The sequence below is a fragment of the Cibotium barometz genome, chromosome 32 (genome assembly GCF_041138505.1).
Source record: "Cibotium barometz isolate CiBa-2024 chromosome 32, ASM4113850v1, whole genome shotgun sequence".
Lineage (NCBI taxonomy): Eukaryota > Viridiplantae > Streptophyta > Polypodiopsida > Cyatheales > Cibotiaceae > Cibotium > Cibotium barometz.
In genome coordinates, this window is record NC_141077.1 from 46,715,156 (window position 1) to 46,859,334 (window position 144,179).

Here is a 144,179-nt window from a genome sequence, read left to right on the forward strand (position 1 = left end):
TGAAAAATATAATAAATAATTAAATAAAGTTCTAATAATTAATCAAAATATTAGAGTATTTAATTACAAGGTTTCCCCTTGGAAAGTTTAAATTGGTATGCACATTGATTTAATTAGTTAGACTAAGGGTAATTCTTCTAAGGTTTGGTTTGGCCAAAACCACGGTGGACTGGGTTGGTAGGTGGTGGCTTATCTACCCATGGTATTTTGTTGATGGTTTATGGTAGGTGTTTTATGCAAAACAAGAGTAGTGCACCTTCTATTAGTTCAATTTAGATAAAGTGAACTAATAGTTATCTACCCATGGTATTTTATTGATGGTTTATTGTAAGTGGTTTATGCAAAACAAGAATAGTGCACCTTCTATTATTTCACTTTAGATAAAGCACATGCATGTGTTGTCCAGTGCCTAGCCTACCCGCACACTTAGCACGATGCCCAAGGAGAGGCCACGAGGAGTCTAGCAAGGGGATTAAGAAGAGTTGTTGGGATTAAATACAAGATCTTTATACTGTGCAAATTCTAGAGAATAACTAGCATAAAGCTGATTTTGGGAGTTTTGGAAAGATAAAGATAATTTGGGTTTTCATGGGACACATTTAGGACGTCATTGCTCCCTACGAATTGGGGGGGAGGGGGAGAGATTTTTAAGGGTCCAAGAGATCTTTATATTCCATTTGCTTGAAAGTGGATACATTGAAGACAATGTGTGGAATTTGGTGTGGAGATTATCATGTGTGCAAATGTGAGCACACATAATGCTGCATGGATAATTAAGGAACATTGACCCCAATAAACCCGTGCCTTCCTATGCTGCATGGATAATTAAGGAACATTGACCCCAATAAACCCGTGCCTTCCTATTTGCATGCCTATTTGCATGATAGAGAATCCTAAGAAGACTGAATACAAGGTATCTTTGTGGAATAAAGCACTCGGGGCTCCCCTTATGGCCAGGGTTTCACTTAAGGCTCATGGTGGTGGAAGAATACTCTAGAATCTTGACTCAAGAAAGAGAAATCGGATGTGCATTAACTCAAAGGAGGGTACCATACAAATGTACTTGGGAAGATCTATGACTAGTTAGATGCTCGTTAGATGGGTTCATAGGTCCTTTGGATCGGATGATCTAGGAGGGAAATATAGACTCTTTGAGGATCCCTGAATAGAGTGCTTGTTTATTTTTTAAAGTGATGTGTTTGTGGAGCATGTCAATCAATAATTATGAAGTTATATGGTTAGCTTTCATTCATGCATAATAAATTGGTTGTGTGGAGTCTATTATTGGACCCCATTGCGATGGTCTATTGCAACAAGTCTCTAGCTTGTAGAAGAATGTCATTTTATGGAGTTAAGATGGGCCCCCATCGTAGTGGGGTCGCGTCTCATTTCCAACTTTTGTAGAAGCATGTCACTTTGCACAGTTGAGATGGGACCCCATTGCGGTGGTAGTTTCTAGTATGTGATTGTGGTATGTATATGGTTTTTGTGGAAGTCCTAGTTGCATCTCTCTGCAGATAAGGTGAAACTTAGATTTTGCGGGATCACGAGACAGGTTACCATTATGGTGGGAGACCCAGGTTGGGATTGCAGGACATATTGGAGCCCAAGGGTGGTCGGGAGTTTATGTGCTCCTTCATGAGATTTTTTCCCAATGCTGTATGAATTTTTTAATGATTATACTGTTGGGAGCACATATCTTGCACTTGTGTTCATTCTTGCGGTAGTGCATTGAATCTTGTTCATAAATGTCTTTGTAACTTATGAATTCTAAGTAGTGGGTATTGTACGTAATTTGAAAAGTTCGATGTGACTAGGCTTCAATTGAAAATTATGACTAAAATTTTTATCATTTTTCAAGTATCTTTCTATTGTGATGCTAAATACAGTACCTTTCTTTGAGTGAAACAGAGTCTCACATACTCTCACTATTAGTACAATTGGCACATGCTCTCTCTCTCTCTCTCTCTCTCTCTCTCTCTCTCTCTCTCTCTCAGTGACTGTGTGTGTGTGTGTGTTTTGACTTAACATTGCATTTTGCTTCCTATGAGATCTAGGGTATCTCCCACACACATATGGCTAGGTTTTGCATTGTCGAGCACATGGCCTTCAATTTAGTATGTATGTGTGTGATATTTCCATGGCCAAACTAGCTTGGGATGGGAAGCATTTATTTATTATTTTCAAGATAACTTAGTCTTGGGAACCGTGTTTGTGCTAAACCAATGGTCCACCCTAGTGCTTGAAAAAAACAGCATCTAGGTGTATTTGTACCGAGCCAAAATTAAGAAAAACCAAGTGAGATTTTTTTTTAGCACCAATAATTATATATATTACCTCAGAACTCATTATACAACTAGATCTTTTACACCAACCAAGACTATATATATTACCTTAGAACTCATTATACAACTAGATCTTTTACACCAACCAAGACTATAAACTGAACACACCCTCTAATTACCACATTTCACTTCATTCAGTAGATTACACAGCAGATTCCATCTATCATCCTCCAAAAGAAAACTAGATTGCCCCCAAGAAATCTGATACCCTAATTGGATGTAAGCTTCCACCATAGCGTCAGTGGTACACCCTCTAGGAGTTTGCTTTTCCAATATGTCCCCCCTTTTTTGACCAAATTTTAACTGTAGGTCTAGTCCCCACACAGGATTTTCTATAAAAGCAACAAATGTATGATCCACTTGCTTCTCCTTAAGGTACCATCGCTTGGTTTTGGGTCCAAATCTGGGCAATTTAGGCTTCGAATTCTCACCAATACTGACCTACATCATATGAATCATAGCTTAGGTTACCCTAGTATGCTTGAAGGTTCCCCCAAATAAATACAAAAATCAAGTGTGGGAAATTTGGGTGAGATTTTAAGAAGCCTTTATTTTAAGGAAGGATTTTTCAAATGTTTTAGTTATAAAACCTATATTGTCCTTATTTTGATTGGTTGAAAAATATGTTTTTTTTTAGCAGGGGTCCACGCTCATCAATGATCATCATGACGACTTGTTCAAGCAAAAGATCGTTTCATTTAATGCTCAATGGCCAAGTTAACTAGGCCGTGCCCTAAGCCACATAGGCTGTTTTTGAGGCGGGTATCCGGGCGGCCGGTCTTGTGGAAAAGGGCTTTTTTGAAAAAAGAAAGGGACGTGTGTGAAAAAGTAGCTGCCGGCCGCACATACAGCTGAGAGAGAGAGTATCTTCTGGCCGGCCAGATCTCGGGATTGACGGTGCGGATGAGCCCACGGGGCCACCAGTATTTACGTCTGCACCCGGGCCTCTCTTTCTGTCTCTGTCTGTGTGTCCCGCTTTGTGGAAGTGAAGGCTCATCGGTCTGGTTGCCTTCGCGTTGCTGCTGAAGCCCCGCCTTGGTCTTCAACTGTGCAGGTATGCCTCCTTGCCGCGGTTCTTCTCCGTTTCATTCTGTTCTTTGGACTTCGCCTCCGCCGTGCGTCGATCAAGTTCTGCCTGTCTGGGAATGGAAGAAACCCAGGGCGTTTCATCACTCAGGGCTTTGTGCATTTTTTTCTCGAGCTTTGCCATGGCTGTGTTAAGCGTTTCTTTGCTTGATCATACCTGTTTTGTCAATCTCCGTGGCTGAGGGTTGTACATTCAAGGTCTCGCCATGAATGAGCCCTTATCTGTGAAGGTATGTGTTATTTGCTTGTTCCTTTTGATTGCGACCAAACGTTCACATGAATGTATGCCTTATTCGCATGGAGAATCGCTCTAGGCAGTGACTCCTTCGTTACCATTGCTTTCATTTTGTATCCCAAGGCTTCATGATCTTCCAGAGGGGGGAAAAGGGTCGCTATATAATCCTCATGCATCCCTAAGAAGACAATTAGCTTTAATCTCTCTGGATCCGGTATAATTTTGTACGAGTGACGCACAATGTACTATTGTGTGGCTGTGGTTTCCCTCAACGTCTAGTTCAAAGCCATACTTCATGCAATTTTGAGTGGCTTGTGGGACTGTCTATTTTAATCTTGATTGTCAACGTATTGGTCTCCTATCATATTTGTGCCGTTATAGTGACTATGCCTGACTTTAGTAGATAGAAGTTTTCTTGAATTCCTCTCACATCATCTGAATTCTTCAGCAATTGGAAAGTTGTTTTTAAGGCTTCCTGCTTTTGGGAGGGGAAGGAAAGTGGCTGATCGTTTTCCTTTCAAAGATAAAATTTTGGCCTTTTGTACAATAGATCAAAAGCCAAAGCAAACCTATAGCAAATGGTTCTAACTTCTTGTATGACAGGGTGAGAATGGAATCTGCAGTTTTAAAAAATCTGGTTTCAGAGTGTAACATGTGTATAGGTTCTGTATTTTGCTGTTCATGTCACAGCTGTGGGTTGGCAGTACACAGATCTGTACAAGATATGGATTGTGAATTTCCTTTGACTGTATTGTCAGCATCATCATTTAATTACTCTCAAAGCTGACGCTAGCATTTGAGCCCTCCCCTGGCTATGTCCAGGTCTGAAAGTTGTTGGTATTGCTCTTCCTGTCACGTTTGGGCTAGCAAGCTTTACCTTCACGGAAGCTGCACTATCAAGTAATAGAGAAAAGACAGGAGGGGAATGAACTTCCAGCCCAGAATGTTCTACTCTGTTCTCTCTAGTACTTGAGTGTAGCTTCTGAACCTGTTGTACCAATGTGGTGAACTTAGTTAAGTTCTACTCAGTTGTCATTTTTCTATTTGGTTTTCATTTGTGCCTGCTGCTGTATGCCATGGGTTTGTGTTTTTGTGATAACTATAGATGTGTGGAAAGTCTGTTCCAATCTTCTGTTTTTGTGTGAACATGACAGCCTTTTCAGCAGGAAAATGAGGGAAATCCTTCACATTCAAGCTGGGCAATGCGGCAACCAGATCGGCTCTAAGTTCTGGGAGGTGGTTTGTGATGAACATGGTATTGATCCCACTGGTTCCTACAATGGTGATTCTGAACTTCAGCTTGAGCGGATTAATGTCTATTTCAACGAGGCCAGTGGAGGTCGCTATGTGCCAAGGGCTGTCCTCATGGATCTGGAGCCTGGGACTATGGACAGTGTTCGCTCAGGACCACTTGGTCAGATTTTTAGACCAGATAACTTTGTATTTGGTCAAAGTGGGGCTGGTAATAACTGGGCCAAGGGACACTACACAGAAGGGGCAGAACTCATTGATTCTGTCCTGGATGTTGTCAGGAAAGAAGCAGAAAATTGCGACTGTCTTCAGGGTAAAGCCATGGAGAAATAGAATGCGTCCTGTTTTGTTGGACTGTGTTAAATTCGTTTTTTCTCTTTCACCTGATACCAATTACTAATTTTAGAGAATGAGTTTCAGGTTTTGAAGTCTGTCATTCTCTTGGAGGAGGCACGGGTTCTGGCATGGGGACCTTACTGATATCCAAGATACGGGAAGAGTATCCGGACCGAATGATGCTTACATTCTCAGTCTTCCCATCTCCCAAGGTCTCTGACACTGTTGTGGAGCCATACAATGCCACCCTTTCTGTGCACCAGCTTGTTGAAAACGCAGATGAATGCATGGTTTTGGATAATGAGGCCCTCTATGACATCTGTTTCCGCACCTTGAAGCTCACAACTCCCACATGTACTGCTCAAACCTCTTTTCGTTTGATGTTTAGTATTTTCTGCTTTGTTTAAGGTACACACTTGTTCATTGATGCTTCTGCTGGTTTGTCAGTTGGGGACTTGAATCATCTCATATCGGCAACCATGAGTGGAGTGACCTGTTGTCTGAGGTTCCCTGGTCAGCTGAACTCTGACCTTCGGAAGCTTGCTGTGAATCTGATTCCCTTCCCTAGGCTTCATTTCTTTATGGTGGGGTTTGCACCTCTCACTTCAAGAGGTTCTCAGCAGTACAGAGCCCTCACTGTACCTGAGCTCACTCAACAGATGTGGGATGCTAAGAATATGATGTGTGCTGCGGATCCTCGCCACGGGCGGTACCTCACAGCCTCTGCAATGTTTCGGGGCCGCATGAGTACTAAGGAAGTTGATGAGCAGATGATTAATGTCCAGAACAAGAACTCATCTTATTTTGTGGAGTGGATTCCCAACAATGTGAAGTCTAGCGTATGTGACATTCCACCAAGGGGCCTGAAAATGGCTTCCACTTTTATTGGGAACTCTACATCTATTCAAGAAATGTTCAGGCGTGTATCAGAGCAATTCACAGCTATGTTCAGGAGGAAAGCTTTTCTGCATTGGTACACTGGCGAGGGAATGGATGAAATGGAGTTCACTGAGGCAGAGAGCAACATGAATGATTTGGTCTCTGAATATCAGCAATACCAAGATGCAACTGCTGAAGAGATAGATTATGAAGATGAGGAAGTTATGGCATGAGGTGAGAAGGCTTGCAAATAAGCATTTAGATTTCTTGCCACATGACATCTATCAGGAGTGTACTGAGAATTGTCATTTCTCTTCCTCTACCTCATTGAAGTTTTTTTAATATACCAGAGTAAAAACTAAAGATATGTTTTGAACTTTCTGTTTATGTACACTGTCAAAGTCCACAACTGTTATGGTCTTATGCATGCAAACACTGGACTTTGCTAAAAGAATATTCTCTGAAGTATTGGCTAGTTGAAAGCTCTGAGTTGTCCGATCAGCAGTGTGAGTTATACGTTGACTCGTGGACATGTACGGTGAATAATTGAGTTTCTAACGGAGCATCTTGTCTGCCTTGGTTACACTAGAACGAATCTAATCATGCAGCTTGTCTTCCTTGAGTAGCTGCTGTTTTGACACCTGGACACATGTAACCAAGCATCGTGTCTTCCCTAGATTCCTTCCGTTTGACACTTTGGAACGTTTAGTATATGATTGAATCGTTAACAAAGCTTCTCATCTGCCCATGGAATGGTGAGTGAAGCCTAGGTATGCAAATGAAGGATTTGGATTTGCGTTCATTTGCTACATTTTCTTTGTATCAGTTTTGAAAGAAGTCATTGCCGAAAGTGAATCACTATTGATACATTATACTTGATCTGTGGTGAAACCTGGTAAGTACGAGGCAGGAGAGACATTGCACTGCTTGATTCACATTAGGTCTGCAAACGTGACTGGATTCCTTGTTGAGTAGATTACAACAGGTGTGAACGTAAGTCAAAAAACCTGCTTGTTAAGTTACGCTTAACCTGTGGTGAAAGCTGATTATTACAAGGCATGAGAGATGGTGTCCTGCTTGTTTTACGCATCACGTCTTCTGCAAATGTGATGGGGGATTCCTAGTCAAGTACACATTATATGGGCTGTGAACCTAATTTGAAAGGCCTAAAGTGTAAATTTGAGTGAGCATAGTGTTTAAGGCACATGTGAATCTAATTCAAAAACCTCGGTTTGAGCTTTCATTGCAGAATGGTTGTGTCCTTGGTTTGCGAAGTCTTATGGCAATGCTAATAAGCTATTTAGGTGTCATCAGTGTCCTGGCCTGGCTCACATTTCTATGATTACCAGAGGTTGCCATTCTCTGGACAGTTTTGGAGTTAGATAAGATCTTAAACGGGAAGGTGTGGGACCTTTCTGAACCTTCTTTGGGGTAATGGGGTCTCAGAGCCCTTTTCCATCTTTGCCCTTGAGCCAGTAAAAATCGCAAGAGGAGGTTCCATTTTGGGCAGTTTGTTCCGGTTCGTGCAGTTTCACGGCCACAGGTCGTTTAATTACTGCTGTTTATTATGTGAATCATTACTATATTGCAAACCCTTGTGAGATATACAAACACAGGCTGTGGCTTGGGTTCTTGTTGCAGTGGCAGGGTTTCAACATCTACTCTACTTAGTAACCCTAGCTAGTGGTTATGGGTTCAACATCTCTACTCCAGTGCAGTTTGTTTGAGGTTGAGCAAAATAATCAAGCCTATCCATATCAAGCACCCCCCGATGTGCTCATCATGGGAAACCTTGATACAAACCATTATTTGTACTAGGGAAACTTATGCTCTTGATGCCAAAGCAACCACTAGCCCTACTGCGCTAATACCAAATGCTTCTCAACCGGCTCATAATATAGTGCCCATGTATCGGAACCCTATACTGAGAGGTATATACCGCCACCAATGCTGCCATACCCACCTCTGATATTATAACTCTAACCGGTTCCTCCTGGAGCTACACTTGTACAACATCACTTGTTGGTGACATTGCTAGCAGACTTAGAGAGTCCAAAACATGAGAGCTATTAGCCATATGCGAAATATGATTCATATGCACATCTAGAGTACCCCTTCACCCATAGACTATATCTCTCCGTTTGGAGCCATGGTGGAACAAAGAGTAAGAGGCCTCAATGATATGGAATGGCAGGCCGCTGATGTAATTTTTCCATTGTAAGGGTATTGTGTTGCCATCCTCATAAAACCATCACACCTAGTGCCCCTTCATCTAGTGCCGAACCCCAATGTCATTTCATATGGAGGCATATGTTACAACTATGGATGCAAACAGAGCAACAATCACTTCAATGGCATGAGTATCAACCACTTCACTAAGTCTTAACTTGTTAAGTATACAAGGTGGACTTAATCATACATACCCCCTTCATGCTATCACAAGGCTCCAAACCAAGTCGACAGCAACATCCAAGGCAACGAAAAAGTAGAAAGATCAAGCTTCGACCTCAAAGCCAAGAGTTCAAGAGCCTGCAGTGCAAGCCCAAAAGGTTTTAGTAGCCCGTGGAAAAGGCTAAAAGATTAGAATGAAAGGTCTAGAAGAAGAAAACTTTGAAGAGCTCGTGGAAACGCAATGCATGATCAACTGTCAAGGGCAATGATATCGTGACCATTGAAAGTGGTTTGGATGATCAGTTTGTTAAGGGCAATGACATCATGACCATTGAAAGTGGTTTAGATGATCGAGCAATCTCCCATTCAAACTAGCTCTTCCTCCCAAAGAGAAGAAACCCATTGACTATGCAAATCTTCAAAAGAAAATCAAAGAGTACCCCAACCCTATGTTGGAGAAAGAGAGACTGAAAAAAGCCCACCAAGAGCTTGTAAGGAAGTGCAGGTTGAACTTAAGCAAAAGTAATTGAGCAAGTGGTTGAGTACGAACCACTAACCCTGCCCCTGAACAGATTCTTGACCCCATTCCAGAGCTAATCATAGAACCCAAGGCATTGACTGAAATTGTAACCATTCTTAAGAGGCCACAAAAAGAGCCAGTTATGGAGCCTTTGCCTTTGGAACCAATCCGACAAGATTCGACATTGCCAAATGTAGTGAAAGAGAACTCAGTGGTGGGAGGTGTAAGTTGGCCTTCCATGGGTATCATAGTCACCATAATATTTTCTCCAATTTGATAGATAACAACTTCATTTGGACCCCATCATCATAGGCACCACCTCCTAGGGAAGGATTAGTGCACATCTCGTACACATTGGCAGGTCCAAGCCCACCTCCACAAGTGAGTATGAGCTAAGTGAGAAAAAATATTGCACAAGGGACATAGAGGGCCCGGAAGCCTTCTTATCCCTCGGAAGTCCGAGTCTTTTACATAGAAATTCTAAACTTTGGAGAGACTTATCCGACTAGATGAATGGGAACTTAAGAGCCCACACAACTAGACCTGAACCTGAAAAGGAGGAGGATGAGCCATGCTCTCCTTGTATACCCAAGACAAAAGGACAACCAAAATTACCCATAAACAAGATGGAACACTACCTTCAAAAGTGATAAAATGACGATGTGTTACATGTCGTTTATAAAGGAATGACGGTCTCTGCAATCTTGGGTGGTGGTGTTGGTGTTAGCGTAATCACCAGGATTGCTGGGAGGCTGGGAAAGCCCACCACTCATAGGAAGGAACCTCGTGGTCAATCTTGCCGCTGGAAACATAGCTAAACCTTTGGGTCTCCTTTAGGATCCAAAGATTAAGATCTTTGAGATACAGCCACACATTTGTGATGATGGATATACCATGATCCTTAGAAGACCTTACATGAGAGACAAAAGGTTGCTTCATGATTGAGAAATCACACATTTATATATGCAGGGTATGTTAAATTTGCAACAATGTGATGAGCTATGGTGGATCAAATGCTAGAATCAACATTATTAACAAAGAGATTAGATGATAATTAAGACATGATTAGTGAGCAATTAACTGATAACTTAATGTAGTCATGGATAATCAGAAAGTAGCAAATTCTCATTAGGCCAATGCCTCAATTTATAGAGTTTACATCCAAGCATCCAATCCCACTGATTTCTCCTTGATTCACTCCACCTCTTTTGCTTGATTCTCTCCACCTCTTCTCCACACCTCCTAAATCTCCTCATGCTACCCTTTATTCTCTCCCAGTAGAGATACTTCTCACCTTTTCAAAGCTTCTCTCACATTTACAGATTCTCTTTTATAGCCTCTTGCTAAGGGCTTGTTCCCGCACACACCCTATTCACTTGTATATTTCAACACCTCCCCTCAAGTGAATACTCCTAGCACACCTGGACCGTATACCAAGTTTCCCTCTTACTTGATAGTCCGGGACCAGTGCCTCAAGTCCCTAAACTCATTGTCCTTGACACACTCTCTCTCTCTCTATGTGTCCAAGGCTACTACAAGTGCCCGTGACCTTGACTAAGTCCTCGTCCTCGAGAGAATCCTCCTCGGGTGAAGAATGCTTTTTCTTCTCCTGCTGTTGAGTCCAGCCATTTCTTCTCTTTGCCTCTAGTAGAGCTCCTTCTATCTCGTGTTGTAGCTTCAATTCAGGTACATTCTTTAATGTTGCTATAATGTTTTCTTATTCACCTTTGTCCACACTCTTCACTGCTAGTGCCTCATCATCTTCTACCTTTTTGCCAATAGCTGCCAGTTGTTGCTTAATGCTTTTATATCTGTTCAAGTGTGTGATTAAAGGTTCACTTTCCTTCATATCCAATTTGTAGAATTGCATTAACAGATTTATCTTTGAATTTTTAGCTTGTGTGTCAAATAATTTATTGAGTTCATCCCATGCATATTTTGCCCATTGTATCCCTGTGATGTGATGAATGATTTCATCATTTAAACTGAGTGCGATAAGTCCCAATGCTTTTTCATTCCTGATCTTCCACTCATTTTTCCCTCTCACCTCTGGGCATTCATCTCTTCCCTCAACTAGCCCCCACAGATTTTTCCTCATGAGCAGATACATGGTTTTTGTTTGCCATGTGTAAAACTGCTCCCCATTAAATTTGGCTATCTCTTGTACCGTACTCATGATGATGTGAAGGGGGTCTTACCTCTTGATCCAATTTCAAGATTCAAGGGCAGTGTCTACCCTTTTACAACTCAATCTGGTGTTTAGGTGATGATTACAACAGATTTATCAGCATAAAATCACCAAAAATTACATTAAACCAAGGGTAACAAATCTGTACGAAATGGTTGGAGTATCAAACCATCTCCGAATTGCAATTTAAAGTTATAGGAATCTGTATCACATACCCAATGGTTAATTTGAACCCTCAATTGCACCAAAATACAGTGATTAGTACTAATTAACCATTGATTAGCAAATTAATCCTCTATTTTGTGTGCAAAAAACAGAGTATGCGGGGAGTCCAGATCTGAGGCCTTAGAGTTCAAATGAGCTCAAATCCTTTCAAGGCCATCAATAAAAATTAGTCTAGTAGAGGATTAAGCCAAGAAACACAAGATTTGACCAAACATTGAATGCTTAATCTCTCTAATTTACCAAAGTCACTTGCAGATTTGATGAAGAGCTTGGATCTCACTGTAGACTTGATCAAATCAAAATCTGTCTTCACCAGCTTGTAGAGCACCCCTTGAAAACCCCTAGGGCCAAGAGGAATTAGAGCCATTGCATCTGGTGAAGAAGAAATCTCATTTTTCCCTCAAAAAATAGGCGCCTGCAAAAATGCGTAGAACTACAGCATCGTGTGGCGGTTTGATGCACCGATTTGATGAGTTGAATGGTGGGGAGGCTGGCTATGCTTGCCTAGAAGCTTTTGCCCTAATGTTACTCCTAGAGGGAGATCAAGCCCCTCCACTAGCTGGGGGTACAGAGAGCTTGTTGAAAACAACTTAAAAATGATTATTTCTTAATTATCTACTAATCCTAATTAGCAAGATAATGGGCTCATAAATTTGATGGATTCTAGGCTAGGCTCTGGTACCATGTTAAATTTGCAGCAATGTGATGAGCTATGGTGGATCAAATGCTAGAATCAACATCAATAACAAAGAGATTAGACGGTAATTATGATTAGTGAGCAATTAATTGATAGCTTAATGTAGGCATGGATAATCAAAAAGCAGCAAATTCTCATTAGGCCAATGCCTCAATTTATAGAGTTTACATCCAAGCATCCAATCCCACTGATTTCTCCTTGATTCACTCCACCTCTTTTGCTTGATTCTCTCCACCTCTTCCCAGAATATCTCCACACCTCCTAAATCTCCTCATGCTACCCTTTACTCTCTCCCAGTAGATACTTCTCACCTTTCCACAGCTTCTCTCACATTTACAGATTCTCTTTTATAGCCTCTTGCTAAGGGCTTGTTCGCGCACACACCCTATTCACTTGTATATTTCAACAGGGTAAACCGATCCTTAAAAACCAAACACATTTATATATGCAGGATAAATTTATCCTTAAAAAAACCAGGCGGCCACCCACCATCGACTAGTACGTGCACTATCCTTCCAACAACCGCCTCCAACCTCCACCCCCAACTGCACTAAATCACATAAAATATCTGAGGATAATAGATCAAATAGGGAGGGAGTAGCAATAGGACTCGTAAAACAGAACTCCACCACAATGGCACCCAAACCTAGACAACAAAATATGATCAAATTAATGCAAATTGCAAAATTAACGCCAAAGTTCAATGGGAGAGGAGATCCCATTACACACTTGGAAGTGTTTGATCGAATGCGCGATACATGTGGTCGACCTAATGACTTGATAAGGGTGCGTGCCTTTAGCCTCACAATGGCAGGGAAGGCATGATAGTGGTTCCGATCAATGAAATGAGAAGACAAGGCTAATTTTAACACCTTGAAGATTGCATTCACAATTGGGTATACCCGTGTGAGGAAACCCTCGATGGAACCTAGTCGACCAACTCTACCATGTCAACAGCTACTAGAGAAAGAATCAATCAGAGACTACATCAATGGAGTGAGGTACCTCCACTCTTGATGTGGTGACACTGACAAATTCTCTGATGAACAGTTGATTGGAAGTTTCCCAGAAGAAATCCTTGACTCAACTCTGCACAATGCCTCGTACTCTAAAAAACATTAAAACTTTCAGCCACGTTATAGGAATGTCATAGATTTTGATGATACCTTCATGGAAACTACTTCAAGGAATCTCCTTGAAGGGGGTACAATGCTTTAATAGTTGGTGACAAATGGAAAGAAAAGACCTAGTGTTGCACTCATGTAGCAAATAATGAAGGAATGGAAAGTTGGGTTAAGGAAAGAAAACATAGGACAACCACATCTATACCCTAGACGTGAGTTGGTTTGATGTTTAATATGTCGTGCTAACCACACAAGCATGGAATGCCCACACCTAAGACCCAAACAAGGAGGAATATGGTGTGCATACTGCATGAGGTCAGGAAACCTCGATACTACCCACCATTGCTACACAATCAAGAATAAACCTCGAAGGCAACACAACTGCTAGTCTCAAAATCTCCAAGAACAGAATGCCCCCACCTAAGACCCAGACAAGGAGGAATTTGGTGTGCATATTGCATGAGGTCAAGAAACCATGATACTACCAATTGCTACAAGAATCAACCCCGGAGGCAACACAATTGCTAGTCATACTAGCTCCACCCATTCATCCCTTGGCTTTGCTTGCACCTCCCGCAAGGCCCATTCTTACTAACGCACCTCACCTAGGGCAGTACGTGCCTTAAAGAGGAGTATTAAGGATTCTAGAGTTATCTCTATATATCGACTCTAGTGTTTCCAGAACAACCAATAACCCCCATGAGCCAATTAATGCTCAACCAATTCCTTGGGTAAACCCCATGAACCAATTAATCCTGGCAAAAATACTTGAAGGGAAGGAATAGGGAGTGACACTATCTACCTGGAACTACCTAAAAACCCTAGAGGCACAAAGTCCACCAAGCCAAATCCTTAGTCAACTACATTCAAGATGTGGTGTGATAGTGTTCACTTGGTCTAAATAGCCGCATTGTAATCCAATAGAGGGAGAGACATCAATACCTTAAGATCCCGCATGTGTAATCCAATAGAGGGAGAGACATCAATGTCGCTCTGTAGTAGTGCTATCATTGCAAGGAGTGTCCCATTAAGAAGGCTATGGCAAACTAATCCATAACCACTAACACCTCTCTGCACTAGTTGTGGCATTGCCCAGTGAGAGCATCCACCCCAGGTCCATCCCAAGAGCATAAGCCAACTATCAGCATTTGCTAAGCAAGCATCAAAGATGGGCTCTTATGAATATTACCTTTCAATGTTGTGACGAGAATGCAAAATAGGAGGAGAGCCACTCACAAAGCTAGACAAGCTTCAGCTTCTTGTGCTCAAAGGAGGGCACAAAGACCAACTTGATTTCTACCTACCGAGATGAGGTCTTGGAACATGCTAGAGTCACTCCTAAAACTAGAAGATGAAGGTCCAAGAAGTTGGGCCAAGGGGAAGACTGTGTGTGGTGATAGTTCAAGAGGGTTCAAGTGAGGACACAATGTCTAACATCACTTCATCCTCTTTTGAGGAGGAATTGAATCCTTATCCTGACCAAGAAGAACTAGTCATCATAGACCCTAGGAACATGCCTAGAAAATTGGTAGAATATCCCAATCCAATTGAGGAGAAAAGTAAGCTAGAAGTAGCTCAAGAATTAAACAAGGTTATGGTGGCCAACAATGTTTGGAAACATAATAGAGTTTATCAAGCTTCTCCAAGGAGGGTTATGGTGGTTAACATGGTTTGTTGATGCAATAGAATTTATCAAACTCCTCCAAGCAAGGTTACGATAAAATGGTTTGTTGACGCAATAAAATTGATCAAAAATTTACTATACCACAATAAATTGATGGGATTCCCCTCACTCTTGTAATAGAATTTATCAAAGATTTATTATACCACAATAAAGTGCCGAGATTTCCCTCACTCTTGTAATAGTCCACTAACCTTTTGAGAAATGGGGAATTGATTTTATAGGGCTCATTTGCATGCATAAAACCCAAGACCGCTCTACATCATAGTAGCCATAGACTATTTTACTTAAGTGGGTAGAGGCCAAGGATACTGGGAAAGCTAATGCTTTGACTACTACTAAATTCTTGTGAGAGAAATTTATTTCTAGATTTAGGTGTCCATTGGAACTTGTGAGGGACCAAGGGTCACAATTTATCAACAAGGTGATTGATTTCCGCGTGAAGGGTTCATGATAATGCACCAAAAACATTCACCATACTACCTATAAGCTAAGGCCAGGTGGAGGACACCAACAAGATTTTATGTGGCATATAACATCTTATAAAGTGGTAACTGGGTTATACACCATTTTGGTTGACCTATGGAGTTGATGCCATGATGCCTATGGAATATGTAGTACCAAGCCTGAGGATCACAATAATCAGTGAGAGGATGAATGAGAATGATAGAGCTATTAATTTCAAGAAATTGGAAGAAACCATATTATTAGCCATGCATGGTTTGATCATAGAGAAGTTTTGACTTGACCATGGTTCGACCAAAACATTAGGGATAAGGAGATTAAGGAATGTAACATATTTCTTATGTTTGGAATGAAATAAAAAGAAAAAGCTAAAACATCAGGGAATGGGACCATTCGAGATCACAAAAATGACTCCACAAGGGTCTGTGGATTGAAACCATGGATGGCATAGAGACTAATGGGTACATCAAAAGAAGTAAGCTAAAAAATTACTATGGACCTTTTACCCGAGACATGCTGGCTAAAGTTCATAAAAAACGGAAAGAGAAAAAAGAAAAGGAAACAATGAGGAGACAAACCCAAGATGAGACTAAATAAAGAGGGAAAAAAAAGGAAAGAGTGAGGAGACAAGCCTAAGATGAGGCTAAAGCTAGAATAACTAAAGCTAAAATGTGATTTCAAGGAAAAACTCTAGCAGCACAAATATGGTTGCATTACTATCCCTTGAGGATGAGGGCTTGGGTATTTGGGTCTATCGAAAACCATACCACGAGCATCACTCTAATTGACACAGGGGCTATCTTTTGAAACATGAGAAGCTTTGGGTAAACCAAAACTAGAACTTACCCCCAATGATAGGGCTCATAGCTTCCATGCAAGTATGGTAAAGGTTGAAGGAAGTTTGAAGGTGCATATCATTGTTAATAATAACCATGTAGCTCCCAAAAAAGTTTATGTTATGCTTGTAGGAGTTATGGGAAAACAAGTGTTACTAGGGAGATCATGGATTGGTGCAACCAATTGCTCCATTCAATGGAGAGAGAAAAACAATCAGATACAAACAAATGAGTGCCAAGTAATTGTACCGCTCTAGAATCCAAGTACTATGTGGAATGCTCATCTTTTTTTGATACTCAAAGCTTTCCAAAATTAAAGAAAGATCGAAGGATCGATAAGGACCACACCAAAGAGATCTCAATAATGGTAACCCCTTTTGCTTCTTCCAAAAGAACCACCGTCACTTGAGTCATTAGGCTAGAGAGTAATGGATTCCCACTAACCTCTTGAAGACACAAGAGTATTTATAAAGGGAAGAAATAGATCTAGATACCCAAGCAAACAGTGAAAAGATCCATATCTCACATTCATAATAACCTACATCACCGTCGAGATGATCTAAATGGGGAAAGGAACCACAAGCAAGAAGTCATGTTTTGCAGGGTACCTAAGGCCACTCTAATAGCGCATGGATAGTAACATGATGCCACACAAATATGGATACCAAAGAGAGTCCAAAAGCTTGAGAAAGACCAAGAGCACAAAATTATCCAACAACATTAGTTAAGCATCAAAATGAGTAGAAAACAAGCCTAGCAAGGCAAAGATGATTCTACATAAAAAGCCAAAGTACCCTCCACTTGTTTGGAGGAAGGAGAAGATGTAATTGCCATCCTACCAAATGAGGCATGAGGAACTAAAATCATCAATGATCAACCTCACTAGTGAAAAAACAAAGTGGAAGAAAAATATTAATCAAAATCCATCATGGAACCAACAAACCATCTTCATTCAATGGATGGAAGAGGAGATGCAACACTAAGAAACGGAGTTAGAGCACCTTTGCCAGCAATATCTCTTGCGAGACCCAAGGAAGAGACTGGGTACTAGGAAGCCGAGAAGAACAGAGCAAGAGGGGAAGAATCAAAATGAGGAAATCCATGAATATCTCAAGTTTTTCACGCCCAAAAAAGGTGCCTAAAAGCACCATGAGTCATGCTTAGCCCTTCACAATGATTAGGTGAACCATAAAATCATCTCAAAGGCATGAAACTCAAAAGATCATTTGGCATGAAAAAACAAAGAAAATCTTCACACTTTGAATATCTCAAGTTTTTCACGCCCAAAAAGGTGTTCCAAAAGCAGCTTGAATCATGCCTAGCGCTTCACACAATAATTAGGTGAACCATAAAATCACCTCAAAAGCATGAAATTTGAAAGATCATATAGCGTGAGAAACCAGTGGTAATCTTCGCGTCATTAATATCTCAAAATTTTCACACCCAAAAAAGGTATTCCAAAAGTAGCAAGAATCATGCCTAGCCTTTCATAGTGATCAAGTGAACCCCTAAATCACCTCAAAATCATGGAATTAAAAAGATCATTTAACATGAAAAACTAGTGGAAATCTTCATGCCGTGAATATCTCTAGTTTTGCATGCCCAAAAAAGTGTTTCACATCCATCAATCGACCTGACAGAGGACTTTCCCAAGGTCTAACAGTCAACATTTGGTTAATGACCCAAAAAAAAATTCATGCCATGATTATCTAATTCACACATGATTATCTTAAAAAAATAAAACATAAAAACCCATCTTATGTTGACAATTATTGCTAACCTCTTAATGAGTCGGCCACCCCTTTAGTATGATTGTTTGTATTTATACTCTTGTCGTAGCCTTCTTTACGATCACTTTCAATTTTCTCCCCCTCCTTTATCCTACATCAAACTTTTCATGCATTCATCAATTTCGTCCATACCTGCTCTCCTATGATTGTGTCTGAGGCACTAATAGCATCCATATCATTAGGTAGGACTCCTTGGCTTTGTATCTTCTCGTGGTGTTTATTGCGTACATAATGACTTCTGTGTTGATGTGAAGCTTACATAATGATTTCCGTATTGATGTGTATCTTCTCTTGGTGTTTGTTGCTTACATAATGACCTCCATGTTGATGTGAATGAAAACCCCCCAAGTTTGAATTTGTCTGGGAAAACATTTGGGTTGTCGATTCTCTATCTTCTTTATGTCCCAATATAATCAAGTGCTAAATGACTATGGGCCTTGAGCATGGCGTGGAGGCCAAGGTATTAATAGGTGTGAAAAGGGGCCAAAGGTATATAAGACAATTATAGGGCCAAGTTGTAAATAATCAATTTTATCACTTTTACTTAATATCAATCAAGCTTTACTCATGCAAGCTTTCATGGTAACGTTCACCCATGTATGGATTCCATGTAAACGATGTCTCTCATGTTCCCGACTCCAACTTAACGAGTCTCTCTCTTCCTCCCTTCTTTCATTGGTATCAAAGCCATTCCTTTAATCCATTTCTAGTATTTTCTTGATTTTTTTTAAAAATTTCTCACTTGGAAATTTTTCTTAGCATGGGAAAGTGATGGAATTAAGTTCATTTTGGTAGATTTTGGTCAACTTTTGGTACAAGAGTAGAACCCCCAATCCCTCAAGCGAAAGAAAAGCTCACAAAACTCCTTGTAAGTTAAAAGTTCTACTTTTTTTTTTAACTCTAATCTATGGTTTTCTGATTCTTGCTTTTTTAATGAGAATATGGATGTTATGCATCCTCAAGCACAATACTCACCTCACAATGCTCTTCATCAGCCAAATCTACATGGATACCTTCCTGAGTGTTGCCAACCCCCCTGGTATCATTGTCCAAAGACTCCCCAGCACATAATGCATCAAAGGAAAAAACATCCACTTCATTCATCGCAGGTACCAAACCACCATCAAGCTGTCCAAGAAAATCCATAATAATAGGATCTTCCTCCACGCTCTCCACATCCGCATCACAAGCCATCTTCACTTCATCACAAGTCTCTACCCCATCCTCCTCCCTTGTAGAATCTGGCAAAGAATCATAACACCAGTGAAGGCCAGGTTCCAACATTTTGACCTTTCTGCACACAAAAATCCAGATTCTTTCCAACAGCAGTGTCCACAAGCACTTCCAGCTCTTGTAATTCAGGCATCTCTTCACAACCATACAGCTCAGCTGGTTCATCAAGGCTAGCAACTGCCCAAAATTTGAGCAAATTTGGGATACCCAAGACCAAAATTGGGAAAACATTAGGGAAATTTTCACAGGCTCACATTTTTTCTCTTTCTCCTCTTCTTGCTTAATCTTGTGAGAGCTATGGTGCTTCTATTTTCAGCTTTAAGCTTGCCAAATCCTATGGCTTTTCTTAAGGGAAGTATAAGCCTTATTTCAAGCTCCATATGGTGCTCGTTTCTTGTGCGATTTCACGCGTGAAGTTGCAGGCCAACTGTGTATGATTTCATGACATTTTGGAGGTTTTGATTTACAAGATGGCCACTCCAATGCTTGGAAAATACTCTCTATGGTGTAAGCAAATGTTACGTTCATGCAATGCTTCAATCTTTCAAGTTTCTTGGCATTAGGGTTTGAATTCACATTTTGAGAAAATTACTTAAAGATTCTTCTTCACAATGCTTTGCTACACTCATACATGTGATGAGTTGGTGTAAAAGCATGAGATTGCATGAAATTTTGGTCTCTTCTTGCAAATTAGGGTTTTCACTCATACTTTTTGGAGATCTAGGGAATCAAACTTGTGCATATGGCTCTCCTCTACTCATCCATACCCTCATTGCACAATACTGGGAAAGCAATTAGGGTTCCTTGATAAGAATGGGATTTTTGGAAAATCTTCAAGATTAGGTTTTTATGGATTTCATGGAAGACAATGCATAATCTCATTCCCATAATGTCCTGAATCTTTCCATATATTGCTTGATGTTTTTGGAATCTCATGCATGAAGCCATGATCTTTGAGGCTAATTTCTATTGATTTTGGGCATCTTTATGCATAAGTGCAAATGTGCATCAAGTATCCTTGAAGAAGCCAATTGAAGAGATCAACAAAGTATACATTAATAACATTAAACTCTTGTATTGGATCTTTTGATTGGGCATGCAATTATAAGTGCCACATGTAAGCAAACTTGACAATCTTTCATTTGAAGCTTACACATCTCACACATATTATTCCTACACATTAAATTGTAGAATCTAGATATGTGTGAAAGTACTCTTGCAATTGGAGGAGAGGCCAAGAGGAAGTGTGTCACGAACTTTCCATGCCATGAGTGGTGCCGTTGGGAAAGTGGTAAGGAAAGGGATCTAGGTACAAGATGGTGAAGACATGGCCCCAACCCTTGCCTCAGATTAAAACTTGGTAAGGGGGTGAGAAGTGCTTAGCCGCCGGGAGATCAACAAAAGCATCAACGCGCTACATCGAATAGATCATCACCAAGTGGCAATACTTCCATTGGCAAATGTAAATGCAAGGATTAGCAATGGGCACATGTATGGTTTTACAGTGAGAAATTGCTAAGATTGGGCAAATTTGTGACAATGGTTGGATGCATTTACCATGGGCATTGGATATTCTATGATGCTATGCTTTTGGCTAGTGATTTGATGCTTTTATTCATTGAGATATGGCAACAAATACAAAGGAAGTTGAGCCAAAATTTTGACAATTTTTGTAATTTTTGCAGTAGCATAAAACACCAATTCAGTCCGAAACCATTGGGGCTATTGTGAAGTGATAGCTTGAAAGTACTATCCAAGAGCTACATTTGGAGCACTCAAGTGCCCGATTCTGGCACCGATTACATTCCCAACAGGCAAGAGTCACCACTAGGTTAAAACTTGGCCCCTAACAGTAATTCAATTTTAACATTGGAGCATATGGGTGGTTAGTATATATCATAAGATTCTGAACAAACCAAAAACCACTTGATTTGGAAGTCGTTTGCTAGGTCAACCAACATAGTTGACTTTGACCTAAAAGTCAAAATAGAGAATACCTAGCCTTTGACTGAAGTAAAGTGGTTCAAGGAGCGGGTAGTACTAGCCATTAGCAATCTATCAAGCCAGTTCAATCAAGATTTTGACCTATATTCAAGGTTTGAGGATCAATTCTTCATTTTCAACAGTGTAAAAGAAACTCTAAAACAAAGAATATTAGAGCATATAGGAATTGTATTGTTTTGGCATAGTTGGGTAGTACACATCTAGGGCTATCCAACATGAAGAGGGCACGAACATTGATGAGGGATTGGAGCATATCTATAATGAGCTGGTCACCAACGCTCATGTGAATGCAAGTGGGCATGCTAGCCCAAGGTGCAAGGGACATCAGCAAGAAATGAAATGATACACAAGAAATGCTTGAAATGATACGTATGATGCTTCAATCAATCGACCGAAATGCTAGCCCAAGGTGCAAGGGACATCAGCAAGAAATGAAATGATACACAAGAAATGCTTGAAATGATACGTATGATGCTTCAATCAATCGACCGAAATCAAACCCAACAAACCAATGCATTTAGGAGCTTGGTTGAGAACGTGAACAAGAACCAAGCCATTTGTATTGAAAGTATGAACCGGATTCACATGTCATTGCTTGAAGCTGTGTCAAGGGGGGTTCCATCCACAAGCAAAGAGCTCTGGTGGAAGAGTTGCCTACATAAGGTAATGCAAATGTGATGGATCGGGGAAAAGGCTTGAGTACTTCACAACAACTAGGAGACTTCTTCAATCAACACAAGCACTTGGGTGGCAATGAGCATGTGCAATTGGGCAATAAAGAAATTTGCCACCAAAATCATTATCTTTTGGGATTTTTCCTTCACACACTCCATCTACATCACACAGTGATGTGAAAGGGAAGCGTGTGGCTTTCAATTTTACACATGTGGATGAGTCTTGGGATCATAAAGACCCACTCGTGGCTTTCAATTTTACACATGTGGATGAGTCTTGGGATCATAAAGACCCACTCGTGGTGGGGCCATGCATGTGTAATGCCCGAGAGGATGATGATGAGTTCAGAGGCATCAAGGATAAGTTTGTCTTCTATAAAAAAAAGGATCAACAATATACTTCATCCTTGCCTCACAATGAGGCACATAGTCAAACACTCTTTTCTTCAATGGGAGTGATTGGAAGGAGGAAATGCATAATTATCGATGCTAAAACCTCTACGCTAAGATAAAGAGGAGTAATATATGTGAGTTGTTGGTGCCTACACTTGGTCTTCCTCTTGCTTTGAGTGAGGATAGAAGATCTACTATATGCACTCAATGTTGCAAGATTTGGGCTTGAGAAAATGCAAAAGAGGACTTCCATTCACTATCACAGTTGGTCATTTCATAGAGTATGACTATGTGGGTCTTTATACACTCATTGTGGGTGTTGAAGTGGATGAGACACTTGTTATAATTTGGGGAGATAACTCGATGCCGGTTCTTTCTCGACAAGCCACCAATGTATCCGTGGGGTCAATGGGAATATACAAGCTGAAAATGGAAATGCTTGGATCACTTCATAAGTGCGTTAATTGATACATTTTCAGCTTATGATATTATGCCACGAGATCATGAAGACATGATCATTGAGGATGTTTTGGATGTGTATACAATTGTTGTTGACACAAGTGATGGGGCATTTACTTTCACATGCATCTTATGTCACTTTGAGATGCACGGTACATGATTATGTGGTACGCCATGGTATACCACAACATGGTGTGGGTGTTAGTCAAGATTCCTATGAGATAGGAGGATTCAATGCAATGACTGTGGATGATGGAATTTCTCTTACCAACGTGGTGTTGGATTTATGTTCGGATGCACTGTTATGTTTTCCTTTTGATCCGAGTATTTGTAGTAACTATATTGTATGGGATGAGGATCATTGTGGCTTTCCTTTTGATCCGAGAGGTCACATATTTGTTTCATGGCTGGATGCTCTACCTTATTCTTGAGGGAGAATTTCCTTTTGATCTTGATGACACTTTGCAAGAGACTTGGCACAAGAGTATGATGATGGAATGCTTATGTGTACTTTTGGTGATACAAGCATGAAGCCAACTTTGTGTACCTTGTTGCATAATTCTTATGCAAGATGTAAGGGTGCAGACAAAGTCAATGGTAGAGTGGATCATGTTTTGGTGAATAGTGGAAGTACACATAGCTTTTTGTGAACAAGAAGTCATTGTGTGGTCTCAAAGGAACCCATACCTTTGGCAACTTTTCATGAAGTTCAAGTGGCAAATGGGGCTAAAATGGATTGCACAATGATGTGTCAAGATGTAAGCTTGGAGCTCTCAAAGGAGTATACATGCAAAGCTTATTTGCTTGTTCTTGATATCGGACCCATCAATATGGTTCTTGGGTGTGATTGGCTCTCAAGTCTTGGTTCTTTCACTATGAATTTGAAGAAAAGCTTTATGCATTTTGTGTATGGTGAACGAAGCATTACATTCATGTTAGTGAATGCATCAAAGCTTACTTTGATCAGTGCCTCTCAACTTAAGAGAGAGCTCGATAAGATGGGTTACATATATGTATTACAACTTTGCAAGGATGAGAGCATTGATGTCATCAAGGAGGAAGTGCACAAGGGCATGAAAAAGTTGTTGAATGAATACAAGGATGTATTCAACATGCATGGGATGAGTGGTTACCTTTGGCGAAACTTTCTTAGAATAGCACAAATCATGTAAGCATTGTGTCGCCTTTTGAGGCTACTTATGAATGCAAAGTGAATGTGCCAATGGTAATCAATAAAGAGGAGATTGCAAATCAAAATGCAAAGGATGAGGTGGAAAGAATGCAAACCCTGATGCAACAATGCAAGGATAATTTGAAGAATGCTCAAAGGAGTATGAAGCAATATGCTGATGCGCCCATAGGAGATTTGTGGAATTCAATGTGGGTGATTGGGTGCTTTTACGCATACCAAAATCAAGATATGCATCTCTCAAGGGTAATACAAACACCAAATTGGGTCATAGGTACTATGGACCATATAAGATTGAGAGAAGGTTGGGCAAGTAGCTTATAAGCTATTGTTGCTGCCAGCAATCACATGCATACATGATGTGTTTCATGTCTCTAAATTGAATGCATATATGGGACCCATAGTGGAAGTACAAGATGAGTTACCTCCAACGAATGAGAAAGGTATGTTTGAGTATGTACTCGACAAGGTGTTGGGCACTGGAGAAAATGTGTTACGTAACTATTCTTTGGTGGAATACCTAGTCAAATGGAGAAGTTTACCCAACGATGAACCTTCATGACAACCTGCCTCAATCTTGGAAGGTTATGAAGGCATTATGGGTGTATTTAGTGGATCAAATGAGTAGGCATAACAGTGATTTTGCTTGCTAGAATTTCTTGTAAATCACTATTAAAGAGCTTCATACTACTTAGAGATCATGGAACTTGCATTCTAGTATGCACCAATGAAGGCAACTAAAGATGTAGATGTAAGAAGTAATGATGATATCCCACATGTAGAGCAGTAATCTTAGGTATTGGAACTAGAGAGTCCTCTAGTAGTGGATCGATGAGACGGAGGTTGAGAACAGATGCAAAGGATGTAGACACATCATCCCATGGTACTATAGGTGTTGGCATAAATGTATCATGAAAAGGGAAGGAAAAGATAGATCAACATATTGTGCATAATCTATCAGCATATATTTCTTATGTGAATGGTGACTCTAGTGGCTCCAAGTAGAGCCTTGATGAGCTTGGAATTCTATCAATAGCTACTCTTGGTGCACAAAGGACCATGGATATTTTGAGGACACCTGGAAGTGATCCAAGTGTATGAAGGCTACTCAAGTTAGATACCCTATTGACATGCTGAGATATGATGGATATACATCACATCACTACACTTACATGGTTAAACAAATACAAGAAATAGAGCCCACTTCTTTTTAGCAAGCACTTAGAAATAAAAAAATGAGAAGATGCCATGGATGAGGAGATGGCACAATTGGATAAAAACACGACATGAAAATTAGTATCTTTGCCTAAGGTAGTGAGGCTGGTTGGGGTGTTAACACTAGAGGTTCTTCTATATGGATTGGTTGAGGTGGTAACACTAGAGGTTCTTCTATGGGTTGGTTGAGGTGGTAACACTAGAAGTTCTTTCAATAAAATTCATGAGATCAGATGGGGGGGGAAAGTGTTTCTCCAATCAGTTCCGTGATTTCTTGAAAGTGACAAACATCTAACTTTTATCCTTTATGAAATAAACCCACACTTTATCATTAATGAATGTAACATAAAACTTGCAACCTACAATTGTTACAGTCTTGGTCAGTCCCCCCACACATCTGAATGTATAACATCTAATGGCCTTGCAACAATGACATGTTATCATGAAGCAATACTTTACCTCAAGTATGTTCACATCCAAAGTAATCATTTTGCCATTTTTATTACCCTTTGCAACTAAGCGACACTGATTTTTAAAGTCTTCCACAAAACATTCTTGACAATTGAACATCACTTGCAGACCTGCTCAACCATCTGTCCAACAGAAACCAGGTTCTTTGTAATATTTGGAACATGAAGTACATATGCCAAGTACTTCATTTTACCATCATGTGCATAGACATGTGCATAGACAATGGCACTTTACCAACATGCGCAATGGGATGCACAATATCATTGCATGTTTTTATATAACCTAGTTTTTCTATTTTTTACGTGTCTCTAAACCACTCACCATGATTGGTCATGTGGTTAAAGGCATCATGATCCACATATCAAACATCTCTAGATAATAACACATCTCTTGTTGTGGAGTTGAGCATATGCTGCATCACAAACAACTACTCACTTCTGACATCACCATGAGTTTGTGCCACATTAATAACACTCTATGCTATTTGCACTTTGAGTTATTTGCCATGTGCCCTGGTTTATGCCATAATAATAACACTCCATGCTACTTACACTCTCATTTCTTTGCTAACACCTTAGCCCCTCTAGCTCCCCCTGTCTCTAGAGTGGCTTCTTCCACTTGTTTCTACATTTGAATCCTGTTGTTGTTGATGCCCATGATTTTTATTTCTAAAACAGTCTCCACCTTGGCCTCTAGATGATGATCTTCCTTTGCCTCTACCTGTATCTGAGTAGAAGGCCTACTTATTTGAGCTTCTAGAGGATGAACCTCTCCCAATATTCATCTCCTCACGGATGAGAAGAGCAATCAATTCCTGAAAATCACGAAAGTTATCTCGAACTCCAATGGAGGTCTAAAACTAGTTGTATTCTTTGCCAAGACCATTCAAGATCACAGATACCATATCATCATCATCTACTGGTGTTGTAATAAAAGCAAGGGCATCTGCAAGCTCTTTAACCTTCACTGAGTAATCATTTATACTCAGCTTTTCCTCTGGTCACATTATGCAACTCCTAATTAAGCTCCATCTTCTGAGCTTAGGTGTTTGTGTTGCACATCTTCACCAACATCCCAAGTCTCCCTTAGGCATTTATGCATCATGTATATGCACAATCATAGAATCTGTCACACTGGTAGAAAACCAATATAGCACCTTTCTGGCCTTTTGTTGCCATGCTTTATATGCTCGCACTTGTTGAGGGGTCAAGTTTTCTTTAGCAATCTCTAACTCCTTTTCATTACATGTGTGATGAACTCCCAATATCCTTTTCCCATAAGAAAATTGGTCATCCTAAACTTCCATGCCTAGAAGTTATTCTTGTCTAGCTTTTCACTCACGATTTGTGATAGACTGTCAAACATATTTATTTATAGCAACTTACCAAATAGTGCTTGCAAGAAACCTTTTGCACTTGCAGCAAATTTGTAATCTTCAACAGTAATGGTACTGTAAATATGTTATAATGCCTCTGTATGTGAACCAGTCACATACATGCACATTCGCCAACACCTGCAACACTTAGATTCTCTGCACGGACTGTCTTGTAATCAAATTTCTGTTGTAACTTTGCATTGAACCAAAAATTGGGCATATACAATCAAAATCGACAGACACTTCCCAGAGTGCTTGTTGTAGAAAAAATCAGAGCCAAAATGTGGCCCAAAACGTGCACAAAACACGTAAAAAATTAGTTAGCTATGTTAATTCCACACAATATGGTCTTCTTCCTTCACCTAGGAGGATGTCTCATTCTGAGACAATGACTTCCTATCTACCTGTACCATCAACAACGGATATAAACCTGTAATGCCACTATATGTGAACCAGTCACATACATACACATTCACCAACACTTGCAACACTTAGATTCTCTACTACACAAACTATCTTGTAACCAGAGTTAGGATGCAAACTTTGCACTGAACTAGAAATTGGGCATATATAGTCAAAATTGACACTTCACATAGTGCTATGCCCGAACTATGTCAAAACACATAAAAATTTAGTTAACTATCTTAACTGCACACAATATGGTCTTCTTTCTTCACCCAGGAGGATGTCTCAATCTGAGACAAAAACTTGCATATCTGCTTGTAGCTTTCACAATAGCTACTACCAAAGGTGTTGCTCCAAAATCAAAGAGAGAAAGAGATGGAAATAGCCTTACTTGTGTACCGCTTCCTTGCTTGCCTTGTTCTTGCCTCTTGCTTGCCTCCTTAGCTCTCACACAAACTAGAGCTTTGATACCAAAAAGAGAATGTGAGGGAGAGGGAGAGCTTTAGTTCCTTGCAAGTAACACACAAAAGAGAGAGAGCAAGACACAAGAGAGAGATGGGTGGCTGAATTTTATTATATCTTATTCTCTTCTCTATAACCATAAACTAAAGGAATAAGAGTACATACAATAAGGGAAAGTACTCTCCTACTATAACATACAATGGCCGGCGGTCCATAGTGTGAACCCGAGTACATGAGCTGGTGTTATAACTATGCCATAACTCTAGACTCCAAGTGGCTGTCACACAATCTGTTGCCCCACTGATAGCATATCAACCATAATCTCACTAACCATGCCAGTGGCATAAGTGCGAAAGTAATCACCCAAGTGAATCATCAATGTCCGCCAGCACTAGTTAAGCTCGATATCTCAACATGTTCTCGTAGACCTCATGTCCTTGTCTGGGATAGCGCCCAATGATAATGACCATACCATCTTTGTAGATAGCTCACTTGCCCACTCTATGAGCCTTATGAACTATCACCAATGTCGGTATGTCACCTATCCTGGGGGTGAGATCATCTCCTATGTACACTTATGTGCCCTTAAGGGCAACCCATCTCTCTAAGAAAGCTTGTCTATTGGTGGCATCAGTGAATCTAATGATGAGGGGCTGCTCTCGTGTCATATCCTTACATGCCCTCCATGTATCTACAAAGAGGAGGCAATCCCAGTCTTGGGAGAAGCCCCCACTTGTATAGCCCCCGCGCACTCCCACATGGAGGGCCCTATCCTTCTTGTGTTTCTCCCTCTTGAGAGTCTCGTGTATGATGCTTTGTGGGGGTCTGTGCTTCTTCACCACCTCCATCCAATCTTTCTTGGTGGTCTGCAGTTCCGCTTGTAGCTTATCACTAGCAACCTTTAGCTACTCCAGGTCCATTCTTAGACCCTCTTGAATTTTCAATTTCCCTTTCTCCACTAAATAGTCCTTAACCGTAGCCTTTAGGGCTTCTATTTCTGCCCGGAGTTCCCCTATAAATGGGGTAATCTTTAGCATTGCCTGTTGTTGCATCTGGGTCTCTTTTAACATCCGAATCTCCTTCACCTAGTGGTTCACCTTTGCTACCAATTCTTCAATCTTGTTATTCTTGTCATATATCTCCTTGCAACTATTTTTCATGTTGGTTCATGATCCTGTCTAGCACCTTCTTCTACTCGCCAATGCCTTCTTGGTGTTGTCCTCCATAGTCTTGATGTATGCCTCCAGCTCCTGTAGCTTCATCCTGGCTATTTTCCCCTAGTTTGCTGCCTCGGGGGCCTGACCAAGGGTGGGTGGGATAAAGGGGCAGGAGGGCACTCAGGTGGATAACAAAGATCATTGCAACTAACGTGCGACAACACAGAGGGCAGCGTAGTGGGTAGGCACATGCGGTAGTAATAAGGGGGCAGTGTAATGGGTAGGCATGTGTACAACAAGGGGTACAAGTGCAGTGATGGGCGAAAAGTGCTAACACCAGCAGTGTGATGAGCAGGGCAAGGTGCATAGGTTCACGCCATCACTAAAATGAGAGAGAGAGAGCGAGAGAGAGAGAGAGAGAGAGAGAGAGAGAGAGAGAGAGAGAGAGAGAGAGAGAGAGAATTTATGTGTATGAGATAGTGTATGTGGGGAGAGAGTGTGCATTTGCATTAGTGCATATGCGGGTGTGTACATGTGTGTGAGATAGTGTATGTGGGGGGAGAGAGTGTGTATTTGCATTAGTACATGTGCGGGTGTGTACATGTGTGTATGGGTGTGTACGTGTGCATGCGTGCATGCATGTGTGTGTGTGTGTGTGTGTGTGAGAGAGAGAGAGAGAGAGAGAGAGAGAGAGAGAGAGAGAGGGGGGGGGGTGCATGTGTGTGTGTATTTTTATTTAAGTTTATAAATGCACATATATATGTTACACACACACACACACACACACACATATGTTATATATATACAAATATACATTCACACACACACATACACACACACACACACACACACATGTATGTATGTTTAATATATCTATCTATGTTATCTATTATGTGCAAGTTTTTGGGAGAGGAGAGGATACGTGGCAGTTGGAAGAGGGCCAAGTGTTGGGGTAGGGGAAAGAGAGAGGGAGTTGTGATGGGGGAGAGAGAGAGAGAGAGAGATGAGAAATAGGGGAGAGAGAAGAGTCTAAGGGTATGTTGAGAGAAGAATATTTAAATAAATAATATAATACAAAAATATATAGATAAATAATAAATAAGTATAAAATATATATAATAACAATATGTAAACATATGATAAGTAAAGATAATATATATATATATATATATTATCTCTGCTAATTTATTATAGTATAATGTTATATATATATATATATATATATATATAATACATAAGTATAAATAAGAAAGTTAAAGACACATATATATATAAAGTAAATATAAAATATTATATTATAAATATAAAAATATTATTTTAATTTATTATATTATAATAATAGTATAAAATATAATATAGTAATGGTATACAAATTAATATACATATTGTATTAGTACTATGATATATAAACACATTCACGCACACACGTACACATTCAAACGCACATATAGAAATAAAAACACACTCTCTTTGGAAGGAGAGTAATAACAGAGGTGTTCAACGGAGAGATTATTAGAAGGTAGTGACGCGTATGTGGACAGGCATGGGTGTGAGTGGGCATTACTTCACGCGTGTGTGGGACGCATGTCCCCGTATGCCAATCAGAGGCTTGCATGCATGGAGGGGACGTGGGTGCAGCAGACGGGGAATTATGTGGGGGGCTAGGGGTTGGAGAGTTCTGAGGACACGAAACGGCTGTATGATCTGGATGATGAGGAGAGGAAGCGCACCGGACTGGGTAACGGAGAGGCTCAACGCGCAGTCTTAGTGGGCTTAGATGAGAGACATGAAGGTATGTTCGAAAGTCTCTCCTAACCTTGTTAGGAGTCAAGTTGGCCTCTTCTCCTTGTGCAGTGTGATCATTTCTATTCTGGTAGGCCGCCCTCTAAAGTTGACATTGGCAAATGGTTGCAAGATGACATCTTTCATGATAGGGTGTTATCTAAGGCCTTTTATTTAGGAAAGGGGTTTTTCGATATTCTATTCACTAAAGGCCAAGCAGTTTCGATATTCTGTTCACTAAAGGCCAAACAGTTTCTGAGCTTTTTGCAAGGGCGCCTCTATTCATAGACTAGTGCATGTAATGCCTTTTGATCCTCTTTTTGATGTAAATAAAAGCCTACCCTATTTGGGTTAAGATAGATAACTTGCCCCCTTGGCTAAGGCCTGCGTTGAGTGAGATCGCTAGCGCTATTGGTCCGGTTTTGTATTTGCCTAAAGATGATGTTGGAGGTCGTCAGGCCAATAATATATGTATTTGGAACACCATGGTGGAAACCTCCAAGACCTTAGAGGTTGACTTAGGAGAGTTGGGTACGTTGGAGCTGAACCTGAAATTTAATTCCTAAGGAGGCAATTGAGAGACTTAAAAAGAGAGGAACTTCCCAAGGCTCTTGGAGGCATTTTGCTAATGGGATGCATGGAATAATGAAGGGGGGTTGGGAAACTGAGAGCTGAGGAAAAAAGATAGGAAAGGAAGAGATGGAGTGAACTTCTCGAGATCCTTCAGAAAAAGAGACAAATAGGGAAACTTACAAATGAGGAAACTGTATTTTAAGTGTCAAACATGCTTGAAGGGTGAGGATGAAAAATGTATCAGGAGAGAGGATAGCAGATATAAATGGAAAACCTTTAATAATATTAGAAAACATGATAGGTATCTTTTCAAAATGGCTGAGAAGAAAAATTGCAAGGAAATAATGAGAAGGGTATTGGATGAAAATGGGCAAGGAGTGGAGGGAATTGGCTTGATTACAAAAAAATGGGTGGAATTCTTGGGCTCCACTCTTAGCCTGAAAGAATACTGCTCATGCAGCTTCTAAGTTGAGAGAAAAATGTTAGGACTAATTAACAATGGAGTGAATCCTAATAAAGCCAAGTGGCTTGAGAGAGATATTGAAGCTAAAGAATGCTGGGTAGCCCTTCAAAAGCTAGGGAGAGAGAAATCACCTAGGTGGGATGGTTTGTCATTAGAATTCTTCATTGCATCTTGGCCATCATTAAAGGACTTAGTGTGGAAAATTTGCAGAGAGGCTTTCATATTAAGCAGCCTGGAAAAGGACTTGAAGGAGGGGTTGGTGAAACTCATTCCTAAACAAGCAACTTGTGTGATAAATTTAATCACTAGAGACCCATTACCTTCTTGATTGTTATATATAAAATCCTAGACAAAAATATTTCTATAAGGATTACCCCTGTCCTCCAAGAAGTCATCTCCAAGAGGCAATAGGGCTTCATAAAAGGTAGGTTAATCTATGATAACATTTTATGCTGCTATGCTAGGGAAAGATTTAGCTTTGAGAACACATCAGAAGTGTATATTATTACAGCTAGATCTTGAGAAGGCTTATGTGACAGGGTGCATTGGTCATTTGTGGCTAGGGTGATGGAAAAATTTGGGTTTGGTGTTAGGATGGCTACATGCATATATACCCTTACATTGGGAGGACACTCTAAGTTTATGTTGAATGGGAGGGTGGTGCAAGGGTTTGAGGTGAATAGGTCAGTAAGACAGGGCTGTCCTCTTGCTCCCCTATTATTTGCTATTGCTTCTCATCCTTTGATAGTGGCATTGGAAGATGCTTATGCTGCTGAAGGGAGGGTAACTGGATTGAAGCTGAGTAATGATGAGTAGCTAATTATACAATGTTTTGCAGGTGACTCTTTACTCTTTTTGAAAGCTGATAACGATAATGTGAGACATGCTTTATGCATTATTTAGGAGTTTGTAAATGCCTCTAGGTCTAAGTGCAATATACATAAGTCCAAAATAATAAGTCTATCTGAGAATAATGACTTTGATTTAGAAAGATGGGGATGTGAGGTTATTAAGAGGGGACAAATTGTCAGACATTTAGGGGTTCCTTTTGGGGTAGAAGTAACAAACATACAACTGTCTGACTAGGCCCTAGAGAGATTTTGCTTAAAGCTTAAAAAATGGGAAGGCATCAGAATTCCATTCCATGATAGGGTGGCTATATGCAATACTGTGCTAAATGCTTACATTATGTTTTTATGCCTTGTGCTAGAATTTGGTAAGTGCCATTGGTAGAAGATTGTGAGGCCCATAAGTGATTTCCTATGGAGAAATGGAAGTTCTAGTAAGAAGGTCTTGAGATGGCTTACATGAGATAGATTACCGAAGACTGAAGGAGGCATTGGTATTCTGCATCTCCCTTCTCAGACTGTAGCAAGGATGGCTTTACTTCTTCCTAAGTGTCCTCATCAACAAAAGGAGATATGGACTAAGATGTTGAAGGAGCTTGTAGATGCCTCCCATATTTACTTTGAGGGTAGATGGCAAGGACTAGGATGGAAGGATAAACTCTTTTCTTATGCTCCTCTTAAAATCACAGGATCTTGCCTTTGTAGAATGCTTTGTAGCAGCAAATGGAAAGAGGCTTTGGGGTTGATGGTTTGGGATGGATGTTGCAGAGCTTCAAGAAATTCTCTCTTAAGCTTGGGGATTTGGTGGACCCACAAATTCAACCCTTCTTTAGCTCTTCAGGATCCTAGAACAGCTAAGAACTTGAATAATAAAGGGCTAAGGAGACAGTCTAACTACTGGGATGAGACTTCAGTAGGGTGGAAAGAACCTGAACAACTAGAAGAGGAATTTGGAGTGTCTTCCACGGACTAAGTTAGTTAGACAGGTCATGGAGGAGCTACAAAAGGGTTGGACATCTACAGCCTTTGATGAATCCTGTTGGTTAAAGGATTGGGTTTGGTACAATGGTGTAAAACTGGACAGAGGGGCAACAAAGGATTTATATAAGGAATTAATAAAAAGTGAGGAAAATGTAAATTACTGCAATAAAATCTAGATATCAAAAAGCTGGAGAGAGATGGAAAGCAATATGGGAGATTGATATCCCCACAAAATCCCAGGTATTTCTTTGGAGAGTATGCATGGAACCTTTACCCATTAGGATTAAGCTGCTTCAGAGAAACTTCACCGTTGTTGTCCCAAGTGCAAGATTGCCCTTGAAGATGGGAAACATGCCTTTTGGGACTGCCCTGCTATCAGAGGTACTTGGACCAGAATCGGAAATGGGTCTGCTAGAATACATGGATCCAAGGCCAATGGGGGGACTGGATTTTAGGGAGAGATGGTCAGCTATTGATGGACATGCTAATTTTAATTTTCAATATAATCAAGTTCTGCTGTCTTTGGGAGATATGGAATATGTATAGTTTTTCAAAGAGTAATTGATCCAGGGATAGATGTGACAGAGTTAATGCATAAATGTATATACATGTGCTGGTCTATTTACTATGTGAATAAGCTGAATAAGGAAGAGATGATGCAGATGATTCAGGCTCTGCAAACAACCATAACTTGATTCCTATTCCCTCTAGGGAGACTTTCATACATACTGGACTGAGCCTAACAAGTGTTTCTTTATGTTTTCAGAAAATTATAGGGTTATATTTGAAGCCAAAGCCAATGAAGTTTAGACCAAAGATCAGAAGGTGGGACCGCAAAGTGAAACATATTGTCTACACTTATGTGGCCTTTATAGAGGACCCAGTTAGAACCTAACCAGTAGTTAAAATTTGGACAAAGAAGGGTGAAGTTTTAGAGAAACAGTCTCCTAAAGGCTACACTACTGAAGCCATGATTGAGGCTTGTATTCAGTTAGGGTATCACATCTTATGAGGACAATCTTCTTTTGGTCTTTGGTTTGTGATTTGCTAAATAGGGTCTGAATGTAATGATGTAAAGCTTCTATTGGTCCCCCCCCCCTCCCCCCCAAAAAAAAAGCACACTCTGTTTCATTCTCTTTGCTTCTCTGTTTCCTTGCTAGCTTCCTTCCTTCCTTATGGCCGAGGGTCCAGCGTCCTCTCCAAAGAAGAGCATACCCATTGTCCTACTTGGTTGTGGGGGCGTTGGCCAGCAGTTGATTTCGCACATCCTTGACACCCGCACACTGCATGCTACCCAGGTATTGCCACTTACTCGCCTTCCAAAGAATCAGCTAGAAATTACTTATCAGAGTGTGTTACTCATCAATAGTAAAGATAACTTCGTTTTTTGTTGTTGTTGTTGTTTGAAAAAACACGTACACAATATTTTTGGATGTGGGGCTTGAGCACATACATCACACGCAAGAGGCCAAACTGGATAACCCTAGCTCAAGAAACCAAAGTGAGTGGAAACACAGAAGGTTTAGGGAATGGCTGACTGGAGCTGTTCCTGGCCGCCATTTGTCCTCAGTGGCTGACTGGCTGAGAACTCAGTGAGGCTGGAATGGATTTTGAGGCAGGTGAGTAGAATTCTGACAACTCAGTGGCTAGGACAGATTCAGAGGCAGGCTGCCATGTAGAAAATCTTCTGAAATTTGGATGCAGCTACTCTTGAGAAAGATGAATCAATTGGATGGTGGAGATGTATTTTCCATTGACTGAGGACAATGACAAATAAGAGAACAACTGGTAGAATATCACATTGGAGATTGGTACAGTGTCACTAGTAGGGACACGATGTGATATTGCCAAATTGGATTTGATGTCTCATGGGGTTAGTTGTTGGAAACATGGCCAGGTCCAAGAGGGAGTGAGTGAGAGTGGAAGGAGAGGTGGAGAGATCAAGCCATGGTGTGTGGATCCATAGACATGGATATGGAAGAGAGAGAGAGAAAAAGGAAGAGAGGGAGATGTAACAACACAAGAGAGCTTTGACAACAACACAATGATTGTATTATCACACCATGTACAATGCTTTTATAGGCACCAAGGCCTTATCTTTTGACCCATATTAAGAGATGCTTCACATCTAATGTGTTTACACCAAAAGACTAAAGAAACTCCGACTATTCTAACATCCCCCCTCGGAGCGAAGAAGTTGGTGAGACCTAGATGCAAAAGAAGCAACCATCCTCCAACTCCATCACATCGCCGCAGAGACTGACCGCACCTCTTTTGCCATGCTATTCCCTCAATTAGCTTATGACCAATGCTGGGATTATTGCTTAGTCACCCCTTTGACTCCTAACTGGGATAAGAATACATCTTTGCCTTTTATAGCATCAAGGCTTTACAACAATTCCAAAAAGACATCCAAAATATTAAGATTTTGGGGGACAACCTAGGGAGAGAATCCTTGACTCAACAAAAACTAGGAAATAGATAATCATGGAGGGATTAAGATCCCCCCCTCGAACATATGTCGTTGAAGAGTAGGAATCCTTTTTCGGCGACATTTCCAAGCAATGGATGCTTGGGCCATCCTTTTAGGCCCATGGGCCAGGACAAAGCACCTGGATGTAGATGTGTTCGATGAAGATGTGAATGTCGATGCAGAACACATGTGACTTGAGACATGCATCAATGCTAAAAGATTCCATAACTCCATGGAAGAAGTATCTCAGCATCATAGATTGAAGCACTTGTTGGTGCATTCCTTGCTTCCTCCTTGAAGGAAGCAAAACGCTGAAAGAAAGATTAATCCATTGAATATCCATCTGAAAGGTACTTCACATGTTGATGAAGTAGATGAAGTTGATTGCTGATTTGCGCCTCCTTTTCATGGGTATCCCGCTCTTGTATGCCTCTAGGCTTCAAATCTCTTGTAGAAGACCCCTTTGAATGGACTGTTATGCCGTAGGTTCATGTCATCTTTGTGTAGCATGATAGTGGTCCCACATGATGAAAAACGCTGACTTTATGCTGGTTACAGCATGGGACACTTCATGGAAGAAAAATGCTTTGATCAAATAGCTGATAACAAGGTTGGAACCACAGCACATGGGGGCGGCTGATATGGACTGGTCATAGCAAAGAGAAATGCTGCTATAAGGTGGCTGCTAGGTGTTGCATAGAGGTGTCTATGTGGGATGGTCTGCAGACCTGAAAACGCAGCCCATGATGGCTATAGTGAACTGGATCAACAACAAAACTAACAGCTACAGGGCCGAGAAGCGGCGGCTGATTCAGAGCTCAAAACACAGCATATATGGATGCTATATGGGCTGCACAGGTGGGCTAAGAGAGGCGCTCATGATGGGAAAAAACGCAAAAACCCTAAAAAAACGTAGAAATCCTAAAAAATGCAAACTCTAAAAACACAAAAGGGGAGAAGGTGAAGCATGGCGATGGAATGGAGCCTAGCTTTGATACCATGTTGGAAACATGGTCAAGTGAGTGAGTGGAAGGAGAGGTGGAGAGATCAAGCCATGGTGTGTGGAAGCATAGACATAGAGAGAGAGAGAGCGAGCAAGCGAGAGAGAGAGAGAGAGAAATGAAATGATATATTAACGTCTTCAAAAGGCCAAAATGACCTATGAGACCAAAAAGGTTACATTAATTGGTGGATCTGATACAATGTCTGTGTAAGGAAAGCTAAAAACAATTAAGAGAGAGAGAGAGAGATGTAACAACACAAGAGAGCTTGCACAACAACGTAATGGTTGTATTAAGTGATAATACTCCCACCATGTACAATGCTTTTTTAGGCACCAAGGCCTTATCTTTTGACCCTTAATAAGAGGTGGTTCACACCTAATGTGTTCACACCAAAAGACTCAATAACCCTTTCACACTACTGAGACTTCGACTATGTTACATACGGAAGCTCTGGGAATCTTCTTTCAGCCACATCTTGGAACATGCTGTTGCAAAAACGCAAACAAAAAAGAGAAATGAAATGATATATTAACGTCTTCAAAAGGCGAAAATGACCTATGAGACCAAAAAGGTTACAACAATTGGTGGATTTGATACAATGTCTGTGTAAGAAAAGCTAAAACAACTAAACAACTAACTGAAACTGAAACAACAACTATGAGGAAAAGTAAGGTACTAGGAGCTCCTAATGGATAACATCTGGGAAGGAAAACTCCAGCAACAAAGGTAAGCATCATATACATCACTATCCAAAGATGTCTCTCATCGGTTGATGGCGGATATCCTCAATGTCCTCCATGGTGAGTACTCTGACTAGACGTCTCCCATGCCGTGCTATTATGGCCCTGATCCTCTGTTGTAGTCTCCGTCGGTGTCGAGATGGGCCTCTCATCTTGGGGCGCCTGGACTACCCCAGCTCTATAGCCCGATCAATCAGTGTACCTCTGGTGCGGCTATACTCTGGGGCTAGCTGCAATGCCTGCTGGCCTGACTGCTCAATCTCTGGTCAAAAGAAGTCTGTAATTTGTCTCTGTAGGTGTCTCTCCCTCTCTGATCCCCTCCCTCTCAAGAGACCCTCTCTATGTCTACGCAGCTCCAGCAAGTATAATCCGAGGCATCTCTGATTCTGGTATCTCATGACTCTGGAGAGTGGTCCGAAACCCTCTCTGAACAGGCAGTGAAAACGGCCTCGTATCTCATAATATACTTGACAGAGAGAGGGAGAGAGAGATAGATGAGTATTCAGTATATCATATAGTACAAAAAGGTACAAGAGTCCTTGCAGCCATAGGTTGCCTTTTGGAAAAGGTGTAAACCCTAACTCTATGGTCCTAGTCTATGACCCAACCAAATGTTGGAATTAGGGTTAGGGTTGCAACAATGTACACACACAAGATAGAGAAGCTCGAGAGCACACAAACTCACTAGATTAGAATGAACAAATGTGTGCCAGATATAAAAGATAAATACACACCCCAAAATGAGTAGATAAGAGGACGTACATACACACGGGAGAAAAAACTTCCTAGTGAGAAAAAAAGTGCCCCAGCGGTCCTAAGTGTGTTCACACACATCACTACTATATAATGCTACAAATCCCCCCTAGACTGATGATGCGAACATGTAGAGGGTATGGCCTTTCAATCCTGAAAAGACAGTAAGTCCAAAGCTTTATGAAAAGCTTTGAATTTTTCACGAGGAAGAGCCTTCGTGAATAAATCTGCCATGTTGTCATGTGTAGGCACATAGACCAAGCTGATCACTGTTGCAGAGAGTCTTTCCCTGATATAGTGGTAATACACCTCATTGTGCTTAGTGCGAGCATGAAACATTGGGTTTCTCACAACCGCTAATGTGCTTTGGCTGTCAGTGAAAATCGTAGTGCTAGACGATTGTCCAACACCTAAATCAGCCATAAGACGTCTTAGCCACACACACTTAACTGTAGTTTTAAACGTTGCCCTGTACTCAGCTTCACAGCTAGAAGTGGTCACTGTAGACTGCTTCTTGCTGAGCCTTGATATACATGAATCACCAAGGCGAAAGCAAAACCCACTAGTGGACACTCCTGTGTCATAACATCCAGCCCAATCCGAATTGCTGAAAGCATGCAGCTGTGACTCACCCCCCTTTGGATAAAATAATCCAAAATACTGTGCCCTGTAAATAGCGGAAAACCCGCTTAACGGCCTGCCAATGCTTCGCACCTAGACTATGCATAAATCCGCGTAACTGTGAGACCGCATACTGTATATTTGGTCTCGTGTCACACACATAAAGAAGGGATCCAACAACCTACTGATACAAACTAGCATCAAAAGAGTCTCCTGCATCTTGAAGACTAAGTCGAGTCAGAGTCACATGGGGACGGGGACGGGGACGGGGTCGGGAACGGCAAAAAAAACCTCTTTTTTAAAAGCAATTTAGGAGTTGTATGCATGACATACATATAGAGACACACTTTGAACAAAATTTTACACCGAATAGACAAAAAAACAAGAGTCATTTTGAGCAAAATGCGCTAATAAAACATCGATGGCACACTGATTATGTGATTGATAGTCTGATAGATACAAAGAGATAAGTACATGCCTCATGGGCAGTGAGGGTTACAAAAAAGAGTGGGTACAAAATAGAGATACTAGATAGATCACAATAGATCATGGCCATTGGCAGTGGGCACAAAAAAGGTGAGATGGCTCAAGGCTCAAGAGTCAAGCCTCAAGCTCCTGAAGTGCTAGCCTCGCGGGAGGCTTGGAAGTCGAAGTCGTCGATGCCATTTGAAGTAGCTCCTCCTCTACCTCCTCAAGATGCTCCTGAGCTGCAGGATCCTGCTGTGCCATCTCCCATTCGGTGAAGGGATCCGCCTTCCCTGTTGTTGCTGTCGCACATAGCATGTGCAAGTTAGCGCTCACAAAAACCAAATCACTTGCCCTTTGCACTTCAAGGCGGTTCCTCTTCTTAGAGGCAATGTGACTGTAAACGCTCCAAAGTTGCTCCAAGCAACTAGAGCTCACAGCCTGGCTAAGGATGCGAATAGCCAAGCGCTGCAACTCCGGCCCATTTGATCCGTAATCCTCCCACCAAAGAGGAGACCCAATCTTGAGGCGGTCAAGCTGTGCATCTGAAACCGGCCTCTGATAGAAAACCAGAGTGCGGTAGGAGCAATCACCCGTCCACTTGTAGTCTAGATGATAAACAAAACACAGATTGGGACTAGAATGCCCAAATCTGAATACACAACGACACCTGTTGGCCCCAAAGCTTGGCGCCCCTTGCGGTATTTCTTTATTCCATTAAAATAATATGTATGGCTGAGTACAAAACAAAAACCAGCCAAGAGTTTACACCTGTAGTCCAATCTGACTGCCCACAAATCCTTCTCAGCACAGAGGATCTATGCACACAGATCTGTGTCCTCAAGCAACACACTGTGCCTCCCTCTGATCAGCCAAGTTCACAAAGCAGGCCAGCCATGGGCATACATCTGGCATAACTCATAAGCATGATACATCTTCTCAGCTCAACATATACATGTGCTGTTCAATCCCTGTCTTAATCCCTTGTCAATCTGCTATACTCCTCCTCTCACAAGGAGCCAGATAACACATACCTGTAGCAGACATCAAGCAATAGAAAGAGAGATGGATGAACAGAGTCAAGGCTTACCAAGTTCAGCTCGTGAAACAACTCTGGAGGAAGCAACAGCACCAATCTGTGCCTGCAGGCACTTGAACCCACAATCCTGCTTCACACGTGTGCTTGCACTTGCCTGTATCTTCCTCCTGATGCTCACTCCTATGCTGTCCTTGAAAGTACAGATCTGAAAATCAGCACTGTACTTGATTGTACCGCCTCGGGATGCGTGCCAGGCGTTGTACTTGCAAAAACAGCCTGCTGTCCACTTCTGTACCAGCTTGAATCAGAGTACACAGGCCTGTCCAGCACCTGTCTACACCACCTGCAGCACTTGTACCTTCTGTACCAGGCTGCCCGTACACTGTACGGCAGCCGTACCAGGTGTATCTGCTGAAAAACCAACTGTGCAGCCTGCACAGGCCTTCTGCGCAGCCCAACAGTAGCTGTCCTGTGCGCCGCCAGCAGTAGAGGAGAAAGAGAGAGAGAGAGAGAGAGTCCAGCACTGGCCGTACAGTGCTGTACGGCTGGTTTCTTCAGAAAAACAGCAACAGTCTGCAGCAAAACAGCCGCCTTCACCTCCTCTTCAGCTTTCCCACGATGGAACTCAAGCGCATGAAGGAAGGCTCCACTTTTGCTACACGACTCCCCAAAAAGAGAGGAGAGAGAGTGTAGAGAGAGAAAACCTCCTTCCCAAGTTAATCCCTAGGGCCCCAACTTAATAAGTTCCCTAGGGCCACTAAGGCCTAGGGGCAACTTTTATAAACATTAAAAGTTAATGTTTTAATGTTCCCCCTTCACACCTAGGGTTGTCCACACATCTTTAAACGCTGTCCGGGCACCCCCCATGTGAATCATAAAATATTCTGACCCTGCAACCACCATGCCCACACTTGTCCTGCTCCATTTTCACAGGGCCATGACATACCCCCCTCTTGAAAGATGGCAAGCGTCCTCGATTGCATTCTGGTGATGCATCAGAATATCCAAAGTGAAATATACAATATGGCAAGATCAGCGTCCCAATCTCTCTGAGCCATACACATGTATCAAGATTCACTGCAAACCAATGGCATAGTAATAGTCCAAGTTGTATACCACTGTGAACCATACATATCCACAAAAATCTCCATGTGACTAGTACACATATATCATAGAAGTCCCATAAACAGATGTACTGTCAGCCTCAGTACCTTCGGATGAGATAAAATCTGCACCAAGCGACCTCTAGATGTCATCTGAGCCTGTCTGTATCAAGGGAGTGGAGGTGCTACCCCCCTCTTGAGCATCAGGTAATGCTCCAGACCCATGCTCTGCTGAACCTGAATGAGCCACAATAAGAGTCGGCTCTAACTCAAAGGCATCGAGATAAAGCTGCAAAACCTGAGGTGAATCTGTTAAGTCACCTTCCTCCATCCACTTCGCATCCATCGGTGAATAGTTCTTGAACTTCACAAGATAGCGACGGGAAACTTTACCTCGTACCTTCCTTTCTTTATGTGCCAGTATCTGCTCTGGAATCAGAACCTCATCAAGTTCCTCAACTTCCGGCTGAGCCTCATCTGATACATCCTCAGGCACATCCCCACGGAAAGGTCTAAGAAGACTCACGTGAAAAGCATTGTGAATCCTCCAGTGATCTGGTAACTTCAAACGATAGGTTACCTCACCAATCTTTTCCAAAACCTGAAAAGGCCCATAATATCGCATACTCAACTTAGGGAATAAGCGCTCTTTACCCTTCATCTTCTTGAGTCTAGCCTTTTCAAAGCGCAAAAGAACCCAATCACCCAATGCAAACTGTAAATCACGTCTGTGACGGTCTGCGGCTTTCTTTTGCTTCTGCTGAGTTTTCTGGAGGGCCAACTTAACTCTCCGATAAGCTTCATCCAAGCTCTCCACATACTGATCAGCCTCAAAGATCTTATCCTTTGTATGCAAAATGGGTGGAACCTTCTTCCCTCCTTCTACAATCTCAAAAGGCGCCTTGCCTGTCGAGCTATGTACAGTGTTGTTATATGCAAACTCCACCAAAGGAAGATACTTTTCCCATTGTTGCTTGTGCTCTGACACATAACACTTAAGAAGATCCAACACTGTAGAGTTAGCCTCTTCTGACTGACCATCTGTCTGTGGATGAAATGACGATGAAAATTTGAGAGTTGTACCCATGTTGTCAAACAACCCTCTCCAAAACAAACTCGTCATCCGTGGATCACGGTCACTAATGATAGACGTAGGCAAGCCATGATACTTGAAGATGTTCGCCATGAACAACTTCACCATATGATCCACTTTAATTGTCTTCCTCACGGGAATGAAATGAGCCTGCTTACTGAACCTGCATATGATAGTCCAGATGCCATCGTTTCCCGTTTGTGTCCGTGGAAGATCAAATACAAAATCCATGGCAATGCTTTCCCAAGGTCTATCCGGAATAGGTAAAGGCTGTAATAACCCTGGTGTCTTCTGACGGTCAAACTTTACCTTCTGACATACGATGCATTGCCTCACAAAGGCATCAACATCTCTTCTCAAGGTTGGCCAATAAAAGAAAGTCTCCACTGCTTTGACCGTGGCGTCAATACCTCTATGACCTGCATACGGTGGAGCATGACTTTCAATCATAACCTTGAGTCGCAATGGCCTGGTAACACACAGTCTGCCATGCATCAATAAAAACCCATCTCTGAGAGTGTAATGCTCATGCCGCTGACCCTCAGACATCTGATCATACAACCTTTCAAAATCCTCATCATGGGCATACTGCTCTTTCATTTCATCAAGCTCATGATGATAAGCAAGTGAAACTGCAGAGACCTGTGGCTTGCGTGACAAAGCATCTGCCACTACATTCTTTTTGCCTTCCACATGCACAATCTGGAAGTGAAACATTGACAAAAAGTTTGCCCAACGCATATGCTTCTCTGAAAGCTTAGTCTGCGTGAGGAAGTAACGCAAGGTTTGATGATCTGTCTGTACAGTGAAATCAGCCCCAAGCAAGTAGTGTTTCCATGTAGAAAGAGCGTGAATTACAGCCAACATCTCTTTCTCATACACCTGTAAATGCTTCTCGGCATCTTGCAAAACTCTACTCTCATAGGCTATCACATGTCCCTCTTGCATGAGAACTGCACCAATGCTACTTCCACATGCATCACACTGGACAACAAAAGCCTTTCGGAGGTCCGGTAATACCAATACTGGGTCCGAAGTAAGCTTTTCTTTGAGCTTTTTGAATGCTGTAATTTCCCGATCAGCCCATCTAAACGGAGTTGCTTTCTTCGTCAAAGCATGAAGAGGCGAAGCAATTTCAGCAAAGTGCCGTATGTAACGCCTGTAATAGGAACACAATCCTAGAAAGCTGCGTACATCATGCACAGTCCTCAAAGCTGGCCAATTAAGTATTGCTTCCACCTTTGCTGGATCCATACGGACTCCATGACCAGACACTATATGCCCCAAGAAATGTATATCCTGCAAGAAAAACTCACTCTTCTTGCCATTAACCACCAATCTATGGTTTCTGAGTTCTGCAAACACAATGGCCAAATGCCTTCTATGCTCTTCCTCAGTTCGTGAATGCACAATCATATCATCAAAGAATGTGCCCACAAACTCTCTATGAGGCCTGAAAATCCTGTCCATCATTCTGTTAAATGTGGCAGGCGCATTCGTTAAACCAAAGGGCATAACCAAGAACTCATACAACCCAAATGTGGTTCGGAATGCTGTCTTATGCACATCCTCGGGTCTAATGCGTATCTGATGATACCCGCTTTTCAAATCAATACGACTAAAAATTGTGGAGCCCTGTAAGCGGTCCAAGATGTCATCGATCCTCGGTATGGGGAATCGATTCTTGATGGTATTCTTATTCAGCGCCCTGTAATCTATACACATGCGCCAAGAACCATCCTTCTTCTGCACTAAGAGCACAGGTGAGCAAAAGGGTGATGAGCTAGGCTGAATCAACCCCTTATTCAAAAGCTCCTGCACCTGACTCATAATCTCTTCCTGTTGGGCTGCACTAACACGATACGGCGGTCTATTCGGTGGAGTACTACCAGGTATCAGATCTATGGCATGATCTTCTGGCCTCTCAGGAGGTAATTCTCCTGGCAATGACTCGGAAAAACAGTCTTGAAACCCACTTAAGAAATCAGCCCTGTCCTTATCTAACATTGACAAATTAGACTTAGACTCATCATCCTGTGCATCCTTTACATAAATCAAGTACGCGGAAAGATGCTTTTTCATTACTGATGAAATCGCCGAAGCGGATACAATAGGAACAGATTCCCCTTTGAGTTTGACATCCAATACATGCTCTTTCCCTCTATGAGTCAGAGTAATTTTCCTATTGTAAGTATCCACCACCGCATGTACCCTGTGGCACCATGGCATCCCCAACAAAACATCACAGCCATCCAAAGGCATGATGAAGAACTCCTCGCTGTCCACATAACCCTGCAAATGAAGCCGAAGCTTCCCAATAATAGGAGTAACGGGTTCTGCATACCCTGGACAAGCCATATTTGCCTCATGTAACGGCCCCATCTCCTCTGCGCGAATCCCCAATCGGCTAGCCAAATCTGGTGAAATGAAGTTGGCTCTAGCACCTGTGTCAAAGAAGATCAAAGCATTCTGATCTCTCACTTTGCCCCATGCCCTGCACAACTCTGTAGCTTCACCACTTAGCTGCTCACCCACAAGATCAGGAACTAAGCCTGCAGAAGGCTTTGGTTTCTTTGGCTTGGGCTCTCCTTTATTGTCAGGGTCCTTCTTGGACGTTCTTTTGGGACAATTGAATGACATATGCCCCTCTTCAGTACAGTAAAAGCACTTTTGAGCATCTCTCAAAGCCTGTCTTTCCTCAGAAGTCCTTTTGGGCATTAGCAACTTCTTATACTTTGTCTCTGAAGACCCTTTAGTATCACGAGAAGCATGCCCAAATTTTTCAGCTTTCTTGCCCAATTTCTTACTGCCTTTAAACCCAGATGAACCACCTGTGAGTAACGCATTAGCTGTCATAGCATTTTCAATCATCTGTGACATGTTCGTTACTCTTGTCTTTATACAGTAATCTCGTACCTCCTTGGGCAGCCCACAACAATACTTCTCTACCTGCTCAGATAATGGCACGGCACGATAAGAAGTCACTGGGAGTAGAGCTTCCCAAAACTTCTTGTTATAATCCTCCAAACTATCACACTTTGAAGCATCCAGCTTGTGCCATGCTGTCATAACATCCACCTCGAATGTAGATGTGAGCCAAACGGAAGAGAAAACCTGTTTGAATTGAACCCATGTGGTGGGTGCTATGCCCTGCAAAAGAAGAGTAGACCACCACTGCAAAGCATTACCCTTGAGAAAAGTGGCAGCTTTCCTCACCTTTGAGGACTCTGTGTAATTCCCACCAGAAAAAGCAGCATCAAACTGCTGTAAAAAGGTAAGTGCCTTCAATTTATCCTTGGCCCCACTAAAAGTGTCAAACTTCACTGCAGCTCCCCCTTCCTTGTAATCCTTCGCCTTGCCCATAGGCGTTAGATTATCATATGGAAGTGGTTTCGTAGGATTGCTGCCCCCAACATTCATACCCATCATTGGGTCAACATTTCCCATTCCAACACCAGGCATACCATACATCCCAGCCATGTTTCCATACATTCCACTATGCATACCTGGCTGCATGCCACCAAACATATTGCCTTGCATCCCAGGTTGCATGCTTCCAAACACATTTCCTTGCATACCGGACTGCATACCACCATACATATTCCCTTGCATGCCAGGCTGAAAATTGGCTCCAAAAGGCCCATACATACCCATGCCTCCCTGAGGATAACCCCCAGTCATGGATTGAAACACCGAGCCACCACCAAAGTACCCTGGATGCATGTTCTGCTGAGGAATAGGTGGCTGTCCATAGAAGGAACTCTGTGGGTTAACACCAAAAGCATGCTGCATGTTCGGAAACTGTGCAGGAGATGGATCCTGTGGAGTGGTACCACTATGACCATGAGAAAGATTCTTCGAACGAACCTTCTTCTTCTTTTTCTGGGGCTCTGTGCGGGGCTCTGAGCGAGACCTCAAAAATTCAGCAAATCTCTCACTCGGTGTGAGCTGCATAAAAGTATCCATAACACTAGCCAAGCGATCTTTGAACTTAGCATCATCATCCTCTTTACCATGCACATCTTCTGGCTGTGTTACATCCTCATAAGGCTCAACATCTGCAGCCTGTTCTCCTGCAAAAATATCCTGAGATACATCTCTTTCAGGAGAAGTCTCTTGCTCTTCTTCTTCTTGATAGAAGTACTCTTCCTCTGTATCAGACATGATTGCTGAATTTTCAGCGATGGCTTTCTCCAAAGCAACCACGAGCTCACCCCCTTCAGAAAGTTGATGATTGGTCCCGGCAACGGAACCTTGAAACCGGCCTCTGATAGAAAACCAGAGTGCGGTAGGAGCAATCACCCGTCCACTTGTAGTCTAGATGATAAACAAAACACAGATTGGGACTAGAATGCCCAAATCTGAATACACAACGACACCTGTTGGCCCCAAAGCTTGGCGCCCCTTGCGGTATTTCTTTATTCCATTAAAATAATATGTATGGCTGAGTACAAAACAAAAACCAGCCAAGAGTTTACACCTGTAGTCCAATCTGACTGCCCACAAATCCTTCTCAGCACAGAGGATCTATGCACACAGATCTGTGTCCTCAAGCAACACACTGTGCCTCCCTCTGATCAGCCAAGTTCACAAAGCAGGCCAGCCATGGGCATACATCTGGCATAACTCATAAGCATGATACATCTTCTCAGCTCAACATATACATGTGCTGTTCAATCCCTGTCTTAATCCCTTGTCAATCTGCTATACTCCTCCTCTCACAAGGAGCCAGATAACACATACCTGTAGCAGACATCAAGCAATAGAAAGAGAGATGGATGAACAGAGTCAAGGCTTACCAAGTTCAGCTCGTGAAACAACTCTGGAGGAAGCAACAGCACCAATCTGTGCCTGCAGGCACTTGAACCCACAATCCTGCTTCACACGTGTGCTTGCACTTGCCTGTATCTTCCTCCTGATGCTCACTCCTATGCTGTCCTTGAAAGTACAGATCTGAAAATCAGCACTGTACTTGATTGTACCGCCTCGGGATGCGTGCCAGGCGTTGTACTTGCAAAAACAGCCTGCTGTCCACTTCTGTACCAGCTTGAATCAGAGTACACAGGCCTGTCCAGCACCTGTCTACACCACCTGCAGCACTTGTACCTTCTGTACCAGGCTGCCCGTACACTGTACGGCAGCCGTACCAGGTGTATCTGCTGAAAAACCAACTGTGCAGCCTGCACAGGCCTTCTGCGCAGCCCAACAGTAGCTGTCCTGTGCGCCGCCAGCAGTAGAGGAGAAAGAGAGAGAGAGAGAGAGAGTCCAGCACTGGCCGTACAGTGCTGTACGGCTGGTTTCTTCAGAAAAACAGCAACAGTCTGCAGCAAAACAGCCGCCTTCACCTCCTCTTCAGCTTTCCCACGATGGAACTCAAGCGCATGAAGGAAGGCTCCACTTTTGCTACACGACTCCCCAAAAAGAGAGGAGAGAGAGTGTAGAGAGAGAAAACCTCCTTCCCAAGTTAATCCCTAGGGCCCCAACTTAATAAGTTCCCTAGGGCCACTAAGGCCTAGGGGCAACTTTTATAAACATTAAAAGTTAATGTTTTAATGTTCCCCCTTCACACCTAGGGTTGTCCACACATCTTTAAACGCTGTCCGGGCACCCCCCATGTGAATCATAAAATATTCTGACCCTGCAACCACCATGCCCACACTTGTCCTGCTCCATTTTCACAGGGCCATGACAGCATCTAAACATCCAAAAGATCCCTGCCGCGTCCTGTACTGAGATAGCTGGTCTCTGATCTTCCGCCTGATTGTAGGGTCGGGCTCTAAGCGCTCCAAAATGATCCACCATCCCCTGCTTACTTCCTTGTCGGCCTCTTGCTTTCTGCCCTGGAACTCTGGATCAACCACAAAGGCAGCCGCATGAAGAGGGGAGTAGTAGGAGTTCCACCTGGACTCACATAATGAGTGGATCTCCTCAAACTCGGCCTTGTCTGGCACAAGCTGCTGGAGTGACTCGATCATGCGATCCATGGCCTCATAGACCTTGCCGATACATGGTTCACGGCCGTCAATGACTCGTAGAAGGTGAACAATAGGCTTGACCAAGGCATCGAGTGTCTTCACCTTCTCCCACCAAGCGGCATCGTTGGTGCGATCTCGGCACGTTCTCCCTGTTGCCGATTTTGACTGCGGCATGGCAGAAAATTCATCACTAAGGAAAAGCCCTCTTAGGGCTCCGCCACATGTAGACAAGCGGCCTAGCATGAGGAAGTTGTATGCAAACCTTGTCTCTGAATACTTGAGGAGGGAAAGAGTGCTCCTTTTAGAGAACTCATGTCGCAGCCTTTGGTGGTTGAGGACAAAGGATACAAGCTGGTTAGCCTACTCAATGGTGGGTGCAATCCATGGCAAGGCACCTATGTCTTTGAGGAGGTTGTTGAGACAATGGGCCATGCAAAAAGAAACTGTGATGGATGATACATTGACTCAATAATGGTCCCGGCTGCCCTATTTGACGTCTCTCCATCCGCCACCATGCCGACCACAAGCTCCGGCCCAATGACCTCGATCGTGGATGCCCATTCCGCGGCAAGCACATCCACGGCCTTCCCAGTGCCACTCGCATCATGTGACTCGATGAAGTACACTTTGCCCCTTGAGTAGGCCACCACTCCATGGATGGAGCGCTTGCGCGTGTCACTCCATCCGTCTACAATGAGAGAGACTCCGTTAGTCTCCCATGTTGCCTTTGTATCCGCCGTCGCGTGCTCAACGGCCAACTTCTCCCTATCAAGCAAAGTGGTGCGAATCTTTTCCGATGAAGGTGGCACATAAGAGGGGCCATATTCCCCGATGTTTGTGGCCATCTCACGGAAGTAAGGAGACCTATTTCAAGTAAGGAAAACCATGTAGCATGTTAGCTTTTTTTGGCAATATGACAAATGCTTTGAAGCATGAGACATTAAAAAAAAAAAAGAGTGAAGAGAATTGAGTCTCAACTCTCACCGTGCTGCTTGAAACGCAATGTGGTCGTGGTAGAAGAACCTAGCCACCGACCTATCCACCTCATCCTTCAATTTTGGGTTCCAATTCTCGTTAAGAGTGGATTGACGGCGGATGGGAATGGAGGCACCCGATGTGGATGGAGTGGACTTGAATGGTTGAGAGCTTGAAGCAAGATTTGGGTTCCTCTCCACCTCCATTCGCGTCGGTTGCTCTCGTGCTCTCACCACATCATGAGGATCAACGGCAACATGTCGCCCTCTCTTTGCCGCCTCGGCTGCCTCATAAACCTTGAGCTTCTCAAGAAGCTCCGCTCGCTTCTCAGGAGTAACGCGTGCGCAAAATTGCACTTGATGACCGGCCTTGTGCAAAAAGTGAGCTCGCACTTTGTTGGCGCCGCCACTTCTCTTGTAGGAACAAAGCTTGCAATTCCATGCCCTTGAACCACCGCCCACTCCACGACTAGTGTAGTGGACCTCATCCCACCATGACCATGTGTGTACCGCCGGCCTCCTTCGTGAAGAGCCCGCAACGGAAGATGTGGCGGCGGCGCCTTCACCTTGAGATGCCATGAATGATGATAGTGTGAGAGAGAGGGAAGAAGGGTGCAATAGAGAGTTGCAAGTTGCCGCTCGACTCTTGAGGCTTGCAAGTCTCAAGAGGGATGGATCATGGAACTTGGAGAGAGAGAGAGAGAGAGAGAGAGAGAGAGATGGCTTGGAGAGAGAGAGAGAGAGAGAGAGAGAAAGAAAGAAAGAAAGAAAGATTTTATTAACGTCTTCCGAAAGACCGAACTCGGCCTATGAGACAAATCGGAGTACCTGTATGGGGTATCCTCTGTCATCCCAACAAAATGAAAAAGTACTGAACAACAAAAAAAAAACCTGAATCTGGGTGTGCAGGGGATGGAGCTCTACTACTAGGAGAATGCAAAGCTATATGCATGGAGTATACAATCATGATATGCAACCTAGCTAGCTCCATCCTGTACCATACTGGGGGTATAAAATGGTATACATCAGTGAAGGGGGTGTCCACAGCTCCCTGAAGAACATGCCTGGGTGTGCTCTGAAGCGAGCCAGTCGCTCCGCACCCTCTCTGTGAAACTGAGCTCTGATCTCTGTCATCTCTCTCTGGTATAGGCGTGGTGTCCGAAAGCCAGGTGTCCTCTGTCTCCTGCGGGCTCTAAGTGTCTCTGCTCTCTGGAGAGTAATTCCCTGCCGTGTAGGGGCTGGGAGGGGGATGGATCTCTGAAAAAATGTAGTAATCTGGAAGTTGGCACAACTTGGAACTTTGAAGTTTGGATTCTGGATTCTGGAAGCTTGAGGCTTGAGAAATGAGTGTGGAGAAAAGTGCTAGAGTGTGCCTTTTTTTATAGCTGGAAATCTGCCCGTTTCTGGCCGTTGGAGGCGTCCCCTCACCGCGTCCCCTGCCCGTCCCGCGTTTCGGGAACACGTCCCCGGGACGACCTCATGTGTCCCCAGGCTGCACGGCGTTCCCTGCGCGTCCCCCCGTCCTCGGCCGTCCCCGCGTCCCTGCGTCCCTGCGTCCCGCGTCCCCAAATAGTAATGCAAGGGTCCCAAATCTGACATCTCAAACGATGACTACAAATCAACCTTAAAGGCTGAAACCTGATCTATTTCGGGTCCCGTGAGCAGCATGTCATCAACGTATAAAACGATGACCAAAAAGGTGTCCTTACTCCTCTTCACATAGAGGGTACTCTCTGTTGGACTGTTGCAAAAATCATTTGCAACCAAGTATGCATGAATCTTCTTATACCATGCTTAGGAACGTGCTTAAGGCCATAAAGAGCCTTTTTCAAGTTGCATACTTTAGACTCTTCTCCTTTCACATCAAAACTAGGAGGCTGCGATACATACACCTCCTCATGTAAATCACCATTCAAGAATGCAGTCTTAATGTCCAACTGATGTTCCTCATTACATAAAGTAGAAATGAGAACATGATCCACATGAGAATAATTTGCATGATGAGAACCTGCACGAGTTTTGCTAGGTAAAGGAGCTGTGAACTTGCTATCCCTCAATGTCTGTACTAGCCATTTTGGCATACGCCTAGATTCTTCTATGGCTGCTCTCTCCTCATCCACTATATCCTCAATAATTGCCTCATCAAAAAACTGATTTAGAGGTTGATTTTGCACCTGCAAAGGCTGAATTTCAGCACTTGGTTGAGCATTCAATTACTCTACATATGGCTGCCCTCCATTAAACAAAGGTAGGAGCGAATCAAACATGTCGTGTGAGCATATATTCTGCTGTTTTTTGCATGAAAGCATGGGCTGACTTGAGTTTTTGACAAAAACTACATCACTACTTACCAAAATCCACTTTGAGGCCGGATGGTAGAGTCTATATCCCTTGCTTTCTGAACTGTGTCCCACAAATATGCATTTAACTGCCTTATCATCAAGCTTACTGCGTTGTTGCTCAGGCATAAGTGCATAAGCAAGACAACCAAAAACACGAAAATGAGCTATAGAAGGCTTCTTGCCATGCCAAGCTGCATAAGGAGTTTTAGGCTGCAAGGCCTTGGTAGGGCATTTGTTCAACACATAGTTTGCGCACATAGTTGCCTCTAACCAAAAACCATAAGGTAAATCTTGGGCTTTCACCATACATCGTGCCATCTCCATGAGAGACATGTTCTTCCTCTTAGCCACACCATTTTACTGAGGTGTGTATGGCACTGTACATTGATGCTTTATGCCTTTTTCAGCCATATATGCAGGAAATTCCTTGGACATATACTCCCCCCCTCGATTTGAACGAAGGGTGCCAACTTTACATTCACATGTATTTTCAGCCATGGATACAAAGTGCCTAAAGCACATAAAAACCTCTGACTTTTGCTTTAATGGATACACCCAGCTATATTTCGAGTAATCATCAATAAAAGTGACGAAGTAGAGATATTTCCCAATAGATGGTGTCCTCATAGGACCACATACATCACTATGTATAAGCTGTAATTTCTTAACAGCTCTCACAGATCCATCCTTTGGAAATGATACCCGATGCATTTTACCAAGAATACACCTATCACATACATGTCTAGCAGGGGTCTCAAGAGTTGGCAACTCAGACACCATATCATGCCTTTGAAGGCGTAACAAACTGCCAATTCAGATGGCCAAATTGTGCATGCCATAATTCTGCATCACTCATAGCACGAGTCATAGAGACTGAGCAAGCATCATGCCGCAACTTCTCAAATACATCCATCTTGTATAGGCCATGAAACAAGGTACCTGAGGTAATAATAGAATAACCATCATTTCTATCCTGAACTTAACATCTGTCATCCACAAATTTCACCATCAAGCTTGATAAGGCTAAGGTTGAAACTGACAGCAAATTTTTTTTAATGTCTGGTACATATAAAACTTTAGAAAGAGTAAATGCGTCCCCATTTGCAGCAGTGAGCACAACTCTACTAACTCCTTTGACAGGATATGAGGAACCATTTGCGCATGTGACGGTTCCTGCACTTGGGACAGATTCCAGAGATGAGAATACTTTTTTTTGTGAAGTAATGTACTTATTAGCATCACTGTCAAAGTACCAAGCATCCGATTCTGCCACTCACATGCATACATCATGAACAAAAGGGTCATAATTGCAATGTACAGTCCATGTCCAATTATCTTAAGCAAAACTTGCAGATTCTTTCTTCTCTGCACTTGGTGCAGATGCATCAGCCACAGCCATGTCTGATTCTTTCTTTTTCTCCTTCTCTAGTCTTTTCTTGCACTCATTTATGTAATGCCCTGGTTTCCTGTAATAGTGACACTTGTCCTTCTTTTTAGGCTTATCACCTTCTTTCTCTGCATCTTTACCTGAGGATTCTAATTTTGGCTTATAGCCACCATGCGAAGAAGCTTTACCTTTGCCTTTGTGACCAGCAACAACAAAAGCTTGGTCACCAACTCGCATAACAGATCTATTTTGCCTAGACTGCTCTTCTTGCAAGAGTACTGAAACCAGCTCATCAAATGTAAGGGCATTTGGATTTCCTTTCATCATGAGTCTAAGGGTAGAGGCAAAACTCTGATAAAAATCCGGTTGTCATGTGCATCCGTTCATCCCAATGCTCATAGACATGTATATTCTCATTAGCAAATATATGGGTAGATTTAGGGGCAGATTTAGAGCAGATTTTGCAGCCCTACAAGCTCCCGGAAGTGCCCAAAACACAGCTCAATGGTTGGGACACCTTTTGGGCATAGTTTGGACACAAAATATGTCTGTTTGGACAATGTTTTGTGGGAAAAATAGGCAAAACCGACTTGATTACGAATTCATTCCTTTTTTCTATAAATAGGATCATTAGGCATTCATTAGAATCATCATTCAAAGATCAAGAGGATCCATTTGTCAGAGTCTGCAAGGCAGCAAGGACACAGTGGTGGATCAACAGGAGCTTCTCTTGTTCGATTGCAAGTAGAGGGTTGCAAGGATCTTTGGTATGCATCATGAAGCTGTGAATCAGCAAGATCATTGTATATATTGCATGTTTTGGCAATATACAGTAGATTAGGTCTCTCTCTCCTTCTCTTTTGTGTCTTTACTAAACATAGGATTAGCATTATCTTCTTTGCTTAGCGTTAATCACGGGATTCCAATCCGATTCTTGGATGACTGTTATTATCCCCTTCTATTCCTGGAGTCCCCTCTGTCATCCTTCCTTCTCTGGCAACCTTTTCACTGAACACCCGGCCCGGTCTCCAAATCCACTCTAACTCTAAAGATGATCTATGCATCTGTTCCATCCAGTCCCCATTCCGTTCCTGCCCTGTCGCTAAACACTGTCTTTGGTCTTCTTTCTTGAGAAATGAGTCTGGCACTCTCACTCCACCCCTTGGAGGATCAACCTCTCCTGGAACCGTTGCCTGAAAGCCTTTCTTGGGTGTCCCAAGTGGCACCCGACTCACAGGACTGCCATCCCCTTGGGCTTTGTGGAACACCACCAACAAACCTCCTGGGAGTTCTTCCTTGTCTTGTGTTCCTTGCCTTGGGCCTTGTATCTGTGCACTTTCCTGTACCTTGGACCTGTACACCTTCATCTAGGACTGAATCAGTGTTTAGCCTTGTTGAGCCTGATGCTCTGATACCAATGTTACATGCGGAAGCTCTCGGAGTCTTCTTCAGCCCTAAACACATCTTGGAACATGCTGATGCAAAAACGCAAATAGAAGAGAGAGGAGAGAGAGAGAAAGAAAGAAAGAAAGATTTTATTAACGTCTTCCAAAAGACGAGTACAACCGGTACAATGGCTGGTACAGTCGATACAACAAGTACAAGGATTGGTACAGCCAGTATAGTGGCTGGTACAGCAGGTACAAAGATTGGTACAACAGGTATAATGGCTAGAAATCATAATAAATGATTAAATACCCTTGCCTTCACTATTTCTTCGCGATGGAAGCCTCCAAAACAATCCCAACAGTCGGTATACTTCATGGGTAGCCTTCAAGAGAGAGAGAAAGAGAGTAGCTATCATTAGGGCAGCCTGTAATGGTGATAGAGGCTAGTGTGCAGCAAGAGAGCCTCTATTAATGAAGAGAGAGGGCTCCAATTTATAGATTTGGGACTCCCATGAGTGAAAATGGAAAGAGAAGGCTATGATGACAAGTGGAGCGCCACACAATAGCTGGAGTGACAAGTGTGAGGCCACTTGTCTCACTTTGATCCACTTTCTTGCCACATGTCCCAATCTAAGAGATGGGTCCTTCCATAAACTTTATCTCTAAAAATATCCCAACTGGTAGACATTCTGTCATAGGCACTTTGCCAACTCTTGGTATTTGCTCAATTCCAGATGTAATGACGCGAACAGAATTTCCATCGGAGTCGGGCCAAAAATAGCAACTCTCCTAAATTTTAGGAGTGTGGTCCTTTGTATTCTAGAATAATCCCCTATTCCCAAAGCTTGTACTTTCCAAATATTTAGACATCCTGGAGTCCACCAGACCCCTTTCATACTGGAAAATGTCCAGGGTGGTGACATCCTCCCCAGCTTCTTAAAAGTTGTCCGCAACTTTAAGCTTCAAGCCATATATTCAATATATGCGCCTATGGTCTGACGGGCTGCGTTGAACTGTAGAGGCTGATTGGAAGCAAAACGCAAGGTCTCCTGGCTGGAGAAGCAAACGCAGAAGCTCCAATAGGGCTGGATTAGTCTAGGGCTGAAGGCGGGGATGCTCCTAAGGCTGAGGATGAAGGTGCCTAGCTCACTAAAGACTGAATGAGAAACTAAGCCCTATGCAAGCCTATTTATACTAACTAGAGGTTGGTCAAGTTGGCTGGTCATTTATTTAATAAAGTTTATATTTATAAATGATAATAAATGCTAAATAAATACTATAAAATATGGAAAAAATACCAGATAAATCCTAGTAAATTTCCTAAGGCTTCTGGGATGTTCTAAATGATGCACAGACATATGAATGCATATTATGTAGGATGCAGAGTGCTTTCTAATGCAAACCCTAAGGCTTCTATTGACTCTACATGCATGATGATTCTCTCCAAGTGGGTTAAGGGACTTGACTGACTGACTGACCCGCTAAGGCTGAGGAATGACCTACGTAGCTCGTGCCTGACTTATCCTGGACTGAGGATGTACAATGGGATCACCGCGTACGACAAATATCATCCTACTGGGTTCTAATACTGTACAACTGTTGCACTGTTGATGATGAGCGAGTTTGTCACCATGCACTGACTGCAGAGTGCACGTGACACTCGCAGGCAGGATAGCCTGGTGTTCCATAAGCATTTCTGCTACACATAGTTTATAGGCATTTCGGCCACCAATAGTTTGTAGGCCTTTCGGCCACCAACTCACACTACCCTCTCAAGTGGCCATGTTTCCTTCCATCTGCTCGCTATTGTTCCACCCAGATATGGTAGAAACAATCTTCAAGAGAGCACGTAGGACAAGAGAACACTACACACGGTATGTTGTGCTCGACACTACCCTCTGAAGTGCCCATGTTCCCTTCCATTTGCTCTCTATTGTTCCACCCACACATGGTAGAAACAATCTTCAAGAGAGCACTGAAAGAATGGCTGTAAAACAGAAAAACTGCAAATAGATCTTGCAAAGAAACATCAACTGGTAGACATTCTGTCATAGGCACTTTGCCAACTCTTGGTATTTGCTCAATTCCAGATGTAATGACGCGAACAGAATTTCCATCGGAGTCGGCGGGCCAAAAATAGCAACTCTCCTAAATTTTAGGAGTGTGGTCCTTTGTATTCTAGGACAATCCCCCATTCCGAAAGCTTGTACTTTCCAAATATTTAGACATTGTGGAGTCCACCAGATCCCCTTCATACCTGGAAGATGTCTAGGCCGGTGACAAGGAGAAACACAGGAAAGATAGGGCCCTCCATGTGCGAGTGTGGGGGCTTCCCCCAAGGAGGATGCCATGACGCTTTGCCAGTTGATAGGAGTGGACGGGATCGCCCCTCCCCCTTTGCAGATACATGGAGGGCAGGCAAGGATATGACACTAAAGCGGCCCATCATCATTAGATTCCTTGATGCCACCAATAGATAGGCCGTCTTAGACAAATGGGCTGCCCCCAAGGGTACACAGGTGTACATGGGAGATGATCTCACCCCAGCATAGGTGGCACACTGGCATGAGGCGATGGTGACGGTTCATGAGGCCCGTAGAGCAAGCAAGTGGGCTAGCTATAGAGGTGGTAGGGTCATTATCACTGAGCACCGTCCCAAATAGGGACGCGGGGTCTATGAGACCAAACACCTGAGGTTAGCAGTTTGGAACTGCAATGGCATCTTGTGGTCAAATCCATGAGGTTTGAGCAAGATTCTCACAGGTAGGGATGTCATTTCTATATAGAGACTCGTCAAAGCCCTTAGAGGGGCTTACCATACATAGCTGGGTATGGGTGGGAGTGCGCTTTCCGAGGCGAGACCCACACATCAGGAGGAGTATGTGGCTCTGGAGGAATAGCTGTCCTTTTTAGATCCCATCTCCGACAGATTCTCAGCATCGTGCGGAAGGACGAGGATGCACAGTATCTTTGGGTGCGGCTATAACTTAGCAGTGACAAAGTCATCCACATTGTTGTGTGTTATTTTGCTCCACGCCACTCTCCTTACGCCGCATAGCATGGCCAGTCACTGTACTCATGGTTGTTAGAGGCGTCAAAGGCGTTTGGTACGAGGCGGGTATGGTACGCGCCTCGAAAGACTCGTATTTTTTAGAGACGTTAGAGGCGTGTTAGAGGCATCTGTTATATACATACATACATACATACATACATATATATATATATATATCTCTTCTAGATCACAGGTGTGGATTCCCAAGCAGAATTTCTCGAATTCTGAATTCTTGATCCTCAGATCAAAATCAAAGGTCTCAACTTAGTTTCAGATTCGGTGGGTGATTTGAGTGTAGATTACTGAATTGATCACATCGTCTTTTCTTGAAACTGACGAAGGAGTTACGTCTTGGTCATAATTTGATTCAGGGTTTGAGTCTAGAAAGGTTCTTCCTGAACTATCTTTCTCGAAGGGTAATATTTCAATTAATACTTTACTAAATTTCATTCAACAGTGATGAAAGTAACACTTTTATAATTAAAAAAATTCTTTTATGCATCATTTTATGCATAAAAATCAACGTTGATGAAAGTAACACTTTCATAATAAAAAAAATTCTTTTATGCATCATTTTGTGCATAAAAATCAATATTGATGAAAGTAACACTTTTATAATAAAAAAATTATCCAATATACATCTTTCTATGCATAGAATTTAAATCTAATGAAAATCACTCTTTTATGATAAAAAAAATAATCAATATGCATCTTTCTATGCATAGAATTTAAATCTAATGAAAATCACTCTTTCTATGCATAGAATTTAAATCTAATGAAAATCACTCTTTTATGATAAAAATAATAATCAATATGCATCTTTCTATGCATAGAGTTTAAATCTAATGAAAATCACTCTTTTATAATAAAAAATAATCAATATGCATCTTTCTATGTATAGAATTTAAATCTAATGAAAATCACTCTTTTATAATTAAAAAAATAATCAATATGCATCTTTCTATGCATAGAATTTAATTTTAATGAAAATAACACTTTTATAATAGAAATATTTCTACTATGCATTTTTCTATGCCTAGAATGAAAATAACACTTTTAGAATACACAAACGATGGGGATTACTCTTTTTGAATAATAAAAGATAAAACTTATTTCATAAAATTTAAAATTTTTTTGCCATAACCTCCTTTGTATGGTTAACCATTTTTCAAATTTTCCTAACCTTGAATTACTTAAAAATTATCTCCAAATGGTTTAAAGCATTCTAAACTAATCAAATTTCACTTTTAAAAGAGAAACAATATGAAAAGTTTAATTCCAACAATTAGATTACTTATCTAAGATAAAGAAAGACTGAATTTAAGAATGAGAGAGGGGGAAAGTCTTTCCAACAAGGCTTAGCATCAATTTATCATTTTAAAGATAACAAAAATTAGAAAACCATTAAAAGAATAAAGAAAAAGTAAGATTTCTAACTTACATGAATTTCTGGGAGCTTTCCTTTGGCTTGATTGTTTGAGAGATCTACTCTTGTTTGCAATAAGAGTGGCCACCAATTCTTTAGAAAAGGGAATGGTAAAAAACTAATGAATTATTAAGAAATTCACAGTTTTTGGCTGTGGGGAGGAGTAGAGTAACAGTGCATAAAACACTATTAAGCTTCAGGGGAGGCTTCTATCTATAAGAAGAAGTGAGCTTCTAACCAAGCAAACTGATTCTAGAATTTTTCAGATCAGTTTGGTCAATTTTTGCATTTTTTGGTCAGTTTAGCTTACTTTTTGGAACTAGACTTGAATTAGGAGAGAGGAGAGATGAAATATCTCAATTTTTGGGAATTTAAAACTCCACCACACATGTGAAATAGGCGCCTCCTTCATGAGGGGGAATCCTTACACTGAGGTGTCAAAAATTCATTTTTTTTGTATTTCCTTTGCTCCTTAGTCCACTCTTCATCTTATGTGAGTATTTACTCATTTTTTGAGGGGATTTTCTTAATTTCTTCTATTTATCTCCTCCACTTATTTGGATGAATCTGATTGGCATATAATTGATTTCTAATGCACCTTCTGAAAATCTTTTTGTAATTTTGTTTCGGGGTAATTTATTTTAATAAGAAGAGATATTTTTTCATCCAAAAATATCTAAAATCTGAATAATCTCTCTTTAGAATATTTTCTCTCTCTAAGCCAAAATAGGTAGAAACAAGATCTTTATATACCTAAAGAGGGATTTTGATTACAAGGGAAGATACTGGACATCTTGAGAGGGTGGGGAGAAATCTTACATTCTCTTCCACTTGAAAAACGCGAGATGTCCTTATCTCGCAAACTGGGAGTAATCTCGTAACAGTTCGGCTTCTTTCTCCCAGGTGGCATCTTCAAAAGGATAGAACTTCCATTTGACCAATAATTCTCTCAGAATTCTGTTCTTGAGAACCTTTTCTTGAACATCAAGGATTTCTTCAGGTTGGAGTTCCATCTGTCCTTAGGTTGAAGAAGTTAAGATTTCATCATTAAGCATATGATTCGGGCTTGGTATATACTTTTTAAGAAGGCTGACATGAAATACATTATGTACTGTGAGATGAGGAGGCAGAAGAAGCTCGTAGGCTAAGTCACCTACTTTCTTTGTAATCAGATATGGTTCACAATATCTGGGAGATAACTTCTTGTACTTCCAAAGAGATAGAGAACTTCTTTTGGGGCGTACTTGAATGAAGACTATATCTGCTTCTTCAAATTTTCTGTCTGACCTCTTCTTATCTACATACTGCTTCTGTCTATCGTGGGCAGCTTTTATATCTTTGCGAATTGACTACATCTGCTGCTCCATGTCATCAATCATCTGTCTGGACATCTCGATCCTAATCAATGGGTCGGACCAAGTTAATGGAGTTAAGCAATCTTGTCCATACAAAGCTTTGAAAGGGCTGATCCCAATACTTCTGTGATAAGAAGCATTATAGACGAACTCGATTAGGTGCAGATAGCTTAGTCACTTCTTGGGTTCCCTGCCACAGCATGACCGAAGCATATCTTCGATTACTTGGTTCACCCTTTCAGTTTGACCCCATCGGTCTCGGGGTGGTAAGCTGTGGTGAGATCCAAGAAAGTTCCTACTGCTTCAAAAATGCAGTCCAGAATCTTGACATGAATTTGGGATCTCGATCACTTACTATTCTTCTGGGTAGGCCATGCAATCTGAAGATTTCTTTGAGGAACACTCTGGCCACATCCACTGCAGTGTAGGTTTCTTTTACTGGAATCAGATGGGCAACTTTTGTTAGCTATTTAACTATTCGAGTTCTAAGCGTGTTTCTATTGATCAATTTTATTATTAAAACTCTACTAATTCCAGCCTAACCCCATCCGGCCCATGGGTTAGCCACCGCCCAACCACTAGAATTGGTTGAACTAGACAAGTACTCACCCACCCATAATTGAATGCCTTTCTTAACTTTTGCTTTACAATACAGATACGCATACACTCCTCTTTAAACTTTAATTTATAAAACAATCCATTGACAAACAATTATTAGTTACAGATGTCATAACTCAAAATTTTCATTCAATGAAATCCAACTTCTATGGAAATAACACTTTTATATAAAAGAAAATCCTTTTATGCATCTATTTATGCATAAAAAATCAATTTTGATAAAAATAACACTTTTATAATTAAAAAAATTTCTTTTATGCATCATTTTTTACATAAAAATCAATATTGGTGAAGCAACACTTTTATTAAAAAAATTTCTTTTATGCAACTATTTATGCATAAAAATCAATATTGATGAAAGTAACACTTTTATAATAATAAAAAAAATTATTTTATGCATATTTATGCATAAAAATCAATATTAATGAAAGTAACACTTAAAAAAAAAATAAAAATCTTTTGTGCATCTATTTATGCATAAAAATTAATATTAATGAAAGTAACACTTTTATAATTAAAAATTTTTTTATGTATCTATTTATGCATAAAAATCAATATTGATGAAAGTAACACTTTTATAATAAAAAAAATTCTTTTATGCATCATTTTATGCATAAAAATCAATATTGATGAAAGTAACACTTTTATAATAAAAAAAATTATCCAATATACATCTTTCTACGCATAGAATTTAAATCTAATAAAAATTACTCTTTTATGATAAAAAAAAATAATCAATATACATCTTTCTATGCATAAAATTTAAATCTAATGAAAATCACTCTTTTATGATAAAAAAATAATCAATATGCATCTTTTTATGCATAGAATTTAAATCTAATGAAAATCACTCTTTTATAATAAAAAATAATCAATATGCATCTTTCTATGCATAGAATTTAAATCTAATGAAAATCACTCTTTTATAATTAAAAAAATAATCAATATGCATCTTTCTATGCATAGAATTTAAATTTTAATGGAAATAACACTTTTATAATAGAAATATTTCTACTATGCATTTTTCTATGCCTAGAATGAAAATAATACTTTTAGAATACACAAACGATGGGGATTACTCTTTTTGAATAATAAAAGATAAAACTTATTTCACAAAATTTAAGAAAATTTCGTCATAACCTTCTTTGTATGGGTGACCAATTTTTAATTTTTCCTAACCTTAAATTACTTAAAAACTATCCCCAAATGGTTTAAAGCATTCTAAACTAATCAAATTTCACTTTTAAAAGAGAAACAATATGAAAAGTTTAATTTCAATAATTAGATTACTTATTTAGGATAAAAAAAGGCTGAATTTAAAAATGAGAGAGGGTGAAAGGCTTTCCAACAAGGCATAGCATCAATTTATTATTTTAAAGATAACAAAAATTAGAAAATCATTAAAAGAATAAAGAAAAAGTAAGATTTCTAACTTACATGAATTTTTGGGAGTTTTCCTTTGGCTTGATGGTTTGAGGGATCTACTCTTGTTTGCAACAAGAGTGGCCACCAATTCTTTAGAAGAGGGAATGATAAAAAAACTAATGAATTATTAAGAAATTCACAGTTTTTGGCTGTGGAGAGGAGTAGAGTAACAGTGCGTAAAACACTATTAAGCTTCAACAAAGGGAGATGCTTCTATTTATAGGAAAAAGTGAGTTTCTAACCAAGCAAACTGATTCTAGAATTTTTCAGATCAGTTTGGTCAATTTTTGCATTTTTTGGTCAGTTTAGCTTACCTTTTGGAACTAGACTTGAAATAGGAGAGAGGAGAGATGAAATATCTTAATTTTTGGGAATTTAAAACTCCACCACACATGTGAAATAGGCGCCTCCTTCATGAGGGGGAATCCTTACTCTGAGGTGTCAAAAATTCATTTTTTTAGTATTTCCTTTTCTCCTTAGTCTACTCTTCATCTTATGTGAGTATTTACTCATTTTTGGAGAGGATTTTCTTTATTTCTTCTATTTATCTCCTCCACACATTTAGATGAATCTGATTGACCTTTCAAAACTTTAATTTAAAATTTTCAGAAAATTTGGACCCCTAGGATAAGGCCTTTTGAATAGATTATAATTGATTTCTAATGCATCTTCTGAAAATCTTTTTGAATTTTATTTCGGGGGAATTTATTTTAATAAGAAGAGATATTTTTCCATCCAAAAATATCTAAAATCTGAATAATCTCTCTCTAGAATATTTTCTCTCTCTAAGTCAAAATAGGTAGAAACAAGATCTTTTATATATCTGAAGAGGGATTTTGATTACAGGGGAAGATACTGGACATCTTGAGAGGCTGGGGAGGAATGTTACATTCTCTTTCACTTGAAAAACGCGAGATGTCCTTATCTCGCAAATTGAGAGTAATCTCGTAACAGTTCGGCTTCTTTCTCCCAGGTGGCATGTTCAAAAGGATAGAACTTCCATTTGACCAATAATTCTCTCAGAATTCTGTTCCTGAGAACCTTTTCTCGAACATTCAGGATTTCTTAAGGTTGGAGCTCCATCTGTCCTTGGGTTGAAGAAGTTAAGATTTCACCATTAAGCACATGATTCGGGCTTGGTATATACTTTTTAAGAAGACTGACATGAAATACATTATGTACTGTGAGATGAGGAGGTAGAAGAAGCTCGTAGGCTAGGTCACCTACTTTCTTTGTAATCAGATATAGTCCACAATATCTGGGAGATAACTTCTTGTACTTCCAAAGAGATAGAGAACTTCTTTTGGGGCGTACTTGAATGAAGACCATATCTGCTTCTTCGAATTTTCTGTCTGACCTCTTCTTATCTGCATACTGCTTCTGTCTATCCTGGGCAGCTTTTATATCTTTGCGAATTGACTGCATCTGCTGCTCCATGCCATCAATCATCTGTCTGGACATCTCGACCCTAATCAATGGGTCGGACCAAGTTAATGGAGTTAAGCAATCTTATCCATACAAAGCTTTGAAAGGGCTTATCCCAATACTTCTGTGATAAGATGCATTGTAGGCGAACTCGACTAGGTGCAGATAACTTAGCCACTTCTTGGGTTCCCTGCCACAGCATGACCGAAGTATATCTTCGATTACTTGGTTCACCCTTTCAGTTTGACCATCGGTCTCGGGGTGGTAAGCTGTGGTGAGATCCAAGAAAGTTCCTACTGCTTCAAAAAATGCAGTCCAGAATCTTGACGTGAATTTGGAATCTCGATCACTTACTATTCTTCTGGGTAGGCCATGCAATCTGAAGATTTCTTTGAGGAACACTCTGGCCACATCCACTGCAGTGTAGGTTTCTTTTACTAGAATCAGATGGGCAACTTTGGTTAGTCTATCAACTACTACGAAGATGGAGTTGTAATCTGATTGCACTGAAGGTAATCCAGTAATAAAATCCATACTGATGCATTTCCACTTCATCTGGGAGATGTTTAATGGATGTAACTTCCCAGGCATTTTTTACTCTCTCGGCCTTGACTTTCTGACAGGTTAGACATTGACGTACATGATTAAGCACATCCTTTTTTAGACCAAGCCAAAAGAAGCTTTTCTTCACAGACATGTAGGTTTTGATGAAACCTGGATGTCCTGCAATAAGGCTGTCATGGGCTTCATTCAGAATTTGACCCTTAGTTCCCTCATCATTGGGAATGCATAGCCTACGATTATAATACATAATTCCCTTATCTAGGTTGTACCCTTGAACTCGGTTCAACTCCTGTGGAGTTTTACTTTCCTGCATAAGTAGGGTAGCAGTAGGGCCAAAGAATCTATCCTGCATGATCTTCTCACTTGCTTCAATAATCAAAGGATTTGACACTACAGTAATTGCAAGCAAGGAGGCTTTTCTGCTGAGGGCATCTGCTACCACATTTTCTTTGCCTGGGTGGTACTTGATTTCAAAATCAAATTTCTGCAGGGTCTGCATCCACCGTCTTTGGCGCATGTTAAGATCCTTCTGAGTGAAGATCCACTTTAAGCTCTGATGATCTGTCATCAAAGTGAATCTTTGACCCAGTAGGTAATGTCTCCACAACTTCAGGGCATATACTATTGAAAGTAGTTAATTTCTCTCATGCGTTCTGAGTTTTCTTGATTCATAGGCCACTGCATGACCTTCCTGCATGAGTGCACCTCCCAGGGCAAAACCACTGGCATCAGTTACTACCTCAAAGGGTAAAGAGAAATCTGGCAGCTTTAGAACGGGATTGGTTACCAAGGCGGTCTTCAGCTTATCAAAAGCACTCTGGCACCTGGCAGACCATTGAAACGGGATATTCTTCTTGAGAAGATTAGTCAGGGGGGAAGCTATGAGAGCATACTTTGGTATAAAGATTCTATACCAACCAGTCAATCCCAAGAATCCTCTGACTTCTTTCACAGTCTTTGGTTCAGGCCAATCTATGACTGCTTGGACTTTTGCGGAATCTAGAGAAATTCCATCTTTTGATACCAGAAAGCCCAAGTATTCAACATGGTCGACAGAGAAAGTGCATTTGCTCTTTTTTGCAAAGAGTTGGTGCTTCCTTAGAATCTCAAGAACCTTTCTGACATGAGCTTCATGGTCAGCTGCATTCTTTGAGTAAATCAGAATATCATCAAAGAAAACAAGAACTAAATCATCCAAGTATTCTCTGAGAATGTGCATTAATCGATTGAATGTAGCTGGGGCATTTGTCAATCCAAACGGCATGACAGTGAATTCATAATGCCCATACCAAGTATTGATGGCTGTCTTCGGGATATCTTGCTCATTAATCGTGATCTGATAATACCCTGATTTGAGATCCATCTTCGTGAAGATCTGGGCTCCACTTAGCCTCTCCAGATTCTCATCAATTCTGGGGATAGGATACTTATTCTTAACTGTCAACTGATTGAGACCTCTGTAGTCCACACAGAGTCTTAGCGTTCCATCTTTCTTTTTCTGAAAGAGAACTGGCGCACCCCAAGGTGAAACACTCAGTCTTACAAACCCTTGTTCTAACAGCTGTCTAAGCTGTTCCTTGAGTTCGTTGGCTTCAGGAACTAGCATTTTGTACGTGCGCAGGGCTACTGGCTGAGCTCCGGGGTCAATTCTATCACATGATCTACTTTCCGAATTGGAGGCATCTCTGTTAATTCTGTTGGGAATAAATCATTATAATCACTTAACCATTCAAGTTCTTTAGCTTTTAACTTTGAGTCTACTGGATTCATTTTGACAACATAAATGAGCTGCTTCTTTCTAAGTCCTTTTAGTAACTTAGAAGCCTTTACTAACTGCAGACTTGGGGATCCTGAAATTCCGGTTCCTTGAACTTTATCCGTGTGGAGGTCACGGAAGAAAATGGCTCCATTATGACAGTGAATGTCAGCTTGATTTTTATGGAGCCAATTCATTCCAAGGATCCCGTCGAAAACTCCCAATGGTATAACTCTGAACTGACAGTCAGTTAAATTCCCATCTAGATTGAACTGAATACGATCTGTCTCAAGGTGAGTGAAAAGAATCTTCCCACTGGCCAATTCAACTTGCATAGGTTTCCCTGATTTCTGATCTAAGACTAGCTTACGCAAGCATCCAGGGGAAATGAAAGAATGAGTACTGCCTGAATCAATCAAAAGCTTAAAAGGCTTACCCTGATACTCAGCTGGAGTATGAATGACGGAGAATTGACGGTTTAGCCCTTGGTTTTCAATTGCTGCATAAATTTGTCCTCTTTCTTCTTCCACTACTTCTGCTTTTGTGACTGCTCTGGCTGCTGCAGTCTGAGGCGGAACTCTTTCTCTTTGGTTGCCCCAGTTCTGGGAAGGAGTTCTGAGGCTACTCTGGACAGAGGTAGATGGTTGAGCTGGAGTTCTCCTGGGATTGCCCTGATTTTGACGAGATGGACCCTGATTTAACTGATAGGAAGGGGTTGGTCTCTGCACTCTCGGTCCTTGACTTCCCTGTCCCCTTGACATGGCAGGAGTCGGGCAGTCTTTCAGCTGGTGACCAAAACCCTGGCATCCAAAACACCGGTTCTCACTTCTGAGCTCATCCCTCTGAATTCTTGAAAGAGGTGGGGCTCCTGAGAAAGTGTTCTGTGGAAAGGGTCTTCCTTCACTTTTGAATCTCCCAGTATCCTGATTCTGAATTGGGCCTTGCTGCCTCTTTGGAGGAGGAAAGTTTGAAGTACTTCCCGGGGTTTGGAATCTTTTAAAGTTAGAGGGTGCAGGATTTGGCGGGACCTTAATAACAAAGGCTTTGGCAAAGTCTTTTGCCATTCTTACTGCTTCGGCCACCATTGAGACAGGTTTGGTATTCTTTACTAAGGTGTTCAATGGCTCGTTCATTTCTCGAATGAATCTGGCCATCAGCTGCTCTTCATCCAATTGCGGGGAATATTTGAGGAGAAGGGCAAAAGCTTGATGGTACTCTTCAATTGTCCGGCTATCCTGCTTTAGTTCCAAGAACTCATTCATTTTAGTTTCAAGGAAGCCCGAGAGACAAAACCTCTTTCTGAGGCAAGCTTTAAGATCGGTCCAGGTCTGGGTATTCCGGTCGAGACGGTTCCACAATCTTTAACCTGGCGAGAGCCATCTTGCTTCTCTCATTGTAGCCAGTTACATCAAAGTATTCCTCCATTGCCTTAATCCACTTTTCCACTACTTCACCTAACTGCTCCCCTTCACCCTTGAAGGGACCAGGTTGGGATCTGTGCAGGGGTTTTCGAACATCTGGATCTAACTCTTCGTCTCATCGGTTAGAGGATCCGGTTGCCTTGCACGGGCCGCGCGCCTCATGACTGACAAAACGAGATTTTCGTCAACTTAACTTTGACAACAGATTTATGATTATTTAATTTTTGCGATTTATTCTTTAAACAGATAATTATTTCATCATACATCATGAAACAAGATTTACTCTGATAATTTAATTAACCATATTCACAATCATGAAAACAACTTGAAATTTTTTTGCAAAACATCGTTTATTATCAAAAGTTTTCGATATATATACATAGAGCATCACAGCTTCCAAAATCACTGCCTCAATCGTATATGCATAAAGAAGCGAAACTGCGAAGGAGACATGCCATGGTACACACGATTCATTACAGAAAGAGGTGCTGTAATTCTATTTCTAGGGATAAAGCGGCTAAGAAGCCTAAAAACTCGGCATGAAGTTCTAAAGTTCCTGGGTGAATGATCAAAGAGTTGTACATGCTGAACAAGCCCTAGTCTTATCGGAATCATGGCTAAGGAAATATTTTGCCTGAGCCTCTGACGCTGACTGGTACTGACATTAATACATCGTCCTCCACAGAACCACATATACCGACGTCGCTCAAGAGGATCAGGAAAGTAAAAACTCTCAAAATGACGTGCGAGTCTCACTCTGCTTACTCGGGTCGTAGCAGAGTTGATGAGGTGCTCGAATGTAAAGGCTATCATATCCTGACTCTGGGAGAGTTCAGGAATGCCAGATAGATTCGGGGTATCCATCTATAAATTTTCAATTCAATTTATGAGTTTTCAATTTTTGAAGTTCATTCAACATAATATTAACAAGCGAAAACATTATTTCCCAGATTTACTTTAAAATTTTAAGCAATTTCTGATGCTGTTACGTAAATTTACAACAGCGCTCTGATACCAAACTGTGGGATCCCACTGCCCCCTCCACGCACCAGATTCTCGATTGCTGGCAGCGGAAGCAACTCCCTCTTGTGCGGGGCAGGGTTTTTCACTCAGGGCCTCACCCTCGAATGTCCGAGTACGAGACCGAAACCGAGAAAATTTTCCATGCTCGAAAAACGTGGACGATTCCACCATTTTGAATTTCTTAACGAATTTTTATAACGAGGTCAAGATAATGAACTTACCTTCATCTGAATAAACCAGATAGAAGGGAAACTATTACAGACTTAACTTAAGGAATCAACCCTTTTTTTCTAATTGAATTAGGCATAGCCGTTGATCTATTAATTTGAAAGGTCTTTAGGTTATTATTTAACTATTCGAGTTCTAATCGTATTCCTATTGATCAATTTTATTATTAAAACTCTACTGATTCCAGCCTAACCCCATCCGGCCCATGGATTAGCCACCGTCCAACCACTGGAATTGGTAGAACCAGACAAGTACTCACCCACCCATAATTGAATGCCTTTCTTAACTTTTGCTTTAGAATACAGATACGCACACACTCCTCTTTAAACTTTAATTTATAAAACAATCCATTGACAAACAATTATTGGTTACAGATGTCATAACTCAAAATTTTCATTCAATCCTTGTTTCTCACAAAACAGTATCACTCTGGACTCTCCGTTGAGATCAGCAGGTCAGCAACGAGATTCAGTAACAGATTACAATAATTTTCTCATCATCATACATATATATCTTCCACGACATACGCATGGGTGTCCTAAGCACCGCGAGCCCGTGTATCGCCTGGTCAGAACCCTCCAGGATCCTCCTTAGGTGTCCTGGCACTTCACTCAGGGACCGCTTCGTCGGCCCTCGTCCATCGTACAAGAAGCACACCATTTTACACCATACCCAGGCTGGTAAAGACCTGGGCAGGTTTTTGCCGCGTGAGCCGTTCTTTGAACACTCCCCGCCAACTGTTGCAACCAAACTTCCCTTAGAAAAACACATATACCAAATACTCCCTCCAGCATTTTGGCGTAAGACAGTCCTTTAAGAAAACAGGGTTTCTATGCAAGTTTTCAATTTTGATTTTCTTTTTGAATACAATGGGTATATCTTAAATCCGTATCCCAAGACTTTTAGATCACAGGCCTGGATTCCCAAGCAGAATTCCTCGGATTCTGAATTCTTGATCCTCAGATCAAAATCAAAGGTCTCAACTTAGTTTCAGATTCGGTGGATGATTTGAGTGTAGATTACTGATTAGTCACATCGTCTTTTCTTGAAACTGACGAAGGAGTTACGCCTTGGTCATAATCTGATTCAGGGTTTGAGTCTGGAAAGGTTCTTCTTGAACTATCTTTCTCGAAGGGTAATATTTCAATTACTACTGTACTGAATTTCATTCATTGAGTATTTTGCTTAACTGAATTCAAAACTAGTCACGAATTCCTATGAGAAATAAATTAATCATTTATCTAAAATTTCGACTTCGATAGTTTTTCTCAATTTTCTCATTACCATCCTAGAGAATATGAAACGATATAATTTTTCTTCACTGAGTATTTACTTATTCATTTTTCAATATTCATGGGATTTAAACATAGGATTAAAGAGAATTCTTATTTTGATATAAAAATTCTGTATGCGTCTATTTATGCATGAAATCCAACTTCTATGGAAATAATACTTTTATATAAAAGAAAATTCTTTTATGTATCTATTTATGTATAAAAAATCAATTTTGATGAAAGTAACACTTTTATAATTAAAAAAATTTCTTTTATGCATCATTTTATGCATAAAAACCAATATTGGTGAAAGTAACACTTTTATTAAAAAAAATTCTTTTATGCATCTATTTATGCATAAAAATCAATATTGATGAAAGTAACACTTTTATAATTAAAAAAAATTCTTTTATGCATCTATTTATGCATAAAAATCAATATTGATGAAAGAAACACTTTTATAATAATAAAAAAATCTTTTATGCATCTATTTATGCATAAAAATCAATATTGATGAAAGTAACACTTTTATAATTAAAAAATTCTTTTATGCATCTATTTATGCATGAAAATCAATATTGATGAAAGTAACACTTTTATAATTAAAAAAATTCTTTTATGCATCATATTATGCAAAAAAAATCAATATTGATGAAAGTAACACTTTTATAATAATAAAAAATTATGAAAATCTCTCTTTTATAATAAAAATAATAATTAATATGCATCTTTCTATGCATAGAATTTAAATCTAATGAAAATCACTCTTTTATAATAAAAAAATAATCAATATGCATCTTTCTATGCATAGAATTTAAATCTAATGAAAATCACTCTTTTATAATTAAAAAAATAATCAATATGCATGTTTCTATGCATAGAATTTAATTTTAACGGAAATAACACTTTTATAATAAAAATATTTGTACCATGCATTTTTCTATGTCTAGAATGAAAATAACACTTATAGAATACACAAATGATAGGGATTACTTTTTTTGAATAATAAAAGATAAAACTTATTTCACAAAATTTAAGAAAATTTTGCTATAACCTCCTTTGTATGGTTGATCATTTTTTAATTTTTTCTAACCTTAAATTACTTAAAAATTATCCCCAAATGGTTTAAAGCATTCTAAACTAATCAAATTTCACTTTTAAAAGAGAAACAATATGAAAAGTTTAATTCCAACAATTAGATTACTTATCTAGGATAAAGAAAGGTTGAATTTAAGAATGAGAGAGGGGAAAAGCCTTTCCAACAAGGCATAGCATCAATTTATCATTTTAAAGATAACAAAAATTAGAAAACCATTAAAAGAATAAAGAAAAAGTAGGATTTCTAACTTACATGAATTTTTGGGAGCTTTCCTTTGACTTGATGGTTTGAGGGATCTACTCTTGTTTGCAACAAGAGTGGCCATCAATTCTTTAGAAGAGGGAATGGTAAAAAACTAATGAATTATTAAAAAATTCACAGTTTTTGGCTGTGGGGAGGAGTAGAGTAACAGTGCATAAAACACTATTAAGCTTCAACAAAGAAGGAGACTTCTATTTATAGGAAAAAGTGAGCTTCTAACCAAGCAAACTGATTCTAGAATTTTCCAGATCAGTTTGGTCAATTTTTGACCATTTTTTGGTCAGTTTAGCTTACTTTTGGGAACTAGACTTGAATTAGGAGAGAGGAGAGATGAAATATCTCAATTTTTGGGAATTTAAAACTCCACCACACATGTGAAGTAGGCGCCTCCTTCATGAGAGGGAATCTCCACTCTGAGGTATCAAAAATTCATTTATTTAGTATTTCCTTTGCTCCTTAGTCTACTCTTCATCTTATGTGAGTATTTACTCATTTTTTGGGGGGATTTTCTTTATTTCTTCTATATATCTTCTCCACACATTTGGATGAATCTGATTGGCCCTTCAAAACCTTAATTTAAAATTTTCAGAAAATCTGGATCCTTAGGATAAGGCCTTTTGAACAGATTATAATTGATTTCTAATGCACCTTCTGAAAATCTTTTTGAACTTCTGTTTCGGGGGAATTTATTTCAATAAGAAGAGATATTTTTCCATCCAAAAATATCTAAAATCTGAATAACCTCTCTCTAGAATATTTTCTCTCCCTAAGCCAAAATAGGTAGAAACAAGATCTTTTATATATCTAAAGAGGGATTTTGATTACAAGGAAAAATACTGGACATCTTGAGAGGATGGGGGGGGAATCTTACAGTTATATATTTTAGATTGGCGGACTTTCAAGTAGTTATCCATATCCTTATGTAGATAGTATATCCAATCGTCTTTTTTCTCCTCGTGTGCTTTTGTAATCCTGTTGAGATCGACTCTATTGTATTTGTCCACTGGCTTTACTTTCATTATCAAAGACTTGGCCTTGCAAGCTTGCTCTGTAGCTTCATCTTGGATATTTTCATACTCGGTCCCATTCGAATTATATGAACTTTTCTTGAGCATGGTATCCAGAATGGTGTGTACATGGACCCTGACTATGGTTGGAAGTTGCAGTGCCTCCTGAATGAGTTCCTCTACGATGAGGAATTGCTCGGTAGTGCCGTCTGCTTTGGTGATTGTTCCTCTTTTGGTCCCCTTGTCGTAGGTCTTGAGGTACTTTGTACATAGTTCTATGTCGATATACTTCTTGGGAGTATCTGCGCCATCTTACCTAGACCAACTTTGTCCAGTTTTGCCTTAACTTCGACCTCTTCCAGTATTTGTAGGCATTCCGGGCTGTGGTACTGGAGGGCTATCTTTCCATGGGCCGTGTGAGCTTCCTTGTTGTTGATGATGGTCCCATGGAAGGTTTGGGCATAAGGAGCCAAAAAGTTCATCTTTGGCCACTGTGTTGTTCTCCTTCTAGCTGGGGTCTCATGAGCTTCTGACTCCAAGGTTGACATCTATACAGGCACATCGGATCAGTCTAATGACTGGTGGGGTTGATATCATCTTTTCCTTTTTCTTTTCTCTTTAAAAAAAAAAAAAGGGAATAGGTTAGTTGGATTGAAGAGTTTGTTAGTGTAGGAACAAGCATGTGGTGTGTTAATAGTCAGGTTATGGCATGGAGATGAATGGTTAGAGTTAGTTCGTGAGGCCGTGGAAAGGTCAAGTGTGAAAAAGCAGGCGTGAAAACACAAGCCGTGAAAAAGTTATATGTGAAAATGTCTGGCCGTGAAAACACAGGCCATGAAAATCCTGGCCGTGAAAACACAAGCACATGCCGTGAAAATGTCTAGCCATGAAAACACAGGCCATGAAAAGGTCAAATGTGAAAATGTTTGGCCGTGAAAAGGTCAAACGTGAAAATGTCTGGCCATGAAAACACAGGCTGTGAAAATGTTAGTTTTCGTGAAAATGTCTGGCCATTGAAAACACAGGCCATGACAAGGTCAAACGTGAAAATATCTGGCCGTGAGTGAAAACACAGGCCGTGAAAAGGTCAAACGCGAAAATGTCTGGCCGTGAAAACACAGGCCGTTGAAAATGTTAGTTTCCGTGAAACTGCAGGTTTTGTGAAACCCGAACCTGAGTTTCCGTGAAACTACAGGATGTATTGTTAATCGTTGGTTATGATTTTTTGTGTATAAGGATTTTTTCATTTTTTAATTTTATTGAATGATGCACATGTGGAGGTGCTACAAAGTCATTGGTTATACTAATTACAATGTGTATACTCAAGATGTGATGAATCTTTGAAAGAAGGCCAAAAACAAAAACAAAAATAAAAATAAAAAAGAAAACGAAAAGAAGAGTATCAAGCTCCCACCTTAAAGAAGATGGTCGAATAGGTCAAAATGAGATGGCGGACTCGAGAGATGCAATTGGGAGCAATTCGTAGTTGATCATACAATGCACATGATGCAAAATGACAAAAATAGGAAAGAAATTTGATTTTATAATGCAGCCGTTTGACAGGGCAGCTACCTTAATGAAGAATGCGATGTGGCGCTACGTGATTGGCCCGTGAGGAATTATCGTTTCACGGCATGAACATTTTTGAATTTTTTTCACGGCGTGAACCTTTGTAATTTTGTTCACGGTATGAACATTTCTGGATTTTGTTCACAGCATGAACGTTTTTTCTGCAGTTTCACGTGGAATGCATAAGATCGAATACTTCACATTTTTTCTTTTATGCTCAAGCCGTCAAACATGCACATGATGAGTGAATGATCCCTTGCTTACCTCGTATCCATTGCGCAATCATTGGACACTCTTTGGTTTTATTGCCATGAGAACCAAGGGGTCCCCTAGGCACTTTTGGGCATTTGTTGATGGAGTCGTTTTAGCTCTATGTGGGAGTTTTTTATTGTTCCTTCCACCCAACTGAACAATGTTGTCACTGTGCCTACTGGTGGAGCGCTTCTATCTGTGGCTTCTTGCTGAACTTCTTTGTTTCTACCTTTAGGTTCTGAAAAAATGTAGTAATCTGTGTTTGTGGTCCCCCCTCTGGAGCTGTCTGAGCCTGTAATGATGTCTCTCTGTGACGCTGTATGTCTAGAATGAATCTCCCCAGTATGCGCTGGTCTGCTGCCTCAAAGATCTGGCGTAGGGAATGTGGCTCTCTGAATAAAATGGGATATCTCTCTCTAATGGCTGTATATGCTCTGCATCTGCATACATAATGCTCCTCACTCTCCACCTCCTCTCTGCACAATCTGCATACCCTCTCCTCTCAGGGGATCCGTGCTGCTCTGCTAGTCTCGATCTCCAATCGATGTGATGAAACTCTAAGCTGACCAATAGCCACTCGAGAGCCGTGTGGTAAAAAGCCCTCCATGTATCTAGGCCTCTCTATAAATCCATCATCATTGATACTCATGAAGTGATCTCTGTAGTAAAGCATCTTCGGTGGAAGAGGCTGTGTAGGCGATATCCATGTCTCTCGTGTATAGAGCTGCCATAGGTTCTATCTCAATACTCTGTTCCTCTCACTATGAGAGAGACGGATATGTGGTGCATCCCTGTCATACTGGAATGGTGGTAGATGATCCATGTCTAGGCCATGCTGTGAGAACCAATGTGTGACCTGTGCATACCATGATCCTCTGTCTCTTGCCTCAGCCAGCTGTCTAGATGCCTCAAAAGCTCTGTATGACAATCTATCCTGTGGCATCTCTCTGAATCTGTCTAGCAGGCATATAGTCTGGAATATGGCCTCTACCATCATAGGAGTCGTAGCAAACTCTGCTCGAATAATGTCATGAGGTACTGACGGTTTGCTGCGTATCATGCGTGCCATCATGAGGGCCTGTGGTCTCTCTATCTGTGTCCACCAATGGGTAGCAAGGCCTGGCGCCCATACCGGTGCTCCATACATCAGTGCCGGTGTGACTAATGTGTCAAATAGCCACCCCTTCGTCCGGGGCTCCTGAAAATGCGCCTGGTGCCTGAGAGAGAGAGAGAGAGAGAGACTTGAGCGCCGCATAGAGATGCCCGCAGGAGAAGACTTGAGCGCTGCACAGAGACGCCCCACAGAGACTGCCACACGCACGTAAGGAAAAGCAAAAAAAAAAAAAACGATGTTGACTTGCGTTCGTTTTTTAACCTATAAAATCAAAAGTGCACGTTTACTACGTTTCCAAACGTTAGTGAATGTTGCAAACATTTGCAACGTTTGGATTACATCCAAACGTAGTTTGGATGCAACTATGGTTTCAGTTGAGGGGCTGCAGAGACAGTTGGATGCCTTATAGGACTTTTGTACTCAACGGGTCTCTCTGTTAACCTTGGTAAAACCAAGGTAATGGTCTTTAATACTTCTCGCCCCTTCACATCCAAATTGAGCTTCACATATAGAGGGGATCTTGTGGAGATTGTCTCATCCTATGTCTACCTTGGTGTCACTTTCAGTGGCCCCCGCTTCACCATGCTTCCTGCAGCACATGCTAGAGTGACACGAGGATATGCAACCTTGAGCTTACTTGAGGAGCAGTGTTTCAAGGCACATTTCTAGGAGCCCTGAACAAATGGTTGGCTTTTTGACACCCTCGTCACACCAGCCTTGATGTATGGAGTAGCCTCCTGGGGGCCAAATTTATCTGATGAGGATTGGTAGCGAGGCCCGGGGCCCCAGGTCATGTTCTCCCGTATGATCCGTAGCAACCCATCAGTCCCACACCAGATTATCCAGGCAGAGTTTGCTGCAGCCCCGATGGTAGTGGATGCGCTCTTCCAAACAGTTACCTGTTGGAGGTGGCAATTCTTGTAGCTACTCTCGGGTTATCGCATGACTAGAAGTTGTGGTGGATTATCCTATATGCAAGAGCATCCATATATAGGGTGTGGTGGCACCTTGTCATAGATCTCCTCCGGTCGGGTTTTTGGGGGGGAGCAATGGCAAGGAGATGGGAGCCCAGCCAGTGCCCTAGGGTGGTGTGCGTGCTACTGCTGCGTGACTTTGACATGGTATCAGAGCTCGGCGTTGCTCAGTGCCGTAGGGTGGTGTGCGTGCTACTGCTGTGTGACTTTGATATGATATCAGAGCTCGGCCTGTGTGGTCCTAGGCGGTCTTAACCTCTGTTTGAGCGAGGTGCTCGAATTGAAGGAGGGTGTTGGAGGTGGCAATTTTCGTAGCTACTCTCGGGTTATCGCATGACTGGAAGTTGTGGTGGATTATCCCATATGCAAGAGCATGGGAAGTCGAAGAGCCACATATAGGGTGGTGTGGTGGCACCTTGTCATAGATATCTCCTCCGGTTGGGTTTTTGGGGGGAGCAACGGTTGGGAGATGGGAGCCCAGCCACCGACGTTGCTCAGTGCCCTAAGGTGGTGTGCATGCTGCTGCTGCTGCTGCTACTAGTGCTACATTACCTACCTCCATTGCATCAGTCACATGGACCCCCACAGATACCCGAGGCTTGCCGTGGAGTCCTCCAGAAAGCTAGCACTTGAGGGCCACTCTAGAGTATGGTATGCATTCGTTTCCACTTGGTTCTCAGTATATGGGTTCCGCATGGACTGCCTATACCACCCGTTTAGTACAGTTTGGACTCCCCTTTTCTCCGGCTCTCTCACGAGGATACAAACTGGGTTTTCCGGTTAGATCTTCTCAGCCTCTGCACCCATTGCACATAGATCACTCCTCCGGAGCTTCCAACAACGATGCACGGCTACAGAGATCACTTCCTCACGCTCATTGAGGATGGATTCATCCAGCAGCCGGGCTACCTAAGTGTTCACATGTCCAATGCCATGCGGATTGCGATTGACCAGATACGGGTTTCATCCCACTACCTCAAAGTGGGCATACAATGCTTGAAAGATAGGGGATTATCCAAACTACAGTTGCTTTGTTGCTTCGCATATGCTTTGCACATGTGAACTTGTTCTCCTGCATGGACTATGTTTGGATTCAATGCTTGTGAATGCCTGGGGACACTTGGAAACCCGGTGGACGCATGTGCATAAACTTGTTTGGGGCTGACGTAGTGTATTCTCTGCGTTGGGGGGTGGGGGGGTTGTGTGTGTGTGTGTGTGTGTGTGTGGAAGAAGCCCCTCACAAGTGCCGACAAATAAAGAATAGCATGGGGTCAAAAGGAAGCACCCGAAAGAGAGGGGCAAGAAAAGGATGGAGTGGCGAGGAGTCTGGAGGCGACGAACAGTGGGCGGGGAACCAGGAGGCTATTCGGGAGAAAAAGGGGGTGTGAGAGGAGTGGAGGATGGAGTGGTTGTGCAGGCGAGGGGTGGGAGACAGAACCGGTGGGAGGGCTGTGCCGAAAAAGAAGGGGGGGGGGAGGGGGATGGAGGGATATTACTCAATAGACAAAACATTTCTTGTGAATATGTGCTATTTATTTAGATCTTTTTTAGACATGCTATGTTGCATTCCCTCCTGTTTGTGGACATTTACTTGAGTGCTGGTAAACAGATGCAAGAAGCTTGATTTGGTGTGATGAAGTGATGTAATGCCTCAGTCTAGGTGGAGGGAACATTTGTGAAATATTGAGAAGATAGTTGATCTTGCATTGTAATTTGTAACACAGGAGTTTGTGTTTATAAGTAAAATAATGGTTTCACTTATTAGTAGTTTAAAAAAAAGTTTGTAAACCAGGCCGCTGAATGTGTTTGGCTTCATGATAGTGGCTCGAAATAAGTTGATCGTTGTTCTCTATGAAAAATCTGGAGACAGGATGAGTGTATGCTCAAGGCTAGTATTTGAATGTGGATTGCCTTGACTTTTCTTTTTTATAAGTAAAAGTAAATTTACTGTGCAATGACTTTTGGGCAGCTATGATATGTCTCAAGTTTCAGCCTCCTTTGTTGCATTTTTCACTTGATAGCTTTTGGACTACAGGGAGCACACATTTCTGTCAAAGCTGTTTGTGACAGCAAGTGTGTTGTCATGAGTGGAAGTGGTCATGTTGGGGAACTTGATGATGCAGTTCTTAAAAGAATACTTTTGACAAAGGCCTCTAAATCCCCTCTTTCTAGTCTGCAATCATCTGGTATGCAGCAGTTTGTCCTTCTCAAAACTCTTTGATTTAGCAGCTTGTGCTTTTGTTACCATGCAGCAAGTATTGCAAGCTAGCAAATGCCTATATAGTGTGTTTCTCTGCTTTTTGTAGTTTTATGTGTCCAATAAATGTAAAACCATTATTGTCTTTTTTCATGTGTCTGCAGTGCTAGTTGAAGAGTATAATATCAATGCTCTTAGAGGGGATTCTAAAAGTGGGAATCTATCAAGTCAACTCGAGCACTGGAGCAGCTCCACAGGTATTACTGGATTTTCGAACTAGATCTGAGACCAAAGTATGAGTGGAGGTATCTTGGGAAGCACAACAAAACTTGCTACTTGATGTGTGTAGGCTAATCGTGCAGGTCTGATTGTGGTTGATTGCACTGCCAGTGAAGAAACAGCCCTTGTGCTTAGCAGAGCGGCAGAATTGGGTCTTTGTATTGTCTTAGCAAACAAGAAGCCTCTGACCTCCTCTTTGGTGAACTTTCAAGAACAACTTATGCTCAACATGGACATGATGATTATTGTAAATTTAAAATTTTGATCTTTCTGTTGTTATCTTAGGATGTATATGATAAGTTATGCAAAAGACGGCGCCAGCTACGCTATGAATCCACGGTACTACAATAGCCCCAACATAGAATGTCAATGTAATTTTGGGTTTGCAGAGTGTGAATGTGTATGGTCATGCTGCTTTTGCTGTCTAAGAACAGCTCCTATTTCACGAGGATGAGATTGAATATGGAGTTTTTTTTTTTTTTTTCATTTCCGTCTTTGATTACTTCAAATGGGACAGGTTGGTGCAGGCCTTCCAGTTATCACTGCCTTGACTCGCTTTCTGACGACAGGAGACCCCATTTATCGAATCATTGGTGCTCTGAGTGGTGTGACTTGATTTTGGATTAGAAGCTGTGGTGGTTAGTTTCATTCTTAGGAGTATCAATGTAGTGCCCTTGTGGAAATGGTGCAAAGTCAGATGAACTTTGTGTGTTTTGCAGGAACCTTGGGTTATGTCATGAGCGGTTTGCAGGAAGGTCGGCCTTTCAGCTCAGTAGTACAACTAGCTAAGTCTCTTGGCTATACAGAGCCAGGTTGTGGAGCAGAAGATTTCAATCATCCACTTGGAAATTCTTAAGTTAACGAAGATTTCAAGGAGTCCGTGCATGAAACTTTTGAATATTTAAAACTTTAGGATAATTTGGAACATGTTTGCATTGCAGATCCACGTGATGATTTAAGTGGCATGGATGTTGCCAGGAAGGTAATGCCTTTTCATTAGGGCATCTTTTCATTGTTCCTCGCTGCAATTATCATGTTTAGCCTCGTATTTTGCAGGCCCTTATTCTTGCTCGCCTTATGGGATGGTATATCAATATGGGAGATCTAGAGGTATTTTTATTTTATTTGGAAAAAGTAATTATGAACTCTGGATCTGCTATTTAAGAGTGTGGATTGAAAGATGTACTCTAGAACCTGATCAGTTAAAGTTGAGTTGTATGCATCTCTATCTGCACTGCATACAGGTGCTAAAATTCTTTGATTTATTTGTTTGTAAATTATTTATATGCTTGAATAAATCTAAGTGAATAATCAGAGCTTGTGAGGCATACCTTTTGAAGTTATAGTTATAAAATAATATGTCAGACAGACTTGCCCTGGCCCACCGCTGTACAGTTTGGACTCCCGTTTTCTCCGGCTCTCTCACAAGGATGCCAACCAGGTTATCCGGTTAGATCTTCTCAGCCTCTACACCCATTGCACATGGATCACACCTTCGGAGCTCCCCACGAAGATGCACTTCTACAGAGATGACTTCCTCACACCTACTGAGGACGGATTCATCCAGCAACCGGGCTACTTGAGTGTTCACATGTCCCATGCCATGCGGATTGCGATTGGCCAAATATGGGTTTCATCCCATCGCCTCAATGTGGAGACAAGTAGAGCCAAGTGCATCTTCAGAGCCGGGAAGCTCATACGGAGACCCAAAGAGGAGAGGATTTGCCGATTATGCCCCACAAAGGTTGAGACGGAGGAGCATTACATATGCCGCTACCCAGTATACTATGAGATCCGCGGGAGGTTTGACTATCTATTTCGTGAGGGATTTGGTCCACTCTCTTGGATCATTGACTTCCAGGACCAGCGTTGCCTAGGCCTCTTCCTGCTTGAGCTCCGCAGACACATGAACACCTTGTTGAGAGAGCTTCAGCCCTAGCCACCCCATCCCCTCCCTCGCCAGCCAACCATCACCAGTTTCTTTCGGACCGAGGAGGTGGAGGACACCAATATAGTGGATCTTGTAGACCCTCCACGAGCTGCTCTGGACCTACCTTGCCCGAGAGGAGTTACCTTGGAGGACACCGATATAGTGGATCTTGTAGACCCTTCACGAGCTGCTCCGGACCTACCTCGCTCGAGAGGAGTTACCTCGGACCGAGCCTCTGCACTCCAGCGTGCCCGACGCCCCCGCCCCCCCCCCCCCCCCCCCCCCCCCCATGTCGACCACGATCACCTCATCAGCTCCAAATCTAGGACATGCTCCACCACCATCGAGCTTTCTTTCCACATGACATAGCTGAGGGAGACCTCTCGGCCATACTCATTAGCCCCATGCTTGATATTTTGGAGAGTGGTATACCATCTACTCGGAGCTGATGCTGCTATCATGTTTCTATGTTCTTAGTATTTCCATGATGAGTTTCCATGGATAGTTCTGTATCACCTAAGTGAGATAACTATGTTTATGTTTTCTTTCTGTTTTATTTTCCATTCCATGATGAGATATGCCATGGACATTATTGTATCACTTTGGTCTCATAGGCCCTTTGGGTCTTTAGTAGACGCTTAATATATCTTTCTTTCTTTCTTTCTCTATTCTACGTTTTGCTCTCTACAACAGTTGCCTTTCATTTCCGCTGTGCATTCTGACAGATCGATCGTCGATGTTAGCCTAGCATGTCCGACATGTGCAGGAGCTTAAGAGGCAGTCTACTATTGTTCATGGGAGTGCAAAGCAGTACATAGGATTTGGACTGTGGTAACACATCTCCTTGGAAGGATGCTTACATTTTTTGGGTGCTATCATTTGGCTAACACAGTCGGGCCCACAGCTCAGGTATGAGGGAACAAGGATCTGGTCATTATGATTAGTTAACAAGTTGCTTGACGGTGCTGTCTTTAGGACATGCCGGAGTCAAAATATGCCTCACCTGCATAGAGGTTGGATAATGCATGGGAGATTATTGCTAGCACTGCAACTTGGCACATTTGGAAGGCTCGATGCAATGAGGCTATTGAGGGCACTTTGGTTTATGACTCCCAGTGCATTTGCGGGATTCGGAGTGATATCATCCACACCCTCATGGCCTCTTGGGTTAGAATCCAGGGATCTTCAATGTCTACTGAGAGAAAGTGTGCCACTTTATGACAGAGTGGGATTATGACATCTTTCATATGGGACCTTGTTGGCACCACGTGATTGGTTGATTGGTTGAGATCTCCCCCTTGTTTGCTTTGAAATCTCCCTTTTGTGTGTTTTTTCATACTTAATAGAAGTTGGGGGGGGGGGGGGGGGGGTGGTGCGGTTGGAAGAGGCCGATGATTATGACAATTTTGCAATATACGCGTATATAGGTACATTGTTGTTCGTTGGCCTATACTAGTACTGTCGGCCTACTCTGCTTGACCTGCCACATTGTAGTGCCACATCATCACCTGCCATGTGGCACGTATGTTGACTAGTATTCTGGGCTTGGTGCCCACAGACTGCTCTCACTAGCCATGCATACCTAGGGTGACATGTGTCACATTCTCCCCACTTGCATTGCAGCTGTCTTTAGTTGCACAGTGTCCATATAAAGTGCCCTTTCATAAATGGAAAAGATCCAAGCAAAGCTCATCCACAATACCCGAGATCCCGAACACTGCAAGACCACTTTCCTTCTAGTGCGAAGGTTTAAATGCCGTCCTCACCGTGTCAACATGAAGACTTGCAAAGAAACTTGTGGATGACCCACTCTTGCCTGATTCAGCACTTTCCCTTCGTCCAAGCATCCATGAAGAAACTGAGTATCATCCGATAGATCACTGAAAGAATTGAGAGAATGGCCTGGTAGCACTATGCTATCTACACTCTCCAACCACTAATGCATTGGCTCCAATGGATCACATTACTTGCTTCAAACATTTCGAAGCACTACAACGGTTCACATGGTGTGTTGTACTTTCTGTTCTTCATTTTTTACTGTTATGCTTGATAAGATTAATATAATGTCTAAAGTTGAATTGTGGTATTACAAGGTAGAAAGCCTCTTCCCGGCTCAAATGGAGCAATCAAAAATGTCCATAGAACAGTTCCTCAGAGAGGGTCTTTCGATTTTGGATGGGAAGATGGATGAGCGTGTTCTTTCTGCAAGATCAAGAGGCTGTGTATTGCGCTATGTTGCGACCATTGGTGAAGGAAGGTATGCCATATTTTAGCATACCTAGAATCAAGTTTATAACACTTAGTGTATATAATTAAAAGAGTAAAGAGTAAAGTGCAAGAAGTGTTCAACATTATTGGAAGATGCTAACAAAATAACCAGTTTTGTCCCTTTGGAATCTGTTTTGTGTGGAGGGCGTGAGCTGCTTTGTTTTCCCCCCAATATTTCGTTTCTCTTAATTTTCCCTTCTCTTCTCTTTACATTGGTTCAATCTCCTCCTCCTTTCTCCTCCCTTTTTGACAGCAACAATCTTGGGTTGGACACTGACATTCGACAGCAAATCACAAGTTCTGACATTATAAAGAATTTCCGAAATATATACTGGTTTTTCTTTTCAAGCCTTGTGATTTGCTTTTGTTGGTAGCTGAATTGCTTCAGAAGAAGCCTTGAAATCCTTGTAGGACCTTAGGAAGTGGTTTTGGTGGGTTGCTACAGCCTGGCAGTCCCACTTGGCTTCTTCTTCTCCTCATACTCAGCCTGCCTTAAGTAATGGATCGAGATTCATCAGTAAAGCATTATTCCCTACGCTGATCAACATTGGCTAGTCTAGGCTTTTTTGAGCAGTTTCTGTCCTGATAAGCTCTCCTATTTATTCTGGTACACTGCTTATCGACTTCTTTTGATGGGGGCATTGCTGTCCAATATGTGTTATCTGGCAAGCTATCATATATGTGGCACTCCATGAAAGTCTCATTGTCACTGTCTATGAATTGCCCTGCAACAATCACACCTCTTCATCTAAGGATTGCCCTGCAACATTGCACCTCTTCATCTAGAACTGCCAGAGCAAGCACTTTATCACCTGAGGTGCTGTTGCACGGGCAATGGAGACCAGGCCTGCACCGTACGATGATGAGGATGGCAGAGAATTGACACTTCATTTATGACTGCCACAGTGGCCGTGACCCAATGGGCTACTACTACACCATGTGACTTCACTGGGAGATGACCTGTAGCCTAGCAGCATCGTACAGATGGTGGGCTTGTTGTTGCAATCCCTCTGAAGGATCTGCAATATCTTTCGTAGGGTATGTTTTTTCCAACTGGATAGACCTCTTTTACACCCTTGGAGCTCCTCCAAGGTAGCTGGAGGGGCTATGCAGGAATGGAGGGCAATTTTTCTGCACATCTGGTGTCTGAGACTTTTCATGCCCTAAGACAATGGCGTCACTCGGCTTTACAGGATCCTAGTGTGACCTTCCTTCCTCCGAGAGCAGCCAGCCATGGATGGACTCTTTTTTTTCCCTGGGGAAAAAGATCCTTCTATTATTTCCCAAGAAAACAGCCAAAGTGGCCACATACAAACTCATCCTCAAATGGGAAATGAGAGTCAAGATGCATGAAAGGGGAGGATGCTCTTTCCCTCCGGCTGGCCACTCTAGGAGGAGAAGGCTGTCTCATGCTGGAGCTGCGTAGACATAGAGAGGGTCTCTTGAGAGGGAGGGAATCAGAGAGGGAGAGACATCTACAGAGGCAGATTACAGACTTCTTTCGACCAGAGATTGAGTAGTCGGGCCAGCAGGCATTGCAGCTAGCCCCAGAGTATAGCTGCACCAAAGGTACACTGATTGATCGGGCTATAGAGCTAGGGCGGTCCAGGTGCCCCAAGATGAGAGGCCCATCTCGACACCGGCGGAGACTACAACAGAGGATGAGGACCATACTAGCACGGCATGGGAGACATCCAATCAAAGTACTCACTATGGAGAACATTGAGGATATCCGCCATCAACGGATGAGAGACATCTTTGGATAGTGATGTATATGAGGCTTACCTTTGTTGCTGGAGTTTTCCTTCCCAGATGTTATCCATTAGGAGCTCCTAGTACCTTACTTTTCCTCATAGTTGTTGTTTCAGTTTCAGTTAGTTGTTTACTTGTTTTAGCTTTTCTTACACAGACATTGTATCAGATCCACCAATTGTTGTAACCTTTTTGGTCTCATAGGTCATTTTGGTCTTTTGAAGACGTTAATATATCATTTCATTTCATTTGCATTCTCCTAGTAGTAGAGCTCCATCCCCTGCACACCCAGATTCAGCTTTTTTGTTCATTACTTTTTCATTTTGTTGGGATGACAGAGGATACCCCATACAGGTACTCCGATTTGTCTCATAGGTCGAGTTCGGTCTTTTGGAAGACGTTAATAAAATCTCTCTCTCTCTCTCTCTCTCTCTCTCTCTTTTACTTTCCATTCCATGATGAGATATGCCATGGACATTATTGTATCACTTTGGTCTCATAGGCCCATTGGGTCTTTAGTAGACGCTTATTATATCTTTCTTTCTTTCAGGCAGAGTCCAAGCTCCAGGCAGACTATCCGATATGGTGACCAGCACGATAGGGGTGAAGCAGGGATGCCCGCTATCGCCCACCCTCTTTGGATTGTACATTGATGCGGTCTCTGATTATGTAGACAGATTGGGAGGCCCAGGGGCATACCTGGCAGGGGTATTGATACCCATCTTGTTATATGCTGATGATATTGTTCTAATCTCAGACTCTCCAGAGGGATTACAGAGACACCTCGATGCATTACAGGCTTTGTTGGCGGATAGAGATCTAACAGTGAACCTTGGGAAAACCAAGGTTATGGTGTTTAACACCACACAGGCATGGGTGACGAGATCAGAGCCTTAGTTCACTTTCCGAGGGGAGCCAGTTGAGTACGTCAAGTCATATGTCTACTTGGGAGTTACTTTCATAGGACCGCGTTTCTCCCTGAAGGAGGCAGCAGCAGCTAGATTAGCTCGAGGGCATGCAGCCTTGGGGGCACTTGAGAGGCAGTGTGCACACATATAGTTTCAGGAGCCACGCATCAAATTGTGGCTATTTGATATGCTTGTCACACCGACCCTCCTGTACGGAGCTCCAATTTGGGGGCTTAGCATACATCACAGATCTCACAGAGGGACGAATGAGGGATAGAGGCAAATGGAGAGACCACTGATTATGATGATTGCCCGCATGATTCGGAGCAAATCATCAGTACCACATGAGATTGTTCGGGCTGAGCTGGGTGCCGCACCAATAGTGACCGAGGCCCTATTCCAGGCAGTTACCTTTTTACAGCGGCTATGGGAGCTCCCTCAGCAGAGGTATTCCCAATTGGCATTGACCTCATCCATACAGTCGGCAGAGGATGGAGATACTCATTGCTGGTACGCTCAAATGAGATCATGGTTTGACCTTCATGGTTTGCGGATAGAGGATGTACACCTATCACATGGGATACGTTGTGCCATTGGACAGATCCGGACCTCATCACACCAGCTGCGGATTGAGACTGGGCGATATGTGCATCAGATCTTGGATGACTGCATTTGTCAGATCTTGGATGACCGCATTTGTCAGCTATGCTACCAGGAGGCAGAGACAAAGGAGAACTACATTTGCTGATGTACAGTCTATTATGAGATCCGAGGGAGATATCACTGCCTCTTCCGAGAGGGTTTTGGGCCATTACGCAAGGTCATGGAGTTTGAGGATCAGAGATGCCTGGGATTGTTCCTACTTGAGCTCAAGAGACACAGAGAGACCCTCTTGGCAAACAGGAGACCGAAATATTCCAGCCCAATGGATAACCCAAATGGTGCACTATCTCATGAGGTTGGCATATAATTCCCGGCCACAAGAAACCATGCCAATTTGCTTGTTTGAGAGGCAACAAAGTAGACTTCCAAAATTTGAATGCTTGCATGAGACATTGCATATCATCTCTCGTGTTTTTTTGGAAAAAAGAAAGAGTCATCAACATAGGCTTGAGCAATGAGATTGTCTCCAGAAGGCAATTTTAGACCATGAACATGATCTTGTTTAGAGAGCACATCCATATAAACAAGGAGAGGATGAGTAGCGATAGCATACAACAATGCACGCAAAGGGCATCCTTGCCTTACTGAGTGACCCAATACCCATTGAGAAGACAATCCTTTTCCTAGGATACAACGAGTTGTGCTATCTTTGTACAGCTAGTAAATAACATTCTGCATTTTAGTGCCAAAACCAAGCTTTTGCATAGCCATAGAAATGTAATTCCATTGAATTGTGTCAAAAGCCTTGGCCTTGGTTAGTGTATTTGGCATTTCCAATACCCACATAAGCATTACAAATATTGTTTGTGATTTGTCGTGGAGGGACAAATCCATATTGTGCGGGGTGCAAGCCTTTAGGTAGGATTTTTGACAATCTATTAGCAAGCATTTTGGTATTGATATTGTAGATTACTGGCATTAATGTATTAGGCAGCCAATCTGATAGGTTTGTACAGAGATATCTTTTAGGCACGAGTTTTACAAGTCCCTCTTGCCACAATGAGGGCATAATGCCTTCTATCCAGGATTGGTTCCTCATGAGTAAAAAGAGGGTTTGCAAGTTGATCCCAGAATTGCAAAAAAAAAAACTGTATTGTTAAACCAATCCAACCATTTCCATCTTCCCAAAGATTTAACCGCCTTATTCAATTCACATTTAGTAAAAAGCATTTCCAATTGATCAGCTTGCTCATTATCCATAATCGCATGAACATGAGACAACAATTCTGCATGAGCTTGCATCACAGTATGAGACATTTGATCCGGAGCAGCAAAAGCATGGCGAAAATGAGATACACATTCAAATTCCAATTGATACAAGTTTTGAGTCCATTAACCATTGGATTTTTGTGTTTTGGTAATACATTGCTTTCATTTTAGCTGCATGTAAGCTTTTTAAAAAAGCTTTCGAAGAACATCCATTATCTAGAAGAGGTTTTTGTCTGGACCTGACTTGCCATTTATGCAGCTTCCTTTGATCATTGTTTGCCGTCATGTGCTTAGCATGCTTTAAACGTTCTTCTTCTTCATGAGAAAGAGTACATGCATGGCTTAATTCTTCAAGTTGCTAGATGTCTTGCTTGGCCATAAGAATCTGTTGTCTCCCTATGCCCATATATCATTTTGCACATAGTTTGCATGCGATGTGCAAAATGGTACCAAGCAATATCTATGTCTTCATAGATCTCAGCTTGAAGAGGATCAATAACATCTGCAACCATATCTTGATATAGTTGATGAGAAAGATATCTAATATTTACCAAACAAAGTCGCTTAACAAACAACTGGACATCATCAAATGTGAGATCAAAATCCAACCCCAGCCATACAGGTGCGTGAACAAAAAGTTGTAATGTATGATCCACCCACATTTGGCAAGGAATGGGATCAGCATGGTCAGCATGTAATAGATACCATCTGTCTAATCTCGCTTTGTAACCTGTAAACAAATTATGATGAAAGGTGAAGCCCTTTTTGTGAGGACAAACAGCTTTCCATATATCCATAATGTCCATGCTTCTAATTACATGCTGCCAGCTAACCCTTTCCATAGCTATCATGTGAGTGGTTCCACGAGTATTATCATCCCGGGAAGGAGAGTTGTTGAAGTCTCCGTAGAGAAAAGCATTTGTCAACCAAGGATAACTGGCAGTCTTATCCCATAAAAGCGCTCTCTTGGCAGAGACTGTGGGAGCATATAGTGCACCAATCTCATAAATCTGCCCACTTGGCAAACATTGAACAATGAGCAATCTGCCATAAGCTACATCAGGATTCAGTTCATGTCTAATCAAAAGGCAAACAAGCACTAGAGTAATTCTACACTCCGCTATGATATATGCAATAGCCTTGAAAGAAACCTATCTTTCCTACCAAGGCATGCTTAGTATGTGCCTGTAAACAAAACACATCCAGTTTTTGTAGTATATACATAATCCCATAACATACGCCATTTTCTAGGATCACTAAGACCTTGTATATTATATGTTAAAAAACTGATAGAAGCATTCATGAGGATATACAAGAAGTTGGGTGGGCATTTGTCCTCTTGTAAATTATGCAAAATCTGAAGAGACATATCTACATCCTCCTGTAGATTATGCAAAATCTGAACACCTCATTTTGCTATCTGGCTCCTTGAAAAACCAGCATCAACATCTATGGAGGATGAGGCTTTATTAAGAGCAAGTGGATCAACCCAATCTGAAGCTGTCTTGGGCTTTGGGAGATATCTTTTTTGGGATGGAGAGTCTGCCAGCTTTCATTGTTTGAAACCCCTTTATCTCAAGGCATGTTGTTTTTGACATTAGTTTTCTGTTGACCATTTCCAGATTGAGTGATAGTGACTTTACCTCTTGTCTGCATAACTTGATTTACATTAACTCTTGTAGCATCGGATTTCCCGGCAGACATCAGAGGAGGTTGAATCGAATATGCCGGGGGTTGTAAAGCCATATTTGGACAATCGGTAGAGTAGTGTCCAAACTTACCACAGCGGAAACAGGCTCCAACAAATGCTCCCCATTTTAAAGCATAAAATCTTTCTCCCATATGCACTTCTCCTACATCATATCCAATGGATTCAAGCTTTGTCTTATCTATATCCTAGAGTACACAAAAGCGATTCTAGTGCTTGTCACAAACGGAGGGCAAATAACTGTTCCCAATTGATTGGATATGTAAGGCAACGCATTTCTATATAATGCCGGAAAGTCAACTTCCGCCCAGACATGACACGATGACACAGCATTGACTGATAATTAGTAGTTGGAGACCACGAGAGCACATTCACCATCTGTGTTCCATAAAACAAAGGGTCTCTTTTTGGTGTCTGCAAGTTTCAAAATAACTTCATAGAAACCTCTAGTAGCGTAGTAGTTGTAGCACACCGTTCCCTCCGGAACTCCTACCATGCGTGCCATCTCCAGTAGCCCTGTTGTCCTTGCTATCCTTGGGGGGTGGGGGTGGGGAGCAAGCATATGGATAGTGCACGGTGGAGTGCCTAGCCAAGCAGAGCCACAGGGCCTTACAAGGGAAACCCCACTTTTCGGACCCCTTTGCCACAGTTGCACCCACACCTCTATTCGCGCCTGACCTTTGGCCCTCTCGCTCCCGCACCCTCTCCTCACTGTCTAGCTTCTGCATCAACATTGATCTCCTATGCCACTCGCATCTACTACTTCTTCGTCGGCCTTGCTTAGACGTTTTCTATCAAATAATTTTCACTGCTCCCTATACTGTTGTTTTCAATACACTTGCAGGTGTCTTCCTTAAGGTGAGCTACTCGCAGCCTAAAGGCTGCATCAGTGGGTACTCTATTTGCAGTGTGTTGGACAAGTAGCATTTGGTGGGGACATTATACTTTTTTCTAGGCAAAAATGGCTGAGACAATGATGTATTTGGAATGCTTGGTGCTAAGGATAAGTTGGATGGGACCAACTATCCACTGTGGTCATACATGATGAGACATGTACTTGTTGCCAAAGGCTTTTGAAATTTGGTGATTGGACTTGAGGCACGCCCTGCCTCATCAGCACGTTGGCATTCTACTACAAGTCCTTTGGAGGGTGATATTGTGTCTACTTTTATGGCAGATCCTACACCCCTTTCTACTGCGGAGCAAGCTAGATGGGATGGCAAAGATGCCAATGCACATGCTTTAATAGCATTGTCTATGAAGAGAAGCATAATTCCTCATTTTCGCTCATGTAAGACTGCAAAGGAGGCTTGGGATGTGCTTGTAGCGCTTTACCAGGTACGCAATGCACACACTTATCTTTTGTACTTGATACACATTTTATTATTAAGCAATCTACATCAAGTTGTGTGCTCTCTTCCCTCTCACGCTTCTGTGCATTTCCACGACAGTGTGTGTGCGCCGTGCGCATTGCCATTATTGTTGCATTCCCGACCCCAACATTTAGTATCAGAGCATATGAATGAGGGAGATTCGCTGGATGGTTTTCTCACGAAAATCAAAGATTTAAAGGAGCAGCTTGCAAGTGTGCAGATGAAAGAAGTGGTGGCAGATGTGTGGAGAATGGTGGTGAGGTCAGGTAGGTGGACAACAGGATCCATATCTTGGAGTTGGTTGGAGTAAACATGGTCAAGCTCATGATAAAAATGGACATGGGTGTAATGTAAGATGGGTGGTGGTGGTGTACAAGTAAGAGTGAAAGAGGGGTAGGCATGTTCAACTTCAAAGGGGAGTGGTGGGATGGAGAAGTGGGGGAGAAGCTGTGCCAAAGCTGAATATCCCATCAAGTAATCCATGGTGCTGGTACCTCTTGAGTAAGGGAAGGAGGTGAGGGTGTCGAAGGAGGGCCATCGAGACATCCCGTTATAGATAACAAGACCATGTGCAGCTCCCAACTCTAAGAAATGTCTCCCATGCACCATCCTGTGATGATCATCATTGTAACCCCATGTGAATGATGCCCAGTTCCTTTAGTTTGATAGGGTCATCCAGATCAAGTAGTGGGACCTGGTGACTCCCTGTCTTGGCGTTGAAGTCCTCGAGCAGGACGACTTCCCGCACCTGTGAGAACTCCTTAATATCCCCATATAATGGTAAGTACAATGATTGGCCATGTTGTGTGGCGTACGGGGAGTGGCGCGATGCAAAATAACACACAGAAATGTGGATGACTCTATCCCCAGTAAGTTGTATCCGCACCCAAAGATACCGTGCATCCTCGTCCTTCCCCACGATGCTGAGAATCTGTCAAAGGTGGGGTCTACTAGAGAGAGAGAGAGAGAGAAAGAAAGAAAGAAAGATTTTATTAACGTCTTCCAAAAGACCGAACTCGGCCTATGAGACAAATCAGTGTACCTGTGTGGGGTATCCCCTGTCATCCCAACACAAAGTGGGACCATCATCATCATACAACCTATGGAGCTAAGCTCCCTGTAGGGGGAGGGGGCCATCAAGGATATTGAGCATGGGGTTAGCCTATAGAAGGCTCTGCAAATCCGCCGGGCGTGGGAAGGTGGCTCTGTGCCTCTCCAAGATCTCTTCAAGCTGGGGCTGATGTCTGTGTTGCTTTGCGAGGTCCAAGGAGTCTAGGGCATCGGGCTCGTTGTAGTGTCGTGGCTCGGTCTAGAGTCATACCAAAGTGTGGTCTTGCGGGGGGTCGGGCACTCAAGAATGTGTGGCTCAATGAGACTGTGGGTATGTCATCCTTGGCTGGCGGGGGGTCCTCTCATGGTCCGAAGAACTGAGGGATGGTCGCTTGGGGCTGGGGTGGATGTCTCCCATGGGGTCTCGACTCCGTAATCAGTGAGTCTCTCTAGCAATGAATCTCTAGTAGGAAGAGGCCTAGGCACTGTTGATCTGGGTAATCCATGATCCTCGATAAGGATCCAAACCCCTCTCTGAAGAGACAGTGGAACCTCCCTAGAATCTCATAACATATGGTGCCCTTGCATATGAAGTGCTCTTTTGACTCGACTCCCAGTGGCACATAGTGCATATTCTCTCCTACCTAATGAGGTAGGTACCTAGCTCTCCCTATCTCTATTCTCAAGCGGTGCAATGACACCCGCAACTAGACCACTGCAATCCACATGGCATGTGACATGTATATGTCAAGATATCTGGCCCTTAGTATGAAACCATCCTCTGTAAGCCTCATGAAAGTATCCATGTAGTACTGTCATTTGTGTGAGAGTGGCTCATGTGTTGTGATCCAGGTACCCTATATGTATAGTCCCAGTAAGTCATATCTGATTACCCAGTTCTTGTCATCGCGAGAGAGCCTGATGAATGGGGAGTTCGGGTCATACTGGAAGGCGATCCATTGTGAGTGCTTGCCTCGTGAACCAGGTGCATACTCGGCTATATCGTGACTCGTGCCCATCTGCTGGCTAGCTGATGTGAGGACTGTAGGGCGAGCCTCGGGAGTCTGCAGGGGACCATGGCACTGATCCTGTGAATATATGTGACTGTCTGGAAGTGTGCCTCTACTACCATGGGTGCTGCAGCAAACTACACCAAGGTAATATCATGTGGGACCGATGGTTTACTGCGTATAATACGGGAGAGCATCATGAACTGGGGCCTCTCTATCTTTGGCCATTTGGTCGCTGTAAGATCAGGTGCCCAAAAGGGTGCTCCATACATCAATGCCGGAGTGACCAAGGTGTCAAATAGCCACATCTTGGTCCTCGGCTCCTGGAAGTGGGCCTAGAAGCACGGTCTCTCCATGAGAGCAAGGGAAGCATACCCTCGCATCAGTCTAGCCTCTACAGCATGGCTCATCGAGAAGACCAGTCATGTCAAAGTGACTCCCAAGTACACATGAGTGTGCAATCTCCACTGGGCTGCCCATGTAAGTGAAACTCAGTCGAGATGTGAAAAGAGATAATGTGTTGAAGACCATAACCTTGGTTTTCCCAAGGTTTACTGTGAGATCGCGTTGTGCACAAAAGTCCTGTATTATGTCAAGGTGCCTCTTGAGAGCCTCTAGAGAATCTGCAATAAGCACAATGTCATCAGCATAAAGTAGTATGGAGACAAGGATGCCTGCTAGTGATACACCTCCTCCCCCTCCGCTATCAATGAAAACGGAAATCTCATCAATGTAGAGACCAAAGAGAGTGGGAGACAGTGGGCATCCTTGCTTCACTCCAATGGTACTAGAGATCTCCTCTAATAATCCTCCTGGGCATCTCACCCGCCCTTTGACCAACTCATGGTCCTATGATCTACGGTTTTTGAGTCTTCGGATGGATCGGGCTACCATATCGGGTGTGAAGAAGGTGGATGTGATGGGACATGGATGTGATGGTGGTGGGATGGGGGGGCTGATTTGGTACTTCATACAGGGATCATGCATATGTGTGCCATATGGATGGAGATGTGATGGGTGTGGGTGGGCGTTTCTCTTAGATTTTCTTCCAGCCCTCGGTACAATTGACATCTTTGAGAGATTGGTTTAAGTCCTTGTATTGGCTCTTAACATGTGCTTGTTTCTTACGTCCGGTGTGTATTGGTTAATCCTTTGAGCATCTATGATCTCGCTCTCGGATTTGGCCAATTCCAACCTCATGTAGGAGATGCTCACATGTTGTGCAGCATTCCTCGTCATACCAATCGTTCTGGGGCATGTTGCCGGTCAGGGATCTGGCGGTCGATTGGCTGGTAGATGGAAATGCGGCTATGGTAGAGGTGTGTAAGATTGCGGTGAGCTGAGAGGTGAGGTCGGCTAGTGGGAGATTGGGGTCTACATATGTTAGATGTCGGTAGAGATGGTCGGAGTAAGTCAAGTCCCCATCATGGTGGAAGTGAACGTGGGTGTAGTGGGAGATGGGCGGTGGTGGTGGTGAGGATGGTCGGGAAAACCTGAGGCTGAAAAGGGGGAGAGAGAGAGAGAGAGAGAGAGAGAGAGAGAAAGAAAGAAAGAAAGAAAGAAAGTTAGATTAACGTCTACGGAAGACCCCAAGGGCCTATGAGACCAAAAGTAATACAATGGTACCATGGATATACTGAGCCATGGAAAACTGAAAGAAAAAGTAAAATGAAAACATCTGAAAAGAGAGAGAGAGAGAGAGAGAAAGAAAGAAAGAAAGAAAGATTTTATTAACGTCTTCCAAAAGACCGAACTCGGCCTATGAGACAAATCGGAGTACCTGTATGGGGTATCCTCTGTCATCCCAACAAAATGAAAAAGTACTGAATAAAAAAGCTGAATCTGGGTGTGCAGGGGATGGAGCTCTACTACTAGAAGAATGCAAAGCTATATGCATGGAGTATACAATCATGATATGCAACCTAGCTAGCTCCATCCTTTACCATACTGGGGGTATAAAATGGTATACATCAGTGAAGGGGGTGTCCACAGCTCCCTGAAGAACATGCCTGGGTGTGCTCTGAAGCGAGCCAGTCGCTCCGCACCCTCTCTGTGAAACTGAGCTCTGATCTCTGTCATCTCTCTCTGGTATAGGCGTGGTGTCCGAAAGCCAGGTGTCCTCTGTCTCCTGCGGGCTCTAAGTGTCTCTGCTCTCTGGAGAGTAATTCCCTGCCGTGTAGGGGCTGGGAGGGGTATGGATCTCTGAAAAAATGTAGTAATCTGTGTCTGTCGCCCCCCCTCTGGAGCTGTCTGAGCCTGTAATAATGTCTCTCTGTGGCGCTGTATGTCTAGAATGTATCTCCCCAGTATGCGCTGGTCTGCTGCCTCAAAGATCTGGCGTAGGGAATGTGGCTCTCTGAATAAAATGGGATATCTCTCTCTGATGGCTGTATATGCTCTGCATCTGCATACATAATGCTCCTCACTCTCCACCTCCTCTCTGCACAATCTGCATACCCTCTCCTCTCGGGGGATCCGTGCTGCTCTGCCAGTCTCAATCTCCAATCGGTGTGATGAAACTCTGAGCTGACCAATAGCCACTCGGGAGCCGTGTGGTAAAAAGCCCTCCATGTATCTAGGCCTCTCTATAAATCCATCATCAGTGATACTCATGAAATGATCTCTGTAGTATAGCATCTTCGGTGGCAGAGGCTGTGTAGGCGATATCCATGTCTCTCGTGTATAGAGCTGCCATAGATCCTGTCTCAATACTCTGTTCCTCTCACTATGAGAGAGACGGATATGTGGTGCATCCCTGTCATACTGGAACGGTGGTAGATGATCCATGTCTAGGCCATGCTGTGAGAACCAATGTGTGACCTGTGCATACCATGATCCTCTGTCTCCTGCCTCAGCCAACTGTCTAGATGCCTGAAAAGCTCTGTATGATAATCTGTCCTGTGGCATCTCTCTGAATCTGTCTGGCAGGCATATAGTCTGAAATATGGCCTCTACCATCATAGGAGGCGCAGCAAACTCTGCTCGGATAATGTCATGAGGTACTGACGGTTTGCTGCGTATCATGCGTGCCATCACGAGGGCCTGTGGTCTCTCTATCTGTGTCCACCAATGGGTAGCAAGGCCTGGCGCCCATACTGCTGCTCCATACATCAATGCCGGTGTGACTAATGTGTCAAATAGCCACCCCTTCGTCCGGGGCTCCTAAAAATGCGCCTGGTGGCACTGTCTCTCTAGCATAGCCAATGCTGCATATCCCCGTGTCAATCTAGCTCTGGCTGCTGAACCCATGGTAAAGCGTGTGGCTGCTGCAGAGAAGGTAACCCCTAGGTACACGTATGATGTCACCACCTCCACCTGGCATCCTGCGAGAGTGAATGTCAGCTGACTCCTGCCCTGTCTCGATGTATGAAAGACCATAACCTTGGTTTTCCCAAGGTTCACAGTAAGACCCCTCTGTGTGCAGAAATCATCGAGTGCATGTAGATGCTGCTGTAGACCACCTGGGGACTCAAACACTAATACAATATCATCAGCATAGAGCATAATATGTACTGAGGTACCTGCTAAATCAACTCCATCTCCGCCTCCCCGTGTAATGAAGTCAGCCACCTCATCAATGTATAACCCAAATAGCGTGGGGGAAAGTGGGCATCCTTGCTTCACACCAATGGTGCTAGCAATAGTCTCGGACATACCTCCTGGACATCTGACTCGCCCAAAAACCTGCTCATATAATGCATAGATACCCCATGTCATATCTGCTGGTATGCCAAGAGACTGCAGGCGCTGAAAGAGCCTCTCTCGTGGTACTGTGTCAAATGCCTTGCGGAAATCCACAAAGCAGCAATAGAGCTTTCTCTTCCTCACTCTGGCCTGATCAATCATACATCTCAAAGTGAATACATGGTCAGTGGTAGAGAAAGCTCTCCTGAAGCCTGCCTGCCCTGATGAGCGTAAACCTGCTCGCTCAGCATATAAGCTAAGCTCTTGCTCCAGCACTGCACCATAGAGTTTGGCCAGCACGTGGCCAACCATAACTGTCCTGTAGTTGCTCGGATCGAGCATATCCCCTGTTTTGTGAATCGGCACAATGGTGTGCATCGTCCACTCCGCAGGCAAACCCTCTGCTAGTGCCCTATTAAACAGGTGTGCAAGAAAAGGAGCTAAAGAATCTACTGCATATATGAGATGCTCACCCTGCAGGCCCATATGGTCAGCGGCCCGTCCATGCTGTAGGCGGCGAATAGCTTCCTGCACCATCGAGTGGGTAAAGAAGCTAGCTGTGGTAGGTCGAGGCACCTGTGGCTGAGGTATAGGTGGCTGTTGTGGGGCATGGTATAGACCCTCTGCATATGTGTGCCATGTCTGTGGGTCTGCAATAGGTGTCGGGGTCCGGGGCTCTCTGAAGTGTCGCCATGAGACAGGGCTATCTCTACTCATGAAGAAATGAAAGATCTCTAGCTCCTGTGTCTCTGCGAAGGCCCGCCTTTTGCGGCGAGTAAGTCTATATTAACGTCCTTTAGAAAGAAAGAAAACTATATTAACGTCCTTTAGAGGCCACATCTGACCTATAGGACTAATCAGATACATCATGTGATTACATTCCACTTCGGGGGCAACAAAATGAAAATAGAGATAAAACTAAAAATAGTTCAAATTCCCTACATGACCGTAGGAGAATCCTAGATAACATGAAGGATTTCTCTAGCAGCTACTCTTCATTACTACCATGTTTGGTTGTCCTGAAATCTGCAATAACAGCTCTACCTCTACGGTAGACTGCCCATCTTGTTTCCTTGCTTCGTATACTTTATTGAGTTCTTGTTTCCTGTTTTTTAGTTGTGTGGCTGTGAGTTCATCCGCCATCCACACCTTCATTCCCTTAAGTGACCTTGTTTGCTTCATGACTTTAATTTTGTCTTTCATATCTGCGTACCTCAAAACCACATGTTTTCCTTTGATTGCCACTGAGGGATCTCCAATGTCGATGAAAGAGATAGCTCTGCACAGCTTTCTTTGTAGAATCTCGCATTCTGGGACATAAGTATCATTCGTAATCTCCTCGTCCTCTAATACCTCCACCTGTTCCCAACCCTCTGACAAACCACCCACCCTAATTTCTTTTGCAATCCATTGCTGCTCGTTCTCTTCATTAATCTGTGATATTACTTCTTTAATGAGAATTTCTTTAGGCTGTGGATCAAGTAAATTTACTTGTGTGATTTCCTCCCTGTTTTCTTTTTCGTGTTGTTGTTCCTTAATCTGTTTCTCCAGGGTTGAAAGATGTTGTTTTGTCTGATGTAGTTCATTTTGCAAGGCTGAATTTGTTTGCTGAAAATGTTGAATCATGCTCAGGAGGTACCGCTCCCATGGTGATGGTTTTTCATTGGGTTTGGTAGGAGGGGAGATAAGGGTTTCGGAGAAGGTTTTCTTGTTGGCCATGTCAAACTGCTGGACTGTTTGAGAGGTTGCTCTTCACGAACCCCAACCCCATGAGGTGCAAGCCCTTACCTGCTTGGAGGTGGGTTACAACCCTACCCTACAACTAAGGTGCAATAGGTGCACAGGTGCGTATGTGAGTACCAGGAGAGATGGGCAACGGGAAAGAGAGAGAGAGAGAGGGAGAGTTATGTTGCTGCCTTAGGGGCCTGAGCAAGGGCGGGTGGGTAAAGAGCGTCGGTAAAGAGGGCGCACAGAAGCGAAGAGAGGGCCTGAGCAAGGGCGGGTGGGTAAAGAGGGCGCACAGAAGCGAAGAGAGGGAGAAAGAAAGAAAGAAAGAAAGATTTTATTAACGTCTTCCAAAAGACCGAACTCGGCCTATGAGACAAATCGGAGTACATGTATGGGGTATCCTCTGTCATCCCAACAAAATGAAAAAGTACTGAATAAAAAAGCTGAATTTGGGTGTGTAGGGGATGGAGCTCTATTACTAGGAGAATGCAAAGCTATATGCATGGAGTATACAATCATGATATGCAACCTAGCTAGCTCCATCCTGTACCATACTGGGGGTATAAAATGGTAAACATCAGTGAAGGGGGTGTCCACAGCTCCCTGAAGAACATGCCTGGGTGTGCTCTGAAGCGAGCCAGTCGCTCCTCACCCTCTCTGTGAAACTGAGCTCTGATCTCTGTCATCTCTCTCTGGTATAGGCGTGGTGTCCGAAAGCCAGGTGTCCTCTGTCTCCTGCGGGCTCTAAGTGTCTCTGCTCTCTGGAGAGTAATTCCCTGCCGTGTAGGGGCTGGGAGGGGTATGGATCTCTGAAAAAATGTAGTAATCTGTGTCTGTCGCCCCCCCTCTGGAGCTGTCTGAGCCTGTAATAATGTCTCTCTGTGGCGCTGTATGTCTAGAATGTATCTCCCCAGTATGCGCTGGTCTGCTGCCTCAAAGATCTGGCGTAGGGAATGTGGCTCTCTGAATAAAATGGGATATCTCTCTCTGATGGCTGTATATGCTCTGCATCTGCATACATAATGCTCCTCACTCTCCACCTCCTCTCTGCACAATCTGCATACCCTCTCCTCTCGGGGGATCCGTGCTGCTCTGCCAGTCTCAATCTCCAATCGGTGTGATGAAACTCTGAGCTGACCAATAGCCACTCGGGAGCCGTGTGGTAAAAAGCCCTCCATGTATCTAGGCCTCTCTATAAATCCATCATCAGTGATACTCATGAAGTGATCTCTGTAGTATAGCATCTTCGGTGGAAGAGGCTGTGTAGGCGATATCCATGTCTCTCGTGTATAGAGCTGCCATAGATCCTGTCTCAATACTCTGTTCCTCTCACTATGAGAGAGACGGATATGTGGTGCATCCCTGTCATACTGGAATGGTGGTAGATGATCCATGTCTAGGCCATGCTGTGAGAACCAATGTGTGACCTGTGCATACCATGATCCTCTGTCTCCTGCCTCAGCCAACTGTCTAGATGCCTGAAAAGCTCTGTATGATAATCTGTCCTGTGGCATCTCTCTGAATCTGTCTGGCAGGCATATAGTCTGAAATATGGCCTCTACCATCATAGGAGGCGCAGCAAACTCTGCTCGGATAATGTCATGAGGTACTGACGGTTTGCTGCGTATCATGCGTGCCATCACGAGGGCCTGTGGTCTCTCTATCTGTGTCCACCAATGGGTAGCAAGGCATGGCGCCCATACTGCTGCTCCATACATCAATGCCGGTGTGACTAATGTGTCAAATAGCCACCCCTTCGTCCGGGGCTGCTGAAAATGCGCCTGGTGGCACTGTCTCTCTAGCATAGCCAATGCTGCATATCCCCGTGTCAATCTAGCTCTGGCTGCTGAACCCATGGTAAAGCGTGTGGCTGCTGCAGAGAAGGTAACCCCTAGGTACACGTATGATGTCACCACCTCCACCTGGCATCCTGCAAGAGTGAATGTCAGCTGACTCCTGCCCTGTCTCGATGTATGAAAGACCATAACCTTGGTTTTCCCAAGGTTCACAGTAAGACCCCTCTGTGTGCAGAAATCATGGAGTGCATGTAGATGCTGCTGTAGACCACCGGGGGACTCAGACACTAATACAATATCATCAGCATAGAGCATAATATGTACTGAGGTACCTGCTAAATCAACTCCATCTCCGCCTCCCCGTGTAATGAAGTCAGCCACCTCATCAATGTATAACCCAAATAGCGTGGGGGAAAGTGGGCATCCTTGCTTCACACCAATGGTGCTAGCAATAGTCTCGGACATACCTCCTGGACATCTGACTCGCCCAAAAACCTGCTCATATAATGCATAGATGCCCCATGTCATATCTGCTGGTATGCCAAGAGACTGCAGGCGTTGAAAGAGCCTCTCTCGTGGTACTGTGTCAAATGCCTTGCGGAAATCCACAAAGCAGCAATAGAGCTTTCTCTTCCTCACTCTGGCCTGATCAATCATACATCTCAAAGTGAATACATGGTCAGTGGTAGAGAAAGCTCTCCTGAAGCCTGCCTGCCCTGATGAGCGTAAACCTGCTCGCTCAGCATATAAGCTAAGCTCCTGCTCCAGCACTGCACCATAGAGTTTGGCCAGCACGTGGCCAACCATAACCGTCCTGTAGTTGCTCGGATCGAGCATATCCCCTGTTTTGTGAATCGGCACAATGGTGTGCATCGTCCACTCCGCAAGCAAACCCTCTGCTAGTGCCCTGTTAAACAGGTGTGCAAGAAAAGGAGCTAAAGAATCTACTGCATATATGAGATGCTCACCCTGCAGGCCCATATGGTCGGCGGCCCGTCCATGCTGTAGGCGGCGGATAGCTTCCTGTACCATCGAGTGGGTAAAGAAGCTAGCTGTGGTAGGTCGAGGCTCTTGTGGCTGAGGTATAGGTGGCTGCTGTGGGGCATGGTATAGACCCTCTGCATATGTGTGCCATGTCTGTGGGTCTGCAATAGGTGTCGGGGTCCGGGGCTCTCTGAAGTGCCGCCATGAGACAGGGCTATCTCTACTCATGAAGAAATGAAAGATCTCTAGCTCCTGTATCTCTGCGAAGGCCCGCCTTTTGCGGCGAGTAAGTCTCCTCATCTCTCTCCTCGACTCCTGCTCTGTGATGGCTCCCAAGGCTCTCTGTATGCGGAGTCGTGAGTATAGGGCTCTGCACTCGTCATCGTACCATCTGTTCTGGGGCATAGTCCCAGGTCTCGCAGGCTCTCCTGAGTGTACATGATGTGGGAAGCTCTGTAATGCAGCCGTGTGTAGGAGTGATGCGAGCTGGGCTGTAATGGTATCCATAGATGCCAGGGGATCCATGAGTAGGAGCCCATCCTCTACTCTGCCAGTGTATATGTCTGCCATGTCATGTGTGAAGTAGATGGTAGTGTGTGGCGTCGGTATGTGGGGGGCTGGTGATACTGGTGATCCGGCTAGTGAAAATGCCAAGTATGTATGATCTGCCCCAATAGGACGAGGTGGAATGGAGAATGAGGTGACAAGCTGTGATGCCTCCAAAGACCCCATAATGTAGTCTACCACCGTGCCTCCGGTCCGTGTATGACCCCCATGTGGGAAGCATGTCAGCCCTCCTGATCCCGGCCACTGTAGCATCCCGTTATAAATAACGAGACGATGCCTGGCTCCCAACTCTAGTAAGTGGTCCCCATAATGTCCTCTGTCTGGTCCAGTGTCCTCTGATGCCCGACTAGCCCCTATCTCCTCTGGATCCATAGGGTGGAGGATCTCCATGTCATCATAGTCATACACCTCACACTGTCTGCTCTGTGTGTGGGCATTGAAGTCGCCCGTAAGAAATACTTCCCCTAGTGTAGAATAATGCATAATCTCCTCTGACAGACAAGTGTATGGCGAGGCTCCTATCTCCTCCTCCTGTGGCATGTCCTCTGTAATGACATAGGAGGATCCTGATGGAGAAAAGTAACATAGAGCTATGTATATAACCCTGTCCTGTGAGAGCTGTAAGCTGATCCACATGTATCTGGCCTCTGGATCCTGTGCTACCACTCTCAGTCTCCCCTGTAGCTCTCGTCTGAATAGGACTGCTACTCCCCCCGACCCTCTCGAGGTACCCTGGCGTGTGGTCCTCCTGTATGCTGACTCCCACTGGAATCCCTCTACTCGAGGTAGCCCTCTCTCTGGGCTCTGATGTGTCTCTGTCAGAAGTATGATGTCTCTCCCCACCATAACATGCTCCAGTCGTCCAGGCTGCACCCATAGTGAACCATTACAGTTCCATACTGCTATGTGTATCTCTGTCAGTGGCCTGGTCTGTGTCCCATAGGCCCCAAACCGCTAATCCATGGGCCGGCCATCAATGATGACCCGACCATCTCGATAGAAGGCCTTCTTGCCTTCTCTCCTCGCGTGTAAGACTCGTGGCATGCAAGTTCTCCTATGCTCAAGCTGCATCCTCGTGAGATCATCATCCAAGAAAATAGGAGCTCCCTCTAAACCCCGTAGTATAACCCTCTTCCTCATGAAGGTGACCCTCTCCCTCTCTCCTGCAAACTGTAGGATGAGGGCTCGCTTGCGTGTTGAGTCTTTCCCGGCTCTCCATGCTTTGGTGAAGGGGAGAGGGTGCTCTTCCTTGTAGCCGAGCTTCATGCATAGAAGCTGTCCATCTTTCTCGGGAGTGGAGTCGGGTGTCTCGGCTATACCTGTGACTCGAATGTTGAGGCGGCGGGCATGCCTCATCTTCTCCTCCTCAATGGTGGTGTGAATGATTTGGTTTTCTTCCCTTTGAGTTTCCTCTCTCACTTCTTTACGGATGTTCTTCTTCACCACCTCGACCCATCCTGACTGCTTGGCTTCGAGCTTTCCCTCCATGTCCTTTGTGATCTCCTTGGAGATCTCTTCTTTGATGGCCGTGAGAGTGTTGTCATTGATCTCCCCTTCTTCCTTCTCAGCATTCTTGATGGCTACCATTTCCACTTTCAATGCACTCACCTCCTCCTTGAGTGCCGTGTTCTCTTGTTCGAGGTTCGTGACCCGTGCTTCGAGAGCTATGATGTGCTTGTGTAGTTTGTTTTCCACCTCATTGAGGTTGGAATCGGATGTCTTCTTGTTCTCCTTGATTAATGCCTTCATTGCCATCTCGAGGGCCTCGAGTTTCTCTTGGAGACTCGGGGCCATTCCTCCAAATCACTCTGCAGTCCTTCCCACAGCAGGGAGGAGAGAGAGAGAGAGAGAGAGAGTTATGTTTCTGCCTTGGGGGCCTGAGCAAGGGTGGGTGAGGAAAGGGGCCTGAGCAAGGGTGGGTGGGGAAAGGGGCCCAGAAAATGCGAACTGGCGGGGGGCAGCAGAACAGAAAATGGCGAACTGGGCAGCGGGGGCAGAAGGGCGAAAATGGCGAACTGGGCAGCGGGGGCAGAGAGGCGAAATGCGGGCAGAGAGGCGAACTGGGCAGAAGGGCGAAAATGCGAACTGGCGGGGGCAGAGAGGCGAACTGGGCCAGAAAATGCGAACTGGCGGGGGCAGCAGAGAGGCGAACTGGGCCAGAAAATGCGAACTGGCGGGGGCAGCAGAAGGGCATAGATGGCGAACTGGGCAGCGGGGGCAGAAGGGCGAAAATGGCGAACTGGGCAGCGGGGGCAGAGAGGCGAACTGGCGGGGGGCAGCAGAAGGGCGTAAATGGCGAACTGGGCAGCGGGGGCAGAAGGGCGAAAATGGCGAACTGGGCAGCGGGGGCAGAGAGAGAGAGAGAGAGGGCGGGTGGGTAAGGAGAGCGCACAGAGAAGCGAAGAGAGGGAGAGAGAAAGAAAGAAAGAAAGAAAGAAAGTTATATTAACGTCCACAGGAGGCCGAATCCGACCTATGGGACAGCTCAGGTACATCCATTTACATTCCACTCTGGGTATCGATGCCAAAGAGGCATAAAACTGAAAAAAATATCTCAAAATGAACTCTTAAGACTCTTAAGAGTTTAAATTACAATGGGTTCTATTGCATCTAGTTCGAAATTGAGGTTCAAAATAAAAATAGCTATATTTCATCCATGGATGGATTTGCTCTTGAGGGGAGTGGGGTACGGAATTCTTTAATGATTGCTTGTCCTCCTCTGTATATTGCCCATTTGCCATTCTTTCTTGCTTCTTTAACTTTATTCAGCTCTGTTGATCTGTTCTTGAGTTGTAGTGGGGTGAGTTCATCAGCTATCCATATCTTTGTCCCTTGGAGAGACCTTGTTTGCTTCATCACTGCTATTTTCTCATTGTTGTCCATATAGGAGACTTTTGCCTGTGTACCCTTTACTATAATAGAGATAGGGTCTCCTAAGTCCACGAAGGGGACTACTTTGCTGAGTTGTGCTGTAAGTACATCTATATCTAATATGTAGTCTTCTCGAAGCTCTTGAGCTATGTCTACCCTATCCCAGCCTTGAGGAAGACCACCGACTCTGATTACCTTTTTGTTACTTTCCATTCGTTCCTTTTCTTTGACTGCTGATATGACTTCTTTAACAAAATCTTGTGAGTTAACTGAATTTACCTTTGAAACATGGTTTGTCGTTTCTGTTTGTAGTGTTGTAGGTATGGGTCCTTCTCGTGCTTCCTCTTGCTTCGTCTTCATGGCTTGCACTTGCACTTTCAGTTCGTTGATTTGTTCATCTTTCTTGATAGTCTCGTGTTTCAGTGCTGCTAATTCGCCCTGGAGTTTCTTTAGTTCTTGCATGAGAGAGAGAGAGGGCGGGTGGGAATACGGGGGCGCAGAGAGAGGTGAAGCGAAGAGGCGAAGCGAAGAGATAGCGGGTGGGTAAGGAGGGCGCTGTCGTGCCATGGCACGTCTATGGTGTGAAACCATGCATATGAGGCCATCAAATGCAAATCCAAATGCATGGGATTAAGTGCTATGACGAGTCATTATATGATGCCTGAGTACGTATGTTCATATTGTAAATGAGGTTCAATAAGACGAGCTGAGGCTGAGCCAGGTCTCGAAGCCTCTGTACATGAGTGTGGTGTGAATTATGGAGTTTTATGCTTATGGTAGACCTTGTAGTAGGGAATGCCCTTCTCAACATGTATGGAAATGTGAGAGTATGTATGATGTAAGGATTGGCTTTGAAAGAATGCCCTTTTGAGATATCGTGTCTTGGAATGCCATGATTTCTGTGCTTGCTCAAAATTGATATAATCAGAATGCTTTGGATTTTTTTTTAACTGATGCTATTGGAAGGTTGATGCCAGAAGATTTCAAGTCAGGGGAAGTTCAAACTTAGTACCTCTTTCTAAAGCTGCATTGCTGGTGCGGCGCCCCTCTCCAGTGTCTATCCAGGGGAAGTGAAGCTCTGTTAATCAGCCTTTTGAGTTCGTATCAAGCTAGCGAAAATGGTGAAGTTTACCATCGATGAGCTGAGGCGCATTATGGACAAGAAGCATAACATTAGAAATATGTCTGTGATTGCTCATGTGGATCACGGTAAAACTACATTAACAGACTCTCTGGTGGCTGCTGCTGGCATCATAGCACAAGAGGTTGCAGGAGATGTTCGCCTCACCGATAACCGTCAGGGTGAGGCAGAGCCTATAGATGGTAGTAGTTTATGCAGCTCATCAGGAGCTACGTTGACTACTGCACAAAGGTTGGCTGCATCAGCAGCTGGTGTGGAGGTTCCTCCAGACCCTTATGCAAGGGAGGCGAAGCATTTTACTGAAGTGCGAGCATTGCATAGAGATGTGCGCATTGTTTTGGAAGGGGCAGATAAGTTCAGTAATCTGATAGGCTCACTGCATTACCCGAATGGTGATGTTGCAGTGGATTTGACCCTTGAGCTTTCAAAGAATGGCCTAGCTAAAAGTAGTTGAATGGAGTGCAAAGCTGCTGGATGAAGATTCAAGACGGGCTTTAAAAAATGCAGAATTATTGGCAAAGAAGGTGGCGGCTTACGTGGAAAAACGATGGATTTTTTTAAGGGGAATATCCGAATAATAAGGAGGCGCAAGCGTATTTTTTAAATAGGGAAAATGCGATTTTTGGGCTGAAAAAGCGAGGCAAGCCCGATTTTCTGGTGGGAAAGAAATGGGAAATAGGAGAAAACCAGAAAACAGCGCAGAGGAGAATTATCATGCAGAAACGGGGAAGGGGTGTTAAAAGAAAATTCAGGACCAGAGAGCAGATGAACCAGAGATTCAAAAAAGTTGAGAATATCTTCTGTTCATGCCATGTAGGGTTTCGAATTACAGAGGAAATCAAGCTGCACCTAGTGATACGCCTCCTGAAATTTCCGACAAATGAAGGTGACTGCTGTTGAATTCATGCGAAGGCGATTCGTTGGACACTTTGGTGATAAGGCCCTCATTGCCATGGACTGAAAAGGAGCTCAAGAGAATGCGCTGCTGTTGGCTGAGCCTCAGAAGCTATGGTGTGAGTCCATAGAGTGTACAAAGAGCTCAAGCATCTTCGAAATATTAATGGTGATTGAAGCTTTAAGATCCAGGAGTCGTGGCCTTCCCAATTGTTCTATGGTGCTCATGACCAGCCTCGAGCTACCAGTATCTAGTATGTTGGTGTTTCTTTGGGGTATGCTCCAATAGGCTGAGCATTTGTTGTTGAGCTGATTTCTACCTCTTGATCTAGAGCTCGGTTGTTCTCTGCTAGTATGTGTGTTATGAATATGATGGTAATTGTGTGTGTGATTTTGGGAGTGTATGTGTGATGATGAACTTGTAACCAAGGAAGAGAAAGGGAGAATGATACTAATTTCAATGCTTAGAACTGGACATGCTCTTGATAGCAATTTACGTGCAAACATCAAGTTGAATGTGGGAATAAATTGAAGTGATTTGGCACATGTATATGTCAACAAAAATGGTGATGTCTTATGCTCCTTGAGGAGCTATCTATTTTGTTTCCTTGCTGGGATTTTGGAAGCCACTCTCACAGCCAGAAGTCCCGCGCTTTCCCAGCAACACCGCCCACGTCACGACAGCTTTGGTGAACCCGACGTGAAACTGCTGGGGTGAGAGTTAGTGGTGAAATACACAGTGCAAGCTATGGCTGAGAATCTTGAGGGTCAGGGGGTTCATTTTGACCCCGGAGTTATGCAAATGTTTCAGATGTTTACTATGTATATGCAACAGCAGCAAGCTGCTGAGAGGGGACAAATTTCCACGACCAAAGCACTGCAGTCAATTGTGAAAAAGGTGGATCAATTTGATGGTAAGGACATCACAAAGTACCTGCGCAATTACACAAAGGAAATGGAGCTAAACAGGGTGACTGAGGAGGATATGGTTCGAAGTTTTGAGCTGGTATGTGTTCCCGAAATAAGAGAGCGCATAAGAAGATTACAGACAGCACATGGTGGCAGAAATTGGGAGGAGTTCAAGCTTGCTTTAAAGGATGAATATTTCATGGAGGATTCCGAGGGGGTGACCAAACGAACTTTCTTGGAATGGGTCACAAAACCCAAAATGGGAATTTCTGCCACAGAGTTGCTAAGAGAGTTTGAGAAGCGCTATGCCCAGCTGTCAAGGATAGAGCGCACAACTTTGGACAGAGAAAAAACAGAGCTCTTCTTACAAGCAGCTGGGAAAGATCTCCAAGAGAAACTGGAAATCCTCCTTGAGGATAAGGATACAGAGCAGGGGCTAAAGAATGATTGGAATGATGTCGAGGATGCGGTCACCATGCTAGCAAAGCGGCAGCGAAGGAGGGATAAAATGGTGATGAGCTTGGCAACCCCTATAACTGCTGTTATCCCTGAGAATCTACCAAAACCAGCTGCTGCAATCCCAAAGGTAGAAGGACCGATGGATGAGCAGAAAAAGAAGGGGGGTCGTCTCCAAGGCGGAGTGCAGAGGCGAGGAAGGGCCGAGCTGGTAATACTGGGGGGGTGGATGAGCAGAAAAAGAAGGGGGGTCGTCTACAAGGCGGAGTGCAGAGGCGAGGAAGGGCCGGGCTGGTAATACTGGGGGGGTGGATGAGCAGAAAAAGAAGGGGGGTCGTCTACAAGGCGGAGTGCAGAGGCGAGGAAGGGCCGGGCTGGTAATACTGGGGGGGGGGGGGGGGGTGGATGAGCAGAAAAAGAAGGGGGGTCGTCTACAAGGCGGAGTGCAGAGGCGAGGAAGGGCCGGGCTGGTAATACTGGGGGGGTGGATGAGCAGAAAAAGAAGGGGGGTCGTCTACAAGGCGGAGTGCAGAGGCGAGGAAGGGCCGGGCTGGTGAGAAGCGAGGTTGACAACCAGAGGCGCAAGGACGCTGACAAGCTGTGGCGGCGGCAGATATACACGGGGCTAGTGTTTATGGGGACCGCCTGGGGGGTGGAACAGCTAGGAGCTCTTAGGCGCAGCTCCAAGACAAAGCCAAAGGGGGTACAGCGCTGAGGTAAGAGGAGAGCCGGCTACAAGCAGAAAGGAAGGGGGGGGGGCGTCCACGACAAGAAGAGAGGCTGCAGAGGTGTCGACTGACTGGGGTGCTTCCGGGGCAATACCCGCGCTGGTGAGTCTTCTACGTGATGGTGAAAACGCTGCTACTACTTTTTTTAGTCTTTCTGTTGTGGATGAGAACAAGGGACCAAAGGGTGCACAGCAGTCGCCAACTACATGCGAGAAGTATTATTGGAAACACCAAAGAGCTGGCCTTCGCAAGAGGTGTGGTGAAGGTTTGATGCTGGAGAAGTTATTAAATAATCCTACTTTGACAGCTCAGCCAGGCCAGGTTATATAGAAAAGATGATGAAGTGGTATGGTTTCCTTCAGAAGCACTAGAAATGAGGAGATGAGACACGGGCCCTGGTCCTTTTCTGTGGGTTGTCACAGCAACAAAAGTGAATTAATGTGCTCTGTTTGTCTCAAATGCTTTTGAAATGGTTCCATTCCAGTTCTTCCAAAATATGAGGGAATGTTGAGAGCTTTCTTTAGATGACCGCCCAAAAAGCCGTCTCTGGTTTTACTACATGTGGTTATATCAATCTTCTTTAAAACCTTAAAACCTTGGATTTTGGTTTGAACCATGATGCTTATGATGGTTTTTGGTACAACTCATATGTCTTGCTGAGATTTGGTATATAAATATCATGGTTCCAGCTTCTGCTGGTGGTGCCCCTTGATGAGATATATATTCTGTTTCCTTGCTGGGATTTGGAAGCTACTCTCACAGCCAGAAGTCTCGCACTCTCACAGCGACACCGCCCACGTCACGACAGCGCAGAGAGAAGCGAAGAGAGGGAGAGAGAGAGAGAGAGAGAGGGCGGGTGGGGATACGGGGGCGCAGAGAGAGGCGAAGCGAAGAGATAGAGGGGGGCGCACAGAGAAGCGAAGAGAGAGAGAGAGAGAGAGAGAGAGAGAGAGAGAGAGAGAAATGTTATATTATTAACGTCTTCAAAAGGCCATAATGACCTATGAGACCAAAAAGTTACATCATGGTGGATCTGATACAATGTCTGGATAAAAAACCAGAAAATGAAAAATAAAGATGATACTACTGGCACCTAGAAAATGAAACTGGAACTGGAAGGTAAACAGAAACCCTTATGGGGTGTGAATATAGTGAGGGGGGCGGGGGGGGTACGCTATGGAGGTGAGTGGAGTACAGTGAGGGGATACAATATCATGTGGGACGGGGGGGTACATTATGGATGTGCCTCCATCTCATAATATGAGAGAGAGAGAGAAAAGAAAGCGGGAATGAGAAGAAGAAGGAGATATATTAACATCTTGCAAAAGACGCAAAATCAGTCAATGAGACAAAAGGTGTACAATGTGTCCATGGAATCTCATCATGGAAAAAAAAGACAACATAACAAAAAAATTAACACTAATCCCTAGGTAAATGTGATATGTATGGATCATCATCGTCATCCTTATCATCATTTATACAAAGTGGGTGTAGAGGATACGGGGGTATGAGTGTGGAGAGGGATCTATTCATCGATGTGTGGTAGGGGGTCTATAAAGGATGTCCACCATCAGCGAGGGGGTGTGGAGGGCTCCTAGATCTGCAGGACCAAGGAGAAGCTGGGACAAGGTAGTAGCTACAGATGCTCAATGGTAGGCGAGGATCTTATCAATCTGGGGCTGGTGAGCCTAGGGTGCTCGAGGTCTAGGAGGGTGAGGCCATCTGGCTCTCCAAAGTGCAGTGGCACGAGGCAAGGTAACTCTAGTCGAGGGGCGTGATGGTGGGTCTCTCATCGCTATTGTGGTGGCCTCATCCATCTAAGTGTCCTTCTCTTATGGGTGGAAAAAACTAGTGATGGTAGATTGAGATGGGTGTTAGGGTCGAGAATTTCGGAACAGTAACTCTCTGCATCGTCGGATCTCCAACAGGAAGAGTCTGAGACAACGCTGATGTGGATACTCCATAACCTAAGATAATGGCCCAAACTCCTCTCTGAATAGGCAGTGGAATCTCCCCCTGATCTCATCATACACCGGGCACTAAAAAATATAATGTTCCTGAGACTCTACTTCTCCATGGCACAATCTACAGAGTCTGCTCTCTATAGGGATCCCTACTGCTCTACCAACCTCAATCTCGACCCTATGGGATGAGACCTTGAGCTATCCTCATGGCAGGTGACATGAAAACGTCCAGGTACCTTGGCCTCTGTATGAATCCATCCTTTGTAAGCCTCAAAAAATGGTCGTTGTAGTACTGCATCTTGGATGGTAGGCGCTCCCCTAGGGTAATCCATGTATCTCGAATGTGTAACTGTAGCAAGTCATATCAAATTACCTGGTCCCTGTCAACATGTGAGCCTGGTGTAGGGGGAATCTGGGTCGTACTGAAATGGGGGTGGTGCGCTTATCTGTAGTCCGTGTGTGGTGAACCATTTGAGGATAGAAGCATACTAGGACGGAAGCACCCCTCTCTCTGCTATCACCCGAGAAGACTGTAGTGCCAGGTATGTAATCGTGAACAAATCCATCGCTAGTATCCTCTGTATGTACATGACAGTCTGGAATAAGGCCTCTACCACCATAGATGCTGTAGCAAACTCTGCTCGAATGATATGGTGAGGGACAGATGGTTTCCAAACTGCTGCTGATAAGCCTGGTGCCCAGAATTGGGATGCGTTCATCATCACCGGAGTCATTAGTGTGTCAAAAAGGCAGCTCTTCGTCCTGGACTCATGGAAGTGTGTCTGGTGGCATTGTCTCTCGAGGAGGGCATGTGCAGCATATCCCCTAGTCAAACTGCTTGTGTCATATAGAAGCGTTTGACGGAGCTCGTGAAAGTGACCCCCAAGTAGACATTGAGTTTGCTACCTCCACCTGGCTGCCCATGTAGGTGATCTCTGTATGTTTCCGCACACTAGGGGAAGTATAGAAGACCATGACCTTGCTCTTCCCAAGGTTAACTGTGACAACCCCCTCTGGATACAGAAGTCCTGTAGGGCATCCATGTGCTTCCGTAGTCCCTTGTGAGTCTGCAATACGCAATATATCATCAGCATATAAGAGAATAGACACAAGTATGCCTGCTAGGGATGCCCCTCCACCTCCCACTCTGTCAATAAAAGTCTGAGATCTCATCAACGTATAGCCCAAAGAGGGTGGGGGATAGCGGGCAGATCTGTTTCACCCCCATAGTACTAGATATCTCCTCTGAGAGTCCTCCAGGGCATCTCACCCTCCCAGCCAACTGACTCATATAAAGCAATAATGCCCCAAATCATGTTTGCTGGAACCCCAAGAATCTGTAGGCACTGTAGTAGGCGATCATGTGGCACCATATCAAAGGCGTTGCGGAAATCCACAAAGCAACAGTAGAGGTGTTGGCCATCAGCCTTGGCCTGCTCAATGAGGCTCCTAAGTGTGAAGATGTGATCCAAGGTGGAGAAGGTCAGCCTGAACCGTGCCTGGCGTCGTGCTCTATGCCCTCCTCTCTTTGCCAATGAGCGGAGCTCAATCTCCAGCACGGATCCATATAGCTTGGCCAAGGTATGGCCGATCGTGATGTTCCTGTAGTTATTGGGCTCCATAGTGTCCCCAGCTTTGTGTATGGGTGAGATGATGTGCGATGACCAAGTGTGGGGAAAACCTTCTGCCAGTGCCTTGTTAAACATGTAAGCCAAGAGGGGTGCAAGGGTGTCAGCTGCATGTGATAGGTGCTCCAATCTAATCCCCTCATGATCCTAGGAGCAGCCGTTTTGGAGTTTCTGGATGGCCTTTTTCACCATGGTTGATGTGAAGAAAGTAGATGTAGTGGGACGAGGTGCAGGTGGGTGTGGGAGTGGAGACTGATTGGGAATATGGTAAAGTGAGTGTGCATAAGTGTGCCAGATGTGAGGATCTGTGATGGGTGTGGGTGGGTGTCATTCCCTTAACCCATGCCAGGCCTCCAGTATTGCTTTATCACATATGCTTGTTTCTTGCGGGCGAGTGAGCGAGCGGTTAATCCTTTGAGCATCACACTCAAGGATTTTACTTAAAAATGGATCAAAAAAGTTGGAACAAAAAAAAAAGCGTACCCCTGAGGCTCCACCTACTAACAAAGCAGAGTGTATTGTTGCAAATTATGGGGTGTCTGAAGCAATCAACAATTGCTTGATGACCTTGGCTTTGCCTTTCAATCTCCATCAGAGACTGGGTACAACATTCAATCATGCATTGGTTTGGCCGAGGATTCAAAAAAGACCACCAGAGGCCCAAGCATTTTGATACCAAGTTTCACCACATTTGAGAGAGATTTCAAGTACATAATTTGTTATAGGTGATCTATTGACCTATAGATAGCAATACAACAGACATCTTTACCAGCTGTATCATATGACATATTGAATTGCAGGACAGCTTAATCCTCTAGAGGGGGATCATATGAATTTCTTAGCGTCACTCAACCATTTTGGACTGAATAAATACTCATTGATTGTATTATGCACTTGTTGGGCTCATTTGTACTCTCAGTGACCATACTATATTAGATTTAGAAGTTTCAAATTGAGGTCTACTGGCCTTCAATTCACGTGGGGCCAACGTCCACATGCATCTCCTAGAAGCTTGATTCCACCTGGTCATAGCTCATCATCTCAAAGTCAGCAAAAGAACATACCTTGTGGATTTGCAAAGGAGGGTTATTACCTCCGTGAATTGCAGATTTTGTTCAAGATGCTCAAGTTTACAAAAAATCGAGTAGGTCTTGTGAATGAGGTTTGAAGTCAAATTTGCCTGTAGGACACAAATGCTGAATGTGGGTTACTTCCACAAGATGGTCTTGTGAATGAGGTTGAGGTCAAATTTGCCTGTAGGACACTAATGCTGAATGTGGGTTACTTCCACAAGATGGTAGGATACCAATGCCGAATGTGAGTTGTTTTCTTTCTTTGTGACATTAATTGATGATGTATGCGACGATTTCTTCAGCATCTATTGTGTCAGTTGTGAGCATAACTCCAAAGGACACATTTAGGTTTCCTTTAAAAAGGTTCAGGAGCACTTTAGCCTTCACTCAAAAAGGCTAAAGTGCAAGTGCACTTCGAAATATGCACACCCCCCACCATATATTATCATGATTTTCAAGGATGCCGTGGCCGCAACACAATGCTGCCAACAGGGTTTGAACCTGTGACCTCATGCAAGTAAACCAAACACCATAACCAACCAGGCTAGCACTTGTTGGCGATCCTTGCTTGTATTTTGACTTGATTTGTCTTTCTTTTGCAGCCCCTTTAACTTTGAGAGACTTCATAACCTACACAGGCATACACCACCACTGATTTGCCTAAATTCACCTACAGTTAGCCTGTGTGCCTTTGTAGAATAGGGCTCAGTTAAATCCTAACCCTAACTAATAACCCTCCCATGGTACATGAACATGAGCTTTGGAACCCGATGCATGTGATAGGTGCAGTTGGTAGATTTACCTTCACAAAAGTGAATTTTCAAGAACATCGATATTACGATGCCAGTACTGGTGGGGTTGATTCTTGAAATTTAAACAATTTATGCACCAAAATCAGAAGTTCACATGTAGATATAAGAATCCTACTGTTTTATTATTTTACTCCCTCTCATAGCAATGTTCATTTGCTCCAGATGTAAGGTTGGAATTGTTGAAGTACCTAATGATTCTCCACTTGGGCAGCTCAAAGGAAGTGACAATTTGGTGACTCTCTCTCTCTCTCTCTCTCTCTCTCTCTCTCTCTCTCTCTGTTGGCATCCAGTTTACTTATGGATCATATGTAATATCTTTTGGTTTTGTAGACGTTAATATAATCTTTCTTTCTTTCTCTATACAAGTGTATTTAGTTTACCATAATACACTATCACTTTGTGGGCGAGCTGACAACGGAGAATTGGACAGATATCTTCGCACAGGCTCTTGAAAGAGATCTCTTTGAGTGATATCTTCATCGATTCCGCGACCAACCATACCTCTGACTGAGTTCATGGATACGTGAAGCAACCCCACAACCTGAGGACAAGGTGTCCCACAAAGATCTCTTCCTAAAAAAGAGTGCGGCTAATTGGCTTGCACCAACATGCATCCTACTTGCTAGTGTCTAAATCAGTGACAGCGGGCTCTCGGGTGCTAAATGCAATGGCTACTCCTCATACAAGGGGCCTTACAAAATGAGTTTGCAAAAAAAGCCATTGTGTATGAGGAGTAGCCATTGTGTTGCACACCCAGGTGCCCACCAGTCAGCAATTTAGAGACTGCGTGTTGGCCATGTGTGGCCAGATGATTAGGAAACAGCTTATGTAGACTTGGCACCATACCAAGTAGGATGCATGTTAGTGTGGGCCAGCTGGCCACACTCTTGGGTAGAAGGAGATCTTCATGGGACACCTTGTCCTCGGGTTGCGGGGCTGGTTCATGTACCTGGGCAGAGTTATGGCCAGTCGCGACTTGTTATTGTGGGTGGCCAACAATAGCCTACTGGTACATAGCCACTACTAGGAGACTATATATAGTCTAGTGGGGTGGTTCTTCTCATTCATATCATATCTTGGAGATATTGAGATCTATCTTCACTAGAGTAGTGCACCCTTGTATGTGCATGAAATCCTGTCCATAGTCTACCTATCACCATCAAACCTCCTTGCCGAGGTGGACAGATGGGCAAACACACATTAGTTTGTACCTTTGGTTTGCAACAATAATTCAGTATTATTCATCTCTCTTGTATCAAGTTCTTTTGTCTTGTAATCAAGTTCTGCAGAGCATTATCTTTTAGGGAGGAATAGGAACAGGAACAGGATAAAGGCATGAAAATGTGAGGGAATAGGAGAGAGAACAGGTAGGGAGAGTAGGAAAGGAGATAGAAGAAAAGAAAGAACAAAATAATGGGGAGTTTTGTGGGTGAAAGGGTAAGTGCTCTTGTGGAAACAGCTGAAATGGCCAGGAAGAAACTCCTGAAACAGCCGTGATAATGCGCCGTTCTGAAAATCGGAAACATGGACAAAACGTATTTTGGATGCTGGGAACCCTTGAAATGCATGAACCCCTTCTTTTAGGTGTTTCCCAAAACTATGATTGTGCATCTCTAGATGGTTTCAAAGCTAAATTCAATTACTACCTTTTCAAGTTAATTAAATCTTAGCAGTCATTGATTTTGTTAAGATAGCTTGTGGGCAATGAACCATATGGGAAGAGGAAGCTTTCTAAATCAATCAACTTTTTTGGACTTGAAGGGCACACAGTGTGATGGGAGAGTTTCTTTGAAAGTTAGTGACTATCATACTGCATTTGATGACTAGATATGTATAAAGGCTTCAATTCCTTATTGCTTGCCTGTATATGGACAGGTTGAGATATACAGTCGATGCTACAAGGAGTCGCCGTTTGTTATCCAAGGAGCTGGAGCAGGAAATGACACAACAGCTTGTGGCGTTCTGGCAGACATTTTGGATTTACAGGACTTGTTCTAGATTTTTATGGAGATGAAGTTTTAACTTGCTCGTGTTGTTAATGTGTCCACAAGCACCTAATATTTGTGGATCCCATTCAAAAGGTAGTATGTCCCGTTTCTCCAACAATGCTTGGTCACATTTGTAACACCAACACCACCATCTAGGATTGTTGCAACTTCTCATCTTCATTTCTTACTCGTAAGTTATCCAAAGACTTGGATTCCTCAATAAGCATTCTAATTTCTAAGGAAAAAACTCCTACAATATTCCTTAGGTATGCATTGAGGTATCATCATTTCCTTTGGAGACACACGTCATCCTTTATCAAACATTTTTGACATCAAATCAGGCTCAATGCCTCCCAGCTCTAATATTTGACAAGAAATATCCAAAGGTTTTGAAGGTTGCAGGGCCGGTATAACATTTAGATGTATTGTTTTGCTTATCATGAGTTTCAGTTCAAACTTCTCTCGATACCAAAAGTTAGTAGCTTCCTCAGGTCTAGTCATCTCCTGTTTAGGATTAGGATATTGTCCCACTCCTTTTGATGTTTTTTGTGGAGCTTCTTTTTGTGTTGTCACACTAGCTTAGCCTTAGCCATAGCCAGCTTAGCCGTGGGTCTTTGTCAAGAGTAGTAGAAGTGGTGGTTGACGTATCTTCATTAGAATCACTTTGGACAAGGACCCTCAATTCATACATGAAGTTTATTGTGTCAGAAGATATGTGATTTCCTCAGTGATACCTTATGAGTGTCTTGTTCTAAGGTTAGAAGGGTCATTTACTAGAGTATCGGAGTGTAGGTCTAGTAGATACTTTCCTATGATTGAGGCATCACCTTTTAAGTGAGTCTGGTGAGAAATCTAAGAGGTGGAGAGATTCATGGGCCCTAGGCGTCTCCATCTCCTAAGTAAAGAGGGTCTACTACTCACACTTGAAGCTAACTAGAGAGCTAAGTGGAGAGTGTAATGCACATGCTTTGTGTACTTGTATAGTGATCAATCTACTAAGTGGTCCTTTGTGGAAATACTCTGTTCTTTGCATTTTCCATTAGCTTGTGTTTGTGTGATGCTTGTGGTGACCTTGAGTACACTCTATTGCTCATTGGTTGCATCTCATTATTATCTAAGAAGCGGCATGTGTTGCTCTAGTGGTGTGAGTTTGTCTATGTGATGATCATTTCCAGTGCTTGATTCATTCATTCATTAAGCTCACACCATGTCTTTTAGCATGGTATCAGAGCTCCTTTCCATGGGAGTGTAATCCTTCATGTGTTGGTAGGATACATCTTTGTGATTGTGGGTGTATGTGTGATTTGTTCACAAGTATTTCTCCTAGAGTGTGCATTAATTGCTAAAAGGGTAGTTTTCTTGCTTCAATTGAGTGGCATTTTGAGCATTAAGAGAGCCAACATCCAAATCTCTTTGAGAGCTTCTATGTTAACCTTGCTTTGTGCAAGACTCTTTGTAACTTCTTGTCATTGCATTGGTGTGGGTGGCACACACTAGGTTGAGGGAGGGAAATAGTCCTATAGTCCATTGCTTCATTGAGTGCATTTGGAGTAAGGAGAGTGCCATCAATTGTATTCTCCTATGTGAACAATGCTTTGTGTAACATTCAGTGAGTACTCTTCTCATTGCTTTGTGCAATACTCCTTGTGTACCCATCTTCATTAGTTCTCAAGCTTAGTGGCAAGCATCAGATTGAGAGAGGGAGAGAATTTCTATGTGGGGTGAAGAGTTCTTCATCTTGAGTGCTACAAAGAAGGTAGAAATTCGTGAGAACTAGCTAAAGCTGTCTAGTGTGGAGAAAGGCGGCATTCCAACTCTGTATGCAAGGGCAAGCGGTTTCAAGCTCTCAGTGAGCTGCCTGCAAGAAAGAGACAACACTATTGTGAGAGAGAGTATCCAACTATGGGCTTACTCTTGAACTAAGTAGCTCAACCCACTATGTGAGGGGTCTTCTTCAACTCTGCAGAAAAGGGCTACATAGCTACGCAACAAAAGAGCACCTGTTTTCTCTGTCTCTGACCATGCGAGACCGCCATCATTATTGTCTTCTTGCTGTGTGCAACTCAAACTAAGGAGCTGAGTGTTGAGCTTGCATGTCTGCAACTTGGTGTTTCTACAGCACCATAGCGATGCGGTTTCTAGTTAATGGCGTCTTTGTGTAGACGAGCAAGAGTGTGTGGAGCTAGTTGGAGAGCTTATTTGAGTTCTATTTTTTAGCTAAAGGGGAGCAATGAAAGGTTTGCGGTGGTGTACTAGAGGACGCCATCACCATAGCAGCTTCAAACAAGCAAATGGCGGCATTTTTTGCACACCTCATGTGTGCAGCTAGAGGTGAAATAAGGAACTTTTGAACTGTTTTCTCCTTGAAATAAGAAATTTTTTTTTTAAGATTTTGAAACCTTAGTGGTAAAAGCATTTTGAAACCTTAGTGATAAAAGCATTTCATGTACCTTAGTGGTTTATCATTTTTTTAAAGGGGCTCAACCTCATTGAAGCTCTTGTAATGCCCTACAATCTATAAAGGGATTGCCTCAGTGTGTGTGTATTCCATGTGATAGACACAATGCTTACACTAAAACCAAAGCTCAAATTGCATTAGCCAAGGGTTCAAAGACAAGTTTCAAGGCCAAAGCAAAGCCAAATTACTTGGGGTGGTCAAATTTAATGTGCACACAACTTCATTTGTTTAGTGAAGGAGTACTTGATTAAAGTGTCTCTGTGTGAAAGATAAGCTCCATTGTAAAAGTCCTAAAACTATAAAGGACTTCCCTACTTGTGTAACATTGTGTGTGTGTCAGGTTGAGTACCATGACAACTATGGTGGGAAAGATGTTTGATAAAACAGATAAATTTGATGGCTCCAAAGACCATACTTGGTGCATCAAAATACAAATGTTTCTCATTGAAAAAGACATATGGGGAGTGGTTAATGGGATTAAGAAAAGATCAAATAGAGATCCAGATCTCATCACTAAGTGCATCAATTTAGACTCCAAAGCATTATCTCTCATCATTTGTGGCCTAGGTGATAGCCAAATCCATCAAGTGAGCTCAGCAAAGACTTCGAATGAATCATGGCTTAGGCCCAAGTCCATCTTTGGGCAAACCAATGCAACTGCTAGGTTCTTCTTAAGGAAGAAACTTTATAGAATGGATAAAGATGACAAAGCCAGTGTTGCTTCTCATGTCCATGACATTCGTTGTATGATTGATCAACTCAGTGGTGCAAGTGTTACCATTGATGAAGAGGAGGCCATCTATGTGTTACTCTCCAGCATGCCTCCTTGTTATGAACAGTGTGTCTCAGTGATAGCCAATCAAACCAATCATACTCTTATCTCAGTGACTTTTGCCCTCATTTTGGAGGAAACCCACATGAAGGGTTCCAAAGCTTCAGCTTCTTCAACAATAGATCCAGTGGAGCACACCTATTCTGCTATAGTCAAGGACAAGAAGACTAAGGCTCCTCAGAGTTGCTACTATTACAAAAAGAAGGGCCACATCATTAAAGATTGCTTCAAAAGAAAGAAGGATGAAGAGGAGAAAGAGAAGGGCAAGGCAAATCAACCAGAGAAGGAGGAGGCAAACTTCTCCAACTCATTATTCTAGAAGTTTTTATGTATGAGATTTTATAGCCCGTGGGGCACTTTTTATCTTAGTGATGTCTTAGTAATTTTTATCTTAGTGGTAGATCTAATCCAAGCACACCCTGCATGGTATGGATGCTTGATCAAGGGAGGGTGTTAGAAGATATGTGATCTAGCATCCATTCTTAGTGTGATTTCCTTAGTGATATCTTAGAGTGTCTTGTTCTAAGGTTAGAAGGCTCGTTTACTAGAGTGATTGAGTGTAGGTCTAGTAGATACTTTCCTATGATTGAGGCATCACCTTTTAGGTGAGTCTGGTGAGAATTCTAAGGGAGGTGGAGAGATTCATAGGCCCTAGGTGCCTCCTTCTCTTAAGCATATATAAACAAGGTCTACTACTCACACTTGAAGCTAACTAGAGAGCTAAGTGGAGAGTGTAATACCCATGCTTTGTGTATTTGCTTAGTGATCAATACACTAAATGGTCCTTTATGGAAATAGTTTCCTCTTTTCATTTTCCATTAGCTTGTGTTTATGTGATGCTTGTGGTGACCTTGAGTACACTCTATTGCTCATTGGTTACATCTCATTATTATCTAAGTGGTGACATGTGTTGCTGTAGTGGTGTGAGTTTGTTTATGTGATGATCATTTTCATTGCTTGATTCATTCATTCATTAAGCTCACACCATGTCTTTTAACATATTGTGGACACTTGCATTGGACAATCCTATAAAGATACTCCATGACACACTTGGTACAAGTCTATGAAGCTTATTGTGGGCACTTGCATTAGACAAACCTATATAGGTGCTCCATGACACACTTGGTACAAGTCTATGAAGCTTATTGTGGGCACTTGCATTGGACAGTCCTGGGCTATTAGCACATGATGTATTTGTATGGCTTTGAATATAAACTCAAGTCACTTTTTATTTTTTTATTGATGTCTGGTCAAGTGTGAACTTATGGCCATATATATACATGACTTTTCAATCATAGTATGTGACTGTTACAAATAATGCAAATGAGCTCTTGGCAAACTCGTGTATGAGAGAGAATGTGTGCTTGAGAGAGTTCTTTCTTGTGTGTTATACCTGTAATTTTTTGTGAGTGTGAGAGTGACAGAGTCTAGCCTCCTTGTGTGTACGAGTAACCGCAATGAGGTGACACATAGACTAAGGGATTGGAGTGACCAAACAGAAGTAACTTCTCCTCATCATAGCTCGGAGACCTATGGCAAGTTGTATTAAATGAGCAATATATTCCTAAATGAATACATGCACAAGAGATGAGTGCATTACTTGCTTCATTTTCATCGAACTTGTTAGAAAATTTGGATCTAGGATCTATACTTATAACACACCACAAAAATGGAAAAATCAAGAAAAAGGTACCTTACCTTATCAAAAACACCTAGGATCACATGATATAATGAGTGTTATTTATACCTACTCGAACAAATCAATAAACTTTGAGAAGAGAACATGGCACTCAAGGAACAACTTCATGATTATGAAAGTTTGTCTCTCAACTCTAGAAAATCCACCAAGCCCATTAGTAGAGACTCCATGCAAAGAAGAATTTTTTTGAGATGCGAAAGCAGAGATGAAGCAAGATTTGCACGAGAACATTAGCAACATCGGTATGATGGTCAAGGAAGAGACTTTGAGAGAACACATCAAATTTGAAATAACAATCAAAGTCGAACAAAAAGAACTAAGGCAATCAAAGGGGTGGTTTATCTTGTGCATGTGATGGTACATAGACAGAGATGAGGAGGGAACTTCGGTGAGCAACTACATGTAGTAGGCTACATGCTTCCAAAGTTTGGTGGCAAATGGTTTGGCCTATGAGCCGCACCAAGTTCTAAAAATTACAGCCACAAAGTGGGTTGAATGGATAGGGTGATGATTAATGTAGGTAATGAGATTATTATTGCTCTCTTATTGTGGTTTATCTTGTGCATGTGATGGTACATAGACAGAGATGAGGAGGGAACTTCGGTGAGCAACTACATGTAGTAGTTCCAAAGATTGATTGGGAGCTAGTATTTGCTTCCAAAAGTAGCAGCAGCAGTAAGTGCATGATTTTTTGGTCTCTTAAACAATCGACCAAACGTATGTGTACAAAGGTATGGATTGTTGAGGAACTCACCCTAATGTAACTTAAGCAAAAGAATACATAATTAGCCAAGGTCAAAGAAGTTTGGAAAGAGGCAAGTGGGCAGTCTATCATGACGTTAGAGCGCTCATTAAAGAAAAAAGCCAAGCTAAAACCCAAGAAAAAACCAATACCATGTGATTTTTTGCGAAGGTGATTGTAATTGATACTTGACATTAGAGATTTGCTAGTAGATTAGTAGGATGCGTTTCTGTATGTTTTTCTTTTTTGGACCATAGACATCTCAAGACGACGAACGACATGGTCTTGCAATTATATATTTGTCTCATAGGTCATTCTCGCCTTTTGTAGACATTAATCTCTCTCTCTCTCTCTCTCTCTCTCTCTCTCTCTCTCTCTCTCTCTCTCTCAATAGTCCAGTTATAGAGAATAAATCCCTACTTTTGGGAGAGTATAAAGCTTATGAGAAGTGGCAAGTTTGTTTAGGTCACACCTACATAAGGTGCTCATCATAATCTAATGGGACGAGGAGGCTTGATTAATGTGGATGCCTAACTTGGTTCAATATCTCAGATGTTACATGTTGTGTGTTATTTCCCACCTAAGATGTCTATGCTTTTTTTTTGCACAAGACTTGAACATGGAAAGTTACCATGTTCCCTCCTTTTGTAGACATTATGGTGTATTCCCCAAATAAGGAGATGTTGGGAGACTTCAATGCATGAACCATTGGCACATAAGTGCATACATATGAATTTCATGTAGATCCAATGATGCTCGTCATGATGAGTGATGGAGATAGGGATACATCAAACCTCAAGAAAGGGCACATAGCTAAATCATGATAGGAGGTTCTTTTAGATTCATGCTATGCATGAGCTACTTAGAGGTGCAAGCTATACAGGAGATACTTAGAGGTTCAAGCTATGTAGAAGCTATTGTTAATTAACAAGATGTTTCATTTGCCATCATAATTATCAAAGAAGCTTCTTAGAGATTAGATTTGGGCTATATGTAGGAGCTTCTTAGAGATTTAAGCTAGGAAGGAGCTAGCAACTTGACCTATTTCACAAATATTCAAATTACATGCCCCCCATCTATAAGCCTTCACCTCAACTAATGTTACCAAATATCACTTGAAACTAAACAATGGTAGAGCCAAGGACATCATGATCTCCGAGCATAGAATTTTCCCATGGATATAATATCTTAGCCCACATCGTTGCACAAATATTCACTACAACTTTGTGTGAAGTCTTTCCCCCTTCCTAGACTACCTACATCCGCCTAAATGGAGAGGCAAGGAGAGGGTAACCTTTACAATGGTTCTCACTCTCAAGTGGTGGATTTAAGAGAAGCTTATGAGAGGGAGAAGCCTACAATTAAACCTATCCCTTCAGGCATCCATCAATCTATGCAAGGATTCAACAAAATACAAGCAAGCAAGAGAGTAGGGAGAACAAGGAGAGCTCACAAGTATTCTATTACAAAGGTAAAAGATTATCCATTGCTTAATGTTAAGTATTCTATTGAAAAGGAGAATTATTATCCATTGTTTCATGTCCAAATTATCTTATATACGAATGGCTAATGTTCACACTTGGCTGGCCATAATTTAAAATGGTACATGGCCACTATTTCTAGCCTTAAGAGCAAGTACATACATAAAGTCTATGAGTTTCTCATTTAGCATTAAGCACATAAGGTAAGGCCACCTCATATATTCTAGTGTCATCTTACAAAAGATGAGATTGTGTTGCATATTGGCAAATCACCTACCATGTCACCCATAGTGTGGTTAATATACCTCCCTTCCAAATGGTGATCGCCTCCTTGTGTCACCAAGATCAGGTGTGGTAAAGATGCTGCTAGTTCCGGAGAGATGTTGATGTAGTTGCCGACAGTAAGACACCAATCCAAGTGCTTTGTTTTTTGGGTGCTTCTAACCACATGACCAATCATGGAGAGTGATATAGATATATGTTAAAAATGGAAACATCAGGGTATGTGGAAACAAGTGATGATACTAAGCATCCTATTATGCATGTTGGTGGTCACATCTTTCTGAGCACCGTTATGCACTCGTTATCCCTTTTAGTGATAAAAGTTTTGATGTGAATATCTCAAGATATTCACACTCATGAAAAACTAGTCTAGTTTTTCACACCGTCAAGGTCTTAAGAAATAGTCAATTTTCATACCTTTCATCTTCTCTAGTCTTAGAATACATCTAACATAATTGTGCATCAAAATACTAACTTTCATTTGACATGAAATTCTCAAAAAAAACGTGTGTGAATATACAACCTTGGTTATTCACGTCATACTAATCACGTGCATTATATGATCTACTAACCTCCATCCACCATCTGAGTGATCTGTGATACTAACATGCATGAAAAGGGTCCAAAGTATAATTTTTTTAAAATGTGAATAACTCAAGATATTCACACCATGAAAAAACAATTTGGTTTTTCATGTCTGAAAAAGGTTCAAGAATGGCACTTTTCATATTAATCGCATCTTCTTTTCAATAAGTGAACCATTCTAACATAATTGTGCCTCAAGATGCTGAAATCTATTCAACGTGAATATCTCAAAATATTTATGCCGTAAAAGACCAATCTAGTTTTTTATGCCAAATGGAACCCTTCCATATCACTACATAGGCTTTGTAGGTCACTTTAGTGCATATCACTACATAGGCTTGTAGGTCACTTCAATGCATATCAATAATTGTTGATATGACTAACCAATAGATATTAACTACAAAAATAAAAGGGAGAGAAATAAAAAGAATATATTACATCAATGGATAAGCTCATTGGCTTCCCATTCTTCTTTCAATTGGCTATAACTACTATAAGAGTTATTACGTGGGTAAACACACTTACTCGCCCACTTGTGGGAAAAATATGTAAATTTGTATATACCATATCCTTGTCAACAAAATCCTTCTAGGTACATCTCTGGATGGGGGAGCCATGGTGGGTGAAAGCTTGGTAAATGGCGTAACCCACCATCACTTGACTTTCTCCTGAAAGGTGCAAGAATAATAAGTTTTCCTTAGTGACATTCAAACCTTACCAGTAAACGAACCTTTCAACAATAACTACTTCACCATAAAATTGTTAGATATTTAGTAGTACTTCATTGTTGTGAGGTCATGCACTTATGCCATGGAAACTTTTTTCCCACTCGATTTTTCTCCATGGCCATCTAGGTGTGAATGGGCACCTTAGGGTTAGCTAGTATATAAGCAACCTCATTTACAACATAGGGTTACTTCCTCTGTACTTTCTCTTTATACTTTTAGAGAGCTTTCATCTCTCTCCTTTAAGCTTGCCATTCTCTCTCACACTCTACACTCTTGTGTTCTTATCATTGAGCATTATGTGTGTGTGAGTTGGACTCTCCATTCTGCAAGATCCAACAGTGGTGTCAAAGTAAAGTATTTATAGCTTGCTTTCTGATGTTTCTCTCTACATTTTTGTTCACCTAAATGAGCATACTCCTTGCATATGAGCGGAAGAAGAGAAGAGAAGAGAGATAATGTAAGACTTGGTTCGGGAACATGCACTTAGACAACCCTAAAGAGGGTTAACTCCCTCGATGTGAAGCGACTAGGGGCTCACTCCACCACTGCTTGTGTCACTCAAGTGGAGCTTTCCTTAAGCTAGGTAGGGAGCAATGAGAGTAGGAGCTATGGAGAGCTCTACTCCTATCTCAATGCCTTGGTGTGTGCAAGAGTGAGAGTAAGAGAGAGAGAGAGAGAGAGAGAGAGAGAGAGAGAGAGAGCAAGAAGAAGGAGAAGAGGCAAGAAAAGGAGCATCACCTACAAGCACACATATACAATCAAGCAAGCATGCATGCATACACACAATCTCACCACCATAACCACAAAAGAGCAAGAGGGAGTGAGAAGAAGACAAAATTATGATAGTGGGATTGTATATCATTTTCATATTTCATAAGTCACTTATATACATGAGATCTCTTTTTACAAAGGCCAACCGCCCATTTAACGATTGGGGGTCCAATTGGTACTCTAGCTCTATGTACACCTAGGCTTGTTGTTGCTCATGGCTAGCATTACACATGTCGTAAGCTCAATTATCCCATATCTTTTACATGAAGCGCTTAGTGCGGTTTTATATAAAAATGAATTACATAAACCGTAACCATGCTTAGAATAATCTTAACCATTGTGATTAACATACCCCCTCCCTAATTCAGGTATGTCCTCGGAACTAGCAAGAAGGTGCAACAATAGTAGAAGAAGTATGTGTGGACAAAACCATATCGCACTTTGGGGTACTGGTGGAGGTATTGATGGAAAGTGATGCCATTGGGGGAATTCCACCAAGAAGATGGTGATGAGGTTGAAGAAGTGGATGGTGGTGATGATGGTGGGGTCTGGCATCTGATTATATTTGGCTGTGAATTTGGGCCAGCATGATGTCTTCTATGCAAGGGCTATGGGACATAGGATGGCTGAACCATGAAAAATTAATCTTTAGCTTAGGGTTCTGCTTCTATTCAGTGTGGAATAGGTCCCAGGACCATTGACGAGACGGATGGGGAGGTAAGCCAAGTTAATGCCAAGATGGTGGGGTGCGTTGCAGTACTTGGCCCAGATCTATGTCTCAAGTAGAAAGGGATGCCGCTAAACCGGTTTCTCATCCATAAGATCAAACATAAAGGGCTGAGCCTTGAAGTGGGGCTGGATGTAATTGTTGCGTTGTGCGGGTGTTGTCGCTTCCATGTATCTTGCTTGGCGTCGATGTAGAGCCAGAGGACATGAATGTCTAGGCAGTCTGTAATCTTTGTTAGTGGCGCTAGTTGTAGCTGGCGACTAAGCAGGATGCGGACCCCAATCAGCCATGCTCCTTGCCTATGCAAATTTAATCCAAACCCAATAGGATCTCCAGGAAACCCTCCTTGCCAACACACAATTGCAAGCCTCCCTGGAGGATCGGGAGTGTGCCCTCATCGATGCCTTGCAAGCAATCACCCAAATCTAGGAGCAGCTCCACGCGGCCCAAGAGGATGCCCAAACCGCCCACAATGCCTGCTCGCTGGCCCAGAGGGAAGCTAAGGAGATACGCCGCCTAGCCCAAACCAACAAGGAGGGCCACAACTAGATCCATGCTTCCTTGGAATCCTTTGAGAAAGTCATGGAGTAAAGGTAAGCGCAAAGCTAAGAAGTTCAAAGGAGCAAGAATATTGCGGTTTACACCATATGATGGAGCTTATGGCTACACAGACAAAGCCGTCGCTTTTATTTGCCAATTCGATATTGCTTTTGGTTCGGAAAACTATTTGGAGTCATCCAAGATTCGCATGGCTAGTTTACATCTTACCGAGATAGCCGATGCATGGTCGGGTGCACTCATGGTTGAGGGAACATCTTCCAAGAAACGGAAGGAAGAAGAAGATGATGATGATGATGATGAGAAAGATGAAAGGCTTGATGAAGAAGATGGGGCTCCAAGACCTTTTCCGACTGTGGCTTTTCCCAAGATGAGAGTGGGTTGATTTAGAATGGCTCCTCTTTCTTCCACGAGAAGGAAGAGGACAAGGTGATCTCTTTGAGAGAGATCTCTTTGATGAAGACTTTTGATTTTCAACCGCATCCTCCATTGTTGGTTGCTCATCCCCTTTCTTCATTTGATCAATCTTCTTAGATAGTTGCTCAAAAATTCTCATCGAGTTGGGATCTTGAAGAATAGTATCCAAATTGGTAATAGTTTCTTTGACCATGTGGATTCTTGGGTTTGTTTTCCACTTTTGGTGGCTTGGTCCTCTTCTTGTTGGTGAGTGCTTCCCAATGCTTGAAGAAAGAGCAAAAAGTACCGTGTGTAAAGATCATTATCCCTCGTAGGAGAGAGATATAACCTTCGCTCTGATACCACTATAATAGGATGCGCAACTTGAGCAGCCAAGGAACACATAATTTAGGCGCAACACGGGGTAGACTTCCAACATCATTGAATCCAAAGTAGATGCTTTAATGGATGCTACCACTGAGTTGCCCAGCCTCTCCATCCTACCCCAAAATCCTGGAGAGCTGGACTAGAGATACACTTCCGTGCTCTCTAGGTGAACCTCCTCCAACACAATCTTTTCCTCAACAACTCTCATCGCCTCCACCCTCTCCTATCTCATTACCAAAATCCCTCCCCCCTCCATTAGCCTCCTCTTCTTCCAAAACCAACTTTCTTTCAACAATCCCACCATCCTCCTTCCCTGTCCCATTCACCTTGTCGTTGCTCACCAACCTCGTCAACTGGGCCACCCTCTTGGAGTATAGACAAGCCACCAACATTGACGCCTCCATTGAACTTATAGTCCCCATTAGCCTTTGTCTGCACCCCTACACCTCTTCAAAATCCTTTAGCACCCTCACCTTCCTGGGTCGACTCGATTGGACAACATTCTACTATGTTTACAATGCCCTCTGTTGCCACGCCCTCCCCCTTACTCCCCCTATGGCCTCCATTGAACTTATAGTCCCCACTGGCCTCTGTGTGCACCCCTACACCTCTTTGAAATCCCTTAGCACCCTCACCTTCTTGGATCGGCTCGGCTGGATAACATTTTACTACGTTTACAAGCCCCCTTGTTGTCGCACCCTCGCCCTTACCCCCGGCCTCTACCACCACAGGAGCAAGATGAGATGGATCCACCTCTCAATCCCCTTAACTGGCATGTGATCCTCTGGACCGCATTGAGTTCGAGCAGCGGTACTACCCTAGTAGAGACGGACAGGTGGGGGGAGCTCCTCCCAGCCGGCTACATGGTAGAGGACCTTGGTGAGGAGTGATGAGGTGGCCAGCTTACCCTGTGGGTTGGAGCAGATGGCATGGAGTCCTTTGTGGAGATATTCGGCCCAGTTGATGTGGCCACACCTTGCTGGGTGCAGGCAAGGGTGGAGAGGTTGCATCTATTAAAGCAATCGGCCCAACATGTTGTGACGAGGAAGGAGAGGGTGCGGGTAGGCATGACCAGCTCTTGCCATGTGATGTGCCAGTCCACATCATCTTTGGTTGTGTGGCCCTGGAAGGTGTCACGCACATGGCGCATGACATTTCTACAGCAACATGTACGACTGCTTGAGTCGGGAGAGGTGGAGCACCTCCCAGACCATGTTAAGGCTAAGGTGTATTGTATGTGGAGCGCCTTCTAAGTCCAGCACATGCCTTGTAGCCTAGCTAGCGTTGTATGTCTCAATGAAATATAAGAAGTTAAGGAGCTTGAGTCCCTAGGGCTGTATGGTTGGCAAACTTTCGAGCTCAATCTACTCCAAGCGGGTGATGACTATTTGGTTAGCGATGGCTCAGTAGCAAGGCTCGGTGTAGTAGAGCAATTTATGCTCTACTTTGTGGGTGCTCTTTATCAGGATGTGGATGGCATGGCCATCGACTTGCTTCATGAAGGCTTCACCCAGATGATGGGAGAGCTTGGTCAGGTGCTTGCCATTGTCATCTCTTCGTTTGAGGAGTGTGAGTGACCACCTCGAGAGAGGAATCAGAGTGCTCGGGAGTGGCCATGTGAGTAGTTTTTTTTAAGAGAAAAAACTATAATAGTTTGGCTAGGGGGCAAGAAGTAAAGTGAGAAAAATGTATGGTGGTGGGCCCTTATATAGATTTGCAGGGGAGGTACACTTGTGGCTTCACAAAGGAACAAGCATGGCTCTGTAGGGGAACGACTATGGCTACCTTCAGAGAACGGGCGTGGCTTGCAAGAGTGAATGGCCATGGATTCATGAGTGAACGACCGTGGATACACTGAGAGAATGGGTGTGGCCGGACAGATGAACGGCCATGGAATTGTGGAGTAGGAGTGAACGGCCGTGGCTTTTCATGAGTGAACAGTCATTCGCTTTCCCTTAGAGAGTTTTTTGTTTCCCTGAGAGTAGGTTTGGTACCTTGGGGTTATCTAGCGCCAGCACCCCATTGCGGGTTTTGTACTGACTCCTTGCCTAATTAGTGATGGTGAGAAGTCAGGTCCAATTAGGTTTGGGCAAGGTTGGCAACTCTTCTTGAAGCCATGTTCCCTCATGGGAGGGAGCTGTTTGATAGTGAGGGATTAGGGAGGTAAGAGGTTGAGAAGGGATGTAATGGGGGAGTCATATGATAAGGATAGGGGGTGGCTGAGGTTGAGAGGATAACATTGGTGGAGACAATGGGCAGAGGGGCATGGCCGTGGCTTCCTCTTGGATCTTTCCTTTGCCCTTATTCGGCAAAGTGCTAATGGTGGCGATTGTGGCCAGCTTTGGGAAGTGTCACGGGGGGTAGTGGGCTTGGGGGACGTTGTGTGTCAGGAAATCGTGGAAGCCAGATTTGTAGATTGCCTTCATAGAACTTTTGAGGAGATTTTTGGGGACCCACGTGTAAGTAGTTGCAAGGTGAGGACGAGGTGGGTTGTGTTGACGATGTTACTCAGGTGAGGGCCTTTGCAGATGTTCTCCTTTACCTTGCAGGTTTATGGCTACCTTGGTGGAGGTCAACGTGAGGTTATGGTAGTAGGTCAATGTGTCACCTAGGTTTGAGGGGAAAGGTTGGATCTTCAAGGGATCCACAGGGTGGGAGCACCCTCATAGTAACCTTGTGCTACGAGGATGTTCTTTGGTACACAACAATGAAAGTTGGTGATTTGGGTGAAATAGGGGCGAGCTGGTACTTTGCTGGCTGTTAGTGGGTTAGCAATGTTAGCAGGGTTAGCAGGCTCCTAGGTTTGATGTGTGCAAAGTTTGTTGCGAAAGAGGTGCTATGGGATGGGGTATCTTGGTAAAGGAAGGGCCTCTTTTTGGATGGCATGGCTCTTGACTTATGAGTATAAGTAGGGGAATTATGGTTGGTGAAGAGAATTGGTTACCTTGTTGAGGTAAGATTGGTGTCTCCGGCTCTTTGTCTGACATAAGGACAGTAACTTGCCCTGAGGCCAGTTGTAGCATTGTCGCCCTTGCATCCCAATCAATATGACACCGGTTGTGGCCCATCCATTCTCTTCCCAGAAGGACTTCTTCTTGCATTGTTCCTACAGGCATGCCATAGAACTTTCCTTCTGAGGGGTTATTTCCAATGTGAAATAAAATTGTAACAACACCTAAGCACTTAACAGAATGTGAACGGTGGTAGTGACGGTGGTTGGGGTGTGGAGTACGGTTGCCCTCGTGAGAGTCACATGTGTCATAGGACATTAAGTTATGGTTAACACCCATATCAACAAGCGATAACTTTTGGGTGAAACTTGTCGGAGTGGTCATTCCTAACCACAAGCGGGCAGGTTTCACTTCCCAATCCTCTTCCTCAAGGTCTACTACCTAAGCCATGTTTACTGTGATTTGTTGGTCTACTACCTCAGCCATGTTTACTGTGATTTGTTGGCCTCTAAGTTTCCTTACCCTTAAAACGGGAAGACATAAGCTTCTTTACCCTTAAAACTGCTAGTTCTAGGGGTCTTACAGTTAGATCTCCCTTGTAACAGTCTTACTTCTTCAATGCTCATGCCTTCATGGTCCTTTGTGTCAGGCATGTATGTGGCACTCAGCATGTAGAGAGATGTGATTTCTTGCCTATCTACCGTGTGGTAAATCTTGTACCCGTGAGTTTTGGAAGTATATCCATGGTAGCAAGGATGTGTATCCAGCTCTCAGAGTCTTCTGGCTTTGGGAGAGTTGCAAACTCCATGCTATCCCATTCATTGTCTAGCATTTTATGGTATGTTTGGCATGTGTACTACGTGGATCTTGCAGTAGTCACTAAATCCTCTGCCACCAAGGGTCCCCCACTCATTGGATGGATCTTCCAAGTGCGTAGGCTTACCTTTAGCATTCGGTTTTTTTTTTTTGAATGTAAAGGTGATTCATGTCCCAGTCATGGATCATCTTGGTTTCTCTCATAAAGGGTCATCCTAAGATGCAATCGTAAGAAATAGGTTGTTGGCCAAAGTTCATCACCACAAAGGTGTGTCGAAAATTGGCTCCAAGAATCTTAATCTTCAAATCCCATAGAAGACCTGTGGGCTTTGCCAAAGTTCATCACCACAAAGGTGTATCGAAAATTGGCTCCAAGAATCTTAATCTTCAAATCCCATAGAAGACCTGTGGGCTTTGCAATGGCTTCATCAGCTAGTTTCACAATCAATGCAGTGTCATCCATAGGAGGTGTTCCCCATTTTTCCCATCATGTTTGGTAGCAATGCTCACTCTTGCCCCGTCGTCTAGGATGGTGGTGACTTGAAGCTCATCACAAGTTAGGGGCAGTGTTGTGTTGAGTTCATCTCCTTCAAAATATTGCCCTACCTTGTTCATAAATCATGCATTTGCTAATGAAGAGGGATGGGATCTGGTGATGGTGGGGTAGAGTTTTCTAAATCCATTTTTAAATCACAAATATGCAAAAAGAACCAAAACAATGAAAAATATAAAGAGTAGGTATAAGTGAGCCCCCTGGTAGTAAAAATATTGAAGCCGATGTAGGTCGATGCCATGGAGACCAACAACTTCAAAGATTAGACCAAGATCTTCAAGAAACAATCCATCGAATAGAGAAATTTGTGGCCGAAAAACTCTACGTGTGACCCACCTCCAAGAAACCTTTGAAATATAACCTCAGGGCTTATATATATATATAGAGATAGATATATATATATATATATATATATAGAGAGAGAGAGAGAGAGAGATAGATATATATATATATATATATTCAGGGCTTATATATATATATATATATATATATATATATATATATATATATATATATATATATGTATATGTATATATATATGTATATATATGTATATGTATATATATATGTATATATATATGTATATATATATGTATATATATATATATATATATATATAGAGAGAGAGAGAGAGAGATATATATATATATTCAGGGCTTTTATATATATATATATATATATATATATATATATATATATATATATATATATATATATAAGCCCTGAGGTTATATTTCAAAGGTTTCTTGGAGGTATATATATATATATACATATATATATATATATATATATATATATATAGAGAGAGAGAGAGAGAGAGAGAGAGAGAAATCGTGGATTTTTTCCTTTTTTTTGTTATGCGCTACAGACTATCAACATCGAAGCTTAACGCGATGGCGACTTAGTTTCTACTTTTGTGGTGTCGACGACGAGCTGCTTGTTGAGAAATACGCTACAAATGGAGTCGGCGTCAACTACTATGGTGTTTTAGGGTTGAGAGAGAGAGAGAGAGAGAGAGAGAGAGAGAGAGAGAGAGAGAGACGGTTGGGTATTGTGTGGCTAGTAAGCACCTTTGTTACGTGCTTGTGGGTTAGCCATAGAAGTTGTGTTGCAAGCGAGAAACGGTGATATGGAACTTAAGAATAGTAAAAATAAACCTAGCTTGGCATACCATGTTTAACCACCCAACCATTATATATACCAATGACCCTGGGCGTCTAGTGTGTACCTTACCAACCACGCACCATACTCACATGCCCCCTGTGTCCCAGTTGGTACCCCTATGCTACACATCACTGGGTCTTTGGCCTACAACCGTCACCCACGAATGTTACCGGTTGATATTAATTATTATAAGCGATGATGTGCAATAGTACGCTGCCATTGGTTTACCCATGCAAAGTCCGTGTGTCCCACACATTACTGGTGTGTAAATCCCACGTAACAATGTACTCATTAAGGGTTGTAACAGAGGGTGTCATAAAGTGTTGACTTTTTTTCCTCCGAGTTTCCTTTTTGAAAAAACCCTCATCTTGACATTAAATTAAAATTTAACACCACCCTTTCCACACAAACCATATTTAAAAACCACTATAAAATATGGATTCTCTCTCTCGAATTCATGAGTTTCTCTTTACTATCCCTTTTTAAGAGGAAGAGGCACTATCTACCGAAACTAATCATTAAACCATGATGAGGAAGAATCTTCAGATGATACGGCAAGTTGATATTCAACTAAGAATGAGATTGAAAGATCTAGAGAGCGTGTGATGAAGGATGTTGCTACACGTCATTTCAAATCTGCACTAGGAGACACAATCTTATTTTATGATGACACAGCTTCCATCTTTACATCCCTCTCTAATTAATCGTGATTTGTACCGAGGTCTAAAAGTCTACATAGAAGGGTATTCTAATGTTGTAAGTGAACCTCCAAGGTCTTCACAAGCTTCTAAACAAGCCTCAGTAAACACAATGAAGGAACCTACAGTTCCATTGTTCATGTAAAGCACCACATTGGGTACTCTTGAGAATGTTGAGAACCAAAATGAGGAAAACTATGCTTTAGACTAACTCTTTAGAAATAAATCTAGGAATGAAGATTCAATGTCTCCATCTCAGAGTGAATGGGAAACAGAAACTGAGACATCCATGATTTCATTTGAGGAGCCTATCTAAATATCCTAATGGCAAAGAATGTTGAAGGGAAAAGAGTAGTGATTAGTCCTAAAGCCAATCACAAGATTGTATTCAAAAAAACTTGGGTATCCTTAGGACAACTCACACTCACCCCTAGACACTAAGGGGTGAACAGATTCCCCAATGCAATAGTTCATGTTATAATGCCTGAATAAACATTTAATGGTAGAAAACCATATTTGTAAGAACTGAAAGTGTTCAAGTGTATTGTATATGTACATGTACTAGATGAGGCGAGAAGAAAATTTGATTGCAAGGTAGAAAAATGTATCTTTATTGGATATTCCCTTGAAAAAAAAGGTTATAGATACTATAACCCCACTATTCATGAGATACGGGTGAGTCGGGATGTTTTTTATGAGATGAGTAGCTAGTATCTACAAGTGAAGGATTCCATAGAGGTTGATGTAAACAACAATGTGACTGCATCAAATGGAGAGTAGCAATCACATGTGCTTAGTGTATGTGGAGAGTCCTTTAGAAGTGGGTTTAGTGTTAGACCTTGGTGTAAGGAAGGTTGAGGCATAATTCTAGGTATTTTGACATATCATTCGGTGATACTATAGGTTCTGAAAATTCAGCAAATTCACATGTATCATGGAAGAGGTGGATCAGCCTAATAATGCCTAATGTTTCAATAGGTCATTCATTTGTTGATGGGGATAGTGGCATTGTTCTAGATATATGAAATCCAATAGATAGATAGATAGATAGATAGATAGAGATAGATAGATAGATAGATAGATAGAGAGAGAGAGAGAGAGAGAGGAGAGGGTGGGAGAGGTATCACTTTATGTGAAAAAGATTGATAAGAGCATTGTTCTAGTTGTCATCTGTGTTCAGGGTTTGATTGTCATAGGGATAGTGATGGTGACATTCATGAGGTAAAGACGCTTCTACAGAGAAAGTTCAAAATGAAGGATTTGGGAGAGCTATGACACTTCTTGGTTTTAGAGGTGATTAGATGACATGATGAGATTTGGCTTTTATGGAGGCAATATGCTATCCAAGTATGGGATGACAAGTTGTAAGCCAATCTCAGTGCCATTGGAGCAAAATACAAAACTGGCTAGAGATACACAGTTGATATTTTAGAGGATTGTATAGATTTTGATTTACATGACTATCACCAAGCTAGATTTGAGCTATGTTGTTGGGTTCATGATTCAATTTATACATGACTAGATTTATGTTGGCCTTAAGGAATCTACACTTAGATGCGGCTAGGAGGATACTCATGTATATAAAGTTCATAGTACGTTATGGACTTTATATACTCATGTATGTAAATTCCATAGTACATTATGGAGTTTATATACTACGTATATAAGTCCATAGTACATCATGGATTCTTCTATGAGGTCAAAGTATAGGTATAGGTACATGAATATGCAAATTGTGCTAGTAATGTCTAGATAGGAGATCTACTAGTGGTTTTATGTTTTCTTTTGGGAGTGCTACAATTTTCTTTTGGGAGTACTACTATTAGTTGGAGCAGCAAGAAGCATCACCAATAGTTTCTTTGTTGAGTATAGAGGTTCAGTACGGGGGTGCTAATATGGCAGCATGTGAGGTAGCTTGGTTGGAAAAGTTATTGCGCAAGCCCATAGACAAGGCTATTGTCATTACATACATTTGGTTAGTAACCTAGTGTATCATGCTAGGATGAAGTACATAGAGGTGCATTATCACTTTGTAAGGGAGAAGGTTCTAGTAGGTGATGTGGATTCGGTGTATGTGAGTAGAGAGAATCAGGCAGCTGACATCTGCACAAAGGCATTGGGTATAGAGAAGCTCCACAAGTTTAGGATCTTTCTTGGAGTGCAAGGTATGGAGTTGAGATCGAGGGGAAGTATTGAGATATCAAGCTTAACTTTTGTAGATATGGGTGACACATCAAGATGATAGCTTTGCACTTATGCCATTGGCATGGTTGGTGAGATTGTGTGTGATATGCCACTAGTGGTTTATAGGTTGTGTGATAGCCACTTTGGTGTACTAGAGTTATGGCATAGTTGTAGTGCCACCTCATGTAGTTAGGTTCACACTGTGGACTGACCTCTGTATGTTATAGTAGGACAATACTTTCCCTGTATAGTATGCACTCTTATCTTTATATTATGATTGTAGAGAAGATAAGAGAATAGAAGGAAATTCAGCTATCCATTTCTCTTGTGTACTTGTGTGTGTTTGTTATGTTTCTTGCAAAAGGAGCTCAAGCTTACCCTCTCCCCCACATTTTTCTCAGTTAATCTATATGTGGGGTAAATGTCTCTTGAAAGCCAAATCCCTTGACCTATGCAAAGCCCTTTGCTATTTGACATGAGAGTCTTGCATTTCAATATTCGATGGGGAAGAAAAAGAAGAGAAAGTGTAGTCTTTGTTTTAAAAGAGATCACCACACTAAATCATGCTCGTGGTTGCATACACCTTGTCAAAAGGGGGATGTTTCAAATACTATTCCATGGTTAATCTTGTTGAGGGTTTGTATGTCATCATTAAGAAGCATCATCATCTAGGAGATTGGATAAAGCTAGGAGAAAACTATGTGATTTTTTTGAGATCTTGGAAGAGGCTTATGATTATCATGAGGAGGGTAGATATAAATCATGTTCTAGCTACAAGAGGATGGCTTTATTGTAATCAGTTGTAGAGGAACTAAAGGAGGCTTATGAGAGTGATTCATATTTCAATGATAGTGTTAATGATATTGATCTTGCTTGCCAATATGATGGGATGAGTATGCTGGGGTTTGAGGGCATATGGGAGGACCAAAAGTGCTAGAAGTGCAAGGAGGTGTCCCTAGACTTGCATTAGATGGTTCCCAAGGTTTGGCAGATGGTTAGGATTCTCATGATGATGTGCACATTGTGGAGCCTCATGATGAGTAGCACCACATGGCTTTTGTGAGAGATCTCTGCTGATATTCTTGGGGAGAGAGAGGTAGGTTATGTGATTCGTTTTCTGTGGAGTCCATTCACTGCATGATGTAATTTATGATACGGTTGATGATAACCAAGTTTTTCTCCATGCTTTTGATTTTCTCATGATGAAGTTTCTTTTGTGGATGCCTCTCATACAAATAAGAAAACATATGATGACATTATATATGCTTCATGATGATACAAAGAAGAACATGATCATTCTATCTATCATAATGCCACACATAATGATGAAGTCAAAGAGGATGTAATGGTTCATGATGATGCAAGTAATATAGAAAATGGTGCTCTTATTCTCTAAAAATCTCCTACTCAATTAGATAATGCCATAATTCATGATGTACCCATGGAGTTAATTGTTTTGGAGCACCATGTTATTCTTCATGGTGTGTGCTCCATGCAAGATGGGATCCATGTTGATGGATTTTTCCATGTGATGGAGGGTTTATCCCTTATTTTATAAGGCATGATGGGGTTGATTTTCCTATCCATGCTATGGTTTCTCATGTTGATGTGATTTATATTATGATATGGAAGATGGTATTATGTCAAATTGAAGGAAATTTTATTAGTTTCTTTGATCTTATTCGAAGGCAAGTGGGAGATATATTCAGCTTGTTACCTATGATGGGTAATAAGGCACGTAGATCTTTATGGGGATTATCCTATGCTCTTTCATATGATGTTCATACATATACTTACGGGTTATATATTATGGTGGGAGAACATGGATTTTCTTATACTATTGGTCTCAAGTCCCGTGACTTTGTTAAATGTTCATTCATGGAACTCTTTTCTTGCATTTGTTAAGTTGCCTTCTAAGATAGGCAATCCTTGCAACATTTTTAGTTTGATACATAACTTCTAAAGTGTTCCAAGCAAGCATGGATGTTTTACAAGGGAAAATGCACGAAACAATAGACCTTTGGTAAGGTAATCAGTGCCAAAGCTTGAGCATCATGAGAATCCCATCTTCTTTTTTCAACAATAATTTGAGGAACTTGTTGGCCTTAACTTTTTTAAGGAGTTTTAAGAGCAGAAAGGTGGGGGTCATCACCACTAACATGCTCCCATAAGCCCTTTGTTAACAAGGACATTTCTCACCATAAAACTCCACAAGGAGTAATTTGACCCATCTAATTTATCCTCTTTAAAATGAATACTAAATAAATCATTTATAGTTGCTTGGCTATACCTAATTGCTATTGAATTTGACAAGTAAAGATGTAAAAGGAAATCTTGACCTAAAGTTAGTAGTAGATGCTATGAAGCAATTTGTAAAAATTGCTCAATTAGTAGTAGAATCATAGGATTTGAGAAGTAGAATCGGACAATCCAAAAAAAGTAAAACCAGATGATCATAGAAATTGCAATCGTTGAGAAAGGATCATCGAGGAAGGATCGATCGAGTAGGATCATCAAGAAAGGATCACTAAAAAATAGGATAGTTGAAAAGTAGGATCGCTTGAGTAGGATTGTTGAAAAGTAGGATCACTAGAGTAGGATCGTTGAAAAATAGGATAGTTGAAAAGTAAGATCGCTTAAGTAGGATTGTTGAAAAGTAGGATCACTAGAGTAGGATCGTTGAAAAGTAGGATTGTTCGAGGATCATTAGAGTAGCAGGATCGTTGAAAAGTAGGATCATTAGACTAGGATTGTTGGAGTAGGATTGTTGAAAAGTAGGATAGCTAGAGTAGGATCACTGGAGAATGATCGTTAAAGTAGGATCATTGAAGTAGGATCGTTGAAAAGTAGGATTGCTAGAGCACGATTATTGAAAACTAGGATCAAAACAATTCCAAGAAAATGATTCGCGAGACAAAAACAATCCAAGAATTAGGTAATTCTATCCACCATGTGTCACATGTAAAAGAAGTGCTGGAAAAGTGGGATTGGATCATTTCATCAAAACGATCTGATTGTGAGCAAAGCGATTCGATTGTGAAAACCTAAAAATTATAGTTGTGTTGACTCACTTGGTTGTAGCTTGAAGCCCTTATGTACAAATTGATTGTATGGAAGCTGATTCTTGAAGAAGAGCCAATTTAAGTTATAAAGAGCCTCCTTCATAATACAATGAGAAAGAGAGTTTCAATGGAAGCCTCATTGAAAAGCTTTAACCTGAGTTGCAAACACTTGTGAGACCAAATGAAACAAGCTATTGAAAGATTGAACATAATCTATGGAATCTCACACAACAACAATGGTTAACATTATTCTAAGCGTGGTTACGCTTCATGTAATTCATTTTTTTGCAAAATCGCTAAGCACTTCATGTAAAAGGTATGGGACGACCGAGCTTATGACATGTGTAACACCAACCATGGGCAACAAGCCTAGGTGTACATTGAGCTAGAGAACCAATTATGGGCCCTCAATTGTTAAATGGGCGGCCGACCATTGTAAAAAGAGAGCTCATGTATTTAAGTGACTTATGAAATATGAAAAGGATATACAATCCCATAGGAAAAAATGAATTTATTTATGAATGATATTCATACCATGATAACACCTATAGTCAACCACTCAACTTCAAATTCTCATCCTTTGGATAATCGTGAGGGTACTCCAGAAAAGGATGTGGCTCATCGTTGGTGGAGAAAAAATCAAATGGACAAGGCAATTCCGAATACTTGGGAGGACTTTAAAGATATGTTTATTCGAAATTTTGTGCATCCAGATGAGTAGAGTAGAGCACTTGATACTTGGTTTTTATTTTACAAAAGAATCTCACAGTTCTTGCATATGTAGACAAGTACGGTAAGAGGTGCTTATGAAGATACCTCAAATTTTACTAGATTTATTACAGGTTCATAAGTTTTCCTTGGGTTTAAATGATAAACTTTGACCATTAGTTCACTCTAAAAAATGTCAAACCTTATCTATAGCTATTGAGATGTCTTAGTTTATGAAGATGGTCGAAAAGGTCAAAGTCAGGAAGTGGGGGTCAGGGTTCAGAGTCTCATTTTATGCGACCTACTGATGAAGCTTCCAAGTACACTAGTGGGCAAAAAGGAAAGGCATCTATGTCTAGTGTACATTCATCTATAAAATCTCTTGTCGGAGCTAAGAGAAAGGTGTGACCGCAGATCTTCTCTCACTCCCGAGCATTTTGAGAAAGCAAAGAATGAAGGGCTTATGCTATGCTTGTATGGGCAAGCATCAAAGGCATGATTGTCCATTAAAGAAGCAACACATAGCTACAAATATGACCAGTGAGCTTATAGATTCAAACCACGGGGATGATCTCGAGGAGGATTTGTTGGATGATACTCTAGAGAAGACACCCTAGCATTCTACCAGGAACTTTCAGTGTCCACCATTGAGAAACGGGTACCCTCGACTGCAAATAGAGTCTTATCTTCAGAGGCCAGTCGGTTACTAGCTTTCCAGTTACCAATTACAAAACTTATTGTCATGAAGGGTTCAATTGAAGGGAAACCAATGAAGGTGCTCTTCGATATACGGGCTCTACTCATAATGTGGTTAGTTCTCAACTTGTCAAGAAGTTGAAGTTGAAAACTCAACCCTCGCAATATCAATATATAGTTGAGCTTAGCAGATGGTAAAGGAACATAGATTTGGGATCAATAGGTTGTAGGCCTTGGTCTCACCATTCAATCCTACTTTGAGGAGCTCAACTGATATTACTCAACTAGCACATTTTGATGTTGTGCTAGGAAAGGAATGGCATGCACAGAAGCAGCCTTTTATCGACTTTGCAACGCATGTCTATCAATTTATGCATGAGGGGAGGATGCACCACATAAAAGGTAAGCCAAATCTAACGAAGAATGCATTAATTACTACTACAAAAATGCTAAGTCTCTCTTTTTAGGTTGGGTTCAAAAAGTTCCAAGTGTTTATAGACACGCATGAAAGTGGAACTCCAACTTTTAATGCCACAAAATCTTTGCAAGAGAAAATTCTGACGGAATTTTTTGATGTTTTCAAATATGACATGCCCTCTTCTTTGCCTCCACGCAGAAATGGGGAGAATCAAATAGACCTCTGTACCGGATGAGTTTGGTCGAGGAGAGTGAAGTGTCGAAGGTGATTGAGGAGTACCTAGCGAAAGGACTCATTCGCCCCAGTTTCTCACCGTTCCCTTCTCTGGTTTTACTAGTTAATAAGAAAGATGGTTCTTATTGAATGTGTATTGATTTTACAGAGCCTTAAATAAGTTTATTGTAAAACAACAATATCCAATGCCAAGGATCGATGATTTGATAGACGCTCTAGGTGGAGCTAAGGTCTTCAGTAAGATAGATTTAAAAAGTGGATACCATCATATTCATACTAAAGATGAAAATGTATCTAAGACTGCGTTTTGTACTCGTTTTGGTCATTATAAGTACCTTGTAATGCCATTTGGGCTTACTAATACCCCAGCCACATTTATGATGTTAATGAATGATGTCTTTAGGCCACTCATGGGTAAATTTGTGGTGGATTTTCTTGATGAGATTTTGGTTTATAGTAAATCTTTACTTGAGCCCGAACCACACTTGTTTACAATATTTGGCATGCTCACAGAAAATGCGTTGTATGCCAATAAACAAAAGACTTTCCTATGTCAAGAGGAAGTTCAGTATTTGGGACACATTATATTAGTGCTAGGTGTAAAGATGGATCCGAAGAAAGGAGCAATAAGCAGTAATCTTGGCATGGCATGTTCCATAGGATATTACTATACTTAGATCTTTCTTAGGACTATCTAGTTTTTATAGAAAGTTTATTATTTTCTATTATGAAATAGCACCGCCATTGACTAACTTGTAGCCGAAAGTATGGCTAGCTTACGCTCCACCCGGATTGTCACATCTGTTGCCTATTCCAAAGTGGAAATGGTAGAGTATTTCCATGGATTCCATTATGGGTCTACCCAAAACCAGGAAAGGTTATAATGTTATCATTGTCATTGTGGATAGATTATCTAAGATGGCACATTTTGTTCCTACTACGAACAAGGTTAAAGCTCCGCAAAGTGGTGGAATTATTTATTGCCAATGTGTTTAGATTACATAGCTTGCCAGAATCCATTATGATAGAGACATGTAATTTTTGGCAGCATGTTTTTAGTAAACTTAGCATGTGATTTACATGGGATTTACATCCCACGTAATGGTGGCATACTATTGCACATCATAGCTTATAATAATAAGTGTGAACGGGTAACGTTAGTGGGTGACAGTTGTAGGCCACGCATTATGGTGGCATACCTATAATAATAAGTGTGAATGGGTACATGGGATTTACATCCCACGTAATGGTGGCATACTATTGCACATCATAGCTTATAATAATAAGTGTGAACAGGTAACGTTCGTGGGTGACAGTTGTAGGCCAAAGACCTAGTGATGTGTATCATGAGGGTACCAGTGGGGACACATGAGGCATGTGAGTATGGTGTGTGGCCCCCGGTAAGGTACACACTGGATGCCTAGGGTCACTGGTATATATAATGATTGGGTGGATAAACATGGTATGCCAAGCTAGGTCTATTTTTGCTATTCTTGAGTTCATCTTCTTCTCTCTCACGTTTTTTGCCTGAGGCTAGATACATAGACCTTGCTTGCCTTGCATGGAGATCTTACACCCTCTTATGCCCCTCTTACACATGTCATAAATGACACCCAAAGTGGATCCTATCCCAACTCACTAGACATGTTCTCATTGAATGTACATTAGCCCCTAATGAGTTTTGAAGAAATAGTAATTATAAGTTAACACTTTTACTAAATTTTTATCCTTTCGGGATGATTAAAAGAGGCTCTAATTAACCACTGATTATTAATTAATTCACACAATCAAACACATCATTAGATTAAGCATTGAATTACTAAGACATGTGTAATACCTAATGTGAAATAATTAAAGATTAATTAAGCTCCTCTCGCTATGGGCTCTTCTCTTATGCATAACTGCAAAAGAGAGCTGAAATCCTTAACTTTATGAGTTTTCTAGGTTAATTTGGTGCATTAATGCATCAAAATGCACTCTATGCACTCCTCATCCATTTTTATAAGCTCACTTTAGTTCAAAAACCACTAAAATTCCTATTTTTGAAGTTTTCTACTCTTTAACTTCACTAACACTCCCTTAATTAAAAAAACGTTCTAATTAGAGTATTTAGTGAAAATTACGAGTTTTTTTATGGTTCTTTGGAAATTTCTTTAATGATTAAGGTAACTAGAATGGATAATTAAGCTAGCTAAAGTGACTTTCCTTTTATGATTAAGCTAACTAAAATGGACGTCAATACTTTAATCTACTCAAATGCAACAAAAAACTCATTCGAAGTGCAAAAATTAGCATCTAAAGCCTATGTTAAAAAATATAAAAGAGAGGAAAACTTTCACTAAAATGCTTCCTAATGCTTAATGTGATATAAATGCTGTATTCTAAGCATAGATTAACCTATATGGATGCTATATGGAGGCTATATGAACCATTACAACCAATCTAAACACAATTAAAACAAGAAATTAAGCTAAAAAACATTCTCCTAAAAATGAAAAAGAGAGCAAAAACACCACAAATCTCCACCAAACCAACTCTTTTTTATG

At 42.4% G+C, this 144,179-nt stretch overlaps 2 protein-coding genes across 6 annotated transcripts; both read left to right on the plus strand.

Moving 5' to 3' along the window:
• The first annotated feature begins 3,203 nt into the window (after positions 1-3,203).
• Positions 3,204-6,583, plus strand: LOC147620260 (tubulin beta-6 chain). Of its 3 annotated transcripts, none has more exons than XM_086772444.1 (4): positions 3,204-3,399; positions 4,833-5,230; positions 5,338-5,607; positions 5,701-6,583. In XM_086772444.1, the coding sequence occupies exons 2-4, from the start codon at positions 4,837-4,839 to the stop codon at positions 6,363-6,365; spliced, it is 1,329 nt and encodes a 442-aa protein (XP_086628570.1). In that variant the 5' UTR covers positions 3,204-3,399; positions 4,833-4,836; the 3' UTR covers positions 6,366-6,583. The 3 variants fall into 3 exon arrangements, with proteins under 3 accessions (XP_086628570.1, XP_086628568.1, XP_086628569.1); XM_086772442.1 differs by having other exon boundaries at positions 3,205-3,399; positions 4,821-5,230; XM_086772443.1 differs by lacking the exon at positions 3,204-3,399 and adding an exon at positions 3,434-3,661 and having other exon boundaries at positions 4,821-5,230.
• Positions 6,584-34,829: 28,246 nt separating this feature from the next.
• LOC147620261 (Glyceraldehyde-3-phosphate dehydrogenase-like family protein) lies at positions 34,830-116,961 on the plus strand. Of its 3 annotated transcripts, XM_086772445.1 has the most exons (12): positions 34,830-35,031; positions 78,969-79,119; positions 79,295-79,387; positions 79,493-79,608; positions 79,695-79,748; positions 79,927-80,014; positions 80,129-80,221; positions 80,351-80,391; positions 80,466-80,519; positions 83,433-83,596; positions 114,678-114,747; positions 116,391-116,961. In XM_086772445.1, the coding sequence occupies exons 1-12, from the start codon at positions 34,909-34,911 to the stop codon at positions 116,511-116,513; spliced, it is 1,170 nt and encodes a 389-aa protein (XP_086628571.1). In that variant the 5' UTR covers positions 34,830-34,908; the 3' UTR covers positions 116,514-116,961. The 3 variants fall into 3 exon arrangements, with proteins under 3 accessions (XP_086628571.1, XP_086628572.1, XP_086628573.1); XM_086772446.1 differs by lacking the exon at positions 114,678-114,747; XM_086772447.1 differs by lacking the exons at positions 114,678-114,747; positions 116,391-116,961 and adding an exon at positions 91,025-91,170.
• The last annotated feature ends 27,218 nt before the right edge of the window (positions 116,962-144,179 follow it).

Bases quoted from the DNA above. Each gene is read 5' to 3' on its own strand.
- LOC147620260 (XM_086772444.1), top strand. From the start codon at position 4,837: ATGAGGGAAATCCTTCACATTCAAGCTGGGCAATGCGGCAACCAGATC. The intron at 5,231-5,337 runs GTAAAGCCATGG...AATGAGTTTCAG, and splicing joins AAATTGCGACTGTCTTCAGG to GTTTTGAAGTCTGTCATTCT. The intron at 5,608-5,700 runs GTACTGCTCAAA...CTGGTTTGTCAG, and splicing joins GAAGCTCACAACTCCCACAT to TTGGGGACTTGAATCATCTC.
- LOC147620261 (XM_086772445.1), top strand. From the start codon at position 34,909: ATGGCCGAGGGTCCAGCGTCCTCTCCAAAGAAGAGCATACCCATTGTC. The intron at 80,222-80,350 runs GTTGTGGAGCAG...TTTGCATTGCAG, and splicing joins TCTTGGCTATACAGAGCCAG to ATCCACGTGATGATTTAAGT. The intron at 114,748-116,390 runs GTGACTCTCTCT...GTATATGGACAG, and splicing joins TCAAAGGAAGTGACAATTTG to GTTGAGATATACAGTCGATG.